At 40.4% G+C, this 144,179-nt stretch overlaps 2 protein-coding genes and 1 long non-coding RNA gene across 4 annotated transcripts in view; 2 read left to right on the top strand and 1 right to left on the bottom strand.

Moving 5' to 3' along the window:
- LOC144583295 (uncharacterized) overlaps nt 1-7,239 on the top strand; it is a 21,378-nt gene extending 14,139 nt beyond the window's left edge. The window contains exons 1-2 of the long non-coding RNA XR_013537005.1: nt 1-4,862; nt 4,995-7,239. The exon at nt 1-4,862 is cut by the window's left edge and continues 14,139 nt beyond it. This is a non-coding gene — a long non-coding RNA (uncharacterized LOC144583295). The remainder of the gene's footprint in view (nt 4,863-4,994) is intronic.
- A 25,691-nt stretch (nt 7,240-32,930) lies between these two features.
- On the bottom strand, nt 32,931-87,383 carry PPP1R3A (protein phosphatase 1 regulatory subunit 3A). The gene is made up of 4 exons (XM_020789681.3): nt 64,699-87,383; nt 39,541-39,599; nt 39,301-39,434; nt 32,931-36,908 (listed from the first exon to the last, which is right to left on the bottom strand). The coding sequence occupies exons 1-4, from the start codon at nt 65,502-65,504 to the stop codon at nt 34,113-34,115; spliced, it is 3,795 nt and encodes a 1,264-aa protein (XP_020645340.3). The 5' UTR covers nt 65,505-87,383; the 3' UTR covers nt 32,931-34,112.
- A 20,508-nt stretch (nt 87,384-107,891) lies between these two features.
- The window catches only part of FOXP2 (forkhead box P2), a 576,890-nt gene continuing 540,602 nt past the window's right edge, over nt 107,892-144,179 (top strand). For both annotated transcript variants that reach the window (XM_020789698.3, XM_078376822.1), the window contains exon 1: nt 107,892-108,089. The gene's annotated coding sequence lies outside the window, so the exon portion shown is untranslated. The remainder of the gene's footprint in view (nt 108,090-144,179) is intronic.

Below are 144,179 nucleotides of genomic sequence, written 5' to 3'. Positions count from 1 at the left end.
GCAGCTGTTAAAAAAAAACAAAGGAAGAAAAGAAAAAGGTGTAGAAGATTTAAGTGAATTTTTAACTGGTATAAGGATGTGTGTTCTCCTCTTGCCATTCATGACTGCCAGCAAAAGCCAGCTTATCAGTTTCCTGTTTCATAATGGTAAATTCATACATATTTTAAATGTGTAAAATACTTCAAAAAGTGTGGGGCCATCTAAGCTCTCAGTACAACTTGGAAATGTTCTTGTATCAAAATATACTGCACGTCAGTCAACACAATCTACATGAAATGCTAAACAAAAAATTGTGTCATTTAATTTTACTGGGAAAGAAACCAAGCTGTTTAATGCTGTTACTGCCCTTACTGGATGGATAATCCTGTTTATGCTAAAAACACTCCATCCTAAATACCTGCCACACACGCGGCTGACATAAAACTGATAAGACCTTTCAAGATGTCACTACAAAGAACAGGAAGCATTTCTGTCTTAGAAAAAGAACAAAAATTGGAAGGTTCTAGATACTTTTAAGCAAACTGCTGAATAAATAATATGGCACACTTTTTAAGAAGTTTGTGGGGACTGCTTTCAGTATCAGTCAGTCTTGATGAGGTCTTCTTCTCACAATGAGCCACTAGATGGCACCTTATCTTTGGCAACCTGATGCCGGTGGGTAACTAACTGTCTATGGCTTATTGTAGCAGCCGGCTGTCTCCGGGCTGATTGAAATGGATGTCACTTCATTCTTTCCTCTGTCAAGCATCTCTGCTTATCATTGTAATATTTATTTCTCATAATTAGAGATATTTATATGTCATGGTCATTGTAAACTATTAGTTCAGCTAATTTCTCCCGCCCCCCCCCCAAGAATATTGACTGTACTGAAGACAAGAATCTGCCCCCCTTTTTGTTTGTTAGTTTATATTTTTATCTTCTAGTTCTTCTCCCTCTCTTTTCCCCTATGCATTTTTTGTCCGTCAATGTAGCTGGCTATTTCACCTAGCTTTCTAGATGATGCCCTGCAATTGTGGCTAGGGACTATACACATGAAGGTTTCCCATGTGTTCTACAGTTCTGATGGTTTCTAAATTATGTTGTTGTCATTACTCATTTATTGGTATACAGTGCATTCTTCCTATAATGAACCTGGGGCAGTGGACATGTGTAACCATGCTGACGTCTCCGGAGATCCCCATGTATCCCACTAGATTTTCTTCCAGCAAGCCTTCCATGAACCAAATGAGGTATTGCGATATCAACCAAAGAATCTATTAAACTTGGATGGAACCGCATATAGCAAGTAAATCAGAACTTCAACTCAATGGTAAACCACTTCTGAATATTTTCTCCCTGGAAAACCCTGAAAAGGGGTACCACGAGTTAGAATTGACTTGATGAAACATTATCAATATTTATTATTATATGCAAGATGGCTCTAGCCTTCTTTTTCTATTGCCTGCTGCTGAGGTACCAAGTCCTCAATCACCTTGATCAAGTTGGAGTATGCTCTGGAGGTGGACAAGGCAGGAAGTCCCACAGCAAAGGTGGTGGATAGTGGGGATCAGTCTTCCTTGGATGATGATTTCAGTCTCAGGGTTCTCAGCCTCCACCAGAAGGATTGTCATGGGTTGGGGAGGTACAGTGGTGGTTTCCTGGGAATGACTGTCAGTGCTTTGAGGTCCCCATGGGATGGTGCTTCTCATGCTCCCTTCTTTCCCTAGATTTGGCCTCATCAATGCTGGTCACAGCATTCCCGCTCTCCCCAGAAGGATGGTTTCCTCTGAGTCCTGGCCTTCTGGACCCTTCCCCCTCCTCTGGTGGGACGAGAAGCTGCACCCATTTTTCCATCCATGGATCTTTCTGCTCAACCCAACCCCAACCTTCACAAGGATTGGCAGAAGCTGGATTCCTGAAAAGGGTTGGTTGTTATCTACAAAGCTAGGGCATCATCTAGAAAGCTAGGTGAAATAGCCAGCTACATTGACAGACAAAGAATGCATAGGGGGAAAGAGAGGGAGAACTAGAAGATAAAAATATAAATTAAAAATCTAACAGGCTCCCAGTCAGATTCCTTTCTTGCCTCCTGCCAGCGGTCTACCTCCTCCAGCTGTTCCAGGTCCCATTTATTCCCCTGCACTAAGGGCTCCCTTTTTTTCCTTCAGAACCTTCACCATTGGTTGGCTGTTTATATCTGGGTGACCCTCCACTCCCTTCTCAGATCCTCCCCAGACTACTGGAGAGCTGCAGGTTGGGAACTCCTCCAGAAGGGTAGAGGAGTGGCACAGCCTGCTGGTGGCAACATGAGCAACCATGGTATCCTCCCAACAAGGCTGTGCAGCAGAGAACACAGCTTAGAAGAGACCATGTGGAGTAAAGCAAAATGGCAGGAAGAAAAGCATTAAGTACATCCTCCCATATTACCTCTCTGCATCCAATACCTTCCTCCCAAAGCTGCAGAGGTATTTTAGCAGGACATGCTTCCAAGTAAATCTACTGGGGATCAGGTCACTAGGAGAAAGTTCTTAAACTACTTACAAAGTATCATGTGATGACCCTAGACAAAAGTAATGGTGGGGGGTGGCAGGGGTGTGTGAAAATCCCATTTTGTTTATGTCAAATCTTTGCAGCATGCTTGTGAAAACGAGTAGCTAGGGAACAACAGCAGGAGAGGGCTATTCCTTGCACATCATACTTGTGGGCTTCCCAAAGACATCATTAGGAAACAGAATGCCAGACCAAAAAGACTGTGGTCTGATGATTTCCTTTTTTTTTTTTTTCTTTTTATCATTTATGATGGAAGAAAAATTATAATGGATTTTTTTTAAATGTTATTCAAAATAATATACAGATATAAAAATGTAGGAATACTACTCTGGGGGAAGAAAAAGAAGGAAAGAGAAAGGACGAAGGAAGGAGGAAAAAGTGAAAGGAAGAAATAAGAAAAGATGCACAAATATAAATCCATACAAAGTTAGCATGTGTATGCCATATGTTCAAATGATGAAAGGTTATTAGGTCTGCATTAAAATTTTGATGGTTTGTTTTATTATTTTTAATGCACAGGAAGATTCAGACACATTTTTGTACACATCTGCCTTCCAAAGCACACATTTCACCTAACAGCTTTTAAAAATGCTTTTGGCTTAAAATGCATGAATTCTGTATACATTTGTTTATTGGAAACCTGCCTCCATTCATGCTCCAGAAGCAGCAAACACTTTGGGGGAAAATAGTACGCTTAGCCTCACCCCTCCAGCACAAAGCAGTAACTCCAGTTAAACCATTGCTTTTACTAGTGGCTTGAAAGCAGAAATTACAATTGCTCTTGTGAGAAGGGAAACATTCATGGTAACTGTAGGAAGTAAGCGGGGTTGCGGAAAGGTCTCCAATAATCTCCAGGCTGCAGTCTATATGCTCCTTCTCTGGTGAGTAGGGACTGAATGCAAAAGTGGTGAGATTCTACCAGATTAAGTACAAGAACATCTGTCAGATTAACAGGGATTTTAAAAAAATATGATGAAACTGTAATAAATTTAGGAAAATATTACATTTTAAATAACTAGTTTGAAGAATAACTTTTGGACTACTTGGACAAGGGACAGGAAAGAAGAACATGTGGAAATGACAGGAAACAAGAAAATACTCAGAAGTAGTCTGGTCCCCTTAACCACTTCTAGCTCTCGTCGTCGTTTATTCGTATCCGACTCTTCATGACTCCATGGACCAGAGCACGCCAGGCCCTCCTTCCACTGCCTCCCGGAGTTGGGTCAAGTTCATGTTGGTCGCTTCGATGACACTGTCCAACCATCTCATCCTTTGTTGTCCCCTTCTCCTCTTGCCTTCACACTTTCCCAACATCAAGGTCTTTTCCAGGGAGTCCTCTCTTCTCATGAGATGGCCAAAGTATTGGAGCCTCAGCTTCAGGATCTGTCCTTCCAGTGAGCACTCAGAGTTGATTTCCTTTAGAATGTATAGGTTTGTTCTCCTTGCAGTCCAGGGGACTCTCAAGAGCCTCCTCCAGCACCACAATTCAAAGGCATCAATTCTAGCTCTACCCCCTGTTAAATATGTTCATCACAAAACATGTCTAGTAGTAGCGAGAGACTGCCAGCTAGCTCTGATTATGAGATATGTCTTTGAAGCTTTTGAAGAAAGTTAAGAGGGGAGGCAAAATGTACCTGGTATTAGCAATGCTTGTAGTCTGTTCCACCAGGGTTCCTGGCCTGGTGAAATCACCTCTGTTCCCATGTTTCCATTTGTCACACTAGTTCACACACCCATCTTGTTGCCATTACCCCCTCCCTTAAGACATCTTCCTTACTTATAAGATCTTCTGCCCCAAAGACAGAGAAGTGTCCACCCTTTGAAGATGTTAGCTTTACATATGGAGGGTTTATGCATGAAGGAGGAAGCATGCATCCTGGCCTCACCACGTTGTTACCCACCCAGCATCTTGATATCAGATATTTGCAAAAGTGAGACTTAGTTCTTTGGAAAGTTCCTTTTTTTAACTACAACTCCATGGCTGAAATCCTGTTGCTTGGCAAAGTAAGTTGCATTTAAAGTAGACCCATTGAATCACTGGGGATTTGCTTAACCAGGTTCTCCATAGATTCCATTAATGCAATGGGTCTACTCTAGTTACAATTTCAGGGGCTGAAATCCAGTTGCTTAGAATAAGAATAATAATAAGAAGATCCTTTCCAAGGTTTTCTAGGTATAGAAAACTCAGAAATAGTTTACTATCCCCTTCTTCTGTGCAGCATGCCCAAGGCCACACAGATTGGCTCTACTAACAGGAGGTACAGTGGGGGATTGAACTCGCAACATGTGCTCCAGAGACAGATGCCCAACTACTGAGCTACGAGGGGGTGCTGGTAAGTATTGAGCCTTTCCCAGAAAAAATTGAGCTAGGAAGCTATAAATTGCAGGGTGTGTTGGCCAATTTGTCTATATTCAATGGTGCAAAAATCAACTACTTATGATTTTAACTTATCTTTCATGTTCAGGTCCAAAGTGAAAATGGCAGCGCCTCGAGAAAAGTTCAATGTGGAAGAGCCTAGGACCATAATCAAGTTCCTGTTTTTCCAAGGGAAAGGTGCAAAGCAGATCCATGATGAAATGTTACAAACTATGGGAGACAGTGGCCCTTCATATGCAACAGTTAAATGTTGGGTTGTCAATTTTAAAACTGGCCATTTCGGTGTTGAAAATGAGAAACCCTGTGGAAGGCCTGTTTCTGTCTTTGTGCCTGCAAATGTGAAAGACATCCACGACATGATCATGGAGGACTGCCGAATATCAGCCAAAAGTATTGCTATATATCTGAGAAGATCATGTGAGAGAGTTGATGCCATTATGCACAACGACCTGGAAATGAGAAAGCTGGCAGCAAAGTAGATCCCCAAACTTTTGGCAACCAAACAAAAGAGGAAATGTGTGGAGTCATCGGTGGCTGTTTTGGAACATTTTGCAAGAAATGAGTCAGATTTCCTGGGCAAACTGGTAACTGGTGATGAGACATAGATCTACTGTTATGATCCTGAGACAAAGGAACAGTCTAAGGAATGAAGGCACAGTGGTTCCCCCAGGCCAAACAAGTTCCGAGTGCAAAGGTTGGTGCAGAAGCAAATGGCAACCGTTTTTTGGGATAAGAAGGGAATTCTGCTGGTGGACTACCTCCAACAGGGTTCAACCATCAATGCAAAATATTACTGTGATTTATTGAGGAAGTTGAGGCAAAACATCAAGGAAAAACGTCAAGGAAAGCTCTCCAAAGGTGTCATCCTGTTGCATGACAACGCCTCTTCACACACTGCAGGTGAAACAATGGCAAAACTGACATCCTTAGGGTTTCAAATGATGCCCCATCCACCCTATTCCCCTGGCCTGGCTCCTTCTAACTATTATCTGTTCCCCAAACTCAAAAAACACCTAAAGAGACAACGATTTGGGAGTGTTCTGACAGCAACTAATGCTGCAAATGAGTGGTTCCACCAGCAGTCTGAAGTTTTTGTTTTTTTTTTGTTTTGTTTTTGCAGGGACTTAAGAAGCTGCAGGGCAGATGTCGCAAGTGCATTGACTTCGTGGGAGAATATGTAGAATAGCGTGGCAGCTACAGCTTCCTAGCTCATTTTTTTTCTGGGAAAGGCTCAATACTTCTCAGCACCCTCTCATATACAGCCAGACTTCCCTTTTACAGCTACCTATAATCAGGATGCTTGCTGGGGGAGTCTGGCTATATTAGTTAAGGGATTCTGGGGGTTGTCATACCAAGCTTTATGAAAGGCTGGTTCTCTTTCTGTTGCCAAACTGCACAGCCCCATTGGTGCTTCACAACAAGACCTTTTGCCCCAAACAACTTCTCACTGCTTGTAGATGTGAATGAATACATCAGTTTCAGTGAGGATAGAAATGGCATCTGCACGGAGATGTAGTTGTCATCCATCCATGCTGCATTTTCTTCAATAAGAAGCACATTTGGATTTCCATTCACATCTGCACTTATAATCTGTCCCACATAGTGGGCTAAGGGCAGCTAGTTTCAGGTGAACGAGCATCAACATGGTTGACTTAGCGATAGGGACAGTTGACCGAAGAACTTGTGTAATATATTTTTTGTCATCATGTTTTGGATGTAGGATCATATCTTTTTTATTTATTTAATGTTTATTTATTTTTACTTTAAAAGGCTAGAGTTGGGAGAGGTAAACAGTAGCTAGGAAGGACTAAGAAGCCGCATACTTTTTCTCTAGAGATGGTGCCTCATTATGCACAAAAACATCTGACGAAATTAAAGCATTTGGAAAAACAATAATAAAGCAATTAATTTCTGCAGCTCTTTGAGGCTGGATATCACTGAAGCAAATAGTTCTTGGCATGATTCAGACCAGGACTGCTGACTTAAGGAATAATGGAGGTTTAGGGAGGATACCAATTACGAGGACTATCAATATTCATGCTTGAGGGTGAAAGCTAGTAATGGGTAAAGGGCAGGAAGAAAGGGCTTCCATGGGTCTAATATTGCACAACTGTCTAGCCATAGAGTGCAACTGCTGCTTCTTCTGAAGCCTTTAATTTAGCCCATTGTCAGAATACCCAACTAGCTAGATAATTGGCTATTTTCAGTGTGACAGTAACTATATTCCTGTAGCAAAACTTCATTGTAACGAGTGGCCTGAAATTGAGATGTGATTAGCTTGTTTGTAAGGATTTGAGGAAATTCCTTTTGTGTGGATGACTTAGCTTGCTGCCTCATTTCTCAAGTTGTCTGCAGCCTGAGCCATATGAAGAAAATTTTTTAACCCCACCCTCCACAAATTATGGGAACAATAGGGGGTCCAGTTTTACTGACAATTAGATTTTATGTTCTATGAATTTCTTCTTGATAAGAAGACATTTTGCATTATTCACTCTTCTTAATGTACCTGTTTAAGGTTTGATAATATTAAACACATACTGCACATAAAATATCTTATTTACTCTTTTAAGCAAACAAGATACTGTAAGTATGGTGCAGAAAAACTCGTTAGTTCTGATGAGAGATTTAAGCAAGTATCTTAGATTAACAAGGGCAGGGTTTGGTTTTTTACAAAACAGAAGAACAAGGAAAGCTAAAATACAGTACATTTTTGGTCAAGAGTCTCTTTCTGTAACCTGCAGCTCTCCCTTTTCTTGTCTGCTGGTTCCAATTTCTTTTTACTCTTTTCATTTTAACACCTTCTGTCTTCATTGAAGATTTCAGCAACCGACTCCCAAGAAAGTGTTTTTCAATGGGAAATGTACTTTTCTCCCTTTTTTCTGATGTACCTTTAAATTGTTGAAAATTAGTTTTTGGTTTAATATAGTAAATTTTGATTGCAAGTTAATAATATTTATTGTGTTATTAGCTGTATCTGTTTTCCATTTCTTTTATAAGCCCTTTAGGTCCTTACATTGGAAGACAGATGAGATATAAATGAAACGCATCAATAACTTTCAGAATAGTAAATCCACTGCATCGGAGGAGATGTAATTATCAGAATCATGCAGAAAACTTGATATAGGTAGCAAAAAAAAATTTTTTTTTAGAAAAGAGAGAACTCTAGGTAATACAATACAACCCCATTACCCTTCCTGGGTTTTCCAGTGTAATAGTTTGATCTATGGAAAATCTTCTGGATTGTTTGCATTCCCAACAGTCTAATATCACAGAACTGTCTAGACATTAAGTAGAACCGCTATTTCATCTGAAGCCATTAATTCAGCCCACTGTCAGAATACCCAATAGGCTTAATTATGAAGGACTTCATAGCAGGATGATCATCCAGAAGGACATTTCAGAAAAGATACATTAGAAACCTTCAGGAATGAGAACTAAATATTGGCAATCTAGAACTATGTTCACACTGAGGCTGTTCATAAGAGGACCTCCATATTGACAGACCCAATGGAAGTGACTTTGTGGTCCCCATTCTGGGGTTCATGTATCGGAGGAAGCACTTGTAAACAAGTAATTTCACATGTACAACTAACAGTGTAAGTAGGGTGAGACTTAACAAAGGAGGTACCCACACCCCAATTTTGGAAGGAGACATCTGCTCTGCTTGGTCCACCAGCCACTTCTGGCTAACAAGAACCCAAAACATCTCAATTTTTTAACAGAGCAGAAAACTGTTAGATAGCTCAGTGTTTTAGATCTCTGGAAGTTTGATCCCCCACTGTCTCTCCTGGACAGGGGCTGAACTTGATGATCCATAGTGTCCCTTCCAGCTCTGCAGTTCTGAAGTTATTATCATTATTTGTACATATAACTCTATGCATAGCAACTTGCATTTCATACTTCTCATCACATGAATGGACTTTGGAGTGGAATCAGCAGGCACGGACCATCTTGCCCCACCACATCCTGGCTATCTGAGCTCATGGAAGGAATTTTTCAGAAAATACTGTTTTGTTTTTGACATGGTATTGGTTTAGGATGGCTTGCGTTACAAAGACAGATGGAGAGGATTTGTTCAATAGTCGGTGCCCTTTCCTCAACTTGTTGTTAGAAGTTCTCAGCTCTTTGCACTTATATATGTCTTCACTTTCCTACCCACTTTGGGGATAATTGGTTCTTAATTGATACTGCCTTTCTACAAATGTTTACGACAGCTAGCAACAAGACACTGCTAAAGAGGAGGATCATTAATGTGGCTGTATGTTGTGTGGGTCTCCTTCAGGGACAAGGCTGGAAAATAAGCAAAGTCATTAGTAGTTTATTTGCAACTGTGTATTTATGAAAAGCTCTGTGGAGAATGTGTCAACAGTCAGGGTGTAGCAGAGCAATTAACACAGTACTTTTGTACATTTGACTGTTAGCATGGGAGTAAACAGAAGCAGATGTGGAGTGCTTGTGTTGTTAGTATTCACAGGCTGTTCTGACATATGCAAATACAACTAGTATTTAGAAAGCCTGCAACCTCGTTGTACCATGACCTTACTTACCAAGCCTTGGACAGAAGTGTTACATATGCACCAACTGCTTTTTAATTATTAACCTCAGATGCAACCTTGATGTTTTTAAAACATCCCAGAGATGACAGGTGGCTTGACTGTAGCAGTTTTAACGTGATTTCTTTTAGAAACTCTTATTTCATCTAGCTCCATCCTTCTATGCCAGGCAATAAAAACAGAAAACAGGTTCAAAGCACTTAATGGCTGGGCTGCAAAGGGAAATAGGTTCCCCAAGCCATTTAGCCTTCCTGAAGGGCTTGTGCATGCTTAGTAGAATTCTCCTGGGTTTGCTGTTCAGTAATGGTGGGTGGTTTATCACACAAGAATTCTACATCCAAGAGCTGATTACAGAACATTCAGAATACACTCAAAATCTTAACACAGAAGAAATTATACAGTTCGTTGGGTCTCAGATTCCCTGAACTCAGGGCAGTGTTTTTAGATGAACAATATAAGCCATATTAGAAATATGCGCTTAGTTTATGACAATTACAACTGTGCTCATAATATTAAGGTATCTGTAAGAAACATTCTTTAAAGAACAATAACATGAAACGAAGCCCAAACTTCTATGGACAAGCTTTAGAGGAGAAAAACTGTGTTTCTGTCCAGTCAACGATCTAAATGAATAAGAGTTTAGAATATCTCTGACTTTGAACCATGAATTGCACCCTTATTTTACAATTTTCCCTTAGTTTTAAGTCTGCTTTTTTACACTATCACCAATATTCCTAGACAAATATATGACTTAATTTGTGAATCCATTATTTGTTTTATCCTCTTTCTATAGCAGAGTGTTAGCCAGTACAATCTCAAGTATATACTCTTGCATGTTCTGAGTAGACATAAGGTATATCACAGAAGTGAGTACACCCTCTCACATTTCATAAATATTTTAGTATATTTTTTCATGTGACAACACTGAAGAAATGACATTTGGCTACAATGTAAAGCAGTGAGTATACAGCATGTATAACAGTGTAAATGTGCTATCCCCTCAAAATAACGCAACACACAGACATTAATGTCTAAACCTCTAGCAACAAAAGTGAGTATTGAGGAGCTACAGTTCATTGAGGGAACCATGAATGCCAATGTGTACTGTGACATACTGAAGCAGAACATGATCCTCTCCCTTCGGATACTGCACTCCAAGGCAGTATTCCAACATGAAAATGATCCCAAACACACCTCCAAAATGACCACTGCCTTGCTAAAGAAGCTGAAGGTAAAAGTGATGGACTGGCCAAGCATGTCTTCAGACCTAAACCCTATTGAGCATCTGTGAGGCATCCTGAAATGGAAGGTGGAGATGCGCAAGGTCTCTAACATCCACCAGCTCTGTGATGTCGTCATGGAGGAGTGGAAGAGGACTTCAGTGGCAACCTGTGAAGCTCTGATGAACTCTACACACAAGAGGGTTAAGGCAATGCTAGAAAATAATGGTGGCTACATAAAATATTGACGCTTTGTGCCCAGTTTAGACATTGTCACTTGGGGGGGGGTACTCACTTTTGTTATCAGTGGTTTAGACATTAATGGCTGTGTGTTGCGTTACTTTGAGGGGACAGCACATTTACACTGTTATAAAAGATGTATAAAAGAGCTTCATGGCGCAGTGTTCAATCCCAGGCAGCTGGCTCAAGGCTGACTCAGCCTTCTATCCTTCCGAGGTCACTAAATGAGTACCCAGCTCGCTGGGGGGGGGGGGGAATGTTTAGCCTGCATAATTAATTTGTAAACCACCCAGAGAGTGCTTAAAGTACTATGGGGCGATATATAAGCAGCACGCTTTGCTTTGCTTTTTGCTTTACATTGTAGCGAAGTGTCATTTCTTCAGTGACGTCACATGAAAAGATATACTAAAATATTTATGAAATATGAGGGGGTGTACTCACTTCTGTGATATAAGGGTCTCTGAAATATGGTGGTAGTGCATCTTTCTATGCTCCCTCACAATGTGTGGGAAGGGAAATTCCAAAACATAACAGGCTAATAAAGGTCCAAGGCCAGAAGCAACCATTCAGGAAAGAAATATAGCAGGATTCCCAGGTAAAATCCTGAATCCTTGGGGGCCAAGAAAGTGACTCCAGGGAGACTCCTGGCGTTCAGTGAGTTTAGCTCATAAGGAAGCCTGGCAATGGGACAGGATTAGAGATGGGGGTATTCATATTTGTAGACAAATACGAATATCTCCCTGCAGGTGGAAATAACGAGGGTCCAGCCCAATGGAGACTAATTTAATAAAGTGACTACCAAAGCCTTATATGGCTACTTACCTCTTTCTCCTTTCTTTTTCTGGGACTATGGCACCAATAGAAGTCTCCCTTCTTCTGAACAGTTTTCAGTTTAACCAGCAATGCTCTACATTCCACATGCACACACCTTGCAGGGATGTTGTACAAATCTAGGCAGCTTCATAACAAGACAGAATATGATTCACCAGTGAAGTGACATGATGGGGCAAAATGCAATGAGGGACACATGTTCATCATTCCCCCCCCCCAATAGTCAACTCTTGTTTTCTTAGTATTATAAAGAAAGCTATTAATGATAGCATTCATCTCTTAAGTTCATGAGCATACCCAAGATCTATCATTTAAAAGCATCATGGGTGTATCACATACTAATTCCTTCAGAAAAGTACCTCTTGAACCAATAATTAGATTTCTAAAATGTTCCCACCTACTGCACATTTACAAGAACTGCTCAGCTTGTGGCCCAGCAACTAACTTCCACTTCCTTCTTTTTGCATTTTTATGTGGGCAGCAAAAATCGAAGATTCATGAAGACCCTGGTAGACTGCAGTAAATGGTTCATAAGCACACTTCAGTTCGCTGAGCCACAAGTTGTTTGAGTCTCTTTTTGCAAATAAAATGCAACAAATATGTGGAGACTAAATTTAACGGGAGACATTTCTGCTGGTAGATATGTTCATATGGAAGAAAGTACTGACTGAGCGCTTATTATCAGAAGTTCACCTCCAAGTGAAATGGGAAATCTGGGGATGAACGTTTTACAACAGCTTCCTTGCCTATTTTTGAAAAGCATTGTACTCCAGCTGTTCTCAGCTGCTTCTCTCTTTAGTCTGAAGTTTTGCACCTTTTAAAAAGCGGCTTTTCTGAAGGGTGTTCCAGCTGACCAGATTTTCATTAAGTGTGACATCATCAAGCCAGTAAAGAAAATGCTTTCTAATTTCATTCTGAACATTTAAATTACTGTGGCCCATCTTGCAGCCACAGTGAGAGTTACTGAATGTGTATGTTTTTTGTTTTTACAATATGGAACTGTTCATTTAATTTACTCTCTATTTTTCCAGGTTCAGCTTTGTTAGTATTTTAACTGATCTAATAGAAATAGTTACACAATTAACTTGCATGTGTTTTGGCAAACGGTGTAGGATATGTGGCTGAAATCCTTTTGGCATAAGCTACACTGCTTAATTGTTTATTTCATCAGCTAGGTGATTTTTCAAAAATTAAATATTTCCAATTTCTCCCTTGAAGATCTCAAGGCTTCCATGGAATCCCTTCATTTTGGAAAGCAATTGAGGGTTGTGGAACTGGAGATGAAAATCTTCAATTACCAAAAATTGCCACCACCAGGATGAATTTAGTGGCAGTGGCAATTTTCAGTACAATAATTGAATACTCCCTTCTATTCTGCAACCTCCAACGGCTTCCTGACTACAAAAGGGATTCCACAGGAGCCTTGAGATCTTTAGGGGAGAAATCAGAAATGTTTAATTTCCAGAAAATTGCCACAGCTGACATTTATGTGGCATAACCTATGCAACAGGATTTCAGTCTGTGCATACCAATTTATTCATATGTGTCTCTGCTAAGAATTTGCATTGTTTTCAGGTCAAATGGGTGGGGAAAAACTGGGCTTCGTATCATAGACCAATAGCTTAAAGTATTTAGTATGTTTAAAAAGTAACTTATAATAAATATTTAGTACAGTGGACCCTCGACTTACAGACGGCTTGACTTACAGACTTTTCGAGTTACAGACTTCTCTGGCTGCAAAATTTAGATTCGACTTGCAGCCAGAGAATCGACCTACAGACCAGAAAAAAACCAAAATGGAATAAAAATAGAATAAAAACCACTGGTTATGGGATTAATCGGTTTTCAGTGCATTGTAGGTCAATGGAGATTCAACTTACAGACTTTTCGACTTGCAGCCACCATTCCAATACGGATTAATTCCTTAAGTAGAGGGTCCACTGTAGCTTGTTAGAAAGAGCAAAGTATAGTGTTACTTTTTAAAATGTTAACTATAGAAAAATCTAAGAATTGTGAAGCTTGGAAATGTAATGGTAAATAGTTTCTTTTAAAAGTAATTTTCCGTCTTTTAAAAGCCCACTACTTGGTAAACAAGAACCAGAGGTTTCTTTTTTTAAACCACATAATCCAATGTAATTCAACATTCTATTGTACAGGAGAAAAGCAAGGTATGTCCCAACCCAACCCAACTTGTTACAAGTTGATGTCCATTCAAGCTAGTAAGTGAATATGTTGACCTTTAGTCAGAGATGATGACTCTTTTATCAAGGGAAGATTTCCATTCCATGGTAGCATCAACTCAAACACCTCAAGGGCAAAATTATTTCCAGACTCTTTTGAAGCTCTTATAACAATGGGCATTTACATACAGCTTAAATACTGATGTTTTCCCAGGGAAGGAAAATTACATTTTAAGAATATATTCACCTACTTATTGACTCTTTTTTTCTGACAGGAAAACACAAGACAGAGTTCAAAGGAGTGGCAGAAAATAGGTGAGAATTGTTTCTATGTACATTCAGGGACAAAAGGTGGGAATGTCTGTCAGGAATAATTCTATGTAGGGTTTACAGTCAGGAAGGGTTATAAGGTTTATTGTACAATACATGCACATTTGTTACTAGGTAAGATAGCTTTTAAATTATTTATTAATACAAAGCATAAAATAAGCACTCAGGGGGGTACCACACATTTCTGTGATTGATTGACAGATATGTAAAATAGATGAATTCACAATTAAGTGTAATCTTAAAATGATCCATTAAGTTAAATCATACCACAGAGATCTGGTCTCCAGACTCCTTTTACTTTGCAACAATATCATTTTAATAAAGGGAATGTCTCGAAATGGTAAAGTTACATGTGTGGAGCCCTCTACTAAAATTAAGGTAGTGTGAAAAGACATCCCTTAGTATCCTGGTAAAAAAGTCTCATTATAAACATTTCATAGATTCCAGGAAAAATTAATATTCAGTAACAAATAGTACACGTGAGATAGATTATCTCCTAGAAGAAAAGGCAAACACCTGCTCAAAAAGATAAAACAGAATGTTAACCAACGAACAGGAAGATATCAGATCAGCTCAAAAATACAGCTATCAGGAGCTTTTTTTTCCTGGCAACTGAAAATCACACATAGGGTACATAATTGTCAACAGACATATAATTTTGCTAATTACCTGTCCAAGCATGGATCAAAACAGCACTCCTGAATTTCAGACCATCCTACTCAATTTCACCTACTTCCTGGAACATACCTGTTTCAGATGTTTGATTTTCTGATTAATTTCTGCTAAGTATAAATCTTTGATAGCCCAAATTTCAGAGGTCCTTCACAACAGATGCAAATTTAGTTACCTTGGTGATGATTGAAGGACATTGTTTAGAGATGTACAAGGACTTGTACAGCCCTGGATTTACTATCAAGTAAAATAAGCATGTCAGCAAGGGAAGGGGTCACCACAAAGTTTTCTTTTCAGTGCCGGATTCACCATGGACCATGGTGCAAATGGTGCACCCTCTTAACAAACCACATCCATCCATCCAAATCCCTTGTCTCCTTTCCTCCTTCCTTCCCCCAAGAGCCCCCAAGAAAACCACCTCCCTACCTAAAGCAATGGAGTATGCACCAGTATAAACTAAAAAGTATAAAAACTCAGTTAGTGAGAAAAACCATGTTTTGAATGAAATGAACGATCATCATCATCATTGATTGATACGGGGTTTTTTTTTTGTTTGTTTATATATTTTTACTTCTGTATTTTGTGAGGTTGGGTGGGGATACGGATAAAAAGAGCTGCTGGTCTTTTAGACCTCTGGCCTCTGTACTATGTGTGCAATCCAAAGAAATAACAGGCACTGTTAAAAAGACCCCAAAAGAGGTTTAAAGCTCTGGTTTTGAGTGTTTCAGTTTACAGATTATGACAAACTCTGTCTACATTGATCAAAGCATGAAAGTGCAAGATTTGGCCAGAAGCCAGTAATTTGACTGTATGTATGAGTTTGCATAAAATATGTGGTTCTTTTTTGCCATATGCTATACAATTAAATTGGTGTATTTTCACACCTCTAACATGTGCATTATATGTTTTTCTCCAAGCCATGGGACCTGCTGCGTGTTATACTCTTAAGGAGCACCATAATCTTTTCAGTGCTTAGGACCTCTGAAGCTCTTAATCTAGGATGGGGATTGTGGACTTTGTGGTCCATAATATAACTTTTCTAAACTCTGAGCAGACATTACTCCCTGATGAGTCAGGGAAGGCTACTACACAAGTACATTCCATTACTGTTGTTGAACTAGAATTTCTATCACCTCAGTTAACATTTAAGCAACATTTGGAAGTCAGAAATGTTGAGAGTTGTATTCTAGAAAAACATCCTAGTTTTATTACTTGGGTATGTGAGTGCTATTTCCATGCCACTTCTTTGTGTCCTTAGAAAAGTGCCCTTGGAAGTTGTAAGGATCCTCTGTGACTTGCAAAGCTGCTTGAGGGGACATGTTCTAATGGAGGCTGCCTCCATACATTCTGTATCAGTGCTTTCAAGCAGCCCTCCTCAATCTATTCTTGCCAGAATGGTTTCCTAGGCCAGAAGATCTTACTATATTGTTTAATGGTTTTTTTAAACTTTAAGGGGTCCTTCTCTTATATTCTTGGCCTAACACCCCATAAAGTTAGAGAAAACCATGGCACTAGCAGAATTCAATGGGTTTTCTTTGTTACATGAATGGTAATGCCTGTCTATCTTACTCTGGCCTCTAAATATGCCACTCTTTTTGCAACCACTTGCACAACCACTTGTGTAACTCCTTTGTGGAACTAGCTGCAGAACTTGGAACTGTATAAGATTCTTTTCCTGTGAATAATCCTAGACTAGTTTTCTGAAAATGCAGTATTATTCGTGCTGGAGGGATGACCTCATTCACACTTTGGACTGTGCCAAAGTACACAGTACCTAACAACTGTGTTTTATATGACAGAGTCGGCATTTCTTCAGAGCCCCTTTTGGGTTTTGTTTTGAGTTTTTGGAAAAATCCATTTTTAATTAGTCAAGGCTGTAAACTAGTTAATATTTAACCTATAGGCTCTTCATCTGTGAGCATATCTCCGCACTGTGTTGGCAGTTTGCTTAAAATATAAATAAAAGGGTCATTGCTAGCTAGAAGTAGTATGTCAAGGGCATTTGCGATAGATTGTCAACTCCAAACACAAGGTTCCAAAAGCAATCTGACACTTAGCACAAATAGCAACAACAAGGAGTCTCCTATTTCAAATTTATAGCAGAGTTATACAGAAGAGTGGTAAAGAGGGAGGTGCATTTACAGCTTAGCCATTCATATGGTTAGATTTTTTTTTCATTCCTTCAATAAGCCTGTATTAGTATCCTTTATGTTGAGAAGAAAGCAGACTTTGCTCAAAAATTAAAAAGCAATGCCTTGACAGTAAGAACTGTTCAGCAATGCAGGTGATCACTTCAGAGGGTGATGGTGGACTTTCCTTCTCAAGAGGCTTTTGAAGAGAGACTACCTGCTAGGGATGCTTTAGCTGCAGATGTGCTGCTTTAGTCAAGGGTTGGGCTCAATGACCATCATGGATCCTTGTTCAGCACAATAATTATATGATAGGCAAAAGGCATTGTACAGTTATTTCATCTTCATAACTGATTTATTTGAGGAGGAAAAGAAACAGTGGTGGAAACACAGGAGGGCTGCAAGAGAAAAGATGATGATGATATCTGGATCCATATAAAATTGTATGAATGGAGGCTCACAGTGGCTGTATGATAAATGTCATTTGGAATCACCCACTAGTATCCATATACCCCATTGTCCCTTTACACTTTATGTTACACAGTGTTGAATGGAAGCTAGGACTTTGGGGCAGAGGGACATTAGAGCCCTAGAAGTAATAGGGTTACACATCCATACTAACATTAGAAATCTAACTTATGACACTTTGAAAGTCTAAAGAAGGGCTGTAAGGATTATTTACATAGAACAAAATTGCACTCTTACACCACTGAACATACACATCTTTGAGGTGGGACTGAAAGATGTCTATGGACAGCTGTATATTCTACCATACTTATCTAGGAAAAAGGGAAAAGATGATGATGATGGAACCTCATCGCTCTATATCAAGCAGCTGAAATATTTTGCATATTCTAGAAGCACATCCACACATATTCCACACCAAAACAAAAGGCACATGGGAATAGATGTGCACAGTGTTCAAGTTTTTTTAAAAAATAGTGACCAGACCTTTATGAGATAAGATCAACAGCACAACATTTGTGAAATTCAGACCTGTGAATTCAGATGACCATGAAAGATAGATGTTGAACATTGGTGCTTCTTCTATCTACCAACTTCTACATATGTAAAGCTCAAATTTTTGAGCTAAATCAAACAGAGGGCTCAGGATGGGTGTGGTTTGTACCAGCTATACACAGTATGTTCATTAATGTGTCACAGATACAAGAGCTGGCACGTATACATTTTAAGCATGGAAAAGATGTGTTGCATTATACTGTAACTTTGGATTTAGCTTCTCATTTAAAGCAATAAAGCCAGAAATAAACAAGGTAGTTCTCTTTATTTGAAAATGTTGCCAAAATATATTGCCAAAACTGACCTCTAAACATAATGCAAGCTGAAATCTAGTGCAATCAAGGTAGCTTGTGGACCAGAAAAAAGGGGGTTTCTTACCCCAACATTTCAGGGAAGTTTTCTTGGAGTGCAATGTTCATTTAGTTAACAAGCAAGAGTTTCTGGGTCTACTGTATGTGTTTCGAAACTTTTAGATTGACAACATTGGCTTCTGGGACAGGGAAGAAAAAGGGTGCATATACCAGCTATGCATTATTCCCAGAACTCTTGCAGAAAGAATGCCTTTTAAAAAGTATTTTGTCCTGTTACCTACCTCTTTCAGACCAATGTAATATCTCAGCAGCAACTCTGTCCATACTGTGGACCATCAAGCCGTTTTCTGTGTCCCTCAGGGACAGTGGCATTTTCAGAACTGTTTTGGTGCTTTTGGATAATACCATTGTTCTGACCGTTGATGTTCGTTTTATTTTGATTGTTTAAGCTGTACTCCTTCATACAGAGGCCTATCCTCTACACAGGCATGTAGCCAGTCTGCAGTTACTTCACTGCAAGTGAATGCTCATTAAATCATAGATCCCCTGCTCAATGAAGAAATCCAAATCAAAATATATCTGACAGAGATTGATTGCTTTCGGTTATTGACACTTGGAGGCTGAACAGGCCACCAGTTCTCAAAAATCCATGTATGGCAAAAGTCTAGCCTGGACTATTCCCATTAATGATGTGATATGATTTGCAGGTAGCAAATTTACCAAGTCTGAGCTATGATGTCTGGTTCTAGACCAGGGTGTACAAAGTGCAGCTCCGGTATCACATGCCATCCCTCAGCAGCTGTTTTTGTGGCCTCCAGCTTCATGAAAAACTTGATCCAACCTGTCCCACCACCACAAAACAAGGGGGAAATTACAAACAACTCAAGGAAGCCTCCAGGAGCTATGATTCACCTTTTACATAGGTCACTGTCATTCCCTACCTGAAAGACCTGTCCTCTGATACTGAAAGCCCGCAATGTGTCAGCTGAAGAGAGAGAAAGCTGAGGAAGAACACAAGATTCCCCTCCCTAGAGACCCTGAAGGCTGAAACACAGTCTGGGCCATCCCCTCCAAATGAAGGTCTCTCTAAGGAAGAATGACCACCAAACTCCGGGGAATGCTGCCCTTTCTGAGTACAGGACAGGCAGGCACAGCTGCGACAGAGCGCCTGGCTCCAGCAGAGGACAGCCCGGCTGTAGAGTTTATCCGAGCAACTGCAGCTATGGCAGGAAGTGCCCGTACCACAGCCAGATGAATACACTCTTCAAACCTTAGTTGACCAAAACTTTCCATCATTGTATGCCTTGTTCCTTGTTTCCAGCTCTCATAATTCCATCTTTCCATGCTTGATAGATCTCCTGATTACCCAACCTATCCCAGATTACTAACTGTTGGCATTTCTGCTGACCTCTGTTTAGACCATCAGTCCCAATGGGTTTGACTTCACCTTGAAATTTGTTATTTTTTTCCCCAATCTACTCATTGAAAACGTCCCTTGAGAATTCACCTGGCCTGGTGCTGGACTCGCCCTTGAGGCTGCAAATTCACTGGCCCTATATTCCAACTATAGTTTCAACTGTCAAATGGTTAAGTTGGTGCACATCCTGGATGTGAAATACTTCAGACATCTCCTTGTTCTCTCCCTGCCAAGGAGAGGTAGGTGCTGGCTCTGACCCTTTCTACTGCCTATCCTGTTGCTTCCCATACATGGAAGTTAATTTTCCAGAGGAGAGCCTTCTCTACCTGTAAGTTCTCTCCACATGACTGGAACTCTGATTTTCTGATGTTCTTCTTATATGAAGAACCTCCATGGAAAGAAGAGGTTGTCCTCTTCCAAAAGTCTCCCTCAGAAGGTTATCCTTCTTAATGATGATGGGAGGGGCAGGACAATCATCCTCCCCTTGGAATAAATTTATTCCACCTATAATTAGATCAGAATGCCTAAATCCATCCATCCATCCATCCATCCATCCATCCATCCATCCATCCAATCTATAGTTACACAGACAGATGGAGAAACAGAACTAGCTGGAAAGTATATATTTATATCAAGGCAATCCACAGCAATCACCCCCCACCCCAAACAACATGGCTACTGCTTAATATTTATAGACTCTATCTGACTGACAACAAGGCTCTGAGCCATCTTTGCATTTTATATCAGGAATGAGGATACACAAAGTGAGGATTGTGAGGATAAAGATTCAACATCCACATCAAAGTTCTGTTAGCCATAAATCTTCTTGAGGCTGATGCTGTAGAAAAGAACACAGTAAATATAAGCTTTTTTTTTTCTTGCTTGCTTGCTTGGTTATGCAACTGCAGCAAATAATCTGACAACACAAACACCAAGCCTTTTAAAGGCTTCAAGTGCCCTGATTACAACCGTATTAAATCTGTGTCCTTTTGCATAGAAACTCTGGGCTTGACAGGGACTAAAATGATTCTAAACCTCATCTGCTTCCCCCCCTCCCCCGTTGGTATTTTATAGTCCCTGCTGTGTGGCATCCGCTACTAAGCTGACATGCCCGAACAGTGGCTGAACAAAGAAGAACCCATTGAAACTGCATTTATTTTCTAAATCTGCATAAAATGACTGGTGCAGGGAAGTACTATTCAACTGCAGATTTCCAAGTTGTTGTGTTTTTTTCTCTTTTTAAAAAAGAAAACTAATAATCAGCTTGCAATGTAGAATACGATATTATCTCTAAATGCATGAATTTCACTTTAATTTTATAATGTAAAAAATTGTTAAAGACACAGTATAAGAAAGCTGGGAATGGGGAATATTTTCTTCTTTCTTTTTTAACCAAATAAAAATCCCTATAGAGACAAGATAACAAACATAAGTACTTTTTTTCCGGGAAAATTAGGGTTCCTTAGGGAGCAAATCACCCCCATCTGCTGTTTTTGAAAACACTGTTTTGTGGCAGTCTCTCCTACTTAGTCATGCTAAAACAGTACAAGAACAAAGACCAGCTCCAGTACATGCATACATTTCCTCCAAATTTACATAAAATTAGAATTTCTAGAACACATAATGCACTGGCCATTGCATACTGAATTCTGCCTTGAACTTCCTGGAGCTCTTAGTTTGCACAGTAAATTTAAAAACACACCCATTCAATAAATACTCTGATTCTGAAATAACATTGGGGTTTAGGTGTCATTTGAAAAGTGTGGCTGTCCAGTATCTCCAGCTTAATCGCATTAGGTCGTTGCTGCTTGCAATCAAGTACTGATTTCTCCATTAAAATTTTATGTATGTGTCTCCTGTCTTCTCCTGGGAAAAGAAAACCAATGACTTCTTTTTTAAAAAAAGAAAAGAAAAGAAAAAGTGTCTGAGTTTCTGACATAGGTACCTGAAAGGAAGCCATCTCACTGACCAAGGAGGCTGTTCTCCGTTCCCTCCATCTGGAGAGATGGCAGAAGCTTAATCACATTAGGCAAGTCTGTCTTCAGTTCCTCTGGTCTAGGGGCATTTCAGACACGAAGAGCATGAGGCTGTTGTGAATGTTAGTTAGTGTCAGACTGGGAGAGAGTTTCAAAATGAAACCTACAGCATGTGTTAGGGCAGGTCTGGCCTAATGAGTCCTCTTGGCAAGTCATATCTTCATTGTTCTAATTTTTAAAGAGCAACAGGGAGGAGATGGGTGCCAGCTGCAGCCAACAGTTCTGCACACAGCTGATATTCTAAAAATAAAATAAAAATCCCAAATGCAGTTAGATAAACAGCCTCATTTGCATGTGCTGTCATTTAAACAGATCTACATGGGATGGAGGGGAACTCAGCTGATAGGAGGGTCACTCTAGACAGTGTTAGTTTGTGCCAATGTGCTTTAATGGTTAGAGGGCTGGAGTGGGGTGTGGGAGATGCCACTTCTAGTCCCCAGGGAATGATGAAACTCCGGGGATGACCTCAGTCTTTCTTTCTTTCAGCCTGACCTACCTCATAGGGCTATCTTGAGAATACAGTGGAAAAGAGGAGAACCATATACATTGCCTTCATGCTCACTGGAGGGAAGGAGAGAGATGCCCAATAGATACTAGTGTGGTGTAGCTGATAAAAGGATGGATTAGGATTTAGGAGACCTGGGTTTTGATCCAGGAAACTCATTAGGGCGGTGGCAATGGAACTGGTAAAATCACTTCTTAAATGTCTCACTTACCTTGGAAGCTCTGTTAGGGTCACTGTAAAAGGGTTCTGACTTGATGACACTATCCACAGTAAATAATAACAGTGTTCATAGAGGTGATTTGTTTATGAATTGCAACTTTGGAATATAAGCAACTGTGACGCAACTCTGTCTCTGAGACCTTTATTATGTTCTGGTTCCTCACAAAGACACAAGACGCATCTGTCTTCCTCGCACTGCCACCAGATGTTTTCTTTTAAACATCAATCAATTCAAGGACACACCATTTAACAAATGCATTAAGTTTATTTATCAGGTGGGGTTAATGATTGGTTGAAAATAACAGAGTCAAACACAGGAAGCAAATCACTTAGATAAACAAGTATGTACTTAACTCCTTCTATTACTTCTATATTTCCCAATCTCTGATTTCAATCTACCTCAATCAATCTGATCTCAAACTTTATGTTTGTCTTCTCACTCTACTCTCACTGTCTCACAGCCTCACACTCCTCCACTCTCTCACACTCCTTCTAGCTATCTCACACTCCACCAAAACTCAAATCTGCCTTCTCCCATTCGGACTCCTCCTTTTGTACCCCCCTCTTCTCTCCTCCTCCCGCCTTCCATCCTTCTCATTGGCTCTCCTGCCAAGGTTCCCTGGTGACAGGCAGGTGCTGACTGGGGTACCCGCTACAGCAACTCTTTCACAGGAAGATGCCTGTGCTCTTATGGTGAATTTCCCTTTCTCGTGGAAGCTAGATTTTTGCAAAAATGAAAACAACACCCCACAATTTTAGGAGCCAAATGCACCAGTAATGTATCAGTAATGACTAACCTTCTGTGACACTTCCACAGCTTGGATCAGATACTGACTGCTGAAATTCACCAAGTTAAGTGCTATCTCCAATCAGACATCAGGTCTGATCCACTTCCAAAAAACCATTTTCACTCCCATTCAAAAACGTACAATCACCATGCAAAGCAATGTATACATGTTACATTTCTGTTTGCCAGGTTTGGTGAACAGTAGCAATTTTTTAAAAAAATGACTGATAACTCCTACCTAGGTCTTGCTGACCCTGACCCTTCCACATTTGTCATTAAAGGTCCTAAAAGTTACTGTTCTCATTCATTTATGGGTATAACTAGAACCCCTCCTCCAGAGGACAAAAAAATGGCTTTTGTACCCTTGAGATTTCCAAGAATGCAAAACTGGTGAAGGCAAATGAGCTAATATCCAAACCAAAGTCATCAACATATTGCACATGCAGAATGAATGTTGATTAATGACTGCTTATGTTAGATTGCTGGCTAGCTCTGTGAGTTAGGTATCTGTCTGCAGAGCCAGAGGCTGGGAGTTCAATTCCTCACTCTGCCTCTAGGGAGAAAAGCCACCCTGTGAGGCCTTCACTAAGCTACCCAGGAGGATGCGCCCAGAAGAAGGGAATGGAAAATCACTTCTGAGTATTCTCTGCCTAGAAAACCCTGGAAAGGACTGCCATGTCAGAATTGATACCCACCCTACAGTCCTTCTCCCTAGTCACACTAAAGTATGTTTTAAAACAAACTACTAAGTTTAGTGCTAGATCACCTTATCACTGCATTGATATATTTAGCACTAGATTATCTCTGCATGGAGCAAAAGAAAAAAAATTGATATGAAATAGAAAGAGCTCTGAGAAATTACAGCAGACGACTATATTTCTGTAGTATGTGTGTACATGTTTGTACATTATGAAGAACTTTGTAAAACTGTTCCTTTTCCATAGCACTGTGCAACACTTTACCCAATCCACCAGCTTTACAATGGATCATAAAAGGGCAGCCTGGAATCAGCCAAGGGCAGGATATCAAAGGAAGGGGGCCCTGGGCTGTAGCATGGATTAAACCACATTGGACTGAGGGGCCTGCCTGGACACTGGCACCGAAGCAATCGGCAGTCTCCATGGAATCACCTAAGCCAAACAGAAGTGTAAAATAAGCTGAGAATTAAGTCCCAACAAAGCCCAGTCATTCCAATTTGACTTGTGAGAATAGTCACAGCATTAATATGTTATCCTTCTGCATCATTGTGTTGTGTGTGTGTTTTTTTTTAATTTGGTTGCCTGTTATTATCTATTTCCTATCAGAATAAATATTCATGTTAATGAATATTTGGGGTATTCTTGAAGCTTTTGTGACCCACTTATGCTTTGCTACAACTGCTTATCAATAATTGAACAACATTGAGGCTGCTGGGGAAGGCTTTGTGGGAAGGTGGGAAGTAGGAAATAGTCCATTTCTAAACTTCATTTTGCTCTGAATTAGAGAGGCATGCAGAGCATCTGAAGCCCCATTAACAGAGGTGCTGAATGCCAGGGACACCCTGATGATCCCCCGGCTAGAAAGATCTTGATGCCCAGAGCCTTGGAAGTTCTTCCGTCCCAGAATCATCATTGTTGTCGCCATCGCTGTTGTCATCATCAGTTTTGTCATCATCAGTGTTATCATCATCATTATCTATAAGCAGCTGGAAAACCACTAGATAAAAATGCTGATTTAACTTCAATTGGTTTTTTAAAAAACCTAGTATGCCATCTCAGTTTGACCTCTTGTTTGCTAACACATGGACCGCTGTGTTACTTTCTGTTTTTGCACTGTAAACTAACAAAAGACACCAGTGAGTCTCATTCAAGGCAATGGACAGTTTTACGGGGGTCCTAGCCAGGCTTTTGTCTAAAGAAAGGGGAAAGATTGTAAACTATACCTTCAGTTTGAGATGAATCTGCAGTCTCCACCTGATCCTGCTAGCAATCTGCCTTTAAGAACAATAGCTATTATATTGGGCCGGTATAAAATCTGAGGTTATGGAAAGCAATCAATGTTATATTATCTAAGCTTGGGGAAGAATTCTGGAGAACTCAACAATTCACCTTGTTTGTAGGGTTTAAGTTATTATCCATCCCAGAATAATAACTATACTTATTCAAGAGGTGCTAACATGATATGATATTGATCCCAAAGGAACCAGGCATGATAGAAAACCTGGTTCAGTTTACTTCATGTTAACATAACCTGAGAATATTTTGCTTTCAGAGGTCATATATGTAGAAAATTGATCCTATTTTGAAAGCAAAACAAAGCAAGAACAATAAGTGGTGAGTTCATGTCTTTCATCCCGAATGACAACATGTATTGATTTAGATGGTAACATAAACAAGTGCAAAATAGATGATTCTGTAGCCTTTTCATATTTTTGGTTTAAAATGGATTGAACCTAGTACATGCAATCAAGAATATGTAGGAAATGTACAGAAGGGCTAATAATTTTCCATTGAACATCATGGGGTTTCTTTCTATGCACATCTTTTAAATGGATCCTGTAATTACGTGTATTAGATACTGCTTATACATGTGAAAACTGAAACATCTGGATAAACTTACATATCCGTAAACCTAGAAAAAATACTTAAACATTTGGCATAAGGAATTTTCTCTTCTAATTAAGGCATCAAATTAAGACTTTTATTTTTTTTTTTCAGTTCAAATATGTCAATATTAATGATGTAAACAGAAATGAAGGTGGGCATTTTGATTTGCAAGTTATAACTCATACATCAAATACATTTCATGTATGGGGCGAGCTTTGCTGGCAGTACAACTCTCTGGAATCTGTGTGGATACCTTAAGCAAGTGGGAAGAAGGTAACAACAACAATAGCCCTCACTGAGAAGCCAAATTCCCTCTCCTCTCTGGGTGGTCTGTCCCCCAGGACCCATTCCTGATCTTCAGGAAAGGCTTTTCAGTTGGCAAGAGGTTGTTGGAGAAACATCCAATTTGTGAGAGGATTTCAACTCAAACTTACTACCAGCCATTCCATAAGACAGAGTGAGACTGTTGCCTCAAACAACATATCCTGGGGGTAGTGACAGCCCCTGACTGTTTATCCTAAGATTGCCCCCTTGCTACTCTTGTCAACTGGAGGACAGAGCTGTATGTGCCACGTGGCTTCTTCTACACTTCAGTAACCAACCTCCTTCCTGTAGGTGTGTAGAGGACACTGTCTCATGGGTAGTGTTGCCATAATATTCAAGTGGCAGTCCAGTTGGGTTCTGCATGAGGAACTGGCAGAGGGGCATCTTGCCCTTTACCACAGTCCAGAAAATATCTTGGTCCTGCTGTTATTTCTGTAGCATCAAATTGAGCTAATGAAGTGGTTATGGGGTCCCTTAAGGCAAAACGTGCAGTGATCAAGATGAGCCATGGTACCTAACCCTGTCTCCTTGGTATCTTCTTTTGGATGTTGCTGTGGTCTATAAGTCTTTAAAATGAATAATACTAATAATAATATTACTGGCACAATTAGTGGGATCATATAAAGAGGTCAAACTTCAAATGATCTGTTTTTCTTCTCCAAAGGCTACTATAATTGCATACATATGTCCTTGCTATTCATATTGTGATCATGTAATAAGAACTGAAGCATGCAACGGCTTTGGGAATTATTTCTAAGTGAAACAGTATGCAGCTTTATTTGTTCTATTCAATGACTCAACAAGCACATCTTGCCATTTAAATATGATACTTTATGACATCTTCCTCTCTTAAACACCGTGGAATCAAGTAATATCAAGCAAACAGGTGGGATCAGAAACAGCTTCTATCCTGCTGGGCAGGTGGGTGGGTTGGTTCACTTTCTAGACTCTAAGGATCAGATTATACATTAAGGCAAATCTGTTATCACTGCAGGCTAGCAAATCTTTTCAGTATTGTTTTCTGATACATCAAACATGCAAACAATGCCATGCTCTTTCCTGGTTGACAAAGCAGAAGCAGGCTGATTTGCCCAAATGCAGAATGAGGTCATTTCATGTTAAGACAAATAGTAGGACCTGAATCATGGGAAGTGACAAAAATCACTTTGCATTCCACCCAGTTTTTACTGGGAATGTATTGAACTCAATACTGTATCTTGTGGAGTAAGGCCCTGAATTTTCACCCACAAAAATATTGATAAGGCTGTCAGAAGTGATGTGTCTAATATTTTCATAAGGCAAAAAGGTAAAGATTGTTAACAAACAATGCTCAGATAAACATGATTGGTAGCTGTTACTAACTCACTTACCCATCCCACCTAATTTTCTAAAGGCAGTAAAACTATAAATTATCCCTTAGATCAGTGGTCCCCAAATGTTCTTGGACTACAACTCCCAGAAATCCTGGCCAGCACAGCTAGTGGTGAAGGTTTCTGGGAGTTTTAATCCAAGACACCCAAGGTTGGGAGTCACTGCCTTAGATTTTAGAGTTGGCACCATTTGAGTTAAAAATGAAATATAAGTTAAAACACAGCAAATATTCAAAGTCTCCAATTTAAAAAAATACATAAAATTCCAAAAGTTAGCAAATGTTAAAAGTCCCTAAGCAAATGTAGAAAAGACAAAATTTAGACAGCTCAAGAATAATTTTCTACCACTTCTGGTCTTGTTTTTGGCAACAAGTCCTTACTAGTAAAACCAGAAGTAGTTGATTCATGGCAGAAAGAATATGTCATGTCATGTCAATTCATCATGATGTTCTGATGTAAGGTCAGTCCTGGGACTGGACATTCTGAAAGCACGGTTCAGATCATTCCTTTGAAATTTCCCAATTGCTGCCTAGCTAGCTATTTCAAGTATGGCTTTTGGTGTAGGCTCAGCTGAGGGGAAGTTTTATAGTTGCATATTTATATATTGTCTGAAGGATGCCTATAGATAGCATTGTGTTGGTCTGTAGTGTCATAGTCTTACAAAAGTCATAGATCAAGAATGAGAGCTGGCAAGGCAAGGAGAAAGATTAGCAGTTTTATTGAGAATGGACCAACATTTTTAGGGATTCATTTTTTAGGCATTCATTTCAAAAAGAAAATCCACAATGTATCTGTAAAACTGATAAGGACATCCCAGTATAGACACAAAATGCACATGAGTAGTAAGGAAAAGAGTAATATCTGAGTGCATGGAAAGTTACCCCACAAGCATGTGTTGTATCCTACAAAAGGCATCTACAGGCATTCTTTCCTTGTGTGTGAGAGTTTGAAGCCCATCTGCCTTGACGTACAGCTGCAGGTGGTCATTTGGCCACATCAGCTGCTCTAAAAGGTCATGGCAGCAATTGGAAGTATTGGATTTCTTGCACTTTAAATCTGGCGATGTTCAATGTTCGACAATACTAAATTAATGAACCGTTTTGTCTAAACACTTCTTTTCCACGACAACCCAGCACATTATCAAATTAGTAAAACAGTGTCTTCCTGTACTCAGGGGGTTTACGATGCATTTCAGCATGTGATTTAAGCAAAGGTCAGAGCTGTAGGCAGAAATGGCAAGGTAGTTACGAGCTGTCACACGATGGGGAGAAAAGAGTAGCCTACCCTAAATTTGGCTATAGCACATGCTCACCTACTTGTCACTCCTTGCATCTTTTCTCTCGTTCCAGAGAATGGGATGTACTTTCCTCACCATCAGCTTCTTTTCTACATTGGAGGCATCAAACTGTTTTCAAAATTGTATATGCTGCTTTACCATACATAGATTTAAAAGTGGTTTACAAAATACTAGATGCATGTTTCTCACCTTTTTAAAGTCTTGTTGACAAACATTAGAAATCTCATATTCCTCTTCAAACTTTCCTAACCCAGTCACTTTATTTGAAAATCTGAAATATTGTGATTAGAACCAAATAAAAACAATTGTAAATTTAGGGGAAATAAACATGTACTTTGAGGAATTTACACTACTTTTACTGCACAGCACACTTTTACTGCACTCCATAGGATTATAGCATAAACTTCATAGTAAGAAAATGATAAGTAAAATTACCTTGTACTACTTTCCAAAAAGAAACACACAAAAAACAAAAAGATGATACTAATTTTTCCTCCCAGACAACGCACACTTTCATTGAAACCTGGATATGCCCCACTAGGGGCACACCCTAGTTATGAATCATCATATTAAACATTTAAGATGAACTCTAGGTAGGTCCAACTAGAAATGACATACTGAATGAACAGGTAAATCAATACCTGAATTCTGTTGAATTAGTAAATCCAGTCTAACAGGTATTAATCTAGGGATTAATCACTGGATTTAGGTCTGGATGTGTAGTGTACAGCCCTATAGTCTGCCACTGTATATGCAAACTCAACACTGCATATGCTGTCAGACTAACTTTAACTGAATAAAATTGTCTGCAAATTGAACATAAATGCAAAAAGGCTGAAGTTACCCTATTATTTTTCAGAGGGAATTTGTTGGGATATCCTGTGCTTCTCAAGCTTGGTATAATTTAAAAGAAGTATGCTTTCCCATCTTAAAAAGAAGTTGAAACAATAACAACAGTAATAGTTGCCATCAGTTGATGGCACTGTGACAACTGCAGAGCATGCTTCATACTATTTGCTTTAGTGTGGGGAAGTGGCTATTACTTGGGGATTAAAAAATACCCTCCGAGCACAACTGGATGGTTAAACAATAGCTCCAGGTTTCAAAGAAATGGGGGTGTATATGGATCAGCAAATCAGTTCTTCAGTTGTAGATTTGGATCGACAATCTTTTTTTCCCCACACTTCCTGGTGTTGTATTTTCATATTACACATAAAAGCAAAACACTTTTTAAGCTATCTTATCAAATGGTAAACAAAAGAATGAAACCTGCTAACTTCAACATTCAAGTTTAACAGTTCAAACAGCTGCTTTCAAGAAACACTCAAGAGTTATACTTTGCAATCATAAGATGCACTAACTAAACATCTTAAATACAGAATGTAGAAAAGCCATTGGAGACTTGAGAAAGGCTAACATTATTCCACTCGGTTTAGCTGAAACTAACCTTTTCAAATGTCCAAATATTTATTCTAAAGTCCAGTCACAACTACTTGGACATTCTAAATGGGAGACTTGACTGGAAATTCATGGGCAGAGAGGTAAATGTATTTATGGATGTTTATTTAGTGTTGGCTTGAGACTGAGCAACAATCATTTGAAATTACGAAGTGCTTACACTGTAATTAAAGCAGCTCTGCACTCACCACAGTAGCTGCTGAAATGAAAAACAGACAATGAAAAATGTCTTCGAGAAGCAATAAACAGAACACATCAATTGGAAAAATGTTGAGTTTTCTTCTATTTCTTTTTGTTGCTCTGAGAAGAAAAATAAATAAAATTCTGTCTCACATACAGAGATGAAATACATGTATTACAGGCAATCTGATATTTTATTTTGTGGCTGATATTGGAATACTTTACCTGTTTCCCTTGCCATATTTTCCTCTGTGCAGAGATTCTCATCCACAAACTTTTGTTTGATTATTCAAACACACACACATTTCTTCATTGCACTATATGTGGGTTTTACAAATGCTAACAGCTATAAAAAATGTTTTTGCATTGATGTGCATTGAATATGGAAATGAGAAGGACCCTAAATAGGAAAGCAAACCTGCCAAATTTTTGACATGTAGCATCAAGAGTTTGTATAATTCACAGTTTTAACATGGTGGAAAACCAGCACCAACTGCAAACACTGTACTTGTAGTATGGTGGTGAAACTCTTGTCTCAGATTGCATGTTAGAGCTCCCAATGAGTCATTATCGTCATCGTTGTCATCATAATCATCTTAAAACTGCAGCGCTGGAAGGGACCCTATGGATCATCAAGTCCAGCCCTGTCAGGGAGGCACAGTGGGGAATTCTAAGCTCTAAGCTGATGATGAACTCAGCCTCTGGCTCTGCAGACTGAACTATTTAGCAGTTCTCAAACCCACCTCTTTTCCCTCCCAGTCATGTCATCATCTCCCTGCACTCTCACTTTTTCCTGTTCATTTTAGATGTGTGAATTGCTGGTTCTCAACTTTTACTCTCCAAATGACTTGGATTTCAGTTCTCAGAAGCCCAAGCAAACATATCCAATAGACAGGGATTTTTGGGAAATGTAGTTTAAAAAAAACCTGAAGATCCAAATACAGTATCGAGAACCAGTGTTACAGAAGATATCCTGGTATAAAGCACTCTATCCAAGCAAGTAAGTGAATAAATGAAGTATATAATGTGCTCACTTCTGATGCTATGAGTTATTTGCTTGTGTTATTTTTCTCTCTTTACTGCTGCTATGGGGTAGAACTATTAACAATAAACAGGGGTGAGGAAGAGTCTGCCATCCTTATTAGGGCATTAACTCTACTGAGTCTAATAGGATAACATGAATAAAATTGTTTTGTGAAAATCCCAAGTGATCTTTCTGATGGGTATTGGAAGTGAAGGATCAAAAGACCTTTCTTTCTTTTCCTTTTGAAACCCTTCTTACAATGCTGCAAACTACATCTCCACTTATCCCACATACTCACACACATACTCATGTTTGAACACTTCTGGTATATTTGTCTTTGGTAAATTTTGGCCATCAAATCTCTAAGTGTATATTACACTACCCAAACATGTGCTCAGTATTCTGATTCAGCTGTGACACTCAGGTGTGTAGAGCCCCACCATGGAAACTATGCAATGACACAAGTTATTCCATGCTTTTCAACTCAACTTAGATCAGGAAGCTGCTATGAAGTCAAAATATAGCTTTGAATTGCCAGGAGGCAGGATAAGATAGACAGATATCTACTATAGACATATTTGTAACATTTCACTGGACTACTCTGCTACACGTAATGATACTTATCCTACCATTAGATGCTAACTAAGATCTCTGCAAAATCCAGTTTTCATTTTAGGATACATGGGTAGCACAGTGCCATGACAGAAGTAGAGCTTTATTGATGAAAATGTTCATTATGGATTTTCAAGTAGTGGTTAGATTACCACCCAACAGAGATGTTCTAGGAATTGATATCCTGCATTAACTAATGTTCCATTCATGGAACCTAGTTTTCGATTATGTGCAAGAGGGAAATACTATTGCAATTTTCAGTTGCACAAATAATGCAATGTAAGCAGCTATGCATGAACTGTTTCAAAAGCAGTTGCATAAGCAGTGGCATGTTGAGAACCCCCAAAAACAAGGGTGCTACCACTTGTACAACTAGAAGCCAATGGAAGCCTATAGGTCACTGTTTCCTGTTAATATTATATTGGATTTAAGCCAGTGATTCTACAACTGAGATTTAGGGAGTCCTGGAAAATACACGGATAATTTACAGAAAAGCACTATGGTTGCCTATATGATGCATCCCTGGTTCTCTTCCTTCCTGGTATCTTTTCATTTGCAATTCAACTGGTCGAACCAATCAGTGTATTTGCTTACTTGTCAGCAGAGAAATCTGAATTGCCTGTATGGACTTTAAGGACTCTCTACTGTAACTGCAGAATCCAGCAGGGTTGTACAAGGACTCAGTCTTTTCCTGTGAGATGTCCAAGTATTCCACAGACAATCACACCATTGAAACTTTGTTTATTGCCATCATTCAGTGCTTACCAAGATTCCCTTTCTTAAGTACATGATCAAAACAACATCATTCCAAAAAATCCAACTAGAATAAGGCACAAATTAAGTGAAATCTTTCCTTGTGTTACACATTTACAATATATATATATATATAAACATCATCCAAAGACAACTGGGCTCCAATTTGTATCCTTAGGTCTTTGTCAATCTGTTATTAGTTCTGTGATGTGCATGGGGCCCTGATCTTCCTGCTTAGTATTAAAAATTATACACAGTGTTTACAACTGGCATTACCATATGCAGAGGTTAATATTATTGATATAACTAATTACAATGAAAACAACATAAAGTGAGTTCTTTTGCTGAAGAATATCCATTAATTATAGCAGTAGCTCATTCAATGCATGGGGCACAACCCTTGTGCTCTTTCACTGCCCGGGATCAATATTAACATACAGTATTGAGCACGTGTCCATGCGGCAGAGTTTGGAAGGGAAAAAGAGCTCCAGTTTGATCACAGATTTCAGCCAACCTGACCCAGTTAATTTGGTTAGAATCACCCCTTTGTCCCCATTGACAGAATAGCAAAATTGTGAGAGGAGCGCAGGTGGGACAGTTTACACAAAGGAATGCTGAGCAAAGCACATCACCGCTGGGGAGGCATCTATTTTTTATCCTTCTGTTTTAGTGTGAAGGTACCAAATACACAGTACAACTGGAAACTCCTGAGTGGGCATGCCCTATTACTCAGTTAGTTATAATGCCATTCTCTCTTTAGTTACTCTCTATACAAAATCTTTTTTTTTAAAAAAAAAACCCCTCAGTAAATGAAGCTATACTACAAAACAAATGGCCGTGATAAAAGTCATTGGAAGAGACTGAGGCTTCACATTTTCATAACGTGATAAGGAGCACCAGCTGTACTTAATTTTAACTTGACGTGCTTCAGAACTCATACTCAGATAGGTATTTAATGATCCAGACAGAATGGTCCTATGCAGAATAATTACTTATATGAAGGAGCAAGCTTTGTGTGCCTTCTGTTTAAGCAGTTTTTCAAGGGGGGGAGGGGGGGTCTTGCACTGGCTCTAGGAGTGCACACTGCTGTCCATTGGTATCTACTGAGATTAAGTTTTAAGGACTTCTATGTGGGCAGTGAAGAACCTTTATGCTAGTCCTTTTTAACAGGTTCTTTGCTCTTCCTGCCCTCACAGTAGAGCCAATACAGCGAGAATAAGTAAAGGGCAAAGCAGACAATTAAATCATAGTGGTACAATGTAACACAAAACACAACAAACAAGAGGAAGTAGAGTATTTTGTAACCAATATGCTTTAAAACGAGATACTCGGAAGATAAACTTAAAGGTTCACTTTGCTGGCCAGGAGGTTCTCCAGGATCAGAAACATCCAGGTTCTCGTGCCCTTCAATATTCTGCTTTATTTCAGTTCCTAAGCCTTCAGTTTCTGACCTTGTCTCTTCTTTTTCTTCAGCAGGCTCACTAATTACAATGGTTGGCCCTAACAGCTTTCCCTCGTCGAACTCTAGTTGATGGGAAAACTGACCTATACTTCTTTCTCCATGCTCACTAGAAGATAGCTGGCCTTCCAAAGGAAGATTTGGAATAATAGTGTGAGACATTTCATTTGTTTCATTGGAATCACATCCTGATCCGGCCATCATTTCAACTGAAGCATAAGTGTATGGAGGCATTATTTCCCCTCCCTCAGCAGTATGAGCTTCCACGGATTCTTCAGAAGAGGTCACTGAGGGACTTTCATAACAGCTTCCTGCAATATTTATATCAGCAGGAGGTACTTTGTTTTCAGTTTTTGCACTTCCATGGTGAAACTTTTCCCACATACTTCCCTCTTCAGCCGCTTCATTATACAGGCTTTGTGGAAATTCTTGTGAAGATTTCAGTGTTGTTTTCAAATATAAATCCTGGTCAGGAATGGCTTTTCCTTCTGCAGAAGAATTCCATAATGTTTCAGCTGATGGGGAGTCACATCCAGTGTTATGATCTGCTCTAGTGTGTGCTTCGCTGGTACTGCACATTGAAATCATTTCGCCGTGCACCATTTCATGTATGTGTGCATTGCAAATATCTGAAACTGGTTCCTTTTCAAATTTGGTGTCATATAATACACCCACTGTATTGCATTGACAAAGAGGATAATGTGAACCATCATTTCCCCCTTCATGTATATCAAGCACTGTTTCCCTCTCCTCTGTGGGCCTGTCACTTAGTGCAGTCTCTTGAGGTAGCTTAACAATTACTGCTTTTTCACCAGCAGACATTTTTTCTGGAGTATGTTCTGATGTCGCTTTAATTATATAAGCGGCTGTAACTGCTTCTGTTTCTCCTGTACTATCATGCTTAGCTACTGAAGTCTCTTCACATCTCACTGGGTCTTGGCAGGTAAACAATTCATCTGTGGGAGTTACATTCAAACACTGTGTGCTCTCTCTAATTCCCCACATGGCTTCACCACCTGTTCCCTCTTTCATCTGCACTCTTTTATTTGCTTCACTTTCTCCGTCTGTCTGTCGACTTTCTAAGTCACTCCAGCTTTTATTCCCCCACCTGACCTGACTCCTCTGATCACCAACTGTAATTCTGTCAAGTGTACTTTGGCAGGGCTCTGCCTCTAAAATGTTTTCTGGCTCATCTCTCTGACTGTACTTCCCTTTCCCCAAATTCCCACTAGTATCATTCACATCCTCTAGATTTATTGATGCAGAATGTGTAGAGACATGTTCATCAGCTGGCATTCCAAAATCTGGACAACTTATGCAGTACCTACTTGTATTCTGACTATCTTCTAGATATCCACTATGTGTTCTCTTCAGATCCTGACTTAATTTACCTGGAAGAGAACATGTGCTTTCTTGCTGTTTGTTACTTTTCCCTGCACTTCCTTTGTCATTTTGATGCAGCCCCTCTAGAGATTCGTAAATATTCTTATCTTTTGCTTCACCTAGCACACCGGTCTTCATGACTTCTCCTTGGAGTGACTTACCTGTTCTGGTCATTTCATTGCTGTCTTGTGTACAATGTTTTCCATGCCCAACAGTTGAGTAGACTTGTTCCTCTTCTGGAGATTGCTCTAAAATGCTTAACTTGATTTCTTTGCTCTTATCAACATTGAACTCAGTCTTATATTTTCCTTCCACAATTTCATCTTCTGCATCTGAACTTCTCAAACAATGTATTGTGACATTGTCATAGGCTATGTTATTGGTATTTAACTCTCCTCTAAAATATTCCTTATTTTTGTGTTCAAACATCTCCCCTTCTGGTTCATTTTTGGCAGTGCTTTCCGAACTGGAGCTAAGAATCTGAGATGATATTTCTTTCATTTGTTGCTCTTGAAATGGCTTAGCATTGTCGTTCAATACTTCTGACACTTCTCCTCTCAACTGGATTCCTTCACTGTGCTCTAAAGGAACTCCTTTAGGCCTTGCCTCCCATACTGTTTCGTGGTGATCATAATCATCTGCACTGATGAACAACTCCTCTATTGTTTTACTTCCTGGGGGACTACGAGACTCATCTTTTTGAACATCTGCAGGACATGTTCCATGTTTGGTTAAGAAAACCTCCTCATTTTTGGCAGCTTCATTTTGCTTTGCTCCGAATTGATACTCTGGTGACAAAATGCTTTCACTGGGGGTGAAACATTCTGAAGGCACTGCAGTAATGTTTGCTGAGTCTATCGCAGGGAGTTTTTCTGGGGATGACTGACTGTACTCATCCCCTGCAGAACACATTTCTTTACTGTGCAGTTCTTTGTTCTGTAATGCATGTTCAGATGAAGAACTTATAGGCAGAGGTTGCCTGAGCAAGCCAGAGTCTACCTTGTCCCCAAATTCTCGTGGTTCATTTTGAAATCTGACTGGCTCTGTTGTATCCAGACTCCTTTCATCCCTGGAGCAACCAGCTGTGCTAGTGAAGTGCTGACCTAACTGAAACAACAGAATCAAAAAGATTGGTCAGAATAAGTTAGAAATAAAGGTACATTTGTGTATATATGTATACGTATACAATCATACACACACACACCCGAAAGTGGTTTTTAATTAAGAGAAACTTTGTTCTCAACAAGAAAAGCTGTAGAAAAAAAATGCTTCCAAAGCACCTACAAACGTAGGTTGCATTTTTTTTTAAATGGACAGACGGTGTCAGAAGACTGTGTGAAAGTGAGGAACAAAATATTATTAAGCTTTCCACCTCTCTTTCTCACATCCCACCCTCTTTATTCATGAGCTCAGTAAGCTGCAAGTCCATTTTGTACAAATGAATCCTAAAGAGAATATTCCCTACAAGGGAAGCTAATTCATTCACAGAGCACATTCCACTCTCGGCATGTTTTCTTTTAAAGTGAGCGCAATGACACGGTACATCAAAGCCAGAGAATGTACCGTATTGTCCGGTAAAATAAAGACACATTTGCACACTGACAAATACTGTAAGGGATTAATCTTTGCTTCATTCCTCTCAGGGCTCTTTTTAAAGGGCTTCCATGTAGAATGTTTCTTGGCCTCTAAAAAGTATAAAATGAGTTAGGGAATGCAAAGGCTCCAATGCATAAGTTTCTTCCATATCACTGAAATATAAAATTATATAGCTTCCCAGCATTTGCTTGTCATAGGTATTCTTCTCTTGCTTTCAAATACTCAGATGGATGGTACCTTTCCCATCAATTAGAGAGTAGCTTCTTGGGCACCACACTTATTACATGTACACTTGCAGCAGCAATAACTGTGCTCCCCCATTACAGTGTCTCTTATTAATATGTTTTCTGCAAAGCCTCTGCAAACTATTAATAGTAAAACGTCACTCAAAGAAAAGTGAAGGAACTAATGTTTCTGCAAATTCTGTTTTAATGACCCTCTGCCAACTGGTGCTCAAATGTATCTGAGTTCTTCAGTGATGCCAACTGTCAGGATTTAATAGTGAGATGCCTGGGTTTTTCTCCCTCCTTTTCTCTCTCTCCTCATAACTGACATTTGCATGATCTCAATAATTATATGCAAATCTTACGATTTCCCCTTCTTCTCACATAAGGCTCATGTTACTTGTCAACTGCTGAGCTGTCTTGTGAGCCACTGCCTATGGGTTTCAAAGATTTGGTTGCATTTCCATTTATTATAGATTTCCATTGTTTAATTCATTACACAGCATATAAGATAAATTAAAATCTGAATGGCACAGACATATACAATTCTCATTTATTGTGCAGATGATTACTTTGATTTTTTAAAAAAAAACTGTTAAATTTCCATATTTTCATTATCTGGGAGTATTAGGGATATACCATGGTTCTTCATAGCTTCCTCTAGCTGTCTCTTTCTGAACAAAATAATAATAATGGTACCAAGATGCTGATTATTCAGGCAGTGAAAGCTCCCACACCAGGTGACAACTCCTGAAGTTTGAACTAGGAAAGTTTAGTGCTTATATGTGGAGAATCAGTGCTCGTTCCCACTCTCCCAACTAGATTGTGTGGTGTTCATTCTGAATATGTTGTCGCATGTGTTTCACTTTCAGTACATTCCCAAGGTCATGCCGTTATACACCATAATTTTTTTAGCTACATACAAGTTGTTTTGTGCCCAAAATGATAACAGTATCATTCCTTTCCAATTTTGTAAAACTCACAAATTCTCGCCAACCATATGTAACATGTAGGATGAAAATAATGGTCTAAATCCAATTGCTATTCTTGGGACCAGAGTAAACCCATTGAATCAGCTGTTCAATAGGGACTAAACTTATGTAAAATCACTAATTCAATGTAGGGTATGGCAACATTGGGTCTTGGATTCAGGACAATATGTAGTATCAATACGCTGATTTTAAAATTTTACATGGCTGATGAATGCTAGCAATGACAATATTCATGGCCAAGGCTCAGAAGAAAACTTAAGGAGGCTCACAAGACCCTACCTACCATTGTTGCTTTTCAGGCCTCTAACTGATAGACAAACAGTCCCGACCAGAGCCTGTGTAAGCCCGCCCCCCCCCCAAAAAATAGAACAAAAGAACTGCACTGAATGCAATAACTGTATAAGTAAAAAATACTCGTCAGAAAACTCAGAAACATAGGACTTCTAGGTTGAAACTGCTACTTATAGCCTGTGATAAAAGAAAAGGAGAAATATGTTATTAAACTAGGGATAATGAAGAAGACTGCTTCAAAGCCTCTTGTCCCATTGATCATGTTTAAAATGCAGTTGATGCTCCACCACTGGTGTAGCATTGGTGGACAACTTAATACCCATATGTTGGGAAAGACTATCCTCTCTTTCAGAAAAAAAATAGTTTTTACTAAATAAATAAATGCATAACACTCACCAGCAACTCTAATTCTTTTTCATTTTCATTATCATCTTCAGGATGTTTCACTTTTGTACTTTTTGCCTTTTCTTTATTTCGTTCAATTTCATTATCATCCACATATGAATAAAGGATTTTGGGGACGTCTGATTCTAAAGAGTTAGCAAAAATATTTGAATGACATCCATTATGGTGCTTTATTGCCTTTTAAAAAAAACATGTGCAGTAAGGAAGAACTAAATGAATTGCGGTTTATACCTGAAGTCCTGAAATCATTCCATATGTCTTCATCAGCCGTTGCCAATATTTCTTCTTTACTGTTAAATGAGAAGGGAAACTTCAGTGATACTATTCAAAACCCTGCTTTGGAATCCTTTTAACTAGAAACCTAATGCTATCAAACTTAATGATGCAAAATAAGCCATTAGAAATTTTGCATAAACATAATTATAATATCAGTTTTCTCCTGTGGCTTAAATTATAATGTGAAGGCACCCTAGGAAGATGTTGGCAGCTGCCAGGTAGAGCTTAACATTCTCCATGTCTCCTCCCAATGAATATCTCAGTTGAGCCAAAGGCCAAAACATTTTTAAGGGGCTGTCCCTTGCTTTACATTGCTTATTGGGCCTAATTCACATGGTATTTGTAGCGGATAGCCCAGACATCACCTGTCTGTCACGGCAGAACCTTGATGGGAGAGCCAATGGAGAGACCGAAAGGTGGGGCCAGAAGGGGGTTGGGAGTCGGGGAGGGGAAAGAGGAGAGGGAGTGTGCTGGGAAAGGGCTGGAGAGCTGTTGGCTTGGGAATTAGACCAGGAGGGTCAGAGATAGATAGAGAGAGTTAAAAGAGTGATTTGAATGAACCAAACCTTGTTTATTAAATGTGATTCCTTCCTGTGATTTATACTGCAGTTTTCAACTGATTATTAACCTCACCCTGTTCAATAAACTGATTGTGTTTGGCAGCATAAGTGTCCAGTACTTATTTGATGTTAAAGAAGTAACATCTGGTGGCAGCGTGAGGAGGAGGAAGGAGCGTGAGCCTTTGTGAGGACGAAATAAAACAAGGGCCACAAGGGTGAACACCACAGTATTGTTCACTGCAATCTCTTCACTTGAGTCTACACTGACACTGGTCTATTTTGATGTGTTAGAAGCTTCTAGGAGTGGTGCAGAATGAAGCACTTTTCACCAATTTTCCACCTTTCAACCTCTTGAACCCCTCCCCCAATTCTCTAAAAAGTTGGGTGGGCCATGGTGGCACAAGGTGCAGGGGCTGCAGAAGCGTGTATAAATCACATCCACCCCGTTCCACAGTTAGTATTCCTTGCTGGATCTAAAAGCCTTCTACAAACACAGGATTAGATCCTATAGAACCCCAAACCATTCATATCCTACCTTTTTTAGCCAACTGCTGATAAGGCTGGCAGACTTATTTTAATGCAAAAGTTACACAAAGGTGCACAGTTTACTTGAGCTGAACCAATCAAAAGCAGGATATCAACTAATTTGGGCCCTCAGTGTGTTCTGATTTAATTCACTGTAGTATTTTGTTGATTGGAAGGCAAACAAATGGGTTTATTATGTCTGACACAGAGTGTCAGGACCCCAAAGTCACTTGCCCTTTGATTGTATGAATGAGAACTTTTCACAATTGCACCAGAACAGATTGCCTTGCTAAGACATTGTGAAGACAGTGATGAGAATCGGTTTTGGTCTAAGATACATCCCTGTTACTGAAGCTGAGCAGATCTGGATCTAGCTGGTCAATTCCTGGATACAAAGCTTTCTTTAAATTGTCTCAGACATACAATTTTGAACTCCACGAAAAAAGAAAAGCAAGGAATAATTTTACTGGCAAGTACATTCAGTAGTTTAAGTGTGTGTTGAATTAGCAGAAGTGACGGATTCCCAGAAGTACAATTTGTTACGTGTCCTTTCGAACAGTAGATTCTCCAGATGTCTGAAAACACTGCAATAGGCTTAAGGAACCCTGAGCTGTAATCTAGTGGTAAAGACCTCCCAATATTTTCCCCCTTTCCATGAGAGGGGCCCTTCCAACGAGCAGATCCTGGACCCAACCCCATATATGTACTGCTGCAGTGAACACAAGAGCGTAGCAATAACATCCTGATACCCAGTGTACCATGTTTTGTGATACCGGTAATTATCATCAGCAAACATATTTAGAACTCAATTTCAACTCCATTTACTCTGTTGAACATTTTAAACAAGATTCTGTGCAGTGATTCAAAAAGAGGCAGGTACTGAGTATCTAGGAAAGGCTTATAAGGATCACTTAAAAACCAAAGAAGCACATACAAGAACAAATACTTCAGATAATTTAGATCATAAACTATTAGGAACAGATATCTCTCTTTTTTGCTAAAAAGTTTATCATTTTATTTTTATTATTTTTATCAGCAATGCAGATGTCTAACAACAGCAAATATCAGCAAAAGTAGAAATATATCTCACAAAATATTGTTGCTACTGTGTTGATGTTGTTGACATCTATACGCTGACTTTCCATGATGAAGTAATACTCAGGGTAGCTCACAATCATAAAACACAATTAAAACAGCAGTAGAAACAAAGGCAGCTATAAAATCTTTAAAAGCAAGTAGAAACATCATAGAAACCATTAAAAATAAATCTATGAAGAGTTATCATCCCAATAAATTAATCATAATTGTAGGTTAGTATTAAAAGTGTGTCTTCACACCTTTCCCAAAAGTGACAGACCTTTGATTAGCCCACTCACTGTAGTCTATGAGATCCAGTCTACACCCTAGACCTTACTTGTTCTGCATAACCTGGGGACATAGTAAGACAGAAATCCAATCTTATAACAGCTTCATCTGTACTGTGTTTATTTTCTTTGAGCTACAGTATATTTTAAGATTAAACAGAACAAAGCTTGTTTCTGCTGTATTTTTATAGTGTTTCATGGAGTATTTTTCTGTTATGTAGTAACAGATCTTGACTTTACGTATAGAGTTGAGTGGTGTGTATCATTAAAAGGGCAAGGCCAGCTTCCGTGTGTGTGTGTGTGTGTGTGTGTGTGTGTGTGTGTGTGTGTGTGTGTGTGTGTGTGTGTGCGCGCGCGCGCGCGCGCGCGCGGGCGGGCGGGCGGGCGGGGGCGTGTGCATGTGTGTGCGTGCGTGCGTGTGTGTGTGTGTGTGTGTGTGTGTGTGTGTGTACCAGGGTGAGCAGGTTGTGACCATCTGGATATTGTTGAACTGCAATTCCTATCATTCTTTGCTGGCATAGCAAAGGATAATGGAATGAAGGATGATGGGAGTTCTAATCCAACAATATCTGGAGGACATATTACCCACATTTTCTCCACAATAGCTTGAAATCACACAGAGATCTGTTCATTTGCAAACATCCTTGCTTGGAACTGGTAATCTTTAGCTCAGTTTCAGTCCTATAGCTCACCACTTTAATCCCTCCCTTCTTCCCAACTATAGGAAAGGTCCAGCATGAAAATCTCCTGTGCAAGGCCTACTAGAGCCTCATTCATCTGTGTTGATCTTTAGGAGCCATACCTAGTATGATGTGACCTATATAATCACATTCTAGTTTTTTTCTACCCACTTCTCCTCCTATGGGAAGATATGCATTACTACTGCAGAAAATTCAGGTGTTTACAATAAATTAGATATGTTTCCTTTCTCATTTTCTCCAAACAGTTTGCAGACAAGGTCATAATATTTTCCAAAAATACTCAACAGCAAGTTGCTAAATTTATACTTGACTACAAGAATCTACATACGACCTGTCACCAGCTTTCTATTTATAATCTAGCTTTCACATCAACACACACATATCTTATTCACAGTGTTATTATAATTTTCAACAAATATTGCATTTTCATAAACAGCAGTTCTGTTGTTTAACAATATCTACGCAAGGGAAAAGGTTGTACAAGGATTACATATCGTGAAACCCATAAAAGGAACAATATTTCAAGTTTCCTGACTTCATACTTGCGTCCAACCAGAAATCCAGTGACTTGATTAAACCATAAGCTACTTTCAGGTTGTGTCCTCATTTCTTCAATAGCATATCAGTTTTTCGGTTGGATGGAGCCACCTGATGTTATCCAGGTTTATTTTTATTCATGGCCAAAGCACTGTAATTTTGCCATTTAAAGGCCACAAATAGTAAGTGTCAATCCTTCACATATATTTTACTCTACATCGCACTGCATCATAGGTTTTGTTGCCTTCAGACCATATAAATAATCATATCCCAGACTCCAGACATTTTTTTTCATTCATTTTGATGCTAAGGTAGGAATTGCTCCAGATTCAGACTCGGCTGCCTATCATAAAAACCAATTCTCTTGATCCAAACTCTGTACATAGAGACTGGGCAGAATGGTTGCCAATGCAGTTTCCTCTGTTTTAAAAAAAGACTTTCTGTTCTTCTTTTCTGCCTTCATTGGGTCTGTTGCTGTATCTCCTGTTGGGGATGCCTTCTATCCCTTCTCCTTCTGCGTGACTTGCTTTGAGATTGAGACTCTTCTTGAGCGCCTGTTATATCAAGTGCATGCAGGCAGTGATTACCTTAGTGTCACTTGCTTTGCTTTCTTCACTAGTATAGATGGCAACCCAACCAAAAAAGAGAGAAAATGATGTGTCTTCTATGCTTTGTGAGTTGTGCTATATTTCTAATTAAATTACAATAGTAATGTCTAATCAGATTTGAGATTGTTGTGTTGCCTGTGTATGTGTGTGCACATGTCTCTGAATTTCAGCAAAATTTTTATTCTACATGCTTGCTTGCTTGTTCGTTTATATGTTGCACTTCTCTCAGAATTGGGACCCAATGTGGCCTACCATAAAAACAATAGAATGAAAATATGTCAAAGTTTTTAAAAAATAGAATTAAATTCATGCTATTTTTATACTGTAATCAAAATTAATACACTTTGAAATCATGTAAAATAGTGGTACCAGTTTGCACCAGCCAAAATCCAGTGGTTTACTCAAGACCTACCAAGCAAAAGGACAACAGGGAAGGGGCAAACCTAAGCCCTCTTGGCAAAAAGTTCCACAACCTAGGTGCAGCCACGGAGCAGGCCCTCGCTTGAGACACTACCAAACAACTTCTGAAGGTGGTTGGACTATGGGAAGGATCTCTCTAATGCTTAGCTTATATGACTGTTTTATCTTCGATGGCTAAAAAGACATGTGGAATGGAACATCTCTTCTAGTCTTGCACATGAAGTCTTACTAATAGGACAGGATGCATTTTTTAAATGCTTACAAACTTTGGATGAATCTGGGCATTGGTCTAAAACATTAAATCTCCGAGAAGAACAAGGAGGGGAGGAATAAGCTGAGGAGTTACTGCTGTAAACAACCACTATCATTGCTGAGTAAGGCCTCGTGCCTAAATCACAGGATGCTGGTGTCATGTCACTTGGTCCTTCTTCCCTCTAAAGCCAGGGATCCTCTTTCCAGTTCCCCTTCTTGAAATATTTATTTATTAAGTTGTCTCGATTTCAGTGTTCAGTTCATCTGAAATTCTGTTTAAATCTTAAAATGTGCATTTAATCCGGGCAGAGAACTGAGGCCACAATCCTGTGCTTAAGTAACTCAACTCAATAGGTGTTACTTCTAAATAGATGCAATAGGATTATACTGCAGTACCTTGTGGAAATCTTATATTCATAATGAAATACTTAAACCGCTTTTGTTGATATAGGAGTAGTTTGTTTATATTCTACTAAATATTTTATTTAGGGCATTTTTAAGGTATCATTTTGATCTCTGTTTTACCTGTGTTTCTAATACTGCTCTTATTATAAGTTTGAATACAATATTTCTTTAGCACTTTTTAAATATTGTAATAATTTATTATTTAGTTTTAACTTTTTTTTCTCTTTTAATACTGTAAGCTTCCTTAGATCTTTTAGGAGAAATGCAGCATATAAATATTTTTAATAAAAATAAAAATAAAAATAAAAATAAAAATAAAAATAATAATAATAATAATAATAATAAAAATAAAATAATAATAATAATAATAATAATAATAATAATAATAATAATAATAATAATAATAATAATAATAATAATAATCATAATCATAATCATAATCATAATCATAATCATAATCATAATCATAATCATAATCATAATCATAATAATAATAATAATAATAATAATAATAATAATAATAATAATAATAATAATAATAATAATAATAATAATAATAATAATAATAATAATAATAATAATAATAATGGGATGCGACTATACTGGCAAGATGAATCAAGCTGCAGCTGATAACAATATGTAGAATATTTTCAGGTGCATAGGAAACAGATCTTTGTTATACTTAAAATTAGAAGCTCATGCTTGTGAGATAACTGGACAGACTGTTTCACTCTTTTCTTGTTACAAGTACCAAGAGTTCCTTTGAGGGATTTATGTGAGGAGGTATAAAAGGGACTCCCTTCTCAGTTTCCAAGGAACAGAGCCATCAGTGCTTGTAGAAATCTTGGGAACAAGCTAATAGCAAAGGTCAACATTCTCTCAAATGGGAATATACATATGTGCCATGGCATTTTTGCTATGTTTGTCTAGGACAGGGGCAAAAAACAGTGATTCACTAACAACAATAACAAAAATTCACAAAATTGACCCAGTAATTCAAGGAAAAATGAGTCCTCTTCAGGATTACAAAAGAATTTTAGAGCTATGGAGAGCTTTGTATCAGACTTTAAATGTAAAAAATATTGATATAAATTTCACATGTAATTATATGTAGACATTTCATCACCTTCTCTTGACATTTCTACAGAAATATTCTCTATCAGTCAGTTGGAGAACCACTGCGGGGTGAAGATCAGATTGGTGTAGTGGGCAGAGTGTTGAACTAGGTCTGCAAAAGTCTGGGTTCAAAACTTCACTCACCCATGGTAACTCCCTGAAGAGTAGCAAAAGCAGTCACTCTTTGAACATTGCATGTAAAGGTAAAGGTAAAGGTTCCCCTTGACAATTTTGTCCAGTCGTGTTCGACTCTAGGGGGCGATGCTCATCACCGTTTCCAAGCCATAGAGCCAGCGTTTTGTCTGAAGACAATCTTCCGTGGTCACATGGCCAGTGCAACTTAGACATGGAACGCTGTTACCTTCCCACCGAGGTGGTCCCTATTTATCTACTCGCATTTGCATGCTTTCGAACCGCTAGGTTGGTGGGAGCTGGGACAAGCGACGGGCACTCACTCCATCACGTGGATTCGATCTTACGACTGCTTGGTCTTCTGACCCTGCAGCACAGGCTTCTGCGGTTTAGCCCACAGCGCCACCACGTCCCTTCCATGTACGTTACCCTAAAAACTTGTAAGTCTGAAGAGACCAGATGGCACGTAACAACAAGACTTTCAATGTAGTATGTATTTGCATAGCCTTTTGATTAAAAATTTGCTTGTGTTGTTATGCATTTCATTAGTTTAGTTTTGTTGTTATAATTTGATTTTCTTACAAATACACACAAAAATAGTCCCTCCCTTGAATTTCCTTTCAATTTGCTTATTTTTCAGCATGTTTACTTGAAAGTAAGTATATGGCTGCAAAGTTTGAGAGTTCAATTCCCCACTGTGTCTCCTATGAGTAGAGTCAGCCTTGAACAAGTTGTACAGTCCTGGGATACCCCCAGAAGAAGGGAATGGAAAATGACTTCTGAGTATTTTCTACCTGGATAATATTGCAAAGGACCACCATAAGTCAGAATTGATTTTATGAAACATTTTAAAGAAAAGGCTGTGAAAGTACTGCAGGATTTGCTGTGGATGTAACATGTATGAATTTGCTTTTTAAAAAACTGAACACATGATGCAAAGGCCAAATTTAAATCAGTTCAGACTTTTTATCTCCTGTCATGGAGTTTTCTTCCTGCTGCTGGGCCTCGTGGTGCAGCGGTTAAACTGCTGTACTGCAGCCAAAACTGTGCTCACGACCTGGGGTTCAATCCCAGGTAGCGGCTCAAGGTTGACTCAGCCTTCTATCCTTCCGAGGTCGGTAAAATGAGTACCCAGCTTGCTGGGGGGGGGGCAATGTGTAACCTGCATAATTAACTTGTAAACCGCCCAGAGTGCTCGAAGCGCTATGGGGCAGTATATAAGCAGCATGCTTTGCTTTGCTTTGTGTGATCAGTTATTTCATTCTCCAAAAGGATGAGAGGCATGACTGTGGGTGGTATTCTGGTGGTGTATTAAGCTGGGCGTGATGTTTTGGGCGGTGGGAAAACACACCCACCCATGATCTTTCTCCCTAGGCACTTAAATGTATTTTTTCTACAACAATCTACGAAGTTTAATTCTAGATCACCTTTACACAGACAAAAAAAGAGAGACAAATCTCAATAGGAAATAGAACAACTCTCATAAATTACAGCAGACTACTATGTTTTCACTATATTATAATTATAATTATTATTTATTTTATTTATATCCCACCTATCTAGTCAATTAAGACCATTCATGCACACACTATATGTGTGCATGCGTTTGTACACTAGGAACAACTCTGGAGAACTGTCCCATTTCCCTAGTGCCATGCCACACTTTAAAGAGCCCAGCAGCTTTACAATGATTCATCACAGAGAAGCCAGGGATTCACAGAAAGAAAGATCAAAAGGAAGGGGGCTGTGGTCTGTGGCACATATTAAACAGCATCAAATGGAAGGCCCAGTGCAGACACTGGCTCTGAAACAACCCTAACCTGAACAGAAGTGTAAAATAGGCTGCAAATCGAGCCACGGTGTAGTCACACCCTTAGTCCCATTTAATTCAGCTGGAATTATTTTGTCCTTGAGTGTGCATGGGTAATTATTGATTACACCCTGCTAACTGTCTTCCTGTGACATAGGATACCTTTTAAACCTTTTAGCCCACTTCCAAACAAAGCATCTTAAAAGGGTGTTGTGGGAGGGCTGACAAAGGAATCCAATAGATTTCTGCCTCACCCCACTCCCCAAATATATCCAGATTTATATTCCTATATATAAAAATAGATTTAAAAATAGGATGCATATAAAACCACATCATGGTTTGCCTTTTTATTCTTGCTTTGATCACTGCATTTTCAAGGGAGAAATATTTAACACCACACTTCTCAAATATATATAGATCCTGTTGGAACGAGCCACCCATTCCATAACACTGTGTTTTCTTTTAGGAGAAAGATACTGTTGCCCACCCATAATAGTGGCTTTCAGTGAGTGCAAAGGTGGAAACTACAGTATTCTGAATTTCCCCAAATTCAAACAGCATGTGAGGAGAAAGATTTCCATGGGAACAAAAAATCCCAAAATGCCAGCCACTCTCATTATCATCCTCCCCCTACAAGGAGTTTCACTTTCTCCATTAAAAAGCTGAGCAAAGTCAGCATATTTTGAAGGGGGTGAAATGTCTCAGAAATAGTCCTTATTGTTTTCTCTCAGTTGGCTGAGGTTATTCCTGTTTCCTTATGAAGAGTACTTGACAGCAGCCGAAGAAGGAAAAATCCTGTATTTTTTGGCAACGATCCCAGCTGTAAGAAGCTCTCTAGTTTCAGACTCTTTGACATTTCTTGAGGTGCACTGACGTTTTAACCTCTCAGAATAACTGTATCTTCAGCCCTGGTTTTATGTACCACTAAGCAGCCAATGTGTTAAAATGCACCAAATAATGACTGTACCTTCGTAAATAGTATCTGCCTCACTTGACACTATGATGCTACTTACAATATGTTTTTTTCAGCCAGGTACAACATGCAGGGCATGTCATGTTGCCATATGAAATGGAAATGCTATGTGAGCTGACAGGAAAGTGGACTGGAATCAACCCACTGTTCCAGAAGCAGAAGAGTTGTGATCTCCTTGCCTTGTATGGAAGATCACCAAGTAGCATATGAATCTGTAGCTTACCATTCCTACACATATCTTTGGGGTTAGGGTGTCAAAGCCACGGGGTGGAAAATGATGGCATCTTCATGCCGCATAACACGACTTTATTCTTGGGTAGTCATTTCACTGTATTGAGTGACAGCCAGTTCTCATAACCATTTTGGCATGCAGGTTGAAATGATTTAGTTTTGCTGATAGTGACAAGGGCATTTGAAGGGTTCGCCACAAGTGCAGGTCCTTAGCAAGGAACTCTTACTGTGGAAGCTTAGCACAAGGTAGGTTGGCCAGCAAGCTGAGTGAACTCAAGGCATGAGTTTTCGAAGGGGAGCTGTGCGGGATGAGTTTCTTGGACTGTGAAAGTCATGAAAAGACCTGACGTCATGGCCTCTCCTAAGCAGTATCTGGCAGTAGCTTTGACATGCAGCCAGTGCTGATCTTGCTAATTGGCTTGGTCTAGCAGGGATTGGCACTCTCCCCATGTGGCTTTGCAGAAATTCAATAAGGAATTGTTTCAGTTCACCTGGCACTTTCCAGTATTTCTGCTTGGGAAGTCATAGGAGTATGCTTCTAGTTTTCAAGTTCTATCTGAAACCTGCCACAAAATGTATTTCCCTCTGCTGATAACTGGATAAGAACATCAGGTTTAAAACAGGAGTGGACAACTTTCAGGTGTTGTCTCTTAGCAGTCTTACTGACACATTGGCCAGAATCTTATTGCCAGTTTACACTTGCAAAAGAGACATGTAAATCTTGGTGGAAAACATGCTGATTGCTTTCCTATTATGAGCCCAGAAGCACAACGAGCACCTTAGTAATGAGCAGCAGTTTGCCACCAAGGCATATGCAATTATCCATATGCTAATGTGAATTGGCAACCTGATCTGGCCATTGACATTGCAAACATAAACTAGTTTTCATACAACTTGCAACTGATGTGGCTTTCCCCAAACTATAATTTCATCATCGTGTGAGGATTTTTAAAAAAGATCCTGAGCACCACCCAGAAAACTAGAGTTTCCAGGATCCTATAGACAATAAGTTCTAAGTTCATTTCAGTATTACATTTACAGTTTCAGTAATTCTGAAATGCACTGTACTTTTAGAAATCAGCCTAAGATATGAACTCTGCCTGGTAAAAATTTGTTTCCTCATCAAGGAATGTGGGAGAATGATACTTGGATAATATCTTTGAGGTGGGAAAGGAAGAGGATGGGAATACAAATATGAAAGTTGCAAAATAAGAGTAAAAGTCCTAAGAAGGCTAAATGATTATAAGAATAGTTGTGCAGGGAGAGTACTGACTCTCTTCCTCATCCACCAAAAAACAATTCCTACTTGAACTCATAAAAGCCTAATAAAAGCTTGGATGATGATAGTGATGCATGATACTGAGGGATTACCACCATTTACGGAAAGGGAGTGAGTATGAAACAAAGCACTCATTCACTTACAGAGGAATCCTGGGCAGGTGTAGTTGGAAGTATTATAGATCTCAGTGGGACTTACTCTGAAGTAAATAAACATAGGACTGCAGCCTTAGAGTCTTAGTTTCCATTTCCACTCCAAATTGCCCAAATTAAATACTGTGATGTCCAATTTCCAATCTCTCTCACAAAGGACATCATTAAAGCAACACACTCCTTTTTGCTACAGCTGGCCCTGGGTGTCTTGCTGTATTACCTGAAATGCTGGTGCCACTAATTTATTATATAGTTTGCCTTCCAAGTGGATTTAACAATGGAATTTCTTCCCTTTTACTCTGTGGGTGCTTTACTTTCAGTTTCTTTTTAGCATGGTATTATCTGATGCCTAAGTTCTCAGTATCTGGTTTAAAGCTATAGATAAGTCAGTAGAAATACTGTATATCATTAATTTCCAAGTATCTTGACTACATATGGTGAATGATCTACATTACAGCTTGATTGACCCCAGAACCCTCATGTAAAACAGTTCTTTGGGTATTTTCACATCTCCTTATTGCCTAGTCACATAACCGAACATTGCTCTCATGCATCTTTTTAGAATTCCTCTGCATATACAAACTTCTTTTTCTCACTTGACATACCTGTATATATAATATCTATCTATCTATCTATCTATCTATCTATCTATCTATCTATCTATCTATCTATCTATCTATCTATCTATCTATCTATCTATCTATCTATCTATCTATCTATCTATCTATCTGTCTGTCTGTCTGTCTGTCTGTCTGTCTGTCTGTCTGTCTGTCTGTCTATCTATCTGTCTATCTATCTATCTATCTATCTATCTATCTCTGGTAGGTCTCAGAAAAAATACTTCTGTGGATAAGGGACCAGCCAGTATGGCCAGTGGGGATTCTGGGAGTTGTAATCCAGTGTCAGAGTCCTATTGCACCCTACAATTATATGACAGCAGTTACTGAAGTGATGGGAATCATGATGCTAATTATTTGTTACACATCCTGTCACCCCTCTGGTTCTGCAGTTGACCAAGGCTGGATATGCAACTAATAGCCAGCAAATTGCAAAAGCCACTTGCACGGTTGGTCTAATGCATGTGATGCTTTGCAATAGGATTTTGACCTAGAAAAGAACATGTTTCAAGTTCTGAATGGACATCTTCTGCATCATCAGACATGCTGAGAAGATTCTGTGGCAATAAACAGATCCTAAAGATAGTGTAACTAGAAGAGTAAAAGCCCAAACTAATGAAAGCATTGAATTAAAGATGGGGACAAATAAAAAAAAGTGATTCATTTTGATTCGTGATTCATCAAGGTTAACAACTCAATGAATACGAATAAATGAATATTCTTCAATGAACTCATTTGTCGATTCATCTTCACTTTAAATGGCGATAAACCTGGCCTCTAAGCACCTAGAGACACCAAATTTGTAGGGAAGCTTCCTCAGACACTTTTCTGAATATTGGATAACGGATCCCTGAGTTATATAGTCACAAAGGGACAGCCCCAGGAAAGCTCGCCCCAGGTACTTAGAGAATCCAGAATCACAACTGAGCTTCCTATTTCTTTCCCTAACACACCTGCCAACTTCGGTGAAGATCGGATACTGGACATCCAGGTTATTCACCCACAAATTGGGTTCCCCTAGGAGAGTTTATCACACGGCACAGAAGTCAATGGTATTGAGGGAGTTATTTTTGGCCCCAGCAGAATGAGAGGTCTTTGGCACTGAGAAGCATGTAAAGGGCAGCCTGGATTCTCTTAAGGCAGCCTAAGGCTACCCTTTGCAAAGAGGGCAGCTGCAGCTTTACTACCCTAAATGAAGCCTCAGCTGCCATCTTTGCAAAGGGCAGCCAGTCTCCCTTTTTACATGCATGGCTGGGAGGCCAGAAGGAGACCTTGGCAGCAGCGATTAAGGTAAGGGGGTGTTGGTGTGGGTGGGATGGGGTGGGACCTAAGGTAGGAAAAGGAAGGGGTGTGGGGGTAGGCTGTTGTGGGAGGGGGATGGCTGCCTATCTGCTGATCAGCGGCCAGTAAGCAGAATGGTGTTTGCTGTTGTTGTTTTTTAGTAGGAAGGGGGTGTTGGTGGGGGTGCAGAGGGCTAAGGTAGGGAGAGGAAGGAGGTAGGAGGGTAGACTGTGGGGTTGAGTGGCCCTGTGTGTGTGTGTGACTGCCTATCCCCCGCCGATCAGCTGATCGGTGTACAGTAGGCAGAATGTTTTGTTTTGTTTTTTTTTAATATGAAGGACGAATAAAAATGGGTAAATATTCATCCCTTCATATTCATGGGGGTCTCTGGAACCCACAAATATGAAGGGACGAATATTTAACGAGTCAGCTATTTTCGTCAAAAAAGCCAATCCATTTCTATATTAGTCCCCATCTCTAATCTGAATGTCACAGAGGGTCTTTTTCTCCAACCATGGGATTTCTCATTTCACAAAGTTGAAAAGATTGCCTCAGTAAGCCAGTACCAACCATGCTGTGTGGAAGGGCCCAGCATTATTAATGGTCTGACATATTAATATACTCAGTACTGTGGATTTCTCATCTATTTCAGTACACATAAAGAATAATTACATGAAATAAGGAATGCACTATTGGATGCCTGAAATAAAGAAACTCTGTTGCAGCACAACCTCTATAGCTGAAAATCAGCAAATGTGTCCAGCGAATGTTGTCCAAAACAATTTTCATATCCTAGCCAGAAGGAGTCCAGTGCAATCTTTCACATAACATTGTATACTAATAATTCCTTGATATTCGTTGTTATTGCAACGGATATGTAGCAATCAACAGTGAGTTATGGTCTCACTGCAGAAATACATTCTCATGCTGAAACTGTGAAATCTGACTTTCAAGCATGATTAGTGACTTAATTGTAATCTTCAGAAGCTCAACTTTCATTAAAAGTGACAGCATTCTATCCCTCATGCTTTTGTAAAGGAATCTGGAATTAATTGCAGTATTCACTAAATTTCAAATCATATCCCAAGTGGGTCTTGTAAGATTTTTGGTTGGCCTTTATATTCCGAATATTTCCATAAAGATAAAGTAGAACCAAAACAGTAAATAAAAAGTGGTGGTCATTAAAGTCCAAATATGCAAACAAGAGAAAATGTAGTCCAGTTTTATGTTGTAGGCTTATCTTGACCCCCTCCCCAAGAGTGCAGTGTTTCAATGATTAAAATATTGGAATTATTACTTACTAGATGCTGCACAGAGAAATTTTATGATGACCACCTTAAGAAAAGCAGGGCAGAAATTAAATAAACAGATGTCTAGATTCCTGTTTCCATAGGTTACACCGCGTAAGACTGATGATGTTATCAATCACTGCAATTTTCTGGCAATAAAACATTTCCAATTCCTCCCACCCTGAAATTTCAAAAACTCCTACAGAATCTCTTCTGTCATGGAGATGCAGGATGGGGGAGAGTCATTAATTTCCAAAACCCACCACTGTCAGAATGACTTCACCAGTGGTGTTTTGGAAATTAAATACTTCCTCTCGTCCCATGGCTTCTCCAACCACTTCCCTATGGCAAAGAGGATTCCATAGGAACTTTGTGGCTTTTTGGGAGAGGAATCAGAAATGCTTTGTTTCTGAAAAATTGCCATGGCTGATGACATCTTCAGCCTTATGTAGCACAGATGTGTGAACAGGATTTCAGCCGATGCATGAATAAATAATTTATTATACACCAATAAACTGATACTGATGCAGCTAGTTGCACAATTTAATGTTAGTTTTTAACCTATTTAAGAATCAGGTTTAATGTAGTATGTATAACCAGATCTATAAAATCTACAGAAAGTTTAACTCTCCTTCCCTATAATGTTGATTCCAACAATGTTTTTTTTTCTTTTATTACCTCAGATTTTCAATGTATTTTCTTTACTTGCCACCTGAGTTGGAATACAGCACCTTAAATTTTGTACAGTGCATTCTATTTATATTAGTTGCTGGCTGGACGTGCTCATCTCTTTATATCCAAAGCACTACTTCAACAAGAGAGGGTGGCATTGGCTCTTTCTCTCAGAATTTGGTCAAAATATCCCTTTCAATATATTTTTCAAGTCATTATGTAAGACCTGCTTCCAGCATTCACTATAGGCAGCATTGTTAGACATATCAATTTGCTATGGAGCAAGGATTCATTTCCTCTTAAAATGTGTGCTCTGCACAACCTCCATTACCCAAAGCAAACTTTGCTCTTGTTTCCTAGTCTGAGAAAGAAATGAAGGAACAGTGTATCAAATTGACTGATCCAACCTAAGGAGACGTATTTGGCTCTCTTTCTTGTTTTTGTTTGTTCGTTCGTTTAGTCGTTTAGTTGTGTCCGACTCTTCGGGACCCCATGGACCAGAGCACGGCAAGGCCCAATTCTTCAGGCAATATAATGATTCTCCCATTCAGATTATGATACTGACTATTCTAGAAATACTGGCTATTTTCAGAAGATTCTATCCCCATTCAGGTATTTGATGCTGGAAGTAAGCATGTCCAAGCCCCATCACCCCTCTGTTGCCAGACTGGAACTCCAATTTGATTCTCAACCTGTATTACTTCTGAAATCACAGTCAATGTTCATATGGGCATTGTAGATTCATTCAAGAGTTCACTATTCATACTGGATGTGATGCAGTTCACAGTCCAGCCTATGGCCCTCCGTATTTCCTTCCTTCCTCTGGTCACACCTCTACTGATCTGACAGAGAATTGATGGGGGTGTGAATATGGGAAATAATAATAGTGATGATACAGTGATTAGGTAACTTCTTCATACATGTAAGAAATATTTTTAAGAATTCAGAGGACTATCAGGGGAAAGGAAAGAATCCAAGGGCAGTTTCCTCTGATCTTGAACATCACATCCCAACTGCCCTCATCACTGATACTCCATCTACAGATATGCCCCCATGTCTTTACAAGAATGTATCACAATTAACCACACAGAGAAATGCCCATTGAAATCATTCTAGCTGGAAAAAGTAGATGCTCTCCAGTGGCAAAGAAAGAAAGCCATTTTGGGAGCAAAAAAAGGGCTGGACCCATTGGCATCGTGTGGTCAGTAAAAAATGATTCCAATTCACCTGTTTTATAAGCAGAGCAAATCCCTCAGTACTTTACCAATCAATTGCAGCCTTACTTCACTCAAGTGAGAGCAACAGTTTTGAAAAGGAGAATCTTTTCTATGCAATGAGAATATCCATGTGAGGCAGAATAATCACTTCTCATGTGAGCAAACTTACAAAGGAGAAGGCAGAGCTAGCTCATTCTCTTTGTCACATATTAACCCTTTTACATAATGTCTGAATACCAGTTCTTAAACTCAAGATTCAACAGTATTTGTATCAGAAGGCAAAGGTATTTTGTCTCATAAAGACTTCCTAAAGATAGATTTCCTCTATCCTATATTATAAAAGGTAACAGGTTACAGATATATTTAGATTTAGATAAAGATGATATGGATGTGGATATGGATATATGTTGGCACAGAAAACACATTTGAAAGTACAGTGGTGCCTTGCTTAGCGATGTTAATCCGTGCAGCAAAAATCGCTGCTAAGCGATTTCATCGCTAAGCGATTTTAAAAAGCCCATAGAAACCCCTTCAATGCATTCCTATGGGCTTAAAACTAACCTTAAAGTGAAGACCCTCCATAAGGGCGGCCATTTTCGGTGCCTCTAAAGCGAGGCAAAACAGCGGGTGGCCATTTTGTTTTTCTGGTGGCCATTTTGAAACCGCCAATCAGCTGTGTGAAAATGGGGGCTTTGCGATGATCACTTTCCCGCGATCATCGCAAAGTGAATCTTTCCCATAGGGACCATCGCAAAGCAATCATTCTTGTGATAGCAAAAAGTCCATCGCAAAGCGAGTTCATCACTATACGGAGCGATCTTTCCTTGTCTTATGAATACTAGAACATTATTAGGGTGATGAATCACAGTAGAGACTTACTTAATAATAATCGTGTGTCATCAAGTTAATTCCAGTTTGACCCTTTCTAGGGTTTTCTAGGTAGGAAATACTCAGATGTGGTTTACCCTTCTCTTCTTCTGGGGGTGCCCTGGGGCAGTGTGGAGCTTGTCCCTTGCTACACAGTTTAGCTCTTCTCCCAGGAGGTTCAGTGGGAAATCAAACTCTCAGCCTCTGGCTCCACAGCCAGATGCCTAAGCTTTCCAGCCAACTATTTGTTTACTTATTATTTATTTATTTATTTATATATCTATTAAAACATTATTTGAATAATTATTTTTCACATAAAGCACTATCCTTTTTGAAATACATAACCAAGTCATCAGTGGAAAAGAGAACAGACTTATCCCAGACAACAGGACAAAACCAACCAGCCTACTAACCAACCAACAAAACAAACAAACAAGAAGGAAAAAATTAAAAATTATCAAAAGACAGTATGAACAAATCTAGACAAAGATTGTCAGTTTAATCTCTCTATGGATGGAGCGCCACAGCAGTACAGCTACAGAAATTTAGCTTATCTCAGTGATAGAATATCTAACTATCCTCCACTGAAGATTATGAATTTCAGACAGGCTCATGTGAGAGAAAGCATTATCTGAATATCCTTTGGGGTTTTGTAGACAAGCAGCATTTTGAATTGTACTCAGAAACAAATTAGAAACCTACATAGCTAATATAAGGCCAGTGTCACCTGGTCTAGTGTTGCATTGTCACAACTTGATCTCGGATCTTACTATAGCATAACTCACAGATGGGCAAACAGTGTCCTCTTATCCACCCCATGTCCCTGAGACCCCCAAGTTTTTTCTTTGTACTCTTCCATCCTCTAGGAGGTGTGGGGTAGGTGTCCAATTGCACTGTATTTTTAGAGAGCCCTGGCCCATTTTAGGCTCATTAAGAAAGAAAGAAAACTGGAAGTCATTTTTGATTTTGAAAAAAATTCTGATTTTTGAAAAAAGTCCTCCCCCCACCTGTGCCTTCTGAACCCCCAAGAGGTTGTGACAGGTGGTTTTTTCTTTTTAAAGCAAAGGTAAAAGTACTTGTGAAGGGACGTGGTGGCACTGTGGGCTAAACCCTGTGCTACAGGGTCAGAAGACCAGCAGTCGTAAGATCGAATCCACGCAACGGAGTGAGTGCCTGTCACTTGTCCCAGCTCCCACCAACCTAGCAATTTGAAAGCATGTAAATGCGAGTAGATCAATAGGGACCACCTCGGTGGGAAGGTAACAGCGTTCCGTGTCTAAGTCGCACTGGCCATGTGACCATGGAAGATTGTCTTCGGACAAAAACGCTGGCTCTATGGCTTGGAAACGGGGATGAGCACCGCCCCCTAGAGTCAAACACGACTGGACAAAAATTGTCAAGGGGAATCTTTACCTTTTAAAAGTAATTGTGACAATTGGACCTGCAGGTGGAAGCTCTCTGAGGTCCTGTGGGGGTGTGTGATCCGTGGGCTTCTGGAATTTGGTCGGCCTCTCTAACAGCTTTTAGTTGGCAAGATGAACAAAGGCACACCAAAAAATAGGGAAGGGTTAGGGTTAGCCTCATTTCTCTAAGAAACTTGCTGTTTTATTCTGGGCTGGATGGTATGAAACCCCTCCCTTAATAATGCACAAGCACGTGCCTCAAACACTACACTCTAAACGTGGAGTCCAGAGAAGATGCATATTATTTTACCAATGTAAATCTCTTGCAAATTTCTCACAACAAGTTGCTGAGGCTTATGACAGTTCCAAGCAAGAAGTAATTTAGAATGTAACTGAGAGCTTCCTTTGTTACAGGCAGGCAGAAAGTGGCCAGCTGAAAAACTAGCAGCTTGAAATAAAGAGGCTGGTCCCATCCTATTTATCATATAGACTTGGGCTAGTCAGACAAAGCCTTCAACTGGTAATGCCAGTCTTTTTCTCCCAGCTGTAGCTAATTACACATCATTGAATGCCAACCAATTCAGCCTTTCAGATGACCTCAATGGGCCCACTCTCAAACCCCCCCCCCCAGTGTTTAAATTTACTTTCTAGATCTCCCTTTGCTGTTTATTTCAGTGTCTGATTATTGTTCTGGTATGGAAGGGAAAGTGGGAAAGAGGCCCTCCTTATTGAGTGTTCTGGCAAAATGCACATTTTGCATTCTTGTTACAAAGCTGACTCAAGCTCTAAGCCTCATGTGGTTGATGCGGGGGGGGTTGCCTACATGCTCCTTCGCTCACTGTTATCCCTGAGCTATGTCAAGACCAGAGGAGTTCCTCCTTTTCTGGGTGCCACATGAGTAGAGGGATTTAAAAGTATGTTTTCTCCCCTCCATGAGTGTTATGTGATAGTGTATTGCAGCTGAATGATGGCTGGTGCCAAAATGTTGCCCTTTTGGTTTCCTACTGGTGCACAAATATCACACCAGAGATCTGCATCTTCAGGATTTTTTTAAAAAGCGTGGACATCTGAATTTATTTAGGACTGCGTTTGCAAGCTCCTCTTGCCTCCCAGTTCTATGGATACTTATGCAGAAGCATGTCCTATTAAATTGGAGTTTATTCCTCAAGTGCCAATCACATGCACACTTACCTGGGATAACCCCTATACTGCATGAACTCCACAGAGCATACTTCTAATGAAGCATGCATCATACTGGGCTATCCAGCTACAGTTAACAAGGAGGAGGTGCCATTGAATTAATCCAGGAAGGGTCAATTTGTTAGCCACGTGGGACAATACCAAAAGGGCCTGAAAGAGTCTTTTAAAAAGCAAGAACATGCTCAGCTGAGGAAGTAAAAAAGCTGCAGTGGCCCATCAAATTGTCTCGTGCTTTGCAAAAACAAGGCTTGGGTTGGGATATAATAACATACATAGACTAGAAATACAAAGTAAAACTCCAATCCAAGGCCTCCACAGATCTGCTTACACTTAAATAAAACAGCCCAATACAATCACGATAGTGCACAGCATCTTGTTTCAGAGTTACTACAGTATGTCCCAGTCTGTGCATCTTGGGAATATTGGGGAGGTGGAGGCAGCCTAGGGTACCCTAAATCTTCTTGCTCCCCAGTGTGATTCTGAACTTTTCCCTCTTTATTTTTGATTTATTTTAAAATCAATTTAAATTGTTTTAGGTTAGTGCTTTTTACAATTAACTTTCTGTTTTTTCACTGCATCCAAATGTTCCAACCTATTGGTTTTCAAAATTATGTTTAAAAAAAAATTTCCTAAGCTGTCTTGGATCTCTTCATCAGGAGAAATGCAAGACATGAATGAAATAATTAAATAGAAAAAGTCCTGAAACATCCCAGATTTCAGAGGCTGCCCAAAAGAACACTGTGAATCTCTTAGCAGTAGCCATTGGTCCAGTGCAAAGTACATTAAGACAGCTCTGGCAACAGTGAGGGTGTTGTTTGCTCAGTTGTCAGGCTGTAAATGCAAAGCTGACCCTCTCAGTAGCTGGGAACAGCTGCACCAGTGGTAAAGACCAAGCACATCATCACTTCCTAATAATAGCAAAAGGCTTTAGCCCATGCTCTTTCAATTTAGGGGTAGCAAAAACTCTGAACTACACAAAGAAACACACCTGTTTGAGACATATTTTTCTTCCAGGTAAAAGCATTAATGACGAGGTGGAGAACAAGCATTTAGATAGGAAAAAATCCATTAAAGGGAGCTCCTGATCAACAGCTGTTCAGCATTGTCAGCTAAAGGCTTTGGCAAGGTGTAAAATAAAATAAAATGCTTCCTGAAAATGAACACTGGGATTTTCTGGTTCTTCAAATCATAGGTTTTTCTTTGTGTCTCTGGCTTTATATTACCTTCTCCAGTGTACATCCCTAGTTCAAAATAAGGTATTTGAGATGTTATAGGACTTTGGATTGGGTTTAGGACACAGAGTGCTGGCAAAAAGCAAGGTGAAAGTAAAGAAATGGCAGGAGGAGTGAACCAGACAAGAAGGGTATGACTGTGAGCTCAGAAAAAAACAAGGCAGTAAGGAAGAATTGATACCCAGAACAATGGAGAACAGCTTCAAGCAAATATATTATCTCCCTACGTGTGTAAAATAAGGACAGTGCAAAAAAAAAAAAAGGCTTGGCTAAAATCCTCTGCCTTAATGTACAGAATAATAATTATTATGTGCCATCAAGTCAATTCTCTTTTTTAGGTAGAGAAATGGTTTATCATTCCCACCTCATGAGGGTGCCCTCGGACTGTGCAGCTTGCCCAAGGCCACACAGGCTGATTCTTCTCCCAGGAAGCACAGAAGGGAGTTAAATTGCCAAGCTCCACAGTCAGACACCTAAGCCCCTGGGATACCCAGCCATCTCCTAATGTACATAGGCATGCAAATTTTAATATATGGTTTAGACCAATGTTGGCATATTTGCTAAAGACAAGATTGTGCTTTTTTAAATCCATATCTGTGTGGCACCTCATGAGCGGAGGAAGAGGATGAGTAGGAGAGAGGAAGAGTGAGGACCTGTAATAGTGGTAACAAAGGTACTAAAGCTATTGCACACACCGTCTTCTAAGGTTGTCAGGTCTCAGGCTTTCACCCTGAAGTCTCAAGACGTGGAACGCTGCTGACTTTGATCTGGTTTGCAGGTTTATCCTGGCCCACTGCCAGTCACCAGAGCTCTACAAGTGGAGTACTCCTCCAGCACCTTTGATTTTAAAGAGTGTGTTGCTTTTCTTTTTAGCAATGCCCTAGCATCCCATTGCATGTTGTAGTCTTCAACTGGCAAACTTCCCCAACTGATTCTGGGAGACAGACCCAGGGTAGCACTTCTTTGTTAAACTTTTTAAACTCACTGTTGTGCCTCCACATGGTCTGTTTCTGTCACACACATCCTGTTTTGCAGTTGTTACTGAATGGAACTCCCCCTGCAGCCATCAGAAGGACCCACCTCCGATGACATCACACCCCAAGCCTCAGGTTTGGCCCCATTGGAATGGGATGGTACTGACTTGGCAAACTATAATCTTCTTCACTGTCCACAAACTTCACACAATCATGTAAACAAGTACTTTTTAAAAAAAAAAAACTGAGAATTTCAACAAACAAGATCCTATAATTACTGTCTAGCTTCCCATATGAAATTCTGCAAACACTGAGGTCCAGATGGCAAGGCGCACTGTTCGATGCCTAAGCCAGTCGCGTGTCTAAAAAGAAAATAAACAAACAAAACCCTTGTATAGTCTTAAGAACTTTATTGCTCATATACCTTCAACTTGTAATGGAATGGATCTAGAATTGCAGACATTTTAGTGCTTTCCTCCTCCAGAGACTTTTCACATGGGCCAGCTTGAACTGCAAAGACGTTAAATTACACATAATCTGAAACTGAAACTCCAAGTTGGAAAACAGCTGCAAGCCATTTCTTTTGAAAGAGTACAGATCACAAAGCTATGCCATAGTAACTGAAAGTATGTGACTATGATCTGGGGCAGCCCCTTTGCTTCCATGGGGCCCCAAATAATGTGAAAAGCCCAGAACAAATACTGCTGTACATTTTTATTACATCTCCGTTCCTAGACAGTTGTTACTCGTAGCAGCCTCCCAGACTAGTATCTCTTTAGGTAGCACCTTTGAACACCGAGACCCATACAATGACCAGTGCAAATAGTATTGGTGTTACCTTCTCTGGTTCGTGATGATACCTGTACTCCTTGCCCTACTGGTCTCAATGCAGAAGCTAGAAGTAACACAGTTACCCGTATTTGCTTTTTCTCATGTAGTGAAGGTGTAACTTTTAAAATATAGATTTATGCTATTATTTTATTAGTCCCAAACATTTTTTCAAAAAAATATATAAAGAAACAATAACAATTAAAATCTCCATATTGCTCTTGAGTGGTGCTATAACTGAGCACTGTGGGAAATCTAAAGAGTGACAAGGTCCCAGCTACCTGCCCCAGACTGCAGCACCCATAGATCTTTTTGTTGGGCCCTGCTAATCTTTGAGGGCTCAAGCATGGCGCCACCCCGATGACAGACAGAAGCAGGCTAACAGACTGTCCCACCACTAGAAAAAAACAGCCATGTGTGTAATTTTACATTACTGCAATTTTTGGCGGGGGAGGGAAGTCTCTATGATTAAAAACAAAGAAAGAACTAAGTAGGTTATGATGGAAACAACATAGTCCCTGGGGAAGCTAGATCTTTATTTCACAAGAATGCAAAAATATTACTGAATTTTTTGAAGTGCAGAGAGATGCTGTTAAAGAATTCAGGATTTCATTTGCATGAGAGATAAGATAAGCTATGCTTTTTGGACTACGTCTCTCCCAGTCCTTTAGTCTGGCTGCAGGATTTTGGGGGCTGTAGCACATAAAAGTAACTTTTTTGTTCTCTGTTCTGTATATATAGCTTTCTAGGCTTTCCATTAAAACACAAATCAGCCATGGGCAGGAAATCTTGGTGCTTTGCTTTTTCTCTTTCCAACCCACCCTCAATTCTTGCCTTCAACAGAGCAATCAAAATTACATTGTTTAGATCATGAATTATACTTACTGCTAAAATACTAAATTCCTGTAAATATTAATTGGCAGGGCTTTCGAGTGACTTGGTAGGCAATTGAAGAATCCTAGAGTGAATCTGTAATCCCAATGAGTGCTGCATCCACCCATTCAAACTCATCTGGAATATAATGCGCAGCAAAAAAAAAAACGACAGATCATAGTGGATGGCAAAGTGGTTGAACAATGATGCACTACTGGTCCCATCTCAGTGTGCCCACCAGATACACTTCTTGTTGAGCAAGGCTGTAGTGCAAGAGTGAGCAACTTTGGTGGGTCTGAGAAACAATTTTCTGACCTGGCATCCTCTAAGGGAGGGAGCTCACAGAGTATTATGGATGACAACGATGATGGAAAGAACAAAGTTCCCTTCCAGTTTTGAAAAGACAAAAATTAAAATGATGTTGGGAGCTTTGACCTAATTAAAAGCAAATTGCAGCTCCTGATGGTTTCAAGTGCAAACAGTACACCTATTTTTTCCCCTTGAAAGAAGAACTCATTGGTGAGGGAGTCTGACAGCCCCAAGACCTTAAATAACGACTTTGGTGGTGCTTTGCCACCTTTACTCTAAATGTAACTTATGTTGCGGATATCGTTTCAAATGATTTTAAAGCATTTTAACTCTTTTCATTTCAGCTTCCAAGATGGTACAGCAAGAGTGCAAGTTTGTGACAAACATCCATGAAAAAAAAATATGAAGATGCATCCAGTTTCGCAATCTAAATGTGATCCACATTTTAAGCAGTCACCAGCCCTATGTGGCCCTTCAAAAGCCTAAAAGTGAAAGGTTTCCAAGTCACAGACCCTGACACCAGCCCTCCATCTGGCATCCACTAATCAGCTGGTAGGTCCATAGAGAGATTTTTAACTCTCTTCTGCTGAACACAGTCATGCTTCTCCCCATCAGGAACCATTCAGGAACTGCAGCTGTACTCAGCTGGATGCGCTTGCAATTTTCCTTGAGGAATTTTCACTCAATGATGGAATTTAGTAGATGTTAGGGAAGAGGTGGGAGAAGCTATTTTTTTAAAATAAATTATCCCAAAGTCCCCTAGATAGCATGATGTGCTGAGTGTAGACGTCTTCAGTGTCTGCTATCAGTGAGCTGATTCAGCTGCAGAAACCTACTGGTCTGTTTTTCATGCTGCTTTGCCACCATTCAGCTAGATCACTGGTTCTTAACCTTGGGTTACTCAGGAGTTTTGGACTGCAACTCCCAGAAGCCTTCACCACCAACTGTGCTGGCTGGGGTTTCTGGGAGTTGCAGTTCAAAAACATCCGAGTAACAAAGGTTAAGAACCACCGAGCTAGATAATATTCTCCCCAAGACCAATTAAATTGCCTCAGAAAGTTAATTTATCTGAATAATGCTTGACAATGATATATATTCTGTTTTTGCTAATATAGAAACAAGCGTGCCCTTTTGATGTTAAAACTACAGATGACAGCATAGTTAGAAAGTAAATCAGTTATCAACATCAACAGATGAACAAAAGCTATTAGATCATTTAAGAACTTGGGTACTACTAGCTGAAAGAGGGTTTGTAAAAGTCAAGCAAAGGTCAAATATAGCCTCACCTGTTTGGTGTTGCCTTTAAGCAGCCTTTGAGATGTTTATCTGTAATTTCTTCTTGGGCTTGCTTAGGTTCCAATGATGTTTCAGGTTGTTTGGTTTCCTTTTTATGGCAGATCAAAATGTAATTCTGGTTGTCATTGTTTGCCCAAAATATCCCCACAGATGTCTCATACCGTATACAAAATTCAACCTTTGTGCCATCTCGTTGATAAGGAGGAACCAATGTAATCTTGAATAAAAACTGGTCAGTCTCACCATCACAAGAATTCGGCACATACTCTCCTAAGATGTCATAGTAAGTCAGCCAGCTGTCCAGAGACATTCGAACATAGACCAACTTTTGAAAGGATACATTCAGAACACGGATTGTGCCCTTCATACATGTTATCCCTGGTAGAAACTCGACAGACTCTAACCATAATTTCTGTGCTCGCACTTTCTGCAAAAGCTCTTCTTCTGTGGCTGGCAGTGTAAATAGCGGAGTTAAATAGAATTCTTCCACAGCTACAACTTCATCTTCTAAGTCATCATTTGGTGATGTATTTGGAACATCCCAGCTATGAAACTCCTTAACGGATACAAGGTCAAAACCAAATGCATCAGCAAATGAAACTTTTCTTGTAACGGTTGATGGGGCCTCCAGCTCCATTTCTTCAGAGGAATCTGAATTTCGCCTTCGGGGGCTGGGTGAAAAACGAGGCTGGAGCGTAGCTTTAACATCTTCTTCTTCTGAGGGGGAATCACTTAAAGTAGGAACTTCTAATAAGTTCTCCCTGCTAATAAGACCAGGTTCTTCAAAAGACTCCATTGGGTTCTCTGATGTAAACCAAAAGAGACCCGTCCAAGTAGCAGCAGCTGATATTTGAGGCCCTGTGATTTGAAACAAGGATTAATATTACAGTTGACATTGCAAAAGGGATTTTGGTCTATTAATAGGAGCAATGACTTGTTAACTATGTTAGTCTGTTCTTCAAAGGCCTTCAAGTCTGATCACATTGCTGTGAAAACTCCGATTTGGAAGATAATATCTGCATTCAAAATGTAGGTAACTTGCAAGCCTGAACTTTTGCCCTTTTGAAACTATTGTGAAAATGTAGTTATTAATAATATAGCATGCTTACATTCAACAAACAGAGAACAAGTGGAACAAATGTAGGGATATTGATTCCACTGTGGGATATTTATTATGCCTTGCTGATTATTTCTCCATTGTGTGAGACTTCTGCGTACCTATGTCAAAGTGCAAGTTATGCAGTTTGGCCTCTGATGGCCAAGTTCTTTCTAGAGCAGAGAACCCATATCACCATGAATAAACCATTATTAATGACAATTAAACATATTTAATTTAGGGCACACGGAATAATAGTAAAAACAATGATCAGTACTATAAATAGTTTTTAGACTATTTCACAGCCTCAGATCAGATCCTTAGCAATCTGATGTACAATTCCAAATACACTAATAGTCGGATATTTACCACTAATTGCCACAAATTCTTATTTATAATTTCTTACCATTTAAAGGAAAATAGCACTGATCACAGTCCTTTGATTAGTTAACCTCAGTAGGTATATCATTATTTTTTCAGCACTTTTCTTTTTTTTTTTAGTTTCTCAGTTTTCATTTTACTCCTTATTTATTTTTTTAAAGCTGCAATACATTTGCTGTTCTGTATTAAAACATATATAAACTGCCAGAGGAAGAAAATGCTTCAGTTCAGAGTTAACAAGACAGTTGGGGGAGGTGGGGCGGTAAAGAAAGTTGTTATTGGGTTTTAATGCAGGATTATGAATTTTGTGCGCTATTGGCTGGTAGAACAGACGGGTTCTATGTGAGGCAACTGTAGCAAATTGTTCCTGCTATGCATCCTGTCAGTTATAATCCCATGACATATCTGGGTACTATGATGTATCAGGTAGCTCTTGGATATTGCAGGAATCATCTTCTGATCAGTTCCACAACATTTTCTCTCCACTCCTTTCTATATATTGAGTGGGTGGGTATGTCAGGCACCTACCAGTTGAGCATGAGTGTGAAACCCTGCATTTGTTAGCTCCGGTGCTGTGTCTCAAGTTGTCACTTTGCATTGGTTCAGTGATAATTGTAAAATGCAAATACCACCCTAGCTGTTGCTACATTTGCTTAGGAGATGTGGCTCTAAACCTGGAGTTAGCCATTTCTCTAGGATCTGCATAGATAGAAACAATGTACAAGAAAATGTGTGGTTGGAGGAGAAAACTAGAAGTCAAGATTATTCATTGAAAATTGGTGTTCTTTAGTGTTAAATGTTCCAGAGGAAGAGGGGGTAATGTATTCAAAAGGTGAATTACATCTCCAGGAGGCTTTCATTAAAAAAACTATTAAAAGACAGATAAAAACAAAATATGAAACATCTAATAAACATTTAAAACTGGATAGCTCAGTGACTTAGGTCTCTGGTTGCAGAGCCAGAGGTTGGGAGCTCAATTTTCCACTGTGTCTCCTTGAGAGGGGCTGGACTTGATGGTCCCTTCCAGCTCTACAGTTCAAAGGTTATTCAAAAGTTATTCAAAAATCTAAGAAAAACCTTAAAAGAGGGGGGAAAACAAATATAAATATCTATATTGGTATATACACTGCTCTCCAACTTAGAAACCATTTGGGAGTGGCCACCTGTATCTTTCACATTTCTGGAGTCTCTTTCCCCTTTCAAAAGAGTATAGACTCTTGGATTTCATCCCTTCCTCTTCATTGATATAAAATTGATAAATGTTCCCTGTACATCTGCAGACACATCTCTATAAAATTACCCCAGCCCCTTTAACTTTTATATTGTGTTGTTAAATTGGAACTGAATGGAGCCTCACTGCACAGTGGTTAAAACTGCTGTACTGCAGCCAAAACCCTGCTCATGACCTAGGTTCTATCCCAGGTAGCCGGCTCAAGGTTTACTCAGCCGTCCATCCTTCCAAGATTAGTAAATGAGTACCCAGCTTTCGGGGAGGGGGAGAGACACACTGTCTAACCTGCATAATTAAATTGTAAACTGTCCAGAGAGTGCTTTAAGCACTGCAGGATAACCAGCACACTTTGCTTTGCTTTGCAATGACCCAAATAGGGCTTTCAATGTAAATGAGATATTAGGGAGTGTGTTTACCAGTTCTACTCTCCCAGACAGTTTAGATGGCTAAGTGGAGATTCAAACCATGGTCTCCAGAGTCCTACTCTGTCACTCTATCCACTACACCACATCAGTGTACACATGAGTTTTTAATTAACTGTTATATCCCAGACCACTCATTTAACAAGATCTCTGGGAGACTGTCAGAATAGTAACATACTACAGTGGTGTCTCGACTTACAAATGTCCTGACTTATGACCATTTCGAGTTACGACCACCTCTGGCCGCAAAATTTTAGATATAATCTAAACCAAATCCCTTATGAATACACAGTGGAAGTGAAGAACAGATTTAAGGAACTCGATTTGGTGGACCGAGTGCCTGAAGAACTTTGGATAGAGGCTCGTAACATTGTACAGGAGGCAGCAACAAAAAACATCCCAAAGCAAAGGAAATGCAAGAAAGCAAAGTGGATGTCCAACAAGGCCTTACAAATAGCAGAGAAGAAAATGGAAACAAAATGCAAGAGAGATAGGGAAAGTTACAGAAAATTGAATGCAGACTTCCAAAGAATAACAAGGAGATACAAGAGGGCCTTCTTAAATGAACAATGCAAAGAAATAGAGGAAAATAATAGAAAAGGAAAAAATCAGAGATCTGTTCAGGAAAATTGGAGATATTAAAGGAACCTTTTGTGCAAAGATGGACATGATAAAGGACAAAAATGGTAGGGACCTCACAGAAGCAGAAGACATCAAGAAGAGGTGGCAGGAATAAACAGAGGAATTATACCAGAAAGATCTGGGTGTCCCAAACAACCCAGATAGTGTGGTTGCTGACCTTGAGCCAGACATCCTGGAGAGTGAAGTCAAGTGGGCCTTAGAAAGCATGGCTTACAACAAGGCCAGTGGAGGTGATGGCATTCCAGTTGAACTATTTAAAATCTTAAAAGATGACGCTGTTAAGGTGCTACATTCAATATGCCAGCAAGTTTGGAAAACTCAACAGTGGCCAGAGGACTGGAAAAGATCAGTCTACATCCCAATCCCAAAGAAGGGCAGTGCCAAAGAATGCTCCAACTACCATACAATTGCACTCATTTCCCATGCTAGCAAGGTTATGCTTAAAATCCTCCAAGGTAGGCTTCAGCAGTATGTGGACCAAGAACTCCCAGAAGTACAAGCTGGATTTTGAAGGGGCAGAGGAACTAGAGACCAAATTGCTAACACGTGCTGGATTACGGAGAAAGCCAGAGAGTTCTAGAAAAACATCTACGTCTGCTTCGTTGACTAAGCAAAACCCTTTGACTGTGTGGACCACAGCAAACTATGGCAAGTCCTTAAAGAAATGGGAGTTCCTGCCTATACGTGGGACAGGAAGCAACAGTTAGAACTGGATATGGACAACTGATTGGTTCAAAATACGGAAAAGGAGTACAACAAGGCTGTATATTGTCCTCCAGCTTATTTAACATATGCAGAATACATCATGCTGGACTGGAGGAGTCCCAAACCAGAACTAAGATTGCTGGAAGAAATATCAACAACCTCAGATATGCAGATGATACCACTCTGATGGCAGAAAGTGAGGGGAATTAAGGAACCTCTTAATGAGGGTGAAAGAGGGGAGTGCAAAAAATGGTCTGAAGTTCAACATCATAAAAACGAAGATCATGGCCACTGGGCCCACCTCCTCCTGGCAAATAGAAGGGGAAGATATGGAGGCAGTGACAGATTTTACTTTCTTGGGCTCCATGATCACTGCAGATGGTGACAGCAGCCACAAAATTAAAAGACACCTGCTTCTTGGGAGGAAAGCAATGACAAAACTAGAGAGCATCTTAAAAAGCAGAGACATCACCTTGCTGACAAAAGTCCACATAATCAAAGCTATGGTTTTTCCTGTAGTGATGTATGGAAGTGAGAGCTGGACCATAAAGAAGACTGACCGCCAAAGAATTGATGCTTTTGAATTGTGGTGCTGGAGGAGGCTCTTCAGAGTCCCCTGGACTGCAAATAGAACAAACCTATCCATTCTGAAAGAAATCAACCCTGAGTGCTCACTGGAAGGACAGATCCTGAAGCTGAGGCTCCAATACTTGGCCATCTCATGAGAAGAGAAGACTCCCTGGAAAAGACCCTGGAAAAGATTGCCTTCCCAACAAGTGTGAGGGCAAGAGGGGAAGGGATGACAGAGGACTAGATGGTTGGACAGTGTCATTGAAGCTACCAACATGAATTTGTCCCAACTCTGGGAGGCAGTGCAAGACACACACACACACACACACACACACACACACACACACACACACACACACACACACTGCCACAACATATAAGTTAGCTTGCTTCAATTTGTGATTAGCTGTTGGACAGAAAAGGTGGGTTTCATTTGCCAACCTGATTTCGCTATTGAATGATGTTACCTATATAATCTAGTACGTCCTCAGATTGTCTTCAGTGCCTCAACAATTTTTTTAAAGCACTTAGTCCTAAAACAAAGACTATAATCCTTTGAGTACTTTCACATGTGGCCAGAACAGGATCCATGCTGCTTGCCTCCTGTTTATGGTCAGATTAAGTTTGGTGATTTATATATTGCTATTTTGTCTCACATTTTACATGAATATGTTAGAAATATTTTTTTCTATATACATTTAGATTGCTGAGCCAAAAAAAAAAAAAAAAGATTCCAGTGAGTATTTTGTCCTTTTTCAGTTAGATCTTTCAGTCTTCCCAATCAGGCAGTCTCAGGTTATTATTACCTGCTTCAAATGAAAACTGTGATGTTTTAGAATTGTTTCAAATTCTTTGATGTAAGCAGCTTTAGACGACCCACAACGGAAAGGCAGGGCAGTTTTTTTTTTAAAAAAATAATAATTAAGGGACACTGTCAAAACCTAAACAAATAATATTTATGAGTTTTCTAAGCTGCTAGTCTGAACATCAAAAAAAGGTTCTCAGTGCTATCAATTCAAGTAATGAAAATATTAATTAAGATATTAAACCAGTGTGATCTATCCCATGGATCTGCTGAAATCTGACACACTGTGCATCTGACTGCATCTCATTATGCCAAGGCAGTCTCATTTAGAGGAAATAAATACCTTGTCCTTTCCACTTGGTGGGAAAGGAATACAACCAGTTTGATCTGAATCAAAAGTTAAGGGCAGATCAAATGTCAACTTGTAATTGCTTGAGGAGGGAGAGATAGAGCGTATCACCTAACTAACCCACTCTCTTCTCCAGTACCACTTCCCATTCCAAAGGTCAGTTGAAGATTTCTTGTATAGTTGGTAGACAGTGTATAGTACCACAAGGATCTGGTACCAGCAGTTGCAACAACAAGTTGCAACCACATAATACAGTTGTTTGGGATTAGTGTCCAGTGGAATAGTTTGTCCTTTGTGAATCCTTTATAGAGCCTTCTCTTCTTCATTCTATAATATAGAAATTTAATCATTAAGGGAGTTATCCAAACTGTTTCATGTCTAATCATACCTGCAAGTGCATCAATACTTTTCCAGCTAGAGGCAACACAGAATTTACAGTTGATAAAAAGCAAGGAAAGAATCTACTCTGGAACAATAGGAAAGAAGCAAGGAGAGAATCAATGCCAGATGCAGTCGTACATGGGAAAGAAAAAAGAGCATCAGATATATCAAGAAGATAGGCAAAAGGGGGGAAGGATCCAAGATGGGGACACAAGCACGCAGTAAAAGCAATGCAAGATGGTAGATAGCATTAGCTGAGCAGCACATAGTAATCCCACTCACAAAGAATGACTGAAGCAAAATGATCATGTCTCGTTGCTTTCCAAGATTTTCTACTGATTCAAAATTCCCACTCATTCCTTCTGAATATTCTGATTGGCTGTGGATTGGCTGCTGACAGTAGCTCTTTTGACACTATTGGATGAAAAACTTATCTGGTGATTCAATAGATAAGGGGTGAATGAAAGGTAACATGAAAGAGATAACACAAAAGGAACACAAACTCTAGTATATTCCTCTTTTGTACGCAGAAATAATTCATGCTTTAGAGTTTGTCTTTTAGTAATCAGTGAAAGAACATGAAATACCTGAAAAGGAGTCTCGTTCACATTTCAGGTATTTCATTAAAATACAAAAGGCTCCATCCCCATACCTATGTACTTGATAACATACCTACCACATATTTTTGTTGTTATTTAGTCGTTAAGTCGTGTCCGACTCTTTGTGACCCCATGGACCAGAGCAGGCCAGGCTCTCCTGTCTTCCACTGCCTGCCAGAGTTGGATTAAATTCATGTTGGTAGCTTCAATGACACTGTCCAACCATCTCATCCTCTGTTGTCCCATTCTCCTATTGCCATCACATTTTCCTAACACCAGGGTCTTTTTCAGAGAGTCTTCTCTTCTCATGAGATGGCCAAAGTATTGGAGCCTCAGCTTCAGAATCTATCTTTCCAGTGAGCACTCAGTGTTGATTTCCTTCAGAATGGATAGGTTTGTTCTCTCTGAAATCCAGGGGACTCCAAGAGTCTCCTCGAGCATCACAATTCAAAAGCATCAGTTCTTTGGTGGTCAGTCTTCTTTATGGTCCAGCTCTCACTTCAATACATCGCTACAGGAAAAACCATAGCTTTGACTATGCAGACCTTTGTCGGCAAGGTGATGTCTCCGCTTTTTCTCTCTAGTTGTGTCATCGTTTTCCTCCCAAGAAGCAGGCGTCTTTTAATTTCGTGGCTGCTGTCACCATCTGCAGTGATCATGGAGCCCAAGAAAGTAAAATCTGTCACTACCTCCATATCCCCCCTTTCTATTTGCCAGGAGGTAATGGGACCACTGGCCATGATCTTAGTCTTTTTGATGTTCGGCTTCAGACCATTTTTTGCACTCTCCTTTTTCACCCTCATTGCGAGGTTCTTTAATTCCTCCTCACTTTCTGCTGATGTGAGTCTAATTTCAAAACATGCCTGAACAAAATACCCTGGAAAAACCACCATTATCATGGCCAAAGTAATTCTGTTCTCACCTACAAAGAAGCTCAATGTAGCTGATGCTTGAAGACTGAAGATACTTGTCTTTTATATAGGAAGAAAGAACAATGTTGATGGAACACCATTAGAAATAATCTCTTCACTAAATGATTGTTTTATCACAGTGGGAAAGTTTGAAAATGGCAAAGGACACTGTGTCAGTATCCACCCAACAAATGTCAATGGTTTTGTGAAGGGTGACATCAGGCCAACAACAGATATCACAGAAACGAGTGCATCATAAGGAACAAAGCTGTATCTCATCCCTTGTACCACGGGGCAACTGTTCTTACTTAACATTCACTTCCTTTTATCAAAGGAATTCTTACTCTTCAGATCTCTTGTGGAAAGTGTTGTGCACCATTGGCCAACATGTGGCAAATACAAAAAATTGTAGGTTAATGCTAGTGTAGCGAACAGCCCTGCCCTCACCTGTCCGTCACAGCTGAACAGTGGATTAGGAGCCAATGAGAGGATGTAAGGTGGAGCCAAAGGGGGAGGGGCTGGATATAAAGGATGGCGTATGGAGTAGGAGAGAGATTCTGTGAGTGAGAGACAGTGTGAAACTTAAAAGTGAACTTAGAGTTAGAGATCTGTAAGAACGCTGAATTAAATAAATAAATAAATAAATAAATAAATAAATAAATAAATAAATAAATAAATAAATAAATAAATAAATAAATAAATAAATGGAACAGAGTGTTAGTAGACGTTTAAAGTTAAAGTAGAACTGATTCAAATACAAGTGATTAGCAACCTGTGATTTGCTTATTGACTATTAATCATATGTTAGTTTCCCTGATCTAATAAATGATTTAAGTTTTAAAAGCACACGTGTCTCCTTGATTGAAATGGTATTGAAGCAGCAATACCTGGTGGCAGCGAAGTAAGAAGAAGGGCGAGAACCTTGACCTGAAGGGATAGGGGCTTCAGAGGGGATTGCCACAGCTAGTTTTTCTCATAGAAAGTTTTTCACCTCAGAGATAATTTAGTCAAGCAAAATGGTGCCTACTGGACTGGTTTTATGGATTATACTCCTCTTCAACTGTGAAACAGAATATTTTTCAGACTGTTTGCAAGATATCTCCTGCTTGTCTTTCTTTTCTTTTTCAACCAGCAGAACAGAAAAGTGGTTGCCTGTGTCAAAGAAAACTTAAAAGGATGCAACATAGACCAGGACACAACTAACTCAGGTGAAAATTATGAGAATCGTTGACAATGATTCAGTGATTGAGGTGGAAATTATGAGAACAAAAGACAATGACATAATACTGAGATTTCATTAGAAGTGACTCTTGTTGATTTAATTAAAATTATTTCATGTTAAGGAGGTTTAGGTTCAAGTCTGAAACTGTGCTTCCAGATCAGGAGGGTATTACATTTTATAGCCACAGCTGCCACTTATGAGAGTCTGTCACTTTTGATTTATAGTAGGAAGGTATTATTCTCATCTTCCAAAAGCATACGTTCAAATGATAGGCAATGACAGACGTAACCTGTCTTGCACCATGCAAATCACATATCATTGTGTCTAAGTGATAGCTCAGGAATTATTTGGCAAACTTCAAAGAATTATCTTGAAGAATAATGATCATAAATAGCTATCTTTTAGAAACTGTGACATGCTTTAGATGTTTAATACACTATAGCCTTTATTGTATAATTTTAAAAAAACAGTGCCCTCCCCAAATTGCATGGTTATTGATCTTGCAATATGAATTGGTATTAGGTTACACCCATGTCAATGTATTGTTTATTCCATTGTTTGCATTTATTAACAACAAAGTTAAGAATTGTAACAGGAAGAAAGAATTTTGTATCTTCTACTTTGACACAGAGAAATTACAAACTTTGTTTATGATATTTTTTCATATACTATGTATAGCGAAAGTGTTCTCAAATAGTATTTACACTAATGAAATAAATATGATCCATAGGGGCCCTTCCAGCTCTGCAGTTTTAAGATGATGATGATATCACATGCATTGTGTCATATCATATCTCCTGAAAAAGTGACATCTTTTTCTTGAAATCACTATCGCTGTATTGCTGGAAATTAAATCCAAAGCACATTTACTAAAGAATAAGGCAGATTGAATTCAAAGGATTTTACTTCTAAGTAACCAACACCTATGGTTTAGCTGCTCCAGAAAATTAGGTAGACTGAAAACATAGTATATGTCAATTTTCAATAAAGAATTTTATTTCAGTGAAGTATTAAGTCAATTAGTGAGAAAATACAGCTTATACTCGTATCCACTAGTACCTTTAATAAAAAAAACATAGAGACAGGTGAAAAGACAAATGTTGAAAAATAAAAATCAGACCAGTAAAGCACAAATGTCGTGGTATTGCACTGCAGTCTAATTTATCATTCAAGCTAAAAATTGCAGAATTACACCTTGAATTTGTGTAGAAAAATTTGTAAGTGTTATGCAATATTTTATTGATTCCTTATGTAACAAGACTGGGAAACTGAAAAAATGGTGGACAAATCAAACCAAAGCCTTCATTTTTATTTGCTGACAAAATTGCCTTGGTTAAGTATACATTTATTGCAGGCGACCATGCCAAGAAAAGCAAAGAAGGCTTAAATTAGGAATCGGGTCTTTTCAGTGGTAGCCCCCTCACTTTGGAATGGCCTCTCATTAGAGATATGCCAAGCCCCCCCCCCCCTCAGACTTCAACAAATGATTAAAAGTGGCTTTATTTGAAGAAATTTCCAGGGACATTCTCCACTTGCGCTAGTAGTCTGGACCCATGGTTTACTTCTATCACAGAGGGGTGCTGCCACTACTTAGGATTTATTTGAGTTATTTAGTTACTCAGCTTTCTGTTTGAATTCATTAGTTGATTGTGTCTTTTTAGTTGGGCAAGGGGCTTGCTTTTGGGTTTTGTCTGTTGTTTGCTTATATTTTCTGTGTACAACCACCCAGAGTAATGAATTGTCACTAAGTTGTGTGGCATAAAAATATATTAAACAAACAAACAAACAAACAGAAACTGCATTTTATTTTAGCAATGTGAACACGTGGGCAAGAAAAAAAAGATGATTTATGTATATACTTCTCATTTCTTGATCGCAAACAAGGGAAGAGATTGCTCTTTTTCCCCCTTTCCTACAAAGCTACTTTTGGAGTGCACAGATGAAATGCCAAGCGGGTGACATAAATAGCTTTGGCTGAAGTCATGTGGACTCCTATAAATAAGCCCTGCTACTTGCTCAGTTCTTCTTACATCTGCAGCCTGATCCTAAACACGTTACTTAAAAGTAAAGGTCGATCTATATATTCAGAGAAGCCAGATGATTCAGTCTCCTTGTGACTGTGGTAATTCATAATTTAGACTGAGAATTATAAGACTGAATGCTCCCTGATATAAATAATAATAATAAAAATCTGACATGAGAAAAGTCATCTCCGATGGGGGGGGTGGAATTACCACTGACGCAAGACTTACCCGTGTTCAGAGAGTTCACTATACAGACAATTATTCAAATATGAAATCTTCCACTTGCAGAAGAGAATTGTGTATAAATTATATTGTTTACATTTGAATGCTTAAACAATATAATTCCAAGAAGGCTAAATTAAATTATTTTCCTGAATGTGTAGATGGGAATGTGTGGCATGTCTGGTTCATGTCATTTTTCATAGAGCAGGTTGAATCCAGAGTTTTTATGGGGAAAAGGGACAGGACCTTCCTATTTGTGTGTGTGTGTCTATGTGTGCGTGTGCGCATATGCACACATGTGCACGTGTGTGTGCTTGTTTGTTTTGTATCATTTGTAGGCCACCTTTCACCGAGTGAGAAGATCCAAGGCAGCTCACAGAGTTAAAACAAGTAATACTGTACAAGGAACAATGAATTTCAGGACTGAACACTTGTAAAAGTATAAGTGAAATGACTCAAATATGTTGAAATCATATTCTAGATAATACACATCCAATATGAACAAACATTGATTTGTTAAATCACATGCTTTTCTTAGAGGTTTAATCATAAACACATATGCATCTTGCGAAGGAAAAGGGGAAAAAAGCATGTTTCTAATTGGATAATACTGAAGATGCAGTCCTAATCCAACAAAGGTGAGCCGGAAGGAGACCATCTTCATCACATGGATGGCTTTCAGCACAAGGGGCTCCACAGCTAGATACCCATCCTGGCTTGCTTATTTATTTATACCACACCATCTAGTGTCTTCGCCACTGCTCTGGGTAGTTTCCAGCAGTAAAATAAACATACAAAGAACAGCCAAATCCCACCCAAACCAAAAATATAAAAAATAAGAGATCACATTGCTATTCCCTTCATACATTCATGTCTGATCCAAAATTAAGATCTTCTGAATCTTCCTCACTTTCTTCATTTGAGGCATTTGCTCTGCATGCAGTTTTTCATGAATCTGCAATATTCCTCCATCTACAGTGAAGTACTGTACTTGGTGCCACTGAAATAGTATGACCTTTGAGAAATGTGGGAAAGCGGATATTTATCATACAATGGAAGAAACAGTTGTGAACCTCCGACACAAGGGGAATTGATCATGGAAATTAATGCAAAGCTGTTTTTCTCTCTCACCTATATATCTGAGATATTTAGCAGTGTGTTGGATAACACAAATGATTAATACAGCCTTCATATGTTGGGAAGCCCCATTCTTGACAAAAGAGACACCTTGGATTCCATATTCTAGAACAATTTTGGAGAAATGATTTTGCTGAATGAACTTCCTAAATAGTTAGAACAGAGGAAACTTTCTTATCCCCAAAGTCTGGAAAAGTCAGATGTGTTGAACTACAACAAGCAGAATCTACGACCCTTCATGACCAGCGGCTGTGAGAGTTGGAGAGTTGCAATAAGTAAAACTCTTCCAGTTTCTCCTTACTATAGCTCAGACTATAGCTCACTGAGTTGAGTATGTAGCTGTGGAGCCAGAGGTTGTGAGTTTGATTCCCAAGAGAAAAGCTAGCCTGTGTAGCCCTGCATAGTCCCAGAGCAGCCCCTAGAAGACAGGAATGGTAAAATACGTCTGAGCATGCTATACCTAGAAAGCCTGAGAAAATATTGTCATAAGTCAGAATTGACTTGATGGCATATTACTATTACTATTATTACTATTGCTACTATTATTATGATTACATTTGTCCATCTAGTCTAGTATTGTTTACTTCTAAAAGAAGCATATTTCCAGGCTCTTGGGCACAGGGGTCTTCCATTATCTCCTTCCCAGCTATTTAAAATGAAGATTCCAGAGGTTCAAAGTGGAATCTACTGCATGCAAAGCATAGGCCCCATAACTGAGTTATGATTCCTTTAAAATTATCTGGACAAAATCTATTAAGTTACATTACACATTACGCAAGTTACAAGTTTTGTAACCATTCGTGGACCTTGAAGGATATAGTGCTCTCAGAATTTGACCATGGTCAAGTTAATAACTTTCTCTCATAATCAGCAGCAACATATGAGAACTGCAACAATTTCAAATAGGAGATCAGAGTCAGTATTATGGCGTTAATGGCTAAAGTGTCATAGATCTTTTATCACAAAAATGTGAGGCAGTTGTCCTGTATGTGCTTGTAACTCATCCTGGTTGAGATTTAAGAGTCCATGGCTATCCCTATCACCTTTGATACAAGTAGAGAATAAGAATTAAACTCGAATTAATCACTGAAATAAAAGGAGGGAGCTGTGTGGCCATTACAAAATACAAATGCAAGAATAAGTAATACCTTTATAGGCCATTAATAATTTAAAAAAACCAATATGCTAGCTTTCATAGGTGAATCTCACTTCTTCAAGCAAGTACCGAAAGTCCAAACGTTCATTGCAAGATGGGGTTTGCCAGGAGGTGATTCTTAGATGTGAAGTTCTTGGCAAGGTGAGTTTTGCCAGGCATGTCTGTCTTAGATGACGCAAGAAGCAGTCAGGTGGTTGTTTTAGAGTTATGGCTGAGGCAGCTGTGGGTTGGATTTCACACCCCAGTTCTTCAAACAAAGGGGCACAGGTCATGCACATGCACACACACCTCCTCTCCATTTGGCTCTTCTTTGAAACAGGCATGTTTCTGCTTGGCCAGGGAAGCAGTGGTGATGCAGAAAACTCATGTTCTCCATCTGGGAATTGGGGTGTAATTTAGTAAACCCACTAAGTCTAGCCAATCAGCAACACTAATTCTTCGGGGGAGGGGAGGAACAAGAACAAAATGTAATGCTGGGAAAGACACACTAGCCATGGTGCCTGCAGCTCTTACTGTTGCACACATTGGAAAAGTGTTGTAGAAGACTTCCAAAACAGAGACCGTTCTGAAATACAACAGAAGTATCACAACTAACAATCAGTCAAGATCAAACTGTTGTTGTGTTTTTAAGCTTCACTCAAACTTGTTCAGCTGTGCTTCTTCAGCTGGAGATCTTTCTTTTTTAATTGAGAACCATCTCCATATTCCAGAATGTAGTGAGAAATGGCAGATGTTCTACTGACTGATAATTACTCCACAAATTATTAGAATCAAATGATAGCTTTTTAACAATTAGAATAATCATAGTAATTTTAAGGGTGGTTGGAACAAGAATATTAGCATGAAGCTTCTGAAATTATACAAACCTCAAATTAATATGTGAATAATCTCCACCATTAATCAAAAAATAAATCCATCTTACTGCTGGATTTTCTTTGAGCAGTTAATAACTGCCATCACACTTCCTTAAGCCTACAAGTCAAATAGAGATAGAAAAGTGATGGATTTTATTGGTCTGAAAGTGACAATTCCCTGCAAGATATCACCAGAATGGGTGGTCAGTTCAGCATCAGTGTTTTTTTCTTTTTAAGTTAAATGATTGCATCAGGAAAATGATTCACTAGACTATGATTGACTATCCAGACTGTTGACTATCAAAACTTTGACTATCAAGACGGATGGATAGATAGATAATGAAGCACTGAAGTCAAATAATTTTAAAGTGATTGAAAAACAGTAGCAATTTCTGAGAAAGCTTTACTTTTATTTAATTCCTAATTCAGACACAACTGAAGCAACTCCCCTATCAGAATATATTGTAACATTTGAGCCTTTTTAGGGTTAGGAAAGAAAGATGAGTAATGGGGACATAGTATACAAAATGATGCATGTTGTGGAGAAAGTGGATAGATAATTTTCTCCTTCTTGCATAATGCTAAAACCTGGAGTCATCTAATGAAGTTGAACGTTGGGAGAATGAGGAGTAACAACTTCCTTAAGCCTGCAAGACCAAGGAATTTCACAGTGGTTGTTGTGGGTTTTTCGGGCTCTTCGGCCGTGTTCTGAAGGTTGTTCTTCCTAACGTTTCGCCAGTCTCTGTGGCCGGCATCTTCAGAGTCCTCTGAAGATGCCGGCCACAGAGACTGGCGAAACGTTAGGAAGAACAACCTTCAGAACATGGTCAAAGAGCCCGAAAAACCCACAACAACCATTAGATCCCGGCTGTGAAAGCCTTCGCGAATACAATTTCACAGTGCATAGTCAAAATGATACCTGGTGATGGCCACCAACGTAAACAACTTTAATAATAGTAATAATAATAATTGAAACATCTTGCTTGTAGATGAAACACTCTTCAGTGGACCCAGTAGCCATCAGGGCTTTGGGAACCATATCAATAAATTTTACACAGTATTAAAAGCAGTTGCAGATCTCAGAAATAAAACCATCAGAGTTACAAAAAAAAAAAAACACAACAGTATTAGGAACAGCATACATATTGCACTGATATTTAACAGATTCTTAGGCTTTTGGTTAAAACTTGTATCCAGTCAATGTTTTTCTAATTTTGATTGACTATGTCTGGTATTTTTGCATAATAATAGAATGCCATCTAAATGCTTCTGACTTATGGTGACCCTTTCAGGGTTTTCCAGGTAGATAATACTCAGGTTTACCATTTCCTTCTTCTGGGGGCATCCTGGGACTGTGTGCAGTTTTGCCCAAGGCTGCAAAGGCTGGCTCTACTTAGAGGAGGCACAGTGGGCAGCAATTGAACTCCCAACCTCTGGCTCTGCAGCCAGATACCTAAACCACTGAACTCATCTAACCAGCTTGATGATAACGATGTGTTATCAGGTCAAATGTGACTTACGGCAGCCGTTTTCAGGGTTTTCTAGGTAGAGGGTACTCTGAAGTGGTTTACCATTCCCATCTCCTGAGGGTGCCCTGGGACTGTGCAGCTTGCCCATGACTACACAGGCTGGCTCTTCTCTCAGGAGCCACAATGGGGAATCAAATTCCCAACCTCTGGCTCTTCAGCCAGATTCCTAAACTATTAAATTATCCAGCCAGTGGAAAAGGGAAGAACAGCTTTAAAGGAAGTTAAATACATTTATGAAGGACAGGATATCAATGACTATTAGCATAACGACAAGTATATAACCAGAGACTGGCATTAACATATTAAAATCAATTAAGTTATTAATTAAGTTGACATTTTGTAACAAAATTGGGCAATTTAATTAGTGTTTAACTTTGGGATTTCTGCATCAGTGTTTCTCCAGTGATAAGTTAGTCAGGTATGAGAGAATGCAGAGGAGGAAGAAAGCTCCTGCAAGGTGACAGAATCATCAATTAATTACGTAATGAAAATTCTAGTTCTCTTTGCTCTCTAACATCTGTGTGCCCCCAATCTGATGAACATCAGCCCTAACTTTTTGGGTGAAACAGGTTTTCCTCACTGTGTCTGGAATGTTCCTGCTTTTAAAAATGTGGGCATCTATATTGCTTCTGTATACGAGAAAACCAGAACAGGAGTTTGGTCAATGGTAGGAAAAGAAAGTCTGTCTTTACTGAAAAGATTTGCTCCCCCCTCCAAAAAAGCCACTGTATAAATAAACAAAGCAAGCAAGCAAGACCCTTGGCTTCACCAACTGTCCAAACAGTTGGATCTCCCAAGAAATGACTTCCACTCACAAATGAAAAGGGATTGCCCTTTAAGCTTCTGTCTTAAAACGATGGGTCCTGCACAGCACAAATGCAGGTGATGGGGAAAAGGAGAGTTATTTGTTTGTAGTCTTGATCTAACAAAACCCATAATTGTATATTATGTAAACAATATATAAATCTATATTATGTTTTATGACCTGGTTGTACATTTTTAAATTGCATTTCATTTATTTTAGCCATAAATATGTTTAATGCGCTGATCACTTGACCGTAATACATAAATTCGAATTTATAAATGTATATATTTTTTCCTGAAGAAAAAGTTTAAGATATATTTTAATTCATACTTAGAACATGGGTAAAAAAAGATTGGTAAAATCTTTATGTGTACAAGTTCTACAATACAATAAAAGCAAAGCAAAGCATGCTGCTTATATACCACTACACAGCACTTTAAGCTGGGTGGTTTACAAGTTAATTATGCAGGCTACACATTGCCCCTCCTCCCAGTGAGCTAGGTACTCAGTTTACCAAACTCCAAAGGAGTCAACCTTCAGCTGATTATAAAGTAAAAAAAATTACTGGCCAGATTGTATTCTGATTGCACAGCAGTCTATTAGGGTAAACTCAGAATGGGCAATATGAGTGTGTTCTGTGTTGCCTTATATGTGTCGTTAAATAATTTCATCTTTGACTTTTCAGAGCGAGATATTAAAGTTTGTTGTTTAGTCATTAAGTCATGTCCGACTCTTCGTGACCCCATGGACCAGAGCACGCCAGGCCCTCTTGTCTTCCGCTGCCTCCCAGAGTTTGGTAGCTTCAATAACACTGTCCAACCATCTCATCCTCTGTCGTCCACTTCTGCTCTTGCCTTCACACTTCCCCAGTATCAGCGTCTTTTCCAGGGAGTCTTCTCTGCTCATGAGATGGTCAAAGTATTGCAGCCTCAGCTTCAGGATCTGTTAGTTTGTGCATTTATGAAAAACTAGCTCTTTGGGGGAGGAAGGGATGACTTTATTCCATTAAAATGCATTTTTATGTAAACGTGGTGGTAAGGTGTCTCAGGTTATTTGGCTGTTATAAAGGGGGGGAGGTGATTTGAAAAAGGTTGGGAACTACTAGATTAAAAAGGAGATGAAGGAATTGAAAACTGCAGCAAAATGTGAATGTACCAGTTCTGGAATTCATTTTAGAAATTCTCCCAAACCAGAATTCACTTTGGGAATTCTAAAGCAGCATTCAAGATGAGTAGGACACAGATCATCATGAACTCATGAAAAAATAAATACATTGAAGGGGGAAATTTGGTTATTCCTAATCAGATGTCCTTAAGAGGCTTCTTTGTATTTAATCAAATATAGTTATTGGAAATATTGGTGGTGATGTTTGTGCTTCTGTGCCAGATGTTTAGGGACATGGTGGTGCTGTGGGTTAAACCGCAAAGCGTCTGGGTTGCAAGGTCGGAAGATCAGCAGTTCGAAACCACGCGACGCAGTGAGCGCCCATCGTTTGTCCCAGCTCCTGCCAACTTAGCAGTTCAAAGGCATGTAAAATGTGAGTAGATAAATAGGTACCACCACGGTGGGAAGGTAATGGTGTTCTGTGTCTAGTCATGCTGGCCACGTGACCACAGAAACTGTATACGGATAAATGCTGGCTCTACAGCTTGGAAACAGGGATGAGCACTGCTCCCTAGAGTCGGACACAACTGGACAAATTGTCAAGGGGAACCTTTACCTTTACTCTTGCCAGATGTTTTACCCTGACATTCCTTCTTTCATTACTCCTGAGCAGGGATGGGCACAGTTTGTTTATCAGCCAAATGGGTATTCATTGCTTCAAAGCCCTGCCTTCTCTAGTGGCACCCACTCAGCAACAGTCCCTGGAGAAGGTAGGGCAGGGAAGCTGAGTGAGTACCCACTGGAAGAGATAGGGCTTTGAAGCGCTGTACACCTGTTTGGCTGCAGTGAACTGGCATGAACTACCAAACTGGCAGTTCATAACCATCTCTGCTCTTGAGCACTGTCTATGTTCTGTGGATATAGCTATACTCTTGTGGACCACACAGCTGCAATATGTGTGGCAATACATTAAAGGTGCTCTAATCTGAATAATGTCCTCTTCTTTGCTACGCTTTACATCCATCAGCCTTATAGTCAACATTCACATTTTATATAGTGCCTGCCTAAGCCCTCCCAGATTGTGAATCAAGACAAGCACCGTGGCTTTTTATCCATAGAATAACTCATTGCTGTCTCCTGGTCCTTGTTCCTTCCTCATCAGTGACACCCCCACCTACCTTCCCTTTGCAGCCTTTGCGGCCAACCACCCACTCCTCGTATCCTTTCCCTCCATGCAAAAAGGTACCAGACCTGGCTAATGCTTCTCCCAGGGCAATGCCTCCTCACAAAGACAAATCAGACGTGTCCCTTCTGCACATCACGGCTGCCACTTGCTTCTGCTCAACTCTTCATTTCTTTGCATCCTCCATGTGTGATTGGCATCTATTCATTAGGAAGGCAAGCAGTGGGCTAGCAAGAGTTGGGGCAAGCCGTGGTGGTCATGGTGGTGGTGGTGTGGAGAAGGGAAGGTGACAACAGTCACTACAACTGGAGTCACAAGAGATGAAGAGAGAAGTGAGATAGCTATGGCGGGGCTTCTGAGGAGAATGGTATCATCTATCACTTGTGATATCCTGCTGCCTAAGGCAGCTGCTTCACTGGGCCTCATGGCTGGCCCTGATTTTTCAGCCAACAAATTCAATTAGTCAAGTGCAGTGTTTGTAAAGAAGAGTTTGCTATCCATGAGAGCAAATGGATACACATCTTGAACTTTCAGTATTTTTGTCAGAAACTCAAGGGCTACAATATTTTTGACAGGATTCATTTGAATACGTAAACCAAAGTCCAATCTAATTTTCATTTACCCCTCGAGATATCAGAAAATATAATTTGTATGCATGTGAAACACTGAAAGATAGCAGGCAATGGAAATGGTTTACTGTGAATTCCTTTCTTTGTTCCCTCTATTTTTACACTCCATTGACTATTGCTTTTTCAAAAAGCTCTCTCACATAGTCCCTCATTATATTGGAGTCTTGTGCTGCCTTATGTTGGATATAGGACTAAAGAGTAGGTCCATATAACTTGATTTCTCATAATAGTTTTGTTAAGGTAATTGATTAGACTTTGCTTTTAATAAATGATAATTAATTAAAACATAGAAAAGCATTAAATATGAAATAAATTGGTGCCTTTGTACGGATTGCTAATCAATCATTTTAAACACACACTCACACATACATCTGAACTGTCTTTCACTCTGAAAATGAGGAATGTGAGATACATCTTCGCTGAAATGAATGCTATTTAGCAACTTAAGCATCTAGAGCACTTTTGATAACCTGGGTAAGATCTATTGATTTCTTCATTGATTTTTTAAAATATACTTCTCTGGGAGCGAGCGCTCGTGGAATAGAACTGGGTAGCTTAACAAGTGGCAGTTCCAAACATATAGCTGCTTAGGGTGAAGAATTGCCAGATGTCAAAATCTAAATGCTGTCGAAGTATAAACCAGTGTAATTATGTAAATAAAGGAATAGCAAGGGTGCTAGGGGGCCTGGATTCAAGTCCTCCATTTGCCATCAACTCAGTGCATTATCTTGACAATAACAGAAATGAACACAACTACAATGGCCATTGATGGGATGACACACTGGGTCACAGAGCATCATCCTACCACTGCTTAGCCAGGGGTGAGTTCTGCATAGTTCTTTATAGTAATATTAAAAGCCCTGTGTTGGGCTTTTGAAACGTAACAGCAGCAACAGAGATACAGCCTGTAGAGTTCCAATTAAATGTACTTAGTGGGGTGTAAAATTCAAACATCTACAGAGTTGTTTGAATGACCAACATAAATTAGAAGTACAGTATTGATGATAAATATATTAGAGGTAATATCAAAGTAAATAATGTGAATTTTTTTTCCAGCAGCATAAGTGATAAGTCACAGAACCAAGAAGATACACATAATAAATTAATCACTGTATTGCTGTCTTTCTGAAGATGGTAAGCTTGAGATATCTACAGCTCTCATCATCTTCACCCAGCACGACTGTCATGGATGTTGTAGTCTAATACATCTACAGGACACCCATTTCAAGAAGGCTAACATATCATCTACTCATTTATATATGTTAATTTTTCCTTCAGCTCTGGAGAAGAAGATATAGATGAACATTTTCTCTGGATGAACAATATTTTTCTCTTCAGCACTTGAGTATGTGTTTTAAAATTGATCAGTTTAATGCAAACTTATTAAATGTCATTCTGATTTTTTTTTTAGTAAAATCATGTCCTCCTAACCATGCAAAGAAGCAATTTGCACATGAAAATGGCTTATTTCTTGCTTTAAACAAACTTTCCTAGGTAACGCCAGAGGTTCAATTAAGAAATTAATGAAAGGTAGGTTGTTTCTGTGATGATATCTAAAGCTTGGAACAAAGGTTCCCAAAAAAGAGAGGATCCAAATACATATGGAGCATACAAATTGTCTCACCGAACTGAATTTTTACGGAGTTTCACACATTACTTTTTTATATCTATGCCCATAAAAACTATGCCATGTATATAACAAGCACATTTTTGCAAGCATGCATTTTATACAGAAACAAATGTGAGAAAGCTGGTACTGGACACAGAATCCCTACCACAACCATGTGTACATATGATTTCGTTCTTCACAAACACAAAACATATGAACAAAGCCTAACAGTATATTATCCAGAAATGAGCAATGTTTGAACTTTAGACATTTGGAAAAATGCAGATTATCCTTAGTTTTAAAAACACTTGTGAATGACCTGTAACTGGTAACCATTAAACCAGTTCACTAATTTTTTTACAACCACAAGGTGGCACCAAACAGCTATTATTCATAGAATAGATTTAAGGTATATTATATATTGCATATACATAGTGTGCCCTTAGTGGAGATTCATTTGCATTCATATCTCACTTGCAGTCAGAGCCTACTAATTTTATTTAAATGCATATATCAAGCTGGCAAGGGCTGACTTAATCATACCAGAATATCAGTACGTTGCAAATAAATAGTAGATTTTAGATATTCCACAGGTGAAACGCCTGTGTAAAGGGGCTGGTTGTAGTATTTCTTGATAATAATTTCTCTCACACATACATTCCTTAGGCAAATCTCATTCTCCATACATGGTTCCTTTTTTTCAATAGTATTTTCAGTGACTGATTAATTAAGAATTACGTTGAATAATTGCAACAGATGCTTTAAACATAGGTTAAAAGAAAAATTTTACATGTTTCCTCCAAATGACAGAATAGAGTGAGAGTTTCTCCTGAAAGGACCTTGCTGAACTCAGTCTGAAAATATGAAAAGTGTCTTGTCTCCTCGTTTAGTCATTCAAACCACACCCCTTTTGGTTCATTACACCGGACCATAAGGAAATGTCTAAAGGGTTAGGTTATGGACCAAAATGGGGGCTCCTCCCACCTCGTCACAAGCGGTCTGTGAATGTCTGATAAATTTTAAAGAAGTTCATAACTACTCCTGAAAAATACCACATTGGATTAAGAAGATGTAAGCTAAGATAATACTCGTCGTCGTTTAGTCGTGTCCGACTCTTTGTGACCCCATGGACCAGAGCACGCCAGGCCCTCCTGTCTTCCACTGCCTCCCGTAGTTGTGTCAAATTCATGTTGGTTGCTTCGCAGACACTGTCTAGCCATCTCACCCTCTGTCGTCCCCTTCTCCTCTTGCCCTCACACTTTCCCAACATCAAGGTCTTTTCCTAGTATTATCTTTTCCAAGATAATACTAGTAAGTATTAAAACTAAAGTCTCATTTGCTTTTCCACAGGGTAACCATGTTACATGCTAACAAGTAGCTAGCATTTCCTTCCTCAGCAAAGTCCTCAAGCAAATGGGTGCCAGCAAAATTCAATTTTGAATACTGTTGCATCACTTTATTTTGATGGCCCATTTTGGTCAGGTATTGTACTTAGTCTTTGCATTACAAGATGACTGAGGTTTGCATGTGCCTGCAGTTTGAATTTAACAAGAATACACAGAGGAATTATACCAGAAAGATTTGGATATTCCGGACAATCCAGATAGTGTGGTTGCTGACCTTGAGCCAGACATCCTGGAGAGTGAAGTCAAGTGGGCTTTAGAAAGCATGGCTAACAACAAGGCCAGTGGAAGTGATGGCATTCACAATGAACTATTTAAAATCTTAAAAGATGGCGCTGTTAAGGTGCGACATTCAATATGCCAGCAAGTTTGGAAAACTCAGCAGTGGCCAGAGGATTGGAGAAGATCAGTCTACATCCCAATCGCAAAGAAGGGCAGTGCCAAAGAATGCTCCAACTACCGTACAATTGCACTCATTTCACACGCTAGCAAGTTTATGCTTAAAATCCTCCTTCAGCAGTATGTGGACAGAGAACTCCCAGAAGTACAAGCTGGATTTCGAAGGGGCAGAGGAACTAGAGACCAAATTGCTAACATGCACTGGATTACGTAGAAAGCAGAGAGTTCCAAAAAAACATTTACGTCTGCTTCATTGACTATGCAAAAGCCTTTGACTGTGTAGACCACAGCAAACTATGGCAAATCCTTAAAGAAATGGGAGTGCCTGACCACCTTATCTGTCTCCTGAGAAATCTATATGTGGGACAGGAAGCAACAGTTAGAACTTGATATGGAACAACTGATTGGTTCAATATTGGGAAAGGAGTATAACAAGGCTGTATATTGTCTCCCTGCTTATTTACCTTTTATGCAGAATACATCATGCGAAAGGCTGGACTGGAGGAATCCCAAAATGGAATTAAGATTACTGGAAGAAATATCAACAATCTCCGATATGCAGATGATTCCACTCTGATGGCAGAAAGTGAGGACGAATTAAAGAACCTCTTAATGAGGGTGAAAGAGGAGAGTGCAAAAAACAGTCTGAAGCTCAACATAAAAAAAAAAGCAAAAAAACCAAGATCATGGCCACTGGGCCCACCTCCTCCTGGCAAATAGAAGGGGAAGATATGGAGGCAGTGACAGATTTTACTTTCTTGGGCTCCATGATCACTGCAGATGGTGACAGCAGCCACAAAATTAAAAGACACCTGCTTCTTGGGAGGAAAGCGATGAGAAACCTCGACAGCATCTTAAAAAGCAGAGACATCACCTTGCCAACAAAAGTCCGCATAGCCAAACCTATGGTTTTTCCTGTAGTGATGTATGGAAGTGAGAGCTGGACCATAAAGAAAGCTGACTGCCGAAGAATTGATGATTTTGAATCGTGGTGCTGGAGGAGGCTCTTGAGAGTCCCCTGGACTGCAAGGAGAACAAACCTATCCATTTTGTAGGAAATCAATCCTGAGTGCTCACTGGAAGGACAGATCCTGAAGCTGAGGCTCCAATACTTGGCCATCTCATGAGAAGAGAAGACTCCCTGGAAAAGACCCTGATGCTGGGAAAGTGTGAAGGCAAGAGGAGAAGGGGATGACAGAGGATGAGATGGTTGGACAGTGTCACCGAAGCTACCAACATGAATCTGACACAACTCCGGGAGGCAGTGGAAGACAGGAGGGCCTGGCGTGCTCTGGTCCATGGGGTCACGAAGAGTTGGACACGACTAAACGACTAAACAACAACAAAGTTTAATTTTACTTGCAGCCGTATCTGTTTAAATTTAATATAACTCCAAACCAGTCAGAAATTACTTGACCTCTGCTTTTGGGGGGGAAAAAAGGCATGTACTGGGTCTGGACATGGGAAAATTGCGCCCAGAGGCATGAGGGCCTTTTGAGTACCAAAAAAAAAAAAAAACATGTTGGGGGAAGTGTGGCCATCCAAGAGCTGCGAATGGATATGTGAGGCTTCTGGGCCTCTGAAAGTTGTCTCTCTCTCTCTCTCTCTCCTTCACACACATACACTCCCTTCACTGCTGCCTCTGGTCTAGCTCTGACAGACATTGACAATCACAAAACAGACCTCTCTTTTGAGGAAAGAGTGTATCTTCTCCCTTTAGGCAAGGATCAGAACTTGAGGAAAAGAAAGCATGAGTCTCTATCTCTTTCTCTGTCACATGTTCCTTTGAAATTTTAATGGCCACTGCAATGACCATTATCTACATAAAGAGAAGTTTGGATAAAATGCATTCCACAGGAATTGATTAATTAAGCGCTAAAAATGACTGAATCCTTGACTTCCAAGCATCATTTTTCCCTGAGGAAATCTATGGTACATTTACTAACCCTCACATCTGTTCTTGGAACCAGGTAGACATGTAGTACTCTGACTTTGGTGAAACTTCTTCCATAAACTAGCATTTGGGCTGGTATTATTAAATGACAAGAATATTATTCAATATGTTAATAATATTAATATCAGAAGTGATTCAGGAACCATCTCTTATACTTTGATTCCACTGAGTTGAAGAGAACTTTAAACTCCACGGGTTATGTTAAATTTCAACCGTTTCAACCGTTTAAAACACCAACAACAAAAAATCAGCTTGCTGTCTGGCGCATCCTGTTGTCTATTGAACATACCACTGTTACATTAGTATGTAGGATGCTGGGTTGTGTACATCTGTATACATCACTGTTATGTAATGGAAATCCGTATCCCCTACCCACACAATGAACTGACAAACTGGTGAAGAAGTGATATTTGACTCTGCCTAAACCTGGCATGTGACTTTTGTGAAACGTATGCAGGCTGCACACAGCTTCGTGTGGGCCTCTGTGTGATCCCTCATGCCTCCCAGACTCTCCAGAGTCCCCCCAAGTCACTCTGTTGCTATATTTTTAAAAAATGGCCTTAAAATGGGTAATTCTGGAAGTAGCAGAACCTCCAGAAGGTGCAATTCTCTGTTTTAAGGCTATTTTGGGGGTATGGGCACACCTAGAAGGGGTGGGAGAATCAGAAATGGAGGGAAAACTTTCTTAGACGACAGCTTTAAGAATATCTTGGTGCCACACTGGCTGGATATTCTGGAACTTGTACTCCAAAAAGTAACTTCCCCCATCTCTAGTCAGAATGGTATTAAGAATCTCTGGGTGTTTGGTTACTGTGAAGTGGAAATGAAGATAGATGTTGGTTGGAACAAATGGGAGAAACATGAATGAAGGAACTGAATTCTCCATCTAACATTGAACAGAACATGGGGGGTCCGTCAGGTAGGGAAGACATGACACGGAAAGAGGCAAAGCTAAGCAGTTGTTGCAAATAAGATTTTATTTTATTTTACTTTATTTTGAGGAATGAGGCGACAGAGGTAAATGGGAGCACCATCCTAGAACCATTTGATAGCTACCAACTCCAGATTCTTATCTGTTGCTCACATGCTTAAGAAGCGCTAATATCAACGAAGGTTATTTAGGATTCAGTTACGTCAGAAAGGATGAATTCCTATCACCAGTCTCTACATTTCCCCACTGATTGAGTCACATCTTCTGTTGGTTTATCAAGCACCAAGAAATAATTTTATTAGCTTATTAAAAGATTTCTTTTAAAAAATGGCTACAATGTTAAAAAGTCATGATTAAATCTGACTGTAAAAACATTTTCTACTTCATGAAAGCTGCTCCTATGACGGCAGCTATCAGACACAACATAAAAATTAACTTCAGAAAGTTGTGCTAAGTTCAGCACTATCAGTACATTTTGGCATATTTTTTGAGAGCCAAGTATAAACATTTCAAGCAAAGTGCACTTCATTTTAAGTTTATTTGCTAAGGGCTGCCGCCTAGCCTTTTTGGCTTTAGCTTTGAAAGATTATTTATTTACAATGGGAAAAACAAATTGAAGGTATAACTGCTTCTTATTTTTCCCTCTGCCAGATGCTTACTATGGAGAACCATACCTTAAGCACAGAACACAACATTTTGGCCTATACGAGTGTAAGCCAAAGCCGTCAGGTTCGCCACTAAGAAATCCATTCAATTCCTATGGATCAGTGCAAGGGCTAAGAGAGGGCATTTTGCAAGGACCACTGAATGGCCTCAAAGCAGCTTTCAACTTAGGGATTGATCAGAAGGGCACTTGTCCCACTGTTTGCTGCGTTGTGGGAATGGGTTGGTTTGCTCTTCCCCCCACCCCCAGAGTACCCACACCTTTCAGAGCCGCTGTCAGAGGCTTCTACCTTTTTGGCACGGGTTGACGTGCTCTAGTTTGGTCTATTTCCAGCACATGTGATCTCTGGGAACAGACCAAAATTGAATCTTGCAGCTGTCAAAGCTGCCAATGCTCCTTCTGCTGTCACTATTTTGGTATATTTGCTTTGCCTTTGTGTGATTCAGCACACCAGCAGTGGTCTATCAGAGGCAAATAACAGTAATTTTACTTTACCTGCCCTTCCACAGATGAGCAGGGAACTGTGCAATTTGCTGATATGCTTGTTTATTCAGCCACTTCATGATACTGAAAATTGACAGCAGAGGGAGCTGGACCAAATAAGGTTGCTTGGGGGTGGTATGCCACTTGGATGCAAGGATCATACCAAATGGAATACTGTACTGTATTGCTCTGCCCCTGATCTCAGGTGACCCTATTTATATCCCACCAACCCTTTCCAAAAGGACCACTATAGCTGCAGTCTGAATCATTTGCTGTTTCTCTTACATGGAAAGTGTCCCTTCTATCTTGGAGCAGAAGAACTCCCAAGAAGCCTCTGCAACTTTAGAAAGGCCTCTGGGGGATTTTCCCTTTCTAATGGCAAAGGTACCTGTTAATCAGGTATCCATGAAGATTCTCAGTCATCCAGGTGTGGTTATCTGGAAGTTGAATCATGGCAACTGGACTTCTTTCTTGTTAGGGTGAAACGTTTCCCACTCATCCAAGCAGCTTCTTCAGTCTTTCCTCTAGAACACAGAAACTCTAGATTTGCTACCTGGAGCTGATTGGTTTTGTATTTATTTATTTATTTATTTATTTATTTATTTATTTATTTATTTATTTATTTATTTATTTATTTATTTATTTATTTATTTATTTATTTATTTATTTATTTGATTTTCACCCCGCCCCTCTAGACAATGTCTACTTTTGTAATTCATCACATCTGAAGGACATGAGTAGGGAAAGCCAACAAATCAAGACGAACAAGTGTGTTTGTTTGTTTGATTATTACTTTCTTCTTCTTGAAGGAGCCTCCCAGAGTAGACTTCGGTCTAGATGGGTGGGGTATAAATTGAATAATATTTTTTTCTAAAGTTACCCATCATTCATAGCTCTCATTGAGAAGCAGGCAGCACATGGCTACCCCATAATGACTACCTGAACAGACCTATTCATTTCCCAGGGCAGACAAATACAGATATCACCACTACAGGTGGCTGGGTCAACTGGACTCACCCCCCAGAACTGGGCTTCCATTGTGGCGCACAGGGCAGTCATCATTCATGCTACACCAATTGCAGAAGTAGCTCTGCCAGGGCTTCCCCACCTCACTGAGCTGCTGACCAATCCAGCAAAGAGGCAGCATGATGAGTCTCCCTGCTCAGGCTACTTCCATGATTGGTACGGCATGAATGAAGATGGCTGTGCATGCCACACTGCAAGCAGTAAGTGGATGACTTCGTTCTTGTGTGTGTGTGTGGGGGGGTCCAATTGACCAAACCACCTGTGGTGGTAATATTTGTATTTGTCTCCTCTGTGGGATGAATGTGAATATCCCATTTCTAGTCAGTACAAAAATATCAGTCTGCACTGCAATTCAAACCCTATATCCAATTCATTTTGGAATTTTATGTCATCTTTTTCAGACAGGAGTTTTTATACACATTGAGGACTAACTCCCTTATCTTGTTAACATTTAGAAATATCTTCCCCCTAACTCTGCCTTTATTTATCTACTGGGGGGGGGGGGGAGAAAACTTTCTTTGAGCAGATGGCAAAAGTCTCACAGACATGAGCAATCATAGTAACGGAGATTTCAGCTATCTTGCTCCAATACCTTTTAACTTGTTTTATTGACAACTTTATTTCTCTGAAGGTGGAAGGGGAGTCTTATGTCCTAGACTTAATCCTGATCTGAAGGAAAAAAGTGGTTCATTTTCTGAAAGTGGCAGGAACCTTGCGGGTAACTGATGATATCAGCCTGGAGTATTTGATAGTGAGAACTGTAGAAACTGATCTTAGCTACACATGTGCCTTGAACGTCAAGAAAGGTAAATTCAAAAGCCCAGAGAAATATACAATCCCATGGCTTGAATTTCTGAAAGGAAAAAAAAAAGATTGGCAGGAGATCCTTAAAACTTTAATATTAAAGCACAAATTGTAAATGATTTCCAAGAAAAAGAAAAAGGGAGACATTTAAAGAAGTTATTGTGGTTTCACAGAGAACTCTCCAATTGTCCAAAAAGAACAGAATGAAGACTACAATAAAGCTGACTTAATCTGTAAGGGTTGTGTCAGGAAAGGAAGGCCAAGAATGAAGCATGTGAGGGATGCTATAAACAACAAAAAAGTGACTGTGTTTGGAGAAGAAAGATAATCAGAAAAAGGGGAAATTATGAATTGTTGTGTGAGGCTGAGATCATGAAACTATTTCTATTTTGCCTTAATATTGTCCCACAAGAGGATCTGTGATCAGCCTTGGAGAAGTGCAACAAATTATTTCAGGAGGGGCTTGCAGGACCAGAGTAGGTAAGGCTCATTCTGAGTGCCTAGTTCAAAGGAGTTCAAGGCTCCAGGACCTGAAAAATTATACTCACAAGTGCTGAAAGAGTTTGCAGTTGTTGTTTCAGGTCCACTTTCTTATAATCTTTGAGACTTCCTGGAGAGGAGAAGTGCCAAAAAGTGCTTAAGAAGAATAAAGAGTGCTCCCATTCTCAAGACAGGGAACAGGTGGCTCCAGGAAAGAATACTGGGGAAAAAATTCTACAGCAGTGTACTGACTGGTCAATTTGTGGGTATTTAGAAAAGTCATATCAGACCAACATAATCTCCTTTTTTTCATAATTACTTGTTCTCAGGTGATGAGAACAGTATACATATGTTATTTGTAAGAAAGCATTCAACAAGGCTTCCTGTGGTGTCCTTGTTCCCTGATAGTAAAACGTGGGCTGGATATTTCTAGAAGTAAATTGATCTATGGCTGATTGAGCAATCTTTATTCAGTGAACTACTGGCTCTACATCAGCCTGGAAGGTTTGCCAGGAATAAAGTGTTCAGCACTGGTTTACCAGTCCCTCCTTCTGATGGAACTCTGAGAAAGTGCAGTTTGCCAAGAACCACATAGGTGGCAGGGCATCCAACCTTACCAGCCGCACACATTCCAGGTGATCTCAGCGGTGACTCCAATTCACTGAGAAGCATAACCCACTTGTTATTCAAAGTACTTATTCTGCTCTATTCTATGTTAGAGTGGTGCATTTGTAGTACAATGTTTAGCTATAGACACCACATTTTTAAGAAAGACCCTGAAAAATCAGAATGCATTCACCACCAAGTGAAGAGAATAGTAAGAAGTATGGAAACCAAGTCCTATGAGGATTGGTTAAGACAGCTGAGTACTTTTAGACTAGATGACACAATTTTAAGAGAAAATGTCAACACACTTTGAAGTTTATTTACTCTTTTGGAGGTGGAAACAACCTGTTCTTCATGTCTCCTCCCCCCAAAGAGCCCTTCCTGCTTGAGTCCAAATAGAACCTCTCCCAACACACCCCATCCTGCCCTGTGCCCCACTCCCTCCCTGCTCCTCACCTTTTTGCCCTCTTGCCTTCCTCTTGTATGATTCTGGTGGTGCCCAGAGGTATCTCCCCACCCAGGTCACCTCTCCCTTCACTGGGCTGCTATTGCCACATTTGAAAGAGCAGGAGACTCAGGTGGAGTGAAAGGTGCCACTGCCACCACCGCCACAACTTTTCAATCTTGTTGCTGTATGGGGTATTGACGCTCCCAGCATGCACACTCACTCACCTCATTCAGGCCTCTGAGCTGGACTAACACTGGGGGCTGAAGGGCTGACATCAGTCTCCAACTGTGGATTCAAATGAGTGCAGAAAAGTAAGACAGAGAAGCTCTTTTAAATGGGAGAGATAGGAGTTTAGATTAGGCATCCCTCAGTCTTGAGAGACTATGTTAATGTGCTCTGTATGGAGGACTTGGAACAGCGTCTAGTGTGGCCGACAAGGCCAATTTGAGAGTGACAATCCCTTCCACACTGAAGACAAATACAATCTGTCCCCTGTCTGGCTTCCTGATTTCACTGCTTTCGGGATTTCCTCTTTGCCTCGGCCTGCTGGACAAGGGTCTCTTCAAAATGGGAGAGGCTGTGATGAACCGCCTGCCTCCAGGCTGAACGCGCAGATGTCAAGGTTTCCTATTGTTTGAGGTCCATTCCTAAGGCCTTCAGATCCTGCTTGCAGATATCCTTGTATCACAGCTGTGGTCTCCCTCTAGGGCGATTTCCCTGCACTAATTCTCCATACAGGAGATCCTTTGGAATCCGAGCATCAGCTATTCTCACAATATGCCCAAGCCAACGTAGACATTGCTGTTTCAGTAATGTATATATGCTAAAAATTCCAGCTTGATCTAGGACTACTCTATTTGGAACTTTGTCCTGCCAGGTGATACCAAAAATGCACCAGAGACAACACATATGGAACGTGTTCACCTTCCTCTCCTGTCATGCACAACGGGTCCAGGACTCACTGCAGTACAGGAGTGTGCTCAGGACACAGGCTCTATAGAACTGGTTCTTGGTATATGCTGTCAGCTTCTTATTGAGCCATACTCTCTTTGTGAGTCTAGAGAACATAGTAGCTGTTTTGCCAATGTGTTTATCCAGCTCGACATCTAGGAAGAGAGTGTCAGAGAGCATTGAGCCAAGGTACACAAAGTCATGGACAACCTCCTTGCATGGAGATGGTAATAGAGGGAGGTGAGTCCATGCCCTGGCCCATGACTTGCGTTTTCTTCAGGCTGATTGTTAATCCAAAGTCTTGGTAGGCCTTGCTAAAACAATTCATGAGTTGTTGGAGGTCTTCAGCAGAATGGGCAACAATGGCCGCATCATCGGCGAACAGGAAGTCCCACATGCATTTCAGCTGGACTTTAATCTTTGCTCTCAATCTAGAGAGATTAAAGAGCTTTCCATCTGATCTAGTCCGGAGATAGACACCTTCTGTTGCAGTTCCAAAGGCCTGCTTCAGCTTGACAGCAAAAAATATCCCAAACAGGGCTGGCGTGAGGACACAGCCCTGTTTCACTCCACTTTGGATGTCAAAGGGATCTGATGTTGAGCCATCAAAAACTACAGTGCCCTTCATTTCCTCATGAAAGGACCTGATGATGTTAAGGAGTCGAGGTGGACATCCAATCTTGGCAAGTATTTTTAAACGGCCATCCCTGCTAACCAAATGAAAGGCCTCTGTGAGATCCACAAAGAGTGGCTGGTGTTGTTCTCTACATTTCTCCTGCAACTGTCTGAGGGAGAATACCATGTCAATGATGGATCTATTAGCTCGAAATCCACACTGTGATTGTGGATAGACTCTGTCTGCAAGCATCTGGAGTCTCTTCAGTTGTGAGGGAGTCCCTTCTGTCCTTTGTTGACGGTAACATTTGTTGTATTGTTGTGGTGGGCTTGAATACTGTTTGTAGGCTGTGTTTTTTAAAAGGTTTCCCCATGTGGTCCATGGCCCCTTTGATATATGGCAGAAATACTTTATTTGTGGGTGGCTGTTTTTCTTCTTCAGTTTGGTGTTTTTTCTTGCTTTGGTGGCTCTTGTGATTTCATTTTTGGTTTTTTTTCAAGAAAAGGGCTGACAGGAGTGATGTGCATGCATAAAAGGAAAATCTACCCAAAGGGGTAAAGAAATAAGTAAGAATTCCAGCTTGCCTCTGTGAGTCAATAATTTTTTTAAAAAGGATTATGTTTTCCATAATTAATATAATAAATATAAAATAAATTGCAACTAAAAGTAACTATGATCACACATACACCAGAAAGCACTTCGTTCCCAGGTTGGGAAACCATGATATACAAAAGCCATTCTTAACGGGGGCCATATGACCCCCTAGGGACCCTAGTACATTTGAAAGGGGTCACAGATTGGAAACAATTCTTCGTACACCATCTTATAAGACTGAAGAAGCTACTTGGATGAGTAGCAAAATATTTCAACCTAATTAGAAAGAAATCCAGTTATCATGACTCAATTTCCAGATCACCTCACCTGGACGACAGAGAATCTTCATGGATGCTATTTTATAAGATTTGTTAGGTGACATACAATTATGATTTTGCAAATATTTCTTTCATATTGTGTTTATGGCCATGGCAAAAAAAGAGTTGAAAATGTCTGATGTAGAGGATACTTGGCTGTTTGTCAGGGATGCTGTGGCTGGATTGTAGAGTCTGCACTGGACAGAGGGTTAAACTACAGTGATGCCTCGCAAGATGAAAATAATTCGTTCTGTGAGCATTTTGTATTGCGAAAATTTCATCTTGCAAAGCACAGCCATAGAAAAATTCATCTTGCGAAGCATGGCCATAGAAAAATTCATCTTGCGAGTCACCAAAAATAAATAAATCACAAAACACTTTCTTCTTGCAAGTTTTTCGTTGCACAAGGCATTCGTCTTGTGAGGCATCACTGTATGTGAATCCTCAAAGTTTCTTCCATCACAGTATTTAACAATTACTTGATAGAATCGTCTTCTCTGTTCCACACATTCTAAATAAGTACTTTTAAAAAAATCATTTGTATGTTCCTTCAAACTTGAAGATGCCATGAGATAAAACACTAGATGTGGAAGAAACTTTCAGTCATTTGTAGAACTGCTTTTATTATAATATAAATGTTCTTCTATCAAAGAAAACATATTGAAGTCAGAAACTTATTTGAACAAGCACATATCCTTTCCTAGCTTAATAAAGTAATTAAAGGCACTCATATAATCATCATTTCAGAACTTCAGAGTGGGAAGAGACCCTACAGATCATCGAGTCCAGCCTCCATCAGGGAGGCACAGTGGGGAATCGAACTCTCAACCTCTGGCTCCACAGCCAGATACCTAAACCACTGACCTATCCAGCAGTTATGACCAAGTCAAGATTCATTCTCTTTTTCTATTGCCACCCAAAATGTTCTATCAATGGTATCTCCACATAGTGAGTCAGTGTACTAAAACATGGTTTGCTGGAGTCTCTGAAGTATATCTGGACTGGTGGAATAAAGGCTTCCTTCTCATAGCTGTTAAACCACTTGCTCTCCTGCCCCATTTCTGTGAAGCTTTAGTGAGCCATGCTGAAGCAGCTCAGCTGGAAGCAATACCTCCCAGCACACAGCATGGAGCAGAACCTCTTCTGCTGACCTTGTAGAGGACCCACATTCAATTCTATCCTAGACAGACAGAAACTGAGAAGGAATGCCAGTGATGGTAGTAAGAAGGGTTTTGGGGGGAGAAAGGGGGACAAAATCCATCTTTCAAGAAATCCATTTTGCCTTAAAATTCAAAGACAGTTATAATGCCACTTGAAGTATGTAAGAGGAAATAAGGTTGATGATATCTTATGATGATAACAGTGACGCTAATAATAATGGTACCAGCAGCCTGGCATCCAACAGTGGAGTTAACACAGAAAACATCCAGGAAATCTGGCAGAGACCTTCCTAGAACATTGGTTGACTGGGCAATTGGTGGTCTTCCATAACACCACTGCCTTCATTGTCTTCTTTTTGCATTTTTCACTTGATTGGTGGGACTGGGTTTCATCAAAGGGGGAAAAGTTGTTTTGTAAAAAACATCAAAGCTCCAGTTTAGTATACCATGTAGTAAAAATTAAACCTTGACTTTCTAAATTGATCCTGATGGGGCTTAATAAGACATACTCTTCTCCCTGCACTGTATCATAACTTCTTATACGTTAGTGAATTGAATTCAAAACAGTATTTATTCAAGTATCAAAGAGGCAACAAAGGAATATGATCCTATCCTAGAAGCACCTAATATTTCTTGCCCCAGTTCTTTCAGCCTCCATCTCAGAAATAAGAGAAAAATTGGATATCCCTTATCTCTTCCGCTCCACGTTTTGGTATCTAATGGCATCTAAATGATGTGGTAGAATGGTTTTTTTAAAAAAACCAACATACATGATTTGAATAATGTATATTTTTAAAGAATGTATACTTATACAAATGTATAGCACTAAATCTTTGTCCATGGAAAGCAAATGTTGGATAATTTTTGCAGTTGCAAAATAAGATAGGAGTAACCCAATGTGGTGTAGTGGTGACAGACTAGGACCCTGACGAACAGGGTTCAGCTCTCTGGCCAGCCATGGAAACTCACTAGGAGAGTGGAACTGGTAAAATCACTCCTTAAATATCTCATTACTGTATGCTGAAAGCCCTATTAGAGTTGTTATAAGTCGGTTTCAGTTTGACAGCACAAGTAGAGCATACACACTACTAGGCTTAGTGGAACAAACTGCAGAGTAAACATTTTTGGGGTTTAGCCATATGTTGTATAAACATAAAAGGTGATGTTTACAAATATCAAGCAATAGGAGAATACTAATGCAACCTAGCCTAAGTAGGATTACTTGGAAATAAATACACCAGGCAGAAATAGAAAAAATAAAATAAGGAAGACAAAAATGTGTGGCACATTAAAGACCAAGTGCTATATTTTAATGTGAGCTTTCGTGGACAAGTCCACTTCCTGAGACTGGAAATAAATTTCACTGATGTTAATGGAACTTGTTTTGGGGCAAGTATGCTTAGGATACTTACCAGGAAGTCTGCCTCCATTTAATTTAATTGGAGTTTCTTCAAGTAAACATGGATAAGGTTGCATTACAGGTCTTGAAACCTGCTTCATTATGTATTTCCGCCTTTCTTGACTTAGAAAGTCTATATTATTCCCTCTTCAGAATTAGAAAACAGGCAAAAAAATTGGAATTGGAGTTTTATTCCCCTTCCTCCATGAAAGACCATTCAGGAAGAAAGTACTCAGAAAAAAGTATGTGTTTGCAATTGAAAGCAAAGGTGTACAGTGCTGTGGTTTCTGAACTGAACTTTCCCAGTTCCTAGAAAAGGGCCAGGCCAATTGTGCTCATTACACCCACACACAGCCCTCAGCCTAATTTCTTATGGCCTTTGTCTGTACTCACAAAATCTCTGCAGGCTATCAGTCTGTATCTTTGGCAACATGTTTCCTCTCTTCCTTGACACACTGCTGGGCATTGGGTGGGGAGGAAGAAGGGGATCACCTAAAGAAAGGGCAATGCTGTCCTCTGAAGATGCCGGCCACAGAGACTGGCAAAACGTTAGGAAGAACAACCTTCAGAACATGGCCAAAGAGCCCGAAAAACCCACAACAACCAAAGGGCAAGAACTTACTGCAGCACCTACCTTTGCTTCTAGCTTACTCAAGTGATGGCATGAGGACCCTGACAGATTACCTCTAGGAGAATGTGGTCCTTGACAGAAAAATGGTTGCCAAACTCTCACGTAGAAAAAGTGGGAGTCCAGTTTTACCAGTAAAAAGGACAATGGGTTTCATAGGCCTGGGTGGGGTGGTGGAGGAGAGGATGCACCTGTATGCTCCTTTGGCTATCAATATATTCTGTTCTTTGATTGGCAAGATCTATGTTTCAACACACAATACTAATGCCAGCATATCTAATAGGGCCATGTATAGCTCGACCCTCAGTGGGAACCTGAACAGTGGTGTAAACTACGTACTTAAGCCCAGTTCTCTGGGCTTGACTTGTAAGTTGCTTAGTTAAACTTGACCATGAGAGTTCATAACGTTAAGTATAGAACAGAATAGAATAAATTAGAGATTGAGAAAGGCGATTATATAAGCAAAATCAAGGGTTTTAGAAAATAACAAAAGGTTGTGTTGAATACCAAGCTAGCATTAAGATTAGAGCTGTTACATCAGTACTAATGTTGCCCAGTTAGCATATGTATATGGACCACTTCTCAGGATAGAGCAGGCCAGGCTAAATAGCAGTTAGAGTCAATTATGGCAGGACATGTCTCCTAACCCAGCTGGAAAGACATCTGAATATGGCATGACAGAGAATCCTGGATTCTCCATTTGCTTCTAGAAGCAAAAGAGCTGGAGGGCTTCATAAGAAGCCAGCTCCTTTCTGCATTTGTCCTTGGAGCAGTAGTCTGGACAACTGCTGCCAGGCAGCAGAACATCTGGGAGCCGGCAGGCAGCCTTGATTTTTCTTTGAGGGCTTTTCTTCTTCCTTAAGGGCTTCGCTTCCATGGGTACAAAGAACAGGACAGGGCCCAACAAGGGGAAAGGAGGCAGCAACAAAGGGGCAATGTCTGAGCATCAGCAGCTACAAGAAGGAGCTTCCAGGCAGCCTTGACGACTGAAGAAGCTCGGTGGTGCCCTGTCTCTCTAGGTCCACGCGTCCAAGGCAAGGGCAGCCGGCGCAGGGCGCCGCTGGAAGCGCGTCAGCCTGTTCTTACATTCACGCCGCCGGAAAGTGGCACGTGAAACAAGAGTCTAATTGCTGGAAAGGAGAGACCGGGACGGAGTTGCGGGGCGGGCGGCGGTGGCAGGTGGAGTTGCCAGCTCTCATTACGATTTATTGTTACCAGACCGGAGTTTTGTAGTCCCAAAGCTTAACGACAGATGGTGGTGTAACTCCATCAATTTAGTCCGGTCTTTGCAGTTGTTGAGAGAGATTCCCCTTTTGGTTTGATTTCAGTCTGAAAAGCCATCCTGGTCTTCTCTTCCCCAACAGTCTCCGTGAAGAACTTGACGGAGGGAGCTTAAAAATAAAAAGTACTGTATCTCTACTGTATATATGTTGTCTGGGGGGGGGGGAATCTTCTTTTGAAGAACAAGCTCTTGACTGTTTTCCTCTTTCCTTTTATAAACATCTAGAATGGGAAAGGGCAACCTGAGCTACACCGAGTTTTGCCAGCCGAAGAGAAAAGAGATACAGTACATTAAATTAATTAAAAGAGAGCAAAATGGGTTGCTTGAAGCGGGATATACCACTCTTACGGACTGCGGCCCCAAGCCCCAAACAGGCATGTAACGGGGCGGAGAGGAAAAGAAACCCAGTTCATTTCTAAGAATAAAGTGAAAGGCGTCTTGATCCTTGTTTTGCTTTTTTTTTTTAAGCAACAACAATCTAGAGGGAAATGGTTACTCTGAAGTGCATTTCGTAAAGATTTTGCCCCGCGTAACGCAAATACCGTTCTTAGGAACTTCACCAGCAAGAAAGTAAAGTTTCCCCCGGATTTGCGGGGAACTTTACTCCGATGGAAAGGCACTGCGGACCGTCAGCGTAATCTCAGAAAGCAGCCGGTCCTCCCGGCTCCCGTCCCTCCAGGTGTGCACAGCCGTCAAACACGAGGCGGAATTGGCAAGAACTGAGGGGAGCTGTCTTTGAAACAAAGGACACCCCAGAAGTAAGGCCGTCCAAAGCTTTCATCTCCGAAGGAGACTGATCTGAGGCAGGTTTATCAATGACCGTAGTGGGAAGGTTGAGTTTGAGTCCTTTTCCCCCATTCAATGGCGGCTTATTCTCCCCTTGATTATTCTTGCACGGGATCACGGGATTTCGTGCCCGGAGAAGTGGGGCGGGGGGGGGGAGAGAAAAGGAAAACCGAACCAAAACAAAACCCCAAATCAACCGAGCGGAGAGCAAGTCAAACGAACTTGACCAATGTCGGGACTTCAGACTGAGGAGCTCCTGAGGCTTTTGTTCGCTCGGCGGTTTAACTCTTCCAACAACTCCGTTGGCGAAAGGGGTGGGGGGGGGAGAAGGAAAGGGCGACCCCTTGAGTTTGTTTCTCTGGACGTGACTGTGGGGGCGGGGGAGATCGAGCCTTCGGGGAGAAACCTGCTCGCCCCCCCTGGAATCCTCCCTGCTTTGACCAAAGCTGGGGGGGGGGGAGGAAGGGAAGCACTATCTGAGCCCGGAGGCTGCAGGCTGCCAGTTGGGAGCCAGCAGGCTGCTTCCCCCGCACTGAGAATGATTTTGTTTGAAGGTTCACGGGAGTTGTCTGGAGGCACTTAAGATCTGCCCAGAACTGGAGTATTCGTTCTCCCTTCATCTCACCGAGCGATTTCTCGTGACGTCTGGACTTGATAGACAAACTTTTTTTTTTTTTGATTCCTTCACCTTCGAGGAAACTTCTTCGCGGGCCTGACTGACGCCCTCGTCCTTAGCAGATTTTGATTGGCGTGAAAAAGTCTCGATGGTCAAGCGATCCTAATCATTTTTTTGCTCAAAAACCCCCTTAGGCGAACGCCTCCCTGCGTGGCACATTTACTTGGAAGTAAGCCTCGCCGACGGCTCATCCTCCCAAACTCCACGTAGGAAAGAGGTGTACGATCGATCTACCACCCTTGTCCTCATGAAACCCAAGTCTATGGCTGTAGAGAGGGCACGCTTGCTTCTAAATCCCATGCAGATCAGGGAGGTTTACTTCCAAGTAGAGATACTTAAGAGGCTTGGCGAGATCCAGCCGTCCGGGTTTATGAGCAACTCGGGCAATTAAAGGAGGCGGAGGTAAGACTAAAAAGAACAACGACAACAACCAAAAAAAAAAAAGGAGTTTCAAGAGGCAAATGAAGATGTTTTACGACCACCCATCAACAAGCACTCGGTGCCTGTGGCAGTCAATAGCCCTGAGTGTGCCTGCCCTTGGGCTGAACTTTCACCTCCCGAACCTGGTAAAACCCGATTGGCTGAGAGTTAGGAATCTGAGCAGAAGAGCCCTCGGCTCCCATCAAAACCAGGCGTCCACACCTCGAGCTTTATTCTCTCCTTCTGCTCCCCCCCACCTCCCCCTTTCTCCTTTTCCTCTCAGACGCCGGGAAGGGGGAGGAGGGAAGGACGGGTCTGATCTGCTGCCCATACGTCTCCGAAGAGACCCCCGAAAGTGTGCCAGATGACTGTGAGGCCGCACGACGTCGGGAAATGGCTTCCTCCAGGACGCGCGCCGGTGAAACGATTGTCTCACCGCCCCGCAGATCCAGACGTTGCAGGTCTTCGCATCCTTTTCGCGCTTCTCAGTCTGGCGAGCGAAGGCAGCTCACAAACATGGAAGTTTTATGCCAGTCTTTCCCGACCTTTTTTCGCTTCTTCCCCCCCCACACAATTTTTTTTGGGGGGAAATCTTAGCCTAGAAAAATTAAATAAAGGCAAAATTGCTTTTTATTATTTTCTTTCTCTTACGAAATACAGGAATAGTGAGTGGCCACCACCCAAATCCAAGAGGAGGAAGGATTTAGCACGGTTAATTCCTTTCCCTCCTTTTTCGTACCTCCTTTTTCCAGCCGACGTACTAGTAACTCCCAGGATAAAGTTTTCAATTGCTTAACACCCCGAGCGGCCATTAAAAAGAAGGCGAAAGCTCCGCACTGATTTCCAGCCGTGACTGCGGTCCGTTCGGATCCGTACTGACTTTTAAAACAACTTTATGAATTAGAAAGCGTACTTTTAAGCAGCAACTGAGCAACAAACCACACAGTGCAGCACCTGCGCCGACGTTAATTGTACAATGAGACCTTTATTAATCGCCCACCAAGAGTTTGTGTAACACGAATTTCTTAAAGCAGTACAGAAATAGGATAGCACATAGAATAAAGGCTAGAAAGCTGGATTATAGACCTAGGTAGGTATAGTTTTGCTGCTTGTGGTCGGAAGTAACGGCGAAATAATTTGGGAATATTTTAATTTCTGCCGACTGTGTTTCCGTGGGACTGCATCGGTCTTAAAATCGTGTTCGCATATATATTTTAAATTCGGGCATTCTAAATAAAAGCCTTGATGATCAGAATGCTCTTCCATTCCTTCTGGTGAAGAACTACAAATGTTTCAACTGGAAACAAGATTTTGGTTTGTAGTGTGGAGAACGTGTGGCTCATGTGGTGTTTGCTGGGTGTCTTTTTTTTTTTTTTAATGGCTCTATGAGAGAGCGAAAGAGAGAACGACGAGGGGTGGGAATCCTTGCGAGGCCAGAGGCTTTCGCGTTCCTTAAGGTCCGAAGGTAATGTTCTCTCGTCACTTTTTCGCCTCTTGCTTAGGAAGCGCAGGCTGCAAACAAAAAGATTCCAGAAAATTGTTTGGGCCACTCAAGACATAAAACAAGCAAACAAACAAAACCCCTCTCGATTAACTCTAACCCAACTGGTTATTCTGTGTTTTGTTTTGGCTGCCTGTGAGTCGGGGGGCCTCAGCAAGCAGACCGGACTCCCGCTCCTTGTTGCCGCAGAAGGCGAGAGAAGCTTGTCCGCCGAGGAGTTGGAATTAGACCTCACTTTACCGCCCTTTTCATCTTAGAAGCGGAAGCGGAAACGGAAAAGAAGCTGCTCGTGGGTGAAAAAAAGTGAAGCGGTCACGACTTTAATTTATGCCAGTCTTGAAAGGAACCAAGCAGCAGCGGCAAATGCCTCAGTGCTTCCGAGCATGTGCAGTGTGCCTTTCTCGCTCTGAATTGTAGGCGGACATCCGGAATTAAAGAGGCCAATGCAAAAAGCACTTCGCTAGTTTCCTGGGAGTAAACCTAGCGGTGAGGTTTATTTCGGAGTAAATCAGCCGAGCGTTGCGTTGTAAGGGTGGAAGGCTGCATACGATCGGCTGAGCGCCAGGTCCTCAAAACACACAAACTGGGGTGGTGGTGGTGGTGGTGTCTACTTCTAAGTGAAAGAGATGTTGCAGAAGTAAAACAAACAAAAAGAGCCAGCGCGTCTTTCTAAGGCAGGCTTCAGCGTCACTTAACAGGCGATTCTCTCAGCCATTAGAAGCCGCCGAGTTGCTGGCAGCAGATTCACCGAGCTTTCCTTTGCAAGAGCGCTTGGGGCAGATGTTACGATGGGCACGTGCGAGGCCACCCGCTCTCATTGTGGGAAGGGTTTGAGGTCAGAGTGTGGGCTCCCGAGTCTTATTGGGATACGAGAGCGCCCGGCTCGGCAAACGGGTCCCGACAGGGGCGGCGGCGGCGAGGCGAGAAGCGTGCGCCAACCCGTCTGAAACGCGCGCGCTTTGGCCAAACTCTTGATAGCAGGGCCCAAGTTGGGGAAGGTTCCTCCCGCCCACCAGCCCGCTCTACCGCTTCAAAGCCTTCTCTCTCCAGGGCTCTGGTAGTCCTTCCTGCCCTCCTTCTGAGAAGTTCCACCCTCGACTCCTCCCGACTCCGGGGGCTGGAAGCGGGGCTGGCGCACCAACTCAGCCCTGCCGGTTGAACATGAGCCGTTTTTGTTTGCTCGAACGGGTTGTGTGAGGGATAAGGAGGGAGGGGGGGGAGAGAGCAAACAACTTCTCGGATCGTTTGTTTACATAGCAGGTGGACCTGACGTCAAAGAGGACGCTTCACTGCGAATCCTAACAATATCCTGCTCCGCGAGCAAGGTTCCTTGCCCAGGAGGAGGCTAGGAAGCAGGGAGAGCGGCAGAGACCGGGGGGGGGGGGGGAAGGATTGCTTTTTTGAGGGGAGGGGGAGAAGGGAGGGGAGCCAAGAAAGATCCCAACTCCTCCTCCCGACCCCCCAGCTCTAGTAACACAACTTTGCAGGCCGTGGGACCCGCTTCTCGTGCTTCTCCCGCCCCCCAAAAAGCAAGCAGAAGGGGCTGCATGCTTGTAGGCACTGCATTTTTTAATTTTCATTTTTTAAAAAAATCTGAATCCTGCCCACACGCATACACACGAGCGGGCGCCCCGCGCGCGCGCCCCCGCTAGCTAGCTAGAGAGAGAGAAAGGCGGCCGCAGACTCCATCCAAAAGAGAGTGCCAGACCCACACCCAGAGGGGAGGGAGAGCGCGAGAAGCAGCGCGAGCCTCTCAGAGACCGCGAGACCCCGTGTGCAGCCGCCGCCGCCGCCTCCGCTTTGCGGCCGCCGCCACCGGCGGTTTGCTGCTTTGGGTTGGTTTTCTTTCTTGGCTTTTTTGGGTGCCGCTGCCCCAAAGAGCCAGGAGTCGCCACCTCCTGCGGAAGAATACCTAGCCCACCCACCGACCCACCCACCTCGCCGCGTCCCCACTCCTTTCAGGGACGCTGCCGGGTGTCGCACGCTGGCTGGGTCGCTTTTCGCGCGCCCGCTTGTTGTTCCCTCCGCGCCCCCCACCGACCCACCCCCTTTCTCTTCCCACCCGGCGGCTCTTCTGGCGCGTCCCGGCGGCGGCAGCAGCAGCAGCTCCTCCTGCAAAAACACTTTTCCTCGCTCGGCGTGTTTGTATTTGCGTGTGCGCGCACGCAGCAAACGAGGGCAGCTCCCGCCTCTCCTGTTCTCCCTCCCTCTCTCTTTCTGTGTGTCTCCCTCTTATCCCCGCGGTGTCATCTCCTCAGGACTTTCTCCTCGGTGTGCGCTCGGGGTGGTAAGTTTTTTTTAAACTATTCCCCTCCCTTTCCACCCTACTCCACCTCCAGCCCCCCGTCCTTAAGTCCGCGGGTTGACTCGTTACTTTCCTCCCCCTCGCGCACTGCCTTCCCCTCCCCCCCTCCTGCTTTCTCCTCGGCGGCTTTTTTTTTTTGCGGGCAAGAAAGTTTACCGCTCGAAGCCGCCCCGGAACAAGGAGGGGGGGGGCGATGCTAATGTGACATGTGTCAAGGCTTGTGCTTGGCAGGTGGCAAAGTCTCTGGTCCGCTGCTCCCCCCCCCGGTCTTCTTTGTACACCCCACACCCCTACCTAGGGCTGGCTGACAACTCAGTTTTGTATGTGCGTGTCTGTCTTTGTTTTCCACGCAGTTTTGAATGAAGTAAACGAGGCACTCTTCAAAACTCGAACCGTGCCTTTCCTTTCACGCTCCCCGCTTAGTTGTGTAAACCCCCCCCGTCCCAAAAGTAGTCTCGTGGTCTCTGCAAAGGCACAGCTGGCTTGTGTAACACAAGGTTTCGTGCGTTGGAGCCCCCCTTCAGTGGCTTTGATGTTCTGCCTTTGAGGTGCCACAAGCCTCTGTGTACCCGGAGGTAAAAGCAGAGAACACGTGCAGTGGTGGTTTATTTTATTTTGCAAATACAGTACTCGAAAGCAGCCTAGGAAGACGCTTCCTCTCGTTTATGGCAGCCAAAAAGGTTTTAAACCTGTGAAAGTTTTGCTGCCGAATTTCAGACGGTCGGTGGTGGTGGTGGTTTTGCTCTCAGTCCTCCCCTGTAGCGTCACTTTCTGCCAACTTGAAAGCACCAGTGCTCAAGTAAAGGTTGGGAACACGTGTGTCCTTTGGTGAGCTGTAAGACGTGCACCCTCTGTGTCAGACTTCTTTGAAGGGGAAGGGAGGGGAAAGATGCCAGGGGATGGTGGGAGAGAGAAGGGCCTAAAGAGTAACACTTGTCCTCCTTTTAGGCAACTACTTGGATGATTTCAAATTGTTGCATGTGCAGTTTAGTGTAAGCAGGGTTTTTCACTCTCTGGCTAGGATGAGTTGTACTGTGTTTCTTGATTGATTAATATACACACAGAGAGAGATTTGGGGGTGGGGTGGGGCTCATTTACTTTTTCTTCTAGCACCTTTTCTTAGTGCCTTTTGATTCAGCCTGCTGCAGAGTGCTAGCCTTCAACAATAACAATAGCTAGTGTTAGCCTAAAACAACTGATTAATAAATAATAGTGGTAGACCTATATGGAACTCCTGAGGCATGCTTCCTATCTTCTTGTTGTGGGGGACGGGGAGGGCCTGAATTTCACTCTTGAAATTCAAGATGAAGAAAGTTGTGAAAGTTTAATTCCAATACCTTTTGAGAGTGAGTGGGTAAAATGGCTTTAAGGCATGTTGGAGTTGTTTATGGAGTTGTGAACTGAGGACAGAAGGGAAGAAATAATATACTGTACAGTATTCTATACCATTTGCTGAAGTGTCTGAGCGTTTGAAAAAAGTTTCTAATGTATAGACGAACAAAAAGATAGCATAGATCCCTTGAGGAAACCAGTTATCTTTAATCCATGTTCTGTGGCAAAGTAACTTTTCATTAAAATATTTGATCAGGCATTTAAATATTGCATGCTTGCTTTTGCTCTAAAGGAAATTGTTGCTTCGTCGCTAAAATGAATTTGTAATATTCGAGTACTGCTTCTTCAGGAAACAGTTTAATGTGGCATCTCATTTGAAAGGAAGTTGTACAAGGTTTGTAGTATTACGGATGGCAACAATATAATTGAAGAGGAAGGTAACTGAGTTGTAAGGAAAGTTACTGCAAACAGCTGTCTCGAACTTGCAGTGCATTCCCTAAGCTGTAGAGGAGAAAGCAATATAAGATTTTTATTTTTAGAAGAAAGACTAGAATAAGGTGTATAATTGATGGAACTAAGCATATGCTTAAATGCTAGTCATTTTCTTTATGCGTAAAAAGTGGTGGAAAAAATCTAACAGTGCAAATGTATATATTTACTCTAAAGTAAATCTCATTACATTCAGTGAAGTTACGATTGCAGCCTGATGCTGCTACTTTCACCTCCACCTCCTTAGAAGTGCTGACTGTTTTCACATGAGTTCAGAATTGGAGTTTAAAAGTAATTCATGTCAGTTTTTGTGTTCCCTTTGCCTTTTTTACAGCCAGATTCAAAACTCTGAAGGAACTAAATGACATTTCTCCACTTAGTTTACTTGGCCTGGATCAGACTATTAGTCTGTGGTGAAAAGGGGTAGTGGCATAGAGTGTACTATTAATATATGATAACAAACTCAATTTTAACCTGAGAGATGTTTTGCTGTTGTTTCTCTTCTGCATCAGAAAAGTGAAATCTGTCATGAAAGTATTGCATCTAATTCTATTATCATGTATCAATATAAAGTTGTTTTGTATATATCATTAAACATATGAGTAATCTCTTTTGTAGTTGGGGAACTCCTTGAAGTTATCATTCCTAACTGGCCATGTCAGTTATAAATAGCATAATAATTCATATATTGTTTTGCTGCATTTATTTATTTATTTATTTATTTATTTATTTATTTATTTATATTTATTTATTTATTTATTTATTTTTATTTATTTATTTATTTATTTATTTATTTATTTATTTATTTATTTATTTATTTATTTATTTGTACCCCGCCTATATGGTCAATACGACCACTCTAGGCGGTTTATATAGGATGAACTCTTTCTACAAGTCAGTGGCAAAACAACTGTTGTTAAGGGGATCTTGTTTGCCTTTATGTACTGTACATAAAATTACAATGGGTAGCCATATTTTACACATGGGAGTCCAGTTGTTGAAGCAGTTTCTAAATATGTGATAGAAAGAACTTAGGGATCTAAGTTGGATATGTCCAAAACATGTATAATTAATCATATGTGTCATTTAACATTAAATAATTTAATGCAATTATAGTATGCAGTGTCTAATACAATACTTTTAAAAGAAAAATGGCTATTAGTATGTGTAGACTAAGCCTTATCCATTGAGGAACAGTGTATATGAATAAGAGAACTGTATTTGTGTCTTTCATTCATAATATTGTGCTGTGCCATACTGGGTCATTTGCGATTAAACAGCTAATTGTTCTTTGCTGGTTGTACGTGGCATTCTATTCTGTTGCTTATGTCTTGAAAAGAAGTGGGATAACTTTATTTTTTTGGTAGAACTTTGTAAATTTTTTCAAATGATAACCTATCGAGAGAATAACCTGGCCTATTTGTTTGTTTAACTGGTGTGCTTACAGAATGAAGCTGATTTAAGTATTGTCATTTAATCTGGGTCATGGGTAGTATTTCAGTTTTATTGTTCTTTGAACCTGCTTCAGTGTAGGCTGTCTTCTTGGTCTTCCTAAATATATTTACTTGCTTGTAAAGCCATTAGTATAACTGGATGTCACCTGCCAAGAAGCTATGCTTTTATTATAATTTCATCTTTAACTTGATTAAATTGAGAAAATGAATACATGAGTAACCTGAAATGCATGTTCCAATGCAGGATATATTCACCTCCTGTTTTCCCCTTTTATTTTAAAGATATGAAAAACCATGCATTGTGAAATCCTAGTTGCACTTCATCAGTGTAGATTTTAGAATCTCCACACTAACCATGTTTCACCCATTATTCTAAACACATTATTGATGTCTATATGACATTAGTTGTACTGCATGGTAAAATATTTATATATTTAGACATAATTTGAATTTGCTTTGGTAGAACATACTTCAGAATTGTGGTTAAGATTTAGCTGCTAAGAGGATGGTTCTATTTTAAATGCCACAAATTGTAGAAATGCACAAGGGCAGATAAGAGTACTGCTAAGTTTCTAAGAGGCACCCAAGGATATTGGAGGGAATCCTTCTGTTAATAGAGGATATTTATGATGGCAGAAGAGTGTTAACCGTGAATCTTTTCTGAATTTTACCCCCCTACTGACCACAAAGCAGTGTGCCTCTGACTGATATTGTTGTTTCATTGTTGCAGCAATGTAATCCTTAGCATGCAGTTTCCTTAAAGGAAACATGTTGTGTGTGTGCAAATAATGTATAATGTTTAATGTGTTAGAAAATGTAATTTTGCCAGAATTGTTATGGTGTCTTGGATTGACCAATCGGATGGGACTTTTGCTTTTACAATTGTATGGTTTGAGTATATTACTTACAGCGGGCTTCACACAACCTGATCAAACCAAAGTATTTTTTTAAGCCAGTTTATATCTCAGTCTTAATTATGTTTATTTATGAGTGATTTAAATTCTGTGAATGAAAGATTCTTATAATTAAATAGTTGAGATACACAGTTTTGTAAATGTAGTTATGATCAAAATGCTAAAGAATCTGAATATTTTATATAGGGTGACATTTGATTGTTTGGCCTTTTGTTTTCTTTGTAGGTCCAATTAGGAGAGCTTTGCTTTTCTCCCTTCTTTTCTTACATATTAATATTAATTTATTAATATTTTGAAATAAAGTGTTATTGACCCAAGTAGCATAACATAAACAAAGTCATATATTTCAGTTTGATCTTCACAGGGGCGTTTGTATGCACAAGCAAAGCACACATTCCTTAGAGAATCACAGCTGGTGCTCTTTATTTACTGGCTAGAAATGGACTGAAACTTACAAGTTTGCTTATGTCGCACAACAGGATTTTGGCCACTGTTTACTAGACTGATATTAGACAGGCAAGTTCTTGGTAAAGGAAGAAATGTACAACGTGTCTTCCTATGTTTTCTAAGTCAGTTTATGGTATATAGTGTTTATTTTTATGAACTGAAAATGATTTAGGATACAAGTCACCGCAGTTTACTTAGGCATGATTGTTTTATCCATTTTGTTACGAATATTGAATCCAGGTTCCGAGAGTCCTGAAACAGATTCTTAAGGCTTTTGTCTAGAGTTCACTAGAAATAATATAAAAATGGTTTGAATGTACACCATGACATGCATCTGGCTATTACTGATACAAGTATACAGACTAGATAGTTCTCGATTTGTACTGTACGCTTGTGTACCTGCTGTGTTTCATGGATAATTATCATATATAAACTTTTGACACTAGAACATCAGACTAAATCCAGTTTATAAGCAAAAATAAGCTATAATTTTAGCCATCTTTACTAGCGATTACTAGTTCCATTGAACTAAATGGAGTTTATGTCCCAGTAAACCCTGATCCACCAATATTAGGGTGTGTTCAGAGTAATATTGAAAACAAGTTTGTAAAGGAAGGGCCATACGGCTGCTGATTATCATTGCATGCAGTGACTGCCTATTTACCTTTGTTGCTAGATTCTTGTACCCAAAGGATGCAGCAAAACAAGTATGTTTATTATGCACACAGCTGTTTGAAACAGTCATGCTTTTGCATTGATCTTGTACTGCTTTTCATGTGGGAAGTTCATGTTTGTAGAAATCTTTCCTTGGAGACAAAGCAAGTCGGATCCGGACTAACAGTCCTCTTCAATATCAGCCCCCCCCAAAAAAAGGAAAAAAAAGAAAAAAAAAGAAGTAGCTGTTATAAATTTTAATGTGGGTTTTTGTGGACAAGTCCTCTTCAGAAGAAGTGTTACTGGCCAAAATACTGTTGCATAACATAAGCAAAGTCATACATTTCAGACTGTTCTTCACAGGTAATTAAAGAGCCCTCTTTTCCCCCTCCCCCAATTCTCAAGGTCATTTGCATGCACCAACCAAGCACACACTCCTTAGAGAATCACAGAAGTGGACTTGTCCTTGAAAGCTCACATTAAAATATATAGCAATTAGTCTTTAAGGTGCAAATATTTTTTTAGCTTCTTTTTTTTTTCCAGATATGCTAGCACATGCTAACATGGCTTCCTCTTGTAAAACTACAACTATGAAAGTCTTCTTCAAGAGTCTCATTAGTTATAGCAGAATTGCCTCAGGGTAGATGTTTCTGTTTTGGAGGCCCTCTGGTAAGTTCTGGAGGCATGCTAGGGGTGGCCTTGGATCAATAGGATAAAGCTCCCCATTGCGCCTTAGAGATACTGTGCCAGCCTGGAGGTGTATTAGTTATTCCCTTCCCATTGATACCATGGAACTGTATTTTTTTAAAAAAATGCTTGGGAGTTTGATGAATCCTGTGCTCCCTCACCCCCATGCCACATTCTTTTGGGGGCTGCAGTGAGCTAGCAGGGCTTAGGAAGTGGTGGTCCCTTTGCTGTGAAAATTTCCTCTCTACCTATTTAGAATTATAGCTGAAGCAGGTGTATTAGACTCAGAACAAGTGTTGATGCCTGTTTGCTTGTTAAGATACCTGAATGTGTCTGGACTTACACGGAGTTCTTGAGAAATGAATCTTCCCAAATATTCAAGAATATATTTTCCACAGAATGTGTAGAGTGCCTTCTTTTGTGAAAGGAAGCTTCTGTGTTCCACTGCAAAGCATCTTGGATTAACAACTCGGAAAAAGTCAAAAGGAGCAAGGGGAATTCATTAATATTTTCTCCCTGATCAAGGCACACTTTGTAATCCTGGAATGGATAAATAAACAGAGGAGGTAGTCAAAGTAAGAAAGGTAGTAATGTGTGGCTTTGACTATCTCACATTTAATAGGTAAATGCATCTCCACCCTATGACAGAAATACAACTTTGCCTAGGTATGGGTATTGTACATTAATGTTGGATAATTTATACTTGACGAGGGGAGAGGTGACCCTTGAAGATACTGAGAGATGTCCAGAATCTTATAGGCTGTGTTAGCAAGTTTGAGAATAGTGACCATATGTTGTCAAATTCAGCATAGTGTGAGTAGTAAGTTGCTCAGAAGGTCCAGCGTGGTCACATTTTAACTTCAAAAGCAGAAACTTCTCAAAGATGAGAGGCTTAGTTAAAAGTAAGTTGAAAGAAAGAGTGAAGAGGGTGAAATCTCTTCAGGGATGCTTGGAGGTTATTTAAAACTAAGATGATAGAAGTTCAGATGTAACGTATGTCTTAGATTAGGAAAGCCAGCATGGTTAACAAGGAAAGTCAAGGAAGCTATAAAAGGCGAGAAGGCTTCCTTTAAAAAAGTGGAAAACCTGATTGCATGAGGAAAATAGGGATGATCACAAATCCTGCCAAAATAAATAGACATTGATGATAAGCCAAGAGCAAAAAGACATTTGGGGAGTATATATTTGGAAGTCTTAAAGACATGCACTAACAATTGTAACCGGGAGAGGGGGCTGTTTTTTTGGACTGACAAAAGTGTGAAAGGATTAGGGGGTGATCAGGATAGGGAGGCGACAGAAAAACTAAAACACTTTGCAATGATAGTTGTAAAAGATTGGAAAGATAACAAGGTATGAACCAGTTGTTTTTTCTGGGGTGGTTAGAAGAATATCCCAGTGAAAGTGATAAAAGTTGATGTCCTCAGCAAATGGATAAATTATTAAACTTTTGGTTCTAAGTGGTGTGTGCCCAAATGTGAAATAGTTGATCTTCTAAGCAACATGTGCTTGTTGTCACTGAGATTGGTTTCTGTACTGCAGGGACTGGAAGATAGCCAGTATAAAAACCAATCTCTGAAAAAGGATCTAGGGGGAAGCTAAGAAATTATAAACCTATTAGCATAAAATCTGTCCTGGGTCAATTGGAAGAAAAGTTATTGAAGTCAAAATTATAATACAGGGTGGGGAACTTAAAGCCCTCACAATTTTATTGGATTTCAACTCTCAGTAGTCCTTGATAGCATAGCAAGTGGTAAAGAATCATGGGAGTTGCAGTCTAGCAATGCCTGCAGGATCACTTTTTCTTCATACCTAATACAGAGGAATTTATTTATTTATTTATTTATTTATTTATTTATTTATTTATTTATATCTTGCCTATCTGGTCTTGCGACCACTCATAAACTTGCTGAGAAAGAATTCTGGAAAGGGAAGTCCTGCTTCCCATGTACATGAAAGCGATCTGATAGACGTTAAATACTTGGCTTCTTGAATGTTTTGGTAGAATACTGCACAGAGAACAGGAACTTTTAAACATGAATGTTCTGTCTGCAGACACTTTTCACATTAAGGAAAATAAGTTGGATGTGGGGTTCCCAGGAACCCCACTGGTGCTGTTAAACTTGCCCATGAAATTATTTGAATTAGGAAATCTTCAGGTTTGTGGATGAGGCCTTATTATTTCATTATGATGACAACCCAAGCCGACTCTGTCAAATTCCAAAGTAGGTGAATAGACAACAAAAGGTCAGGGAATGTCAGCGTGGGTGAGAGTTAAACAATTCAAAACGGGATAAAAAGCCTCATTTTGTACACTGATGGTTCTGAACTGGGTGTAACTAGTAAGAAGAGAGATCTTGGGATTATGACGGGTAGCTCAGTGAAAATTTAAAGTGTTGCATTGATGAAATATGAGGCAAATTCTTCATTACCATTATTAAGAAATGGATTGAAAAGAAAATGGCCAATATATAGTTTATAAAGTTGTAGTATTAAAACTCTAGAGGCTGTCATTGTCTTCCTAAAGGATGCAAAGAAGCATCTGACTGGGCGGACATTATTGGAAATGGGCCTCTTGCTAAGGCAGACTTTTGCTCTCAATTAACCATCAGGATGGTGTTTGTGTTCTTAATTTTGTTTTGTTTTTGAGACTCCAGAATGTGAGGACTTGTGGGCACTTCACTTTTGTACTGCCCATCTGGGTCAGCTGTTTTCCCAGGAACTTTGCACTGAATTGAGAAATTGCTAAGGTCGAATTAGCAGTTTTTAATTTGAGATGGAAGCAGGGTGGATTTGATTTAAATCATGATTTAAATTTAAAAATGGATTTTTAAACAATTTAAATATTTTTAAATGGATTTTTAAAATTTTAATTGTGAAGAACCCTAGCTCTAAATTATCACCATTCTCTGACCAAGGGTTGGAGTTGTATGACAGAACAGTGTGCATATGTATGCATTTGCAACATAACATTTCATAGTGTGCATATGTGAATTATAATATCTATGGCAGTAAGGAAGGAAGCTCAGCCCTCTTCTCTACCTAGTGTGTACTGCCACCAAAGAACACCTTAACTGCGTTTGGGATTGCTGTTTGACATGCAGTAGTGACCCATTCCCCCTGGAATATTGCTTCTACCACATCAGGCAATCATCTCCTTAAACATTGCTGCAGCTGTAGCCTGAATTTACACTGACCTTTTTGAAAAGAGAACACTTCTGTTGAAGCAAACTCAGCCTATGTTATTTTCATAATACAACCTTGACAGTGTGTCCCAGCTTTGGCTATATATGTGATAAAATGATATAATGTGCTATATTATTGCAGTTTTCCAAAAATATTAAGCAAGTTTTCCAAAGCAAAAGGAAGTCTATCCCGTTTCCCCGAAAATAAGACCTAACCTGAAAATAAGCCCTAGTATGATTTTTCAGGATGCTCCTAATATAAGCCCTACCCCCAAAATAAGCCCCAATTAAGTGAAACCCTGTCCTCTACCATTGTGCAGCAATCAGAAGAAGATGGCATGACTGTATTTGAATAAATGTAGAGGGTTGTACATGAAAAAATCCCCTGAAAATAAGTCCTAGTACATTTTTGGAGCAAAAATTAATATAAGACCCTATCTTATTTTTGGGGAAACACAGTATTTTAAAAACAACTACAGAAGAATAGGAAGATTCTGTACTATAAATTGTCACTCTTATGCAGAAATCTAATTTACTTTCCTTTTGTCTTATAATTTATATATTTAAAGTCCTTTATATGTATATATATATATATATATATATATGGACGCCAGGCAGCATATAAGCCAATCAGCAAACATGTTCATTCACATATTCTCTATTCTCTTTCTGAGCTTGTTTTAACAGGTTCTCCAGGCATACACCCAATTTATTGCTGCCAGTCACACCCACCGTACATACCAATACATGCCTCTGTACAAGCTGACAACAATGTGGAATGGCCACAGTAGCACTATGTCTAGTAAAATCTGAAGCTCAATATCTTGAGAGTAATTACCTGATTGAGATTTATTCCTAGCTAGCAATGTTTGCCCCTGTTTCTGATTGTGCACTGCTCTTGATTTGTTTTAATCTCATATTCAGGGCTTGAAAAATGCATTCGTCCACTCGTCTGTGACGAGTGAAAAATGCTGCTCAATGAGCCTGTCTCTCTCCTGCAGTCCTCCCCTCCCCCTCCCATTGCAAAAGGAAAACTGCCCTATTCTTGCGAGAAGAGAGTTCGAGCGGCACATAGAGATATAGCTCTGCAGGAGAATGCAGAGTAGTCCCATTCTGGAGAATATGGAGATTCCGGCTCCCAATTTCAACTGAACAAGGACACATCTTGGGGTGGAAGGAAACCGTGGCTCCTTAGGAGGCCGGGCGCTTTTGCTTTCAGTTTTATTTTTGCCGGAGAGATTCAAAAGAAAGGCATTCAAAATACAAGCTTCATGACCCCACAGGCACGCAGGTAATAAAGCAACCCAAGTCTGAGGGTATAAATCAGTGATTCCCAATCCCAATAAGTTGCAAGGCTATAGTCCGGTCATGCTGACTGGTGAAATTTTTGATTGACTGGTGAGGCATTCTAAAATTTTTCAAGCCCTGCGCATATTCATTTCAGAGATGTCTGCAGTAGCTGTTAGGAGAAGCTAGAACAATTTTGCCAACTTGTTCTCCTTCACTTGCTTTGGACTCAGGCCCAGCTGGTGCTGATGGCTGGTTATACTGGTTGGGTGTGATGGGAATTTTAATCTAAATCACCTGGAAGACACCAGGTACGGAAGGCCAGACCAAGCCATGTATCTTCATTTTCCTGAGAAAAATGAAGGACAGTCTATGCCATGTACCCCTAAATGTGGGGTGGTACATTCCTTTGTGACCCAGACTTCTGTATGTGTAACTGTCATAGTGCTTATAATGTCTATTATTTTAGAACCTTTTCCAAGCTTGACTTTCAGTATTATGAGAGTACTTACCTGGTTGAAATTTACTCAAGGATATATTTTTAAAAAAAATAATGTAGCTATTCAAATTGCTTGAGGTCATGTGAAAGTTTGGGCTGAGGTGTCAGTATGCTCATGACATACTGCTTTAATACTGACATGTGAGGGAAGCAAAGGAGGTGATGCTTCTCAGTTGTACTTCTTATGCAATCAACTGGGATGCCTTAAATCTCATTTTGGGGAAGAAGATTGGAAAGAAATCTGATCATCAATAATGAAATAAATAACCAGTGCTAAAATCAGTCAAGGAATGAGGTGGAGGTCACCCATCCAGATAAAAGGCAGGTACTGTTAGGTGTTCTGAATATATGGGTGCAAATATTTTATTCTATTTAGAACTGTTGTATGTTTCCTTAAACAATTCATGTGTGTTTTAGGGATGTTCCTTGATCTGATGCTTTCCTTGGACATGGATGCTGGTGTCTGAAAGGTGTGATTTTTAACTATCAATGGTATTTCATGGAAATGATTAATCTTTTCTCAGTTACCCATACCATGATTCCTGTTGTTTGGATTACTGCCCTGTCCGTTGCTTCTGAGAGGCCATTAAAAACTTTTGAGGAACTGTCCAGTCAGTGCAAAGTGCTGCTGCAAGATAGCAGTTGAAATTCGGACCCTGTAACTCTGTTCTTTCTCCGTTTGTATGGGCTGCCTGTTTGGTTTTTCAAAGTATTTGTGTCTCCCTGTCAAGAGTCCCAAACAAGACAGAATTGGGTTATCTTAGAAATGTCTTTTCTCTTATAAATCTGTTCAACCTTTAACAGAGGGCCTGAGACCTTGCTCTCTATCCTGCCCACATGTGACCTTGGACACATAGGTCATTCTAGATCATCTTATAATAGGGTAGGATTTGCTCTTCATATTTGTCATAATATCTGGAAGAATGTTTAAAGGATGCCAGTGCTAACCTCTTATGTGTACTAAAGCAAATGAATAAAGGCCAAGAAATTATAAAACTTGTAAAATGCCGAAAGCTACATAATTCAGTCACATAGTGAGAAACGGGAAGTTCAGATTGTCACAGTTGGCCATTCATAGTAAACTAAATGGGAGAAGAAATGCAAGAACAAGAAAAAATTGCTGGCTGAATACCTTTTGGATCCAGCAGAACACCATTGCTCATATGTTGCACCCAAAACTGAAGCAGCCAAGACAGTGTCCAATCCCTTTTTTGCAGGGGAAAAACACCAACAAGAAAATTCTAACAATTGCCTCCAAAGGCCATAGTTACCCACAAAGCCAGGTGAGTGTCATGACCCAAGGGGCAGATTAGGGCCACTGTGCGCAGAAAGTAGAACATGTGTGCATCCACTGCTGTGCTGGTCTGGTCTGCAGTTACCCTTGCCATTCTTGATTATTCCCACAAGTTCTGCTTGATTTTCTTTCTACCTGGTCCCTACCAGAGGCAAAGAGAGTTTGGCAAGCCTGCTGTTTATGAAGTCAGCCAAGCATGGCTGACTTCTAGAGTAATGGGCAGAGAGAAGGGAGATGCACTGGCATCTGCTTTATGACCAGCATTCCCAATTGAACCGGCTTCCTTTCTAGATTGGTGTGGGAGACCATAAGGCATGGCCTTGTAATCTTTATTTTCTTCCTACTGTATTCATAACTCTTTGGCATTATAGGTAAAAGGAAAGTAAAAATAAAATGTCCTGAAAGGATAAAAACATGGTGGCACCTTAAAGACTGACATTTTTAATGCGAACTTTAGTGGACAAGTCCACTTCATCAGAAATAATTTTAAATATATATATAAATATATATATATAAAATAGAAAAGTTAGTCTTTAAAGTGCCACCACAATTTTGTCTTTTTTTAAAAACTTTTTTAAATTTTGCTTTTACCTATAATGCTTGCACAGACTAACATGGCTACCTTTTTATAACTAGTCTTTGGCATAGTTACTGATAAAATGTACATGTAACACTGGCATCTTATGTCTTCAGTCTCAAGAATGGAAAGGACAAATATCTGTAATAAAATATATATTGTACAGTGGGGTCTTGACTTAAGAACGGCTTGAGTTAAGAACATTTTGACTTAAGAACCGCTCTCATAGGAAAATATTGACTTGACTTAAGTACTTAGATTTGAGTTAAGAACTGAAAAAAACCCACGTGGGAGGCAGGGAAAATGCAAAAAGTGAACTTTCAGTTAACTGTTGGCCAGTGAAAAGGGTGCCTGTCTGCTTCCTCACTCCTCCCAGCGTTTAGAGAGTGGATTGGGAGACAGTCTTCGGACTGCCTGGTACAGTACTGCCTGGACTGTATTTTTCCTGCCTTCCCTGAACTTTTCTTGACCTAAGAAAAAAAGAAACAAAATATCCCCCCTCTAGTAGTCGAAGGCGGAATAGCAGCTTCCCATTAGTTTCTATGGACGGAAAAGAGCAGATACGGATTAAATGGTTTTCAATGCATTCCTATGGGAAATGCAGATTTGACTTGAGAACTTTTTGACTTGAGAACCGCCTTCCAGTACGGATTAAGTTCTCAAGTCAAGACCCCACTGTAGCTAGGTTAGAAATAGTTTGGTTTCAGTATGAATAGTTACATTGAAATTGAGATGAGGAGGTTGATAGAATCAACTAGGAATTTGAAAAAATAGGGTTCGTTTTTTGGAAAGTAGCCAAGAAAAGCTTTAGATTGGATAAAAGCTGGAAGAAAGTATAAGATAATATGAAGGTGACAAATGATGCAATTTTTAAAAATGTTTGTATGTAAAGGGAGTTTAGCTTCTGCTTTCCTCTCACGATATGTACATTATTTGTTTGGTTCATTCTTGATCTGAAAAAGAAGGGCAGGGAAACAATTTCAAAAGTTTAATTACATGTAGCAATAGCTGCCTTCTGAAAACCTGCCTGTGTCAAGTTTTCATAAGAGTACTCAGAAGTGGTTTGCTTTCTTCTGGGGGCATGCTGGTACTGTGGAGTTTGCTAAAGTGTACACAGGTTGTTCTCTTGCAGGCACATGGGGAGGTTAAATTCCCAACCTGTGGGCCTGCAACCAGGTACCCAGTTCACACACCCATCCAGTACAGTATTACTGGATCTCAATTCCAGGCTGCCATTTAAAAAAAGGAAGTAATAAAGGAAGTAATGTGGAGAGCTAGTCATCTTGGTCTAATGAGTAACCTTTTTTTTAAAAAAGCCTGCCATCCAGCAGTAAGTTGCAACTAGAATAAGCCCACTGAATCAATGGAATTTATATAGATATTGAATCATCATGTTGCCACTGATTCCATGGGTTTACTCAAGTTCTGACATTGCTGGATTTCAGGCAGTATATTGAAAAAATTATGGTCCTGAAAATACTATGTTTTAATGAAATTATAAACCTGCAGTAGCTTCTGATACTACTGTATTAATACATACATGTCAAGAAGTAGGTGGAAAACATCCGAAGACATGTCTTTAGCACTGAATGAGTCAGAAATGAACACAACCAACAATCTTGTCGCAGCCATGTGAATGACAGACAGTTCTGGTGGAAGACATGAGTTACAGAGTGTTATAGTCTCCCTGATTCCATAGATTAATCTTGAAGACGCAGATAGGGATCAGCTTTTCCACATGCAGGTATTTAACTGTGGGCTGTTTCATTCTTGCCTCATGGTTATATGTAAAATACTTTTCTTGAATAGCTAATACCCTTTTCAAAGTTACAGACTCAAAATGAACAAAAGTGGAGTGGCTGTTCTACTTTTAGTATGGAAATGTGATTAGTCTGAAATAATGGATAGCCCTCATAAAAAAGGGTGACTTGCAATCATTAATACCTTTTTGAAAGCATCTTGATAGCATCCATTATGTGTTGTTCCTCTTCTTGCATCTCTAAATGTAAGTTGATTGAAGTTGAACAAGAACACTGTTCTTAAAGTGAGGAGAAAATAAGCATTTATAGAAAACAGGAACGTATGATTTTCTAGGCATAAAAGAAAGAATTAAAATATTTATGATGGAACATGCTGTTGTATGTGAAAGCATAGACAAGACTGTGGTTACATTACAGTACTTGCAGTATTTTCATGACCTAAAAATTAAAGTGCACAAGACCTAATGCTGTCAAGGTATGAAGAGTCTGCCAAGACTGCTGAGGAATTGCTGATTAAGTTGTGTTTCTTCCAAGTATTGAGAAATTCGTATAGTATTTGTGTAAAAGCATAATGAGGGAATGCTATTAGTACAAGAAATACTGATTATCTTGTATATTGAACTCTTGATAGAACACAAAAGATACGGGTTGTGCCAAGCACATTGTAAAGATGATTTTTCAATTGAAAATCAATTATGGTAGTTGTATGAGCGCTAAGAGTGCAAGAATATGAGGATGCTGGGTTTGGAAATGATAATGAAATGCTTTCACCCAGAAAATTCATTCAGTCCTGAATGAATTTAAATTACTTTTAAGGTTGTGATGATGCCAGTAATTCTTTCTTAGTACACAATAATTGTCCAAGTACACTATGTAACATGTATGGTCAACAGTTTACAAAATGGTTGTAATTTACTGAAGGAGCTACAAAGTCTTGAAAACATGTCTGTTTTGCTAAGAAAAGCCAGCAACCAATGTTTATTGAGATACCTTCTGCTTTGTTAAGGACAGAATGGTTAGTGAAAGGACTTGTGGGTTTTTGTGTATCAGTGCTTAAACCAAGATATGCAGGAGTCTTTGTCTACCTATCCTGTCTTAACAGTCCCCTTTCCCCAATAACCCTGGAAATTCTTACTTCAAAACTTAGAATACATGATTCGTGTGAAATTAGGTAGTATTTCAGGTAAATTTCAAGCTGTAATTTAAGATTCTGACTTCTGTAAAGCCATATGACCACTCTGTGTCCTTAATCACATGTTCTAACCTGGACATACCGTATTTTGTGCACCATAAGACGCACTTTTTTCCCACAAAACGGGGGTGGAAAGTCTGTGCGTCTTATGGAGCGAAGAAAACAGATTATATTTTCCTGCTTTCTTCTCCTAAAAATTGGTGCGTCTTATGGAAAGGTGCGTCTTATGGAGCAAAAAATACGGTAAATGTACATCAGTAACAGAACATCATATATAAACATATGTACTGAGATATGTCACAGTGATGCCAAATAGATAATAGTTGCTGAACAGAGACAGAGACTTAATTAGAATACAGTCATGCCTCACTTTACGATTGTCCCGTATAACGATGAATCCGCTTAACGATGCCTTTTTTGCAATTGCAAAAGCGATCGCAAAAGATTTTTCCTATGGGCAAAATCCGCTGTGCAATGATTGGTGCCCTGCTTCGGGAACTGATTTTTCACATTACAATGATTAGCAAACAGCTGATCGTTAGATTCCAAAATGGTCGCTGGCTGAAGAAAATGGCCCTTCGCTGTTTTCTGGGATGGATTCCTCACTAGACGGGCACTGAAAATGGCCGCCATATGGAGGATCTTCGCTGGATGGTTAGTTTTTAGCCCATTAGAATGCATTAACTGGGTTTTAATGCGTTTCAGTGGGTTTTTTATTTTCGCTTTACAATATTTTTGCTCTACAGCGATTTTGCTGGAACGAATTAATATCGTTAAGCGAGGCACCACTGTAATAGAGTCTGCATTATAGAATATGCAAGATTCCGTATGTAACCCTGTGCTACAGCTGTGGGAAATGCTTGACACTTGGTGCTTTCTAATGATAACTGCCTATAGTGGAAGTGTTGGTTCCCTAGGACAGCATTTCTGAGGGTACAGTGAGGAGAAAGAAAAGCACAGATTTGAAAGATTGCCAAAAGATTGCATGGGGAAAGAATTATTATTATTATTATTATTATTATTATTATTATTATTATTATTATTATTATTATTATTATTATTATTATTATTATTATTATTATTATTATTATTATTATTATTAATTAGTGCCACGCCTATCTAGTCAGTATGACCACTCTAGGTAGCTTCCAGGCATATAAAATACAGTGACGTATAACAAATGAAAAATTTTTAAAAAATCGATAATATTACAAATACTGAAGAAACAAACATAAGTGTCGAAAAGAGAGTTGATAGAAAGGGGAAGGAAAGGCAATAATAAAAGCATATACATATTTATCTATTTCAGAGGAAGAGAAGTCTCAAGTGCATCATTTCCAAGGGTTCATTTTAATCCAGGAATTTCTCAAGAGGAACTAGGGCCGGAAATAGACCTTAAAGATATCTTGTAACTAGAGCTAAAAGTGTGTTAATATTATGGAAAAGTGATTTCTATGTTTGTCAAACCAGACGTGAAAGGGATACTAGGCTTAAATCCTGAAGACCAATCACTGTATAAAGCAAATCCTGAAGGGGTGAGAGAAGCTCCAGCTGTGATGCTCAGTCATTCACCTAATAAAATGCACCCTCAAGATGGCTCTCCCCCCTCGCAGGGAGCAAGGACCTATTGTCATGGTCCGCCCTCGAAGGCTACTGGATCCGACTGGATTCCAGGATGCCATGAGAGGGGTTACGGCTGACCTGGTTGGCGCTCCTGTCGAGGCTCTGGTCGACGGCTGGTTCACCGCCGCGGCTAGTGCCGTAGACACGATCGCGCCTAAACGCCCTCTCCGCCGCAGAGATCGCCCGGCGCCCTGGTTTAACCAGGATCTCCGGACGTCGAAGCGGGTCAGGAGACGGCTAGAGCGCAAATGGAGAAAGGACCCGACGTTTTTTAATTGTATAGCTGTTAAGGTCGCTACTAACCTTTACCAAGCTAAGGTAAAGGCTGCCAGTCGAACCTACCTCACTAACCGGATAAGTGAGGCATCCAACCAGCAGGCGGAATTATTCCGTATAGTACGTGACCTATCCGGAATTGGCCCGGGTGATAGGCCTCCCCCTAGTTTTACACCGGACCAATTTGCAGCATTTTTTAAATCTAAAGTGGAGGCCATCCGCCGGGACCTCTCCCCTTTTTTGAATACAGTGAGTCGAGCTGAGATGTCCAGCGCTCCGTCTTGCCCGATGACTTTTGACTCCTTTGAGCCTGTCTCGCCCGACACTGTGGCCAGGACGCTTGATCGCTGTCGTGCCACCACCTCCTCCTTGGACCCTTGCCCGGCCTGGCTAATCAAGGCAGCCAGGCCTTCAACAACAGAATGGGCTACTGTAATAATTAATGGGTCTTTCCTTGAGGGCAGATTTCCTTCTGCCCTCAAGGAAACACTCATTAGGCCCATCAGAAAGAAACCTAGTTTGGCGGCGGACGAAATTGGCAATTATAGGCCCGTCGCCAATGTTTCTTTCTTGAGCAAGGTAGTCGAGAGGGTGGTGGCCGATCAGCTTCAGGCGCTCCTGGATGAAACAGATGCCCTGGATCCATTCCAGTCGGGCTTCAGGCCGCGCCATGGAACAGAAACGGCATTGGTCGCCCTGTGTGATGACCTATTGAGGGAGGCCGACAGGGGCAAAGTGTCTCTGCTGGTCCTCCTCGATATCTCAGCGGCCTTTGATACCATTGACCACGGTATCCTCCTGGGGAGGCTCTCTGAGTTGGGAATTGGTGGCCTCGCATTGGCCTGGCTCCGTTCCTTCTTGGTGGACCGCCCCCAGAGAGTACAGCTTGGGGAGGCTGTCTCGGCCCCCTGGAGCCTCAATTGTGGGGTTCCACAGGGGTCGATCATCTCCCCAATGCTGTTCAACATCTATATGAGGCCGCTGGGTGGGGTCATCAGGAGGTGTGGGGCACTGTGCCACCAATATGCGGATGACACACAGCTCTACATCTCCTTTTTTCCAACTGCAGGAGATGCCGTTCTGTCCCTTCAGCGTTGCCTGGAGTCCGTACTGGAATGGATGCAGGAGAACGGGCTGAGGCTGAACCCGGACAAGACGGAGGTACTGAGGGTGGGTGCCCCCACACTTGGGGATATGGGAAACTCCCTCACTTTTGGGGGGGTGACTCTGTCTGCCAGGGATGGGGTCCGCAGCTTGGGGATCCATCTGGACCCGGCGCTCACCATGGAATCCCAGGTGGCGTCCGTGGTCCGCACCGCTTTCTTTCATCTTAGGCGGATAGCCCAGCTGCGGCCCTACCTTGATGTTGGGGCTCTCACCACTTTGGTGCATGCGCTTGTAATCTCAAGATTAGACCACTGTAATGCGCTCTACGTGGGGCTACCTTTGAGGCTGCTGCGGAAACTACAGGTGGTGCAGAATGCTGCGGCCAGATTACTCAGTGGAGTGAGAAGATACCAACATATCTCCCCCACTCTGGCCGCATTGCATTGGCTGCCCATCCGATTCCGCATCGACTTCAAAGTCTTGATGCTTACTTACAAAGCCCTAAACGGTTTAGGACCTCGATACTTGATGGAGCGCCTTCTCCCACCAAGATCTACCCGTGTCACTCGTGCAAGCCAGGAGGTGAGGCTGAGGAGCCTAACGCCGAGAGAGGCCCGGAAGGAAAAGACCAGAAATAGGGCCTTCTCGGCGGTGGCTCCTCGCCTCTGGAACAACTTACCTCCTGAGATTCGCGCGGCTCCCTCGCTGGGCATGTTCAAGAAACAATTAAAAACGCTGTTGTATAAGCGGGCCTTTCCAACAGAAAACTCCTGACGATTTTCTTTCTATATCTTTTCATTTCTATCTTTCTTAAATTGTAATGTTTTAAAATTTTGTTGTTGCTGTTTGTTGTGAGCCACCTAGAGTGGTCTAGTACGACCAGATAGGCGGGATAGAAATAAAATAAATAAAATAAATAAATAATAAATAAATAAGAATTTTCCTCTTCTAATCATGGGCTGTTTCTAAAGTCTTCTGTGAGCAAGGAGCCACCAGTGTGCCATCCTCCAACACATCCACCCCTGAAGAAGACCGCGGTTGCGTAGAGGGGGTGCTAGTGGAAATAGAGCAAGAAGAGAGAGAGAGGGTAGAAGTGTTAGAGGTCTGTTTAGCAGATGACAAGGGGGAGGAGCATGATTTGATTGCCTGGAAGGAGGTTATAAATGTGGGGAAAAAATGCGTGAACGAACCTGTGAAGGAAAGCGGGATAAGGCACCACAGACAGAAAAGGTGAGCAGGAATATATATCTGGACTATTAAAGGAGTTCCCAAACCTCCGCACTGGAGGTGGCTTACTGCCAGATCCTATCGAAGCAATGCTGCAAAAGGAGAGCTAGAGCCGGTAGAATGGACTGTGGTCATGTACCCATGCAATCAGTGTGGAGGGTGATTCTTCCCATTCCCTCTTTACTCCAGCAGCCGCGCGAAGGGGACTGGGTGAGACACCCTTGTTGTGGGACGATCTGCGTGGTACGGAGCACCCATTGAGACCGATGACGGATCGCAAGCGGTTTGGGCCAGCCCCGATGTGAGGAGTGACTGGACAACGCCTGAAGTGAGGGTCCGGAGTTATAAAGTTCTGCCTGAGTTGAGTTTGATTGACCCATTTGAAGCGGTTGAGCAAGAAGTGTTAAATAATAAAAAAGAACCTGTTAAAGTTTTAAGTCAGCCTCCGTCCCTCATTCCTGCGCCTACGGGGGAGGGGCGCCCATGGCAGGAGAAGAACTCGATCACATCTTCTGGCCTGGATATCAGGGTACAGAATGTGTGGTTTGCAAGGTAATGATAGGAACAAAGTGTTCTGCTTCTACAAGAACAAGATGGAGAAGTTGTTGTTAGGAAGATGAGGAGGATGAGTTTCTCGAGCTTCAACTGGTTCAAAAAATAAATTCTGGATTCTGTTCACCACCACTCTTTTAACTCAGTTAAAGACAGAAGTGACTGTGACTGAGGGGAGTGAACTCAAATATGTCTGATGATAGTGATTTCACTTGAGCAGTTCTCTTTAAAATCTCGAGACTATTGTGAAGGAAATTTTACTTAAGGACAATAGAAAAGGGGTTCCAGGCGATCCTAACTCAGCCCCAGACCATGGTTGGAGCAATGTGTTACTTCATCCCAGCCTTTTACTCAGATGGTGGTTGGCACCATGTTTATCACTGGCAGAGTGGGAAAAAAAACCTGAATATGTAGCTAAACTAGTTCCGTTGTTTATGAGGAGCACCACATGCAATTTTGCAATTATGTAAATACAAGGATATTTCTGTCCACAACAGCTATATAAATAATTGCCAATATGTTAACCAGTAATGGTGATAATTGAGGGGTAGACCATTTTCCATGCCAGGCCTCTGGGAAGAAGCAGGGAACAGTTACCAGAAGTGTTCAGTGCTGCCTCCTTAGTAGGATCTTGTTTCACTTAACTTTTGCAGCTTGACTGAAGAAAGCTGGTGCAATGAAATAATTACATTTCATTTTAAGACAATAGTTAGCTCAGCTGTAACTCAGTGAAAAATCACTGGATACAGTATCTGAATATTGTTCAGTTTTGCAACTTATCTTACATTCTAGGAGAGCCTTAGGAAGAGAAAGTTCCACTTGTTCTGCTTTTCCAAAAAACAAAAGAAAACAAATTAAAAAAACATGAAAGAATCAAATAATACCAAAAAGCATAAAATAAAAGAAAATATGAAAGTTTTGAAAGGTGGTTGAGAAATTTGTCACTTTGCAAATGGCTGTGGGATCACTGTTTTTATTTTTGAACATCTCTTGGGAGAAAGATGATAAACTTAAAAGTGCAGTGTTGAAATAGCTTCGTTTGCTATGTCTGGTTTGCAAACAGTGAACAAACACCTCTTGTGTATGTGAAAATGTGACTGTTGTTCAGGAACAACTTTTCAAACAAAACAGTTCAAGAACAGTATCCTCTAAGGAGGCTGTTGGCTATCAAGTGATTTAAAATGTGCAGACCCCTCTTCTAATGTGATTACAAAAAAGGAAAGATTGTAAACCATTGCAAGTTATATGAAAGATTACAATTTTAATGCTAATATCAAATATCTGAAGTGGAAGAAGGAGAATACATTTAGGCTTCAAATAACAGCTGTAATACAACTTTCAAATAATCATGTGGAAAGTAACATTCAAATGTGTGTAAACTCATTTAAATAACATCATTTCTTGCCCTTTCTTTTGTGAGCTCATAATCCCAAGAAGCTTACTGATAGAAGATGAGAAAAGTTACTTCTTTGGACTACAGCTCCCAAAATACCCCAGCTACTATCTCTTGTGGCTATGTCAGTTGAAATACTCTGGGAATGTATTCCAAAAAGAGGAATTTTCCTCATATCGTCAGTGATACCCACTCTTTTCTGACTTTTATTGGTAGATATTTAATTTTTTCTTTAATATTTTGAGCAAGAAAAACAAATATACTTCACTGTTAGTGTTCATTTTTTTGAATGCTTTTGCTTTTGCTTTGTTAAAAAGCATAATCTTTCATTTCAAGGACTGATCTTAGAGAGTCATCCTGTGTTAGTAGACTAGGATATGAACTTTTCTTTCTCTAGAAAAGGAAGGTTGATCAATCACAGAAGGGATTCAGAGACTACTCAGACAATGTAATCGTGACCCCCACAGCCAAGCATTACATTTTAAATAAAAGAGGTTAGGTAAAGTCTTAATCTTGGTTTATGTGCTTTTATGGTACTGAAGAATCACATTTTAAAACTTTTTTAAATAAATGCCAGCACTAGAAACCATCTTTATAAGGCAAAACAGGAAAGCTTCAAGGCTGAATTGACAGTCTGTTGATTTGAGGATTAACAGACTCCTAAAATTACATGAGTTGGCAATGCTGGAATAAACATAAGCCAGTAAGTCTTTCCCACCTTTAATTTGTCATCCATTGGTACTGTAAATGGAATTTGTGTACTTTCTGATTGCAAAACGGGACTATTAGCTGACTGCAGTTTTCAGGCTGTTCTGCTGATACCTTAATAGATTTGAAGGTTCTGCCATTAGGGAGAGTGCCTAGGTTTTATTCAATGCTTATTAGTTTAGTTATGTTGAAATGTAAAAGATATAAGTGGGCCACTTTTTCCACAGTTCTGGTTTAATTTTTTTATCCTACTGTTGAAAATAAGAAGAAACCTTTGAAGATGAAGTCTTAGGTAAGGAGTGGTAGAACTGTAGAGCTGGAAGAAACCCCAAGGGCAGTTGAATTCAAATCTCTACTGATGTAGGAAATTCACAGTGTCTCTGACAGATGACCATCCAAACTTTGCTTTAAAACCTTCAAAGAGAGAACCCACTGTCTTCTGGATGATCTGTTCCTTTGTCAAACAGCCCTTGTTGTTGGAAAGTTCTTCCTAAAGTTTAGTTGAAACCTCCTTTCTTGAAATCTAAATTGTTTACTATACTGTATGGCCTCTTCTCTGGAACTACATGGACCAGGTTTGCCCTCCCACTTCCAGAATGAAGTGATGGACACAGATGTTGGGGTTAACTGGGTCCACATTTATTGCATTATAAATTTTCACCCTCAACCTGTTGAGGGGGCTGAACACAGTGCAGATTCCTGGGGGCAGACTCCACGGGCATCTCTTGATCCTGCCTCTGATCCCAAAGGGGTCCAGGCTCAAGCAGTTCACGGACAGCTCGTATCCGGCCAGCAAGGACTGGGAATCCCTCCCCAGCTGCTGTCTAATTCTCCCGAATTTGGGCTGCCAGCAGCCAGGTCCAGTCCACAAGCACTCCTCATTATGGCAAGTGAAATTCCAGATCTTAGTTGCTGTAATGCTGGGTGCAGTAGCACTCAGAGTGCCTGTTGGGAACTCACAGAAATTAGTTTTCCATTCCACACTACCACAACAGTGAGGGCTACCTAATGTAGCCTCACCAGGCTGCATATTTCAGCCCAAATGCCCCACTGCAGGTCCTGCAAAAATAATTTCCTAACTGTGACAACTGAACTCCATAATCTCTGTAGAGTTCCAGACATTCAAACTTAATGTCTGGGAGTTCTGATAGAGATCCCCAAAGCTGGGACACAAAAACCAAACCTAAAATCTTGTAATGATTACTGTGCATCTTTGCACTGCAGATTAAGTAACTGAACTATCACTTTGATTTCATCTGGACCTTTTGGAGGTTGAGAGGCCCCTCTGGGGATTTCTTTGCCCCTCCAGTGTCCTTTGCACCCATTTTTTTTTTTTTTTAAATCTGGGGCATTCTGGAAAGGCATGAGTCTTCCCACAAATAGAAGATTCATGTCTAAGCTTACTTGGCTACTTGTTACAGAAGCTGTGGGCACTAAATTTCCAACTGAGTAGCTGTAGTTGAACTGGCTGACCCACAGACATGGGAGAAGTACTGGGTCGCTCAAGCCCTTGGAACTGGATGGCCGCTGCTGTAATGATTCCCCAAAACTGGCCGAGCTGGAGTCATCAGCTGCAGCCACAACTGCAGGTGCTATTAGTCCCAGTGCATCTCAGGATTAGTTACTGCCCACATATGGAATACCTCATCATATAATAAAAATATGCATCCGGGTAAATCAACATATGCCCAGTAGATGAGATCTAAGTATTGCAGTAGAGACAATGCCCACCAGGACAATGCCCACTATGACTCCCACATAAATGATAAATGCAGGAAGCCAATTAGCCCAAGTCCTGTCAGTTTTTTTTCTTATGGCCTCCTCCTCCTCAGAGTAGTCGTTCGACTAGATAGGCGGGGTATAAATGCCATAAATAAATATCCTTCTTCTCTGATTTTCTATTAAGGGGGCTAAATAGGTCAACATACTTTCCCCTTCAAATCTTTTCTTTAGTGGCAGGCAGTAAGTGATCCCCCAGAAGCAGTAACTGCCCACCAAAGGGCAATTCATGAGCTGGCACAGAATTGTGTACTGATGGGTAAGGCCAAATTCACACCTCAGGAGTTGCACTCATTCCCATATTAGCGTAAGGCCACTGGATTTATGGGACAGGCCGCAAAGGGGTGCTGAAAGGAAGAGAGCAATGCAGCCCATTCCCTCCATGTGTAGGCAGATGAGGGAATCTGTAAGCTGCAGGTGTCAGTGCCGTTTGGCCCCTCATGACACAGGGCCAAGCCACATTCCTTCTCACAGTGTCTGATGCAGTTGTGGCCTCACCTGACTGGGTGGCCTGTGCTGCATCTTGACCACCACCTGTCACCACCACTGCTACATTAGCCTCCCCTAGTGAGTCACACACAGAAGCTGCTGACTCCCAGCATACCGAAGAAATCTCATCAAGAACTGTCACCACACTGGTGCCCACTTGTCTCTCCATCTTCCTAGCCCATGAGGAAGGGCCACCACATACCTGCTCCAAAACAGCAACACACTTTGTTAATTAGTCAACTATTTGCTTATCCTGGGCTTTCCTGCAAACCTTCATTTCCCAAACAGAATGTCTAGGCTGGAATTGGGACCCCAGGACCATCTTAACCAACTCCTTTTCACTCTCCAATGCCTGAATCCTGGACATGACAGCAATCAAACCAAGGGAATAATCTTCATTTGAACATGAAGAAATAACAGGCAGGGATCTGAAAGGTGCTTTTCTCTTAGTAGGCTGCTTGCCTTTATTGCCCTTTATGATGGCCCCTTTCTTGGGTGCCATCATAAACTAAGACCTCAGTGGATCTGCTTGGTGGAGCAGATTCACTAGTGTCCACCTAACAGTAACACTACCTAACCAAACGGAAAATGGGGGCTTAGGACCATGCCTTAACAGCCTCAAGTAGTATAAAGGAACCCAGATTTGCCCACTTGGCCAGGCCCAACACTCTAATCTAGGGTAAACTGTGAAGCAGGCTCCCAGACGGCTCCTGCACATAACAAAGGAACCCTGAGGGAGAAAAAACCCTGGCTCCTCAAGAAAAAAGGGGTGGATGGGGATGTTGTGAAAAGTGTCACCCAACCTTTACTCTTTATGTCTGTATATATTTATTTATCTACAGTGGTGCCTCGCAAGACGTAATTAATCCATTCTGGGGTTAATGTCGTCTTGCGATATTTTCGTCTTGCGAGCTGCGGTTTCCCAGGTTGTGAGCAGAGTTTTGGCTGCAGTGCAGTGGTTTAACCACTGTGCCACAAGGTTCAAAGCTGCTGCCTGCATGGTGAAACCAAAGCCCAAGACCTCCTATGGGGCCCAAATCACCATGCAGTGATGATGAAGCACCACTGCTTACCTGCAAGTCTCAGCTGCCTTGGACACTTTCCATTGCCACTACAGCCACTTTTTCGCCACTTGGAACACCACTGTGTGTTGTGAAGAAGCAGGGAGGAGGCTAGAGTATGCTTCCTTGCCGCATTTGAAAGAGGGCTGGCTGGGGGAGGGCAAGCCCGGTAGTGTGGCTCAACTAGATGCCAGTGGGCATCCCTGCTTGCCTGTCCTTGTCCAAGGGGAATGGGCAAGTAGTCCCCAATGACACATGGATTCACTATGGTGGAAATAAGCTTTGCTGAAATCTAGATCCATTACTACATGCCCCCTTCTCTGGAGCTACATAAACCAAGTTTGATTTATTACTCTGTTTACCACCTGACAAATAATTTCACTTCTCAGTCATCTCCAGGTAAAAGAAATCCAGCTTCTTCAACTGTTTCTCAGCTATATGATTTCCAGACTGTTTTGATCACCTGCTTGTAGACACATTCCAGTTTGTCCATATCTATCTTAAATGGTGCTTTATTCCAAGTGAAATCTGTACTACTACTTTATTTGTTCTGGAAACTTTCCATGATCAAGAGTGCAGCCAAGAATGCCTCTAGAATGTGTTGTTGCTGAGTATTAATTTGTTTCTAAGACTGACGGTATTTCCCTTGTGTTAGTATAAACTGGCAACAAGTTTCTAGCTATAATTTTACAGATAAATATGAGATTTTCTGTTTTACATTCTAAAATAGTTAATATGTATAAACATTCATTTAATAAACACAGTCATTTAAAAACCTTCCACATTAAGAAAATCAGTGTTCTCCCCCTCAAACTGTGCGTTGTTGAAAACTGTTTTCCTAAAAATTTGCAGTCTCTTGTATTACTAACACTACCGTCTCTGCTCAAATACTGAGCTGTGCTCCTGATTTTCTAGAACAGGATATATGCTATCAGTGCTGTATAACACAATCCATTCTAGTCTTTTGGTATCCCATGTGCCATCATCTCTTTTCTTTTTTCAAGTTTCCAAGACATGGGTTCCAAGTAATTTCTACTACGTACTTCTGTATTGATGGGAAAAGAGAAGTAAAATTGGGGTCATTTGTTGTATCATGATCCGTCCCAGTGGTTTCATACAACATGTTGGACAGTGTCAGAATTGATATCTGCCATGTCCCAGTGGCCACCATGTTAGTACTCTTTCCCCGAAAAGAAGACCTAACCTGAAAATAAGCCCTAGTATGATTTTTCAGGATGCTTGTAATATAAGCCTTACCCCCAAAATAAGCCCCATTTCAGTGAAACCCCGCCCTCCACCATTGTGTGGCAACCAGAAGAAGATGACATGACTGTATTTGAATAAATGCATATTGTGATACATGAAAAAAAAAACATCCCCAGAAAATAATCCCTAATGCATTTTTGGAGCAAATATTAATATAAGACCCTGTCTTATTTTCAGGGAAACATGGTTGTGGCGGATAGCCCACACGTCACTCCTATTTGTCATTTCAGAGCTCTAGTACAGGAGCCTATGACAGGACAGGAGGGGCCAAGTCAAGGGCACTGGGAGTGGCAGAGAGGCAGTTAAGAGTGTGACAGAGAGTCAGTTAGGAAAAAGATAGTGAAGCGTTTAGACAGAGAGAAGACTGTGAAGAGTTTAGACTAGATAGTGGACAGTTGGTTAGTGAGAGAATATTAAAGAGTTAAAAGGAATTGCTGTAGAAGTACAAAGACTGGCAGAATATATTGAGACCGTGATTAAAGTAAATGAGTACAAGCAATCTTACATGTAATAAAATCCACGTTTATTAAATGAAAGATAATAGAACATCCACAATTTTCCTTCTGTGATTTACTTAGGTAAAGGTAAAAGTTCCCCTTGACAATTTTTGTCTAGTCGTGTTCAACTCTAGGGGGCGGTGCTCATCCCCGTTTCCAAGCCATAGAGCCAGCGTTTGTCTGAAGACAATCTTCCGTGGTCACATGGCCAGTACGACTTAGACACATAACGCTGTTACCTTCCCACCGAGGTGGTCCCTATTTATCTACTTACATTTTTACATGTTTTCGAACCGCTAGATTGGTGGGAGCTGGGACAAGTGACGGGAGCTCACTCCGTCATGTGGATTCGATCTTACAGCTGAAGATCTACAGACCTTATGGCACAGAGGCTTCTGCGGTTTAACCCGCAGTGCCACCACGTCCCTTTTAAAAAACTTATTAATCCTTAAATAAACCGTATTATATTTGACAGCAGGGGTGTGAGATTCTTAATTGATATAGTGAGGATAATATCCTCTGGTGGCAGCGAAAAAAGTGGAAAAGTACAAGTCGTGTGCAAAGGTGAACTTGTGTGAGTGGCAAAACACACAGGGGTCACTGGGGGTGCACAACAACGGTACCAAAGGATTAAAAGACCATTTTACTCTTAGGTTTCACTTCTTGAAAACTAGCTGCATTTTACAAGCTGTTCATCAAAATGTGAGCGGTAACTACGCCTTAGGCAATAAGGAAAGCATTGTTATCTGTATGATTGTATGATTAAAAAATTATTAGTGGCTTATAAAGGTATTGCCTATTCCCGCAGTTGTATTTTGTAATGGCCACATGCCCCCCCTTTATTTCATTTGTTATATTTGTTTACCTCCAGACAGAGATTGTCTGACAGCACTGTAACAAGATTGTTTGTCCGCAAACTAAGCCAGATCAAAATGACCTGAGGAAGGGATGTGTGATTCAGGTAAACCTGGAATTGTGTGGCTCAACTGTGTATATAAGCTATGTTTGTTTAAGATTATCTGTGGATGACACTTTGCTTTTTTGTAGCCTTTTTTGAGGTGCTTACTCACCACTAAGTGACCTTCACATCTGTAAACATGCTTTTAAATTTTCCCTGTAATTCTGACTGATCCTCTGACCTATATCCCTCTGAAGATACTAATAATGGTGTAGGTGTGTGTTATCTGTGGTGTAATTACATTTCCTCAAGTTGCTTCCTGATCAATTTGACACAGATCAAAAATGTCTCAGGTATGACGACGTGAAGTTAGTCTTTGATCTGGATAGCTCAATGGTTTAGCTGAGGAGCTAAATGGGAGCCTGAACTTGGGAGCTTGATTCCCCACTGTGCTTCTTTGGCAAGGGCTGGACTCAATGATCCATAGTTCTTCCAGCTCTGCATTTCTGAGTTCGAACTGTTGAATAGTTCAATCCTTTGGTTTTTCCCTCTCAAGGTAGCATTTTGGGTACTGTGGGAAGCAAAGCAGCATGTCCTCTTTATGTGCTTGGCAAAGGAAACAATTTTTTAAAAGGTATTGCAGTATTGATAATATTTCTCCACTGCCAGTGGTTATATATGAAGTGACTCAGAGCCAGCCATACTATTAGGTGGAGTGAGGGATCCGCTGAATGCTGAGTCATATTCGTTTAGGGTGTCCAAAAGTGTGTTTCTAGCCTTCCCATTGGAGCAAACAGGTAGAGGGAAAATTTCAGTAAGCATCATGGTGCACGCTTGTTTGAGCTACATTTTTTGTTTGTGCTGTGACAGGTGATAGGCAGAGTGATGAATAAGAGGTATTGCGGGACAAGAGTTGTGTATACCACGTGGCTTGCTCTGTCTCCTTTTGTCAGGGAAAGATATCTTATCCTTTGCCTCCAACAACAAAATGATGTGGAGTAATATCTTAATAATGACAGTTACCCTGTTTCCCAGAGAATAAGACCTAACCTGAAAATAAAACCTAGTATGATTTTTCAGGATGCTCATAATATAAGCCCTACTCCAAAAATAAGCCCCAGTTAAGTGAAACTCCGCCCTCCAGCTTTGTGCAGCAACCAGAAGAAGGTGACATCACTGTATTTGAATAAATGTAGATTGCTTTACATGAAACAAATAAAACATCCCCTGAAAATAAGCCCTAACGTGTTTTTAAAGCAAAAATTAATATAGGACCCTGTCTTATTTTCGGGGAAACACAGTACAGGCCATCAAGGTGATTTCAACTTATGGTTTCCAGGTTTTTCTAGGTATAGAGTACTCAAGTGGTTTACCTTTCCCTTCTCCTGAGGGTATACTGGGACTGTGTAGCTTGTACAAGACTGCACAAGTTGGCTCCTTTCCTAATATTTTAAGGTCCTCAAAAAAGGCTAATAAAGGGATGATTGAGGGTAGCATGTTGAGGTTTCTATGAACAGTAATTCTGTTTTTTCTTTTTATCATTTATTTTGTTTGTTTGAGCATCTTGGATATAGTAGGTAGAAATATATTTTTAAAACTTTAGATAGATTCGCAGAGTTTTACTCTTAAAGTATTCCATAGGCATCCTTCAGTCTCGAAAGGCTATGGTAACATGCTCTGAATTGAGGAGTGTCCCCTCCAGAGCATGAAGCCTGGGTAAAGTAATATGGAGGATAGGCTGTTATCCAAGGAGCAGATCCCCCCTCTCCACGTTGCTGAAATGGTCCAATGGAAAGGCAAGAGCCAATACGACTGGTTCCGGCAACGTCGCAGGAGTTGGCAGAACAACAAGAACTGCCTTCGGGACTCCAGCTCCGGATTTTGCCTCTAGGTTAACTCCTGAAGCCTTTCCCATGAATGGATATAGCCACAAGGCAGTGGAGGTTTGAAATCGGAGTTTTCCTTCTCCTAGATGGGCTGCCTTCCATGGCTGACGAGCCCCGCCATGGCTGACGAGCCCCACCTACCCGGCCTGCTCTTAAAGTATTATTGTGGCAGATGCTTATTGATAAATTTATATCAGGGAAGGCCCTGTATTGGGGATTCTTTTGGAAGCACTAATGTGATAAAATGAATTATTCAATATTATTTGGCTCCCTTCCTTTAATCAATTATCCCTTTTGGGAAGGTTGTTAAACTTATTTTTTCTGATGAAGAATAATTTACCATGTTGGTGTAAAGCTTTCTTTTAAAGCAAATATTGGAATATTGTAGTATGGTATTTTGAGCAAAAAAAAAATGTAGTGTTTCAATGGAAATTTTCCTATTAAATTACCAAGAAATACACATCCATACTTTCTGTAAATTTGTACATACAGTGGTGCCTCGCTTAACGAGTGCACCGTTTAACGAAAAATCCGTATAGCGATCCCTTTTTGGGGATCGCTATACGGATCAGCCCCAATCGCTGCACTCGCTTTGCGACGATTGGGGCTCCGGCGGCCGCGGATGGCCCGAAATGCCCCCCCCGCAGCGTTTTCGCGACCTCCGTAAGCAAGGGGAGGGCGCGAAAACGCTGATAGGGGCCATTTCGGGTCATCCGGCGGCCATTTTGGAGCCGCCGATCAGCTGATCGGCGGCTCCAAAATGGCCGCCGGACGCGAAAACATCGCTGGAGGGGTAAGTTTGCACACTTATTGGAACGCATTAAACTAAGTTTAATGCGTTCCAATAGGTTTTACTTACCCGCACAGCGATGTTTTCGTATAGCGAAGGTTAATCCGGAACGGATTAACCTCGCTATATGGGGCACCACTGTAAATTGTTTCACTGTTCAAAAAATGAAGTTTTGGATTTAAAATATAAATGATAAAAATTGTAATATCAGATGTGTTTTAATTTAGCTATTAAAAATTAAGATAATCTTACCGTTTCCCCGAAAATAAGACCTAACCTGAAAATAAGCCCTAGTATGATTTTTCAGGATGCTCGTAATATAAGCCCTACCCCCAAAATAAGCATCAGTTAAGTGAAACTCCACCCTCCACCATTGTGCAGCAACTAGAAGATGACATAACTGAATTTGAATAAATGTAAACTGTTGTACATGAAAAATAAAATCCCCTGAAAATGAGCCCTAATGCATTTTTGGAACAAAATGTAATATAAGACCCCATCTTATTTTTGGGGAAACACGGTACAGTCACAGAAATGTACTTTATTATAATTCACCAGAACTTAATTTGTATTCTTTTTGTCTACCTTTCCCTGTAGCCATTGGGAATTTCTCAGCCAGCAATAAAAGACAACCACGATGTTATATTGTACAGTATAGATATTGTAAATGTTGGTCTGGCTTTCCATTGATCTGAATCGCCATGTGGGAATCATTCAGCTGATTTTTATTTCCTGAGTCAGAAATTCTGTTTTACCCATCTTCCGGGCTTTCAGCAGTTATTCTCTGTGGGCTATCAAGTATTGCACATGAAAGAAAAGGTTCAAAGGCTTATGTGGAAGGCTGAGGTCTGAATTGTTTACTTAGCACCGCATTTCTACTCTTTCTTAATGTTTTTTCAAAACATTTTCCAGACTGAGGGTATAGCAAGGAGGCTTGATAAATCTATACTTTCTATATGCTGTTGTCAGCCTTGTATACAGTCACTCACTCCATCTTTCTCTCTCTCCCCCCTTCTCTCTCTCCCTCTCTCTGGAACTGCCTGGTATTCATCAGTTGTAAACTTGATAGTGCAACAGCTTGTTTGCATCTGCTTTTCCAGGGAGTTGGATTAACAGCCTTGCAATTAATTTTTATAAGTGTGTTCACATTGTTGTTAGGTTTATTTCTGTTCTCCTGGGTCTTTTTTTTTAAATGGTAAGCCTACTGAATTGCTTAAAATAGATTTACTATAGTTTCATTGTCAAATTGATATTAAAGGTTGGCTGATTTTAATAATGAAGGAGATGAAATGATAGCAGGCCATCATATCTGGCACTAGGTAGCTTAACCAGGTTGAAGAGGTTGGAAACGGGACATAGAATTGAGCTTTCCATCCACAATTCTGTGTGGTCCAAATTCCTTTTTCATCCTTAACCAGTTGGGTTAAACTAGACAGGAAGTAATATTTAACCTCATAATCAGTAATTAAATTATGGAATTTGTTGCTATAAGAGGTGGCTCAAACAAAAAAAGAGAGATCATGTGGCTTTAGAAAATTAGTAGATGCATTCTTGGATATATGCAACCATCGGTTATTATAATTACCTGAAGTTAAAATTTTCAAAGGTTGTATGCTTCTGAAGATCTCCTTTTAGGGACATAGATGGCTGGGGTGTTGCCTTCACCTCATTCTTGTTCTGGTCCCAGCAGGGTAAAATTGCCCACAGTTTGAAATAGAATGGTTTGGTCCACATATTAGTGACAGAGCATGGCTTGTCCATTAGTGCTCAAGCCTCAGTTGGTGCACCTCCTTTCTTGATCTTATTACCTTGTGCACTTTGTTTCTGCCCCTCACTTCCTGGCTTGATCAAAGCACAGCTTGCTGTTGCATCCAAATTCTGTGAACTGTTTGGGCTACTGCTGTGTGAAACCCATGTCAGTGTTGATCTAGATCAGAAATGGGCAACCTGTGGCATGCGTGCCACAGCTGGCACACAGAGCCCTTTCTGCTGGTACACGAGCCATAAGTTGCCAGATCGCTACTCCCACCCCCTGCAACCAAACCTCAGGAGGTGGCTGCAGCCACGGTGCTGGCGCTTTGACAGGTGGCGGGCCAGGATCTGGAGCAACTGGCTCTGGTGGCGGATCTGGAGTGGGGTCTTGAGGCATCTCCGTGCCCAGGATTCCCCCTTCCACCGCCACTTCTGTTTTCGCCACTACCACTTCCAGTTCTGCCGTCGTGGCATGCTGTCTACTGGGTCCCCCCCCCCCCAGTTTGGGCACTTGGACCCAAAAAGGTTTGTTGCCAATGGTCTTGATGAATGCTTTGTCTGATAGAGCAAGGCTGTTTCTGTCTCTGCTTTTTTGTATGTTTAAATTTGATTTTTACAGCGGTGCCCCGACTTACGAACTTAATCTGTCCCAGAAGATGTTCGTAAGTCGAAAAGTTCATAAGTCGAATCAGCAATTCCTGTAGGAATGCATTGAAAGCCGATTAATCTGTTCAGGCTGTTTTTTGTTTGTATGTAGAAGTGCCATTGGTAAATCAAAGCAATGCAAAACCGGTTAATCTGTCCTCTACCACTAGGGGGAGACTTTTTTAAAACCTAAGATGACTTAGGCTAAAAAAGGGACAGGAAAGGAGGGAGGGAGGGATCAAACACCTTTTAAACAAAACACTTTTAAAACCAAGCAGCTTTAAACTAAACCAAGCATCTTGTAAACCAATTTTTACATTTTAAAATTACAGTACCAGGCAGTACCAAGCATTCCAAAGTTCATTTCTTGCTTTTCCCGTGAGTTTTTTTGTTCGCAAGTCAAAGCAAAATTTTGCGAATGGAGCTGTTCTTAAGTCAAAATGTTCGTATGTAGGGGTGTTCGTAAGTCGAGGCACCATTGTAATATGGTTCTCTTCTGTACAAAATTTTAATTGTCCCCCCCATGTAAAATTTAGAACCAGAATAAAAAAGCTGAAATTAAACTAGGAAATTATTCTTAAATTACAACAGTGGTTTGGCTAGATAGTTCTTGAGTTAGAGAAGAAGAACGTTAAAGGCCTGTTAGAACGAGAAAGTTTTCATCTGAGGCCTAGAGGAGAACAGCATTGGCACAAGCCAGACATTCTGGGTAGAAATGTCCAAGGTCACAGAGCTACCACAGAGGAGGTCCTATTTCTGTCGTTATTCATCTTATTTTCCTGACAATGGAACCAAGAGAAGGGCCTCATAAGGCAGATTGCTGTAGAGGCAGTGACTGGCATACAGTGAATAAAGGCATTCTCTGGTGTTCTTGCTATTAAGAGATTTTTGGCTGTTCAGAAAGTTTTGAATGAAAATTAATTAAATATATTAATGTATAAGAGTAGTTCTAATGTAGCTGTTAATTTCTGTGCTTTGAGTCCAACTTAACAGTACCACAGAGAGATTGACAACAGGCTGCCCAAAATCAACCATGGTAACACTGAGTGCAAGGCAGGTAAACAGTAGTCATGTGTTTGGGCCTAGTGACATACAATTGTGAGACAAATTAATTAGTACTATCATTTTGATCATTTTTCCTAATTTTAATATTTTTTTTATAGTTCCTAAGACAACGTGCTGGAATAAAGAACGAATACTCTGACAGGCACTTTGCCACCAAAGTTGTTGAGTTATCAATTATTTCTAATTTTACTTGTTTGGGTCTTTTGAAATCTCATCCCTGGGTTTGTTATGGTAGATTATTTTGAACTGCTACTTTCTACTGCATTTTATCATAATGCGCTTTGAGTATAAATAAACTGTGGTATGCTAAACCTAATAGCAATTAAACTGGAAGTGTTTGTGTTTCATCACTGTGAACTTCGCAGCAATGTTTCCATGACAACCTCCATGCTAGTTAAGGCAACCAGAGGTGATCAACAGTTTATATTTTTTTTCCTCTTGTAAGAATGGAATTTGTGTTGACAGTTTTGGCCTTTAATGGCACTTTTGTACTGTGTGAAAGTATTTGTTTACTAGATCATATGCAGTTAACTGTCAGGCTGAGATAGAATGACTGCTTTTGATAAAAGGCTTGTGTTTTGTTCCTTAAGTCTGTGAAACTTTTGCACTTTAATTATCCACATCAGTACAAAAGTTCATTTTGTAGTTTAGAGTTAGACTTATTGTTAAAGACACAAGCATAAATGGTGAGGTAATTTGGTTTGGGGGATTGTTTTAAGTAACTTTTGAAAAAGGGTACGATCTGAATTTTTTTGTTGGGGAACAGAACATTGGAACTCCCTCACCACTCCTGGAAATTATTGATACTGTCATTCTTGTATGTATATCAAGCTAAATCTATCCTTTTCACATGAAATTCTTAACTAATAAACTGTATTTTATGTCCAGAGTTACCTTGCTTTGATGATGTTCTGCAAAAATGTCTGTGATGATCCATCAACATCTGTGTATGGAGAAGGAACAAGAACATTATTTAATTATACTTCTAATTTGTTATTTATACATTATATACTTCGCTAAGGATTATTTTCAATCTAGTACTAGTATTCAATCTTGATTTATTGTAACGTCGAGCACAATGTATACCAATTTTGAGAAAAGAGGCTGGTTAATTTGAGGGATACCTTGCCTTTTAGTTGTCTGAGATAACATTTAATTGCTTTGTAATAGACAGCATGTGATATTGTCTAATATTTTGGTCTTCATCTGCAGAGTTGCTGTGTGCCAGCGTAATACTTGTAATAGTAGTTTAAATCATTCATGTAATGATGTAGCTTTCTAATCAGGTGA

Source organism: Pogona vitticeps, chromosome 5 (genome assembly GCF_051106095.1).
Source record: "Pogona vitticeps strain Pit_001003342236 chromosome 5, PviZW2.1, whole genome shotgun sequence".
NCBI lineage: Eukaryota > Metazoa > Chordata > Lepidosauria > Squamata > Agamidae > Pogona > Pogona vitticeps.
The sequence above is the reverse complement of the archived record's forward strand: the minus strand, read 5'-3'. Positions and strand labels throughout refer to the sequence as shown.

Excerpts from the sequence above, each read along its gene's own strand:
- PPP1R3A (XM_020789681.3), bottom strand. The coding sequence starts at position 65,504 with ATGGAGTCTTTTGAAGAACCTGGTCTTATTAGCAGGGAGAACTTATTA. Across the intron at positions 39,435-39,540 it reads GAATGATTTCAGGACTTCAG|AATCAGACGTCCCCAAAATC; the intron begins GTATAAACCGCA and ends CTAACTCTTTAG. Across the intron at positions 36,909-39,300 it reads AAAAAGAATTAGAGTTGCTG|TTAGGTCAGCACTTCACTAG; the intron begins GTGAGTGTTATG and ends CTGTTGTTTCAG.